Source organism: Rhinolophus sinicus, chromosome 13, assembly GCF_057876585.1.
Source record: "Rhinolophus sinicus isolate RSI-liver-muscle chromosome 13, RSI-T2T, whole genome shotgun sequence".
Classification (NCBI taxonomy): domain Eukaryota; kingdom Metazoa; phylum Chordata; class Mammalia; order Chiroptera; family Rhinolophidae; genus Rhinolophus; species Rhinolophus sinicus.
Genome location: NC_142513.1, coordinates 21,009,706 through 21,131,601, shown reverse-complemented (window position 1 = coordinate 21,131,601; position 121,896 = coordinate 21,009,706). Strand labels below are relative to the sequence as shown.

At 45.7% G+C, this 121,896-nt stretch overlaps 3 protein-coding genes and 1 pseudogene across 4 annotated transcripts; 2 read left to right on the top strand and 2 right to left on the bottom strand.

Moving 5' to 3' along the window:
• Positions 1–290: 290 nt before the first annotated feature.
• PXMP4 (peroxisomal membrane protein 4) lies at positions 291–20,567 on the bottom strand. Its single transcript, XM_019733918.3, has 4 exons — positions 20,351–20,567; positions 15,675–15,737; positions 12,360–12,558; positions 291–9,334 (listed from the first exon to the last, which is right to left on the bottom strand). Exons 1-4 carry the CDS (start codon positions 20,461–20,463, stop codon positions 9,071–9,073), a joined length of 639 nt encoding a protein of 212 aa, XP_019589477.2. The 5' UTR covers positions 20,464–20,567; the 3' UTR covers positions 291–9,070.
• A 7,256-nt stretch (positions 20,568–27,823) lies between these two features.
• Positions 27,824–73,670, top strand: ZNF341 (zinc finger protein 341). 2 transcript variants are annotated; one of them, XM_074318292.2, is made up of 16 exons: positions 27,825–28,339; positions 33,534–33,644; positions 35,412–35,608; positions 38,090–38,239; positions 40,474–40,725; positions 43,262–43,457; positions 44,837–44,927; positions 46,622–46,815; positions 48,147–48,337; positions 52,165–52,373; positions 55,152–55,248; positions 56,829–56,961; positions 59,972–60,083; positions 60,338–60,408; positions 62,178–62,428; positions 72,715–73,670. In XM_074318292.2, the coding sequence occupies exons 1-16, from the start codon at positions 28,309–28,311 to the stop codon at positions 72,748–72,750; spliced, it is 2,322 nt and encodes a 773-aa protein (XP_074174393.1). In that variant the 5' UTR covers positions 27,825–28,308; the 3' UTR covers positions 72,751–73,670. The 2 variants fall into 2 exon arrangements, with proteins under 2 accessions (XP_019589441.3, XP_074174393.1); XM_019733882.3 differs by lacking the exon at positions 72,715–73,670 and having other exon boundaries at positions 27,824–28,339; positions 62,178–70,885.
• Positions 73,671–73,874: 204 nt separating this feature from the next.
• Positions 73,875–115,448, top strand: CHMP4B (charged multivesicular body protein 4B). The gene is made up of 5 exons (XM_019733904.3): positions 73,875–74,200; positions 110,102–110,279; positions 112,103–112,217; positions 113,241–113,367; positions 114,574–115,448. Exons 1-5 carry the CDS (start codon positions 74,011–74,013, stop codon positions 114,636–114,638), a joined length of 675 nt encoding a protein of 224 aa, XP_019589463.1. The 5' UTR covers positions 73,875–74,010; the 3' UTR covers positions 114,639–115,448.
• On the bottom strand, positions 94,048–94,958 carry LOC109448504 (RWD domain-containing protein 1 pseudogene; annotated as a pseudogene).
• Positions 115,449–121,896: the final 6,448 nt, after the last annotated feature.

The following is a 121,896-nucleotide window of genomic DNA, read 5'->3' as shown; positions in this document are numbered from 1 at the left end:
GCCATTCTGCTTCGCTGTGGGGGTAGGTCAGGCAGCTGTCCTGACCGTGGTCAGCACCAGGTGGGAGCTTCCTATGGAACAGATCCTGTCCAGGGGAGGCACAGGTGAGTCAACTCCAGACAAGCTGCCACTGCCAACTGCTTTGTCAAGCATCTACACCAGGCTGAGAGGGAGTCCTTTTAAGAAAGTCCAATCTGAGTTGCCAAATTTGTTACCTAACTCAAGGTGTTTACCGTTTGGGGTATTGCTTGGAGTATTCCGTTCAAGAACCAGACCCAATGAGACCCAGCTGTTGTCAGACAGTGTTATTTATTTGCAGCAAGCAAAGGAGACAGGAAATTCACAACCAAAGCTCTGTCTCCCTAAAGGGAGGCTTAGCCATTGCTTATAGACACTATTTGGTTAACACATGTTGATGTCTTCCTTGCAGTTGGCTACACTTATCTGGTTGAGTTCTGTCAAGCTCATTCTGTTTACAGCTGGTCTGCAAAATACTGTTACATTTTGACATTTGGCAAGAATAGCATTTAGTAAGACCGCCTAGACCTTGAGATCCTTGCCCTATCTAACAGCAATACTGCACAAATAACTGATTTTGTGGCTTGTACCTAAGTACTTGTCTTTGTTTTATGGGAAATGTAGGTTCAATTCCCCATCCTCAAAGAGGGCTATTGGTCTGTCTCCCTCCAATGTAGTGTGTTTCAAAATAAGATACCAACTCTTGGAGCAAATCATTGTCATCTGGAAGAAATGCTAGGTATATTAAGACAACCACCACCGTATCTACTCGTCACTGTATTATGAGAGCTATCGAAGATTTATCTATACAATAGTCTCCCCTTAGCTGCAGTTTCACTTTTCGTGATTTCAGTTACCCATGGATAACTGCAGCCCAAAATATCAAATGGAAAATTCCAAAAATAATTCATGTTTTAAATTTCATGTCGTGTTGAGTAGTGGATGAAATCTCACGCTGTCCCTCTCTGTCTTACCCAAGATAAATCACCCTTCTATCCAGCATCTCCATGCTGTATGTGCTCCTCGCCCATTTAGTCACTAAGTAGCCATCTAGGACTGTCATGGTATCGCAGTGCTTGTGTTCCAGTAACTCTGATTTTACTTAACAATGGCCCCAAAGTGCAAGAGTAGTGATGCTGGCAATTTGGAGATGCCAAAGAGACGCTGTAAAGTACTTCCATTAAGTGAAAAGGTGAAAGTTCTCGCTAAGGAAGAAAAAAAAATCGTCTGCTGAGGCTGCCAATATCTACGGTAAGAACGAATCTGTGAAATTATGAAGGAAAAAGAAACTTGTGCTAGTTTTGCTGTCGCACCTCAAACTGTCAAAGTGACGGCCACTGTATGTGATTAAGTGCTTAATTAAGATGGAAAAAGCATTACATTTGTTGGTGGAAGACATGAACAGAAAACGTGTACCAATTGATGGCAACATGTTGCTCCAGAAAGCACTGAGCCTCTACAAGGACTTCAGACGGGATCTCCAGAAACAAGTGACACCAAGCCATTTACTGCAAGTAAAGGTTGGCGACACAGATTCATGAATAGGTTTAAACTGAAAAATGTAAAAATTACTGGAGAGAACCACATTCAGATAACTTTTATTGCAGTATATTGTTATAATTGTTCTATTTTATTATTAGTTATTATTAATCTCTTACTGTGTCTAACTTATAAATTAAACTTTATCATAGGTATGTATGTATGTATGTATGTATGTATGTATGTACAGGAAAAACATAGTATATATAGGGTTTGGTACTATTCGCAGTTTTAGGCATGCACTGGGGTCTTGGAATATACCCCCACAGATAAGGGGGGAATACTGTACCATAAAAATGGGAGTAACTGTGAGAACTTTGTCAATCGAGATATGAAACCACACTGACAACTAAGTTAAATACATTATGTCTGAAACCAATGAAGAAATGAAATACATTAAGTCTAAAACCAATGAGAAAATGAAACCAAACAAACAAAAAAACACACAGTCAACCAATTATCTTTTATATGGCAAAACCGCCATATGGTCAATTAGTTATGCAGCGAAAATGCTTGTGACAAAAACGCTTACAGCAAAGATGCTTATGGAGAAAATACCGAACAGGCAACCCCCTTCTTCCACAGTTTTGCATGACTCTCTCATCATTCAGGTCTCAGAGCAAACATCACCTCCTCAGAGAAGCCTGCCCTGGACAACAGATCCTCTTGTTCTCCCTTCCAAGTCATTTTATTACACTGCTCTGTACTATTGATTTCATAGCACCTACCGCTCTCTGAAATTATCTTATTTATGTATTCATTTGTCCATCTTCCCTCCCTAGACTGTAAGCACCAAGTGGGCAGGAACTGGCTTCTTTCATTACTGAATCCTAGCATTCAATATCACCAGGTATTTAGTACTTAGTAAGGACTCGGCCAACATTAGTCATTATTTGCATTATTCCCGTGCTCAGGGCTTGGTAAACTAGGACAGCTGCCATATGTTCAGGCTGGGAAGGTCCCTCTCAAGCAGGAGTTCTGAATCTGGGATCCATGAACCCAAGTGCTGTGAACTTGGACAGGAAAAAAAAAAATCACATCTAGATTTTCACTAGCCTCTGACTGAAATGTAACATTTCTATCAATTCTAAATGTAGGCAACAAACCGGAAGCCTATTAGCAGTAACTGGAATTTCATCACCAATCGAAATCACAGCTATTTCCATATCCTGTCACAGTTGCTGCAGGTACCATAAGATATTATTCATTCTTATTGCACGTGTGAAATCATGGTAGTTTTGGGCCCGCCGCTGGAGCTTGTTGTTTAATGTATTTCAAAAGAACAAATATTACTAAATCACAAATTTAAAAAAATATTTTGATCATTGTTTCAATATTCTATATAATTGTTGTCTTTTGTAATCCTACCTATTTTATGTTAGAGGTTTTAAAAACAGCATTCTCAGAAGGGCCCACAGGCCTCACCAGATGCCAAGGGCGTTCATGACACACATATAAAAGACACCCTAAAACAGGAGTGTCTTAAAAGAGCTGATGGGGTCTGGCCTTGACCATTTTCTCAGCTAACGTCCAGCGGAGGAGAGGCTGAAGGGAGAGAAGCCCAGAAGGGCAGTGAAAACAAGGTTTCCGACAGAGACCCCACGACCTGCATTTCCTGTCTTATTTATGAAATCATGACATCTACAGCAGCTTTGAGCACAGAGACCTGGTACATAAAATGGGGAGCCCTCTCTAAAAACAATACTCAGAAGAGCACCCAGCTTTCCCTGTTCTCTACCTGGGCCCATGAGGCCTCTAGTTCACAAGAGTGAGTCCTGCAAGAGACCCTCTGGTTAAAAAACTTCTTAACCAAAATGCTCTTCAAGACTGAAGTGAGACACATTCTCTCCCTATGAATCTGGAACTATACAAGGGAAGGGGGAAAATGACATTTTATAAATACTCTCTAATGCGTCAAAGAAAGCAACCTGACTAAAGTCACAGATTGTGGATATGTGCGGTTTGCTCCAGGAGATTGGAGCACAGCACAATGTTCCAACTTAGGAGGGTATCATGTTTAAAGCTGGATTCTCTTTTTTTTCTTTAAAAAAATTTTATTTTTTTAAGCTTTTTTTTTTTCCTTTTTTTAAAGATTTTATTGGGGAGGGGAACAGGACTTTACTGGGGAACAGTGTGTACTTCCAGGACTTTTTTTCCAAGTCAAGTTGTCCTTTCAATCTTAGTTGTGCAGGGTGCCATTCAGCTTCAAGTTGTCCTTTCAGTCTTAGTTGTGGAGGGCACAGCTCAGCTCCAGGTCCACTTGCCGTTGCTAGTTGCAGGGGGCGCAGCCCACCATCCCTTGCAGGAGTTGAACTGGCAACCTTGTGGTTGAGAGGATGCGCTCCAACCAACTGAGCCATCCAGGAGCTCAGCGGCAGCTCAGCTCAAGGTGCCATGTTCAATCTTAGTTGCAGGGGGCAGAGCCCACCATCCCTTGCAGGACTCGAGGAGTTGAACGGGCAACCTTGTGTTTGAGAGCCCCCTGGCCCATGTGGGAATCGGACCGGCAGTCTTCGGAGTTAGGAGCATGGAGCTCTAACCGCCTGAGCCACCGGGCTGGCCCAATTTTTTTTTTTAACTTTCATTTATTTAAGTGTGTTTTTCCAGGACCCATAGCTCCAAGTCAAGTAGTCGCTTCAATCCAGTTGTGGAGGGCACAGCCCACAGTGGCCCATGTGGGAATCGAACCGGCAACCTTGTTGTTAAGAGCACCGCGCTCTAACCAACTGAGCTAACCGGCCACCCCCTAAATCCTGATTCTTACAAACCCAAATGCACTCATGGGAGTGGGAGACGTGAACAACATAGAAAGAAACGCCATTTCCAGGATCCTTTCTGGAGCCTGTGGAAGGCGGGAGCAGCAAGCATCATAGGAGGCAGTTTCTTGGCATCTCAGCCTGTGAATCATGGCTCTCACACTGGTTCACTGAACCATCTCTAATTTGGGAGCGGAGCAGCAGAAACGCCCCAAATTAACTTCAGTTTTGTCCTTCCCCTTTCACTTAGAGTTCCGTGGGCCTGAATGTTGGACGTTATCTATGGAAAGGCTCAGAATATCTAGGGTAGTTCATCTTCATGCTGATCATAGTAAGAATCGACCCAAGATATTGGGGTAGGTGGGGGGGACCAGCTCAAAGAAAGGACTCACTTTCGTATCTGATTTTTTTATTTTACAGTGAAAAACTTTTATATTTAGAATTAGCCAGCTGGACTCAGTTTAGATGATTCCCATTTTTCTGGCAACATCCAAAGCACCATAGTCAGGAGCCAGTGGAATCTGTGCCTTCTTCTCTCCATCAGGCCAATCAGGGTGCTGACCTTGGCCCCGTCAATGTCATGGAGCTTCTTACCAGCCTGTGTGATCTGGTGCTTGTTGGCCTTGACACCCACAATAAACACACGAGTACTGTTGGCTTCTATCTTCCTCATGCTGACTCGGCAGTTAGGGGAACATGATGGTAGCACAGTGGTCAAGCTTGTTTAACCTGGGTGTGCTCTTCTGAGGATACTCAGGCTGCCTTCGGAGCCACAGTGTTTTGGGCCTTCAGGTCAGTGACCTTTTTTTGTGTGGCTGTGGACACTTTTCAGCTCTGCTTTCTTTCTTTGCCTTCAAAGCCTTTACTTTGGCTTTGGCTTTGGGAGGGGCAGGGGTCTCCTTCTTCGCTTTCAGTGCCATTTTCGTGAAAAAGCCATATCAAATTATTAATCAAAGAGAAAGAAAACATGCAGAAGACAGGGAGGAACTGCCAAAGAGATGACAGTACAATGTCAAAGCTTCTTATAAGACAAAAATAGGTGGCTGTGCATAAAATCTCTGAGGAAGGCTGTATTAGGAAGTGCTAACAGTGAGTGCCCCCGGCCAGGGAGGGGGGGGTTAGGGGTACAGCTTGTGTGTAGGAGGGAACCTGACTTTTCCCTGTTACACGTTTTGTACTATATGTATGTTATTGATTTAAAAATTGTTTACAGTCTTGCATGTCAGAAGACTTCATAGGAATGTAGCTGGTGTTTAATAAACAAACACGTTAAACCATGGTGCTGTTTCAGAAAGTAGCATTTATGGAGCACCTACTGTGTGCCAAGGGCCCTTTGGCAAATGCCTGTTTTATAGATCTTTGGAAATGGAGTCTCAGCTAGGAGGGAGCCAAGTGGGCACTCCTCCCAGGTCTGCTGGAAGCCAGCACTCTGCTCCTCAGCAAGGACCACACCGCCTTCCTCCCTGGAGTGAGCAGTTGGAGGCACCAGATGCTCTGGCAGGTTCCAGAGAGATACCATCTGTGAGGGAAACCTATTCTTAGAGAGCAGAGACAGTCGGTGGTGGAGCCGGCCAACCCCTGGCAGCAGTGGGGGGACGTGGGGAGGACAGGCAGCCAAGGTTTCTTTTTACCTTCAGCTGGACGGTAGGACAGACTAAAAGCAGGGTGTACTCAGTTCTGAGGACCATGCTTTCTTCTATGTTTGGAAGCTATTAGAAATAACAGCGGGCCAGACTGGTGGCTCAGGTGGTGGGAGCGCCGTGCTCCTAACGCCGAGGTCGGTTCGATTCCCACATAGGCCAGTGAGCTGCACCCTCTACAGCTAAGATCGTGAACAAAGGCTCTCCCTGGAACTGGGCTGCTGGGAGCAGCCGGAGGTTGGCGTGAGCTGCCATGGGCTGCAGTGAGCTGCAGTGAGCTGCCGTGGGCTGCTATGTACCGCCGTGGGCTGCCGTGTGCTGCCATGAGCAGCTGGAGTCCAGCATGAATGGCCTGCAGCCGGCAAGAGCTGCTGTGAGCGACCGATCGGCGACCGACTGCCTTAGCGGGTGGAGTGCAAGGCTCATAACACCAGCATGGGCCAGGGAGCTGTGTCCTACACAACTAGACTGAGAAACAACGGCTTGAACCAGAGGCGGGAGAGGCGGAAGGGGGTAAAGAAACCCAGCAAGCATTTATTCATTTGTTTACTTTATGTGTGTCGTATCACTCTTCCAGGCTACCCTATAAGTTATGTGCTATTGTGCCTGCTTTACACAAGCACAGAATGGTTAAGTCACTTGCCCAAGGAAACAGAGGAACCAAGGCTGAGCCCAGGCACTGGATCCAAAGCCTACATCCCCAACCACCACATTACACTGCCTCTCAATCTGCTGCACCAGAGGCCAATTTTAGTTTGGGTTCCCTCAATAGCAGACCCCAAGACAAGGATTTGAGTACAAGTGATCTATATGGGAAGTGGTCCCAAGAAGCACTGGTAGGGGCATGAGGACGGGAGACAGGGAAGCGGGTGTTACCAAGCAAATGACCACTGTAGGCACCGCAGCTCAGTCCTGCTGAGCCAGGAGCCAGAGTGGAGCATGCGCCTCGGTTAGCCCACCCAGTCATACCTGGGCCAGGGATGTGGGAGTGGGGCTGTTCATCAGTCATTGGCTCCCGGGATGTAAATCCTCCAGCACTGCAGATGTGCTGCAGGGTGGCAAAGCAGGTACCACTGGCAAGTGAGGGCCCTCAGGCAGAAAGATACAGGGGTGGCAGTTGGAAAAGCTGGCTGGTATACACTGAAGTGGTAAGCTTGATGGGGTATGGGCAGGGTAACCCCAGCATCTATTATAAAACCTGCTTGCTGATGGCCACCCTCTCCCCTCCCCATAAGCCTGGGATCTCATTCAGCCTCCACAGAGTCAACTAAGGGACCTTCAAGATCACCAAGCTTGCAGTACAACATCGTGGCTGAGAACACGGCTGTTACAATCAGCCCTAATCCCATCTCGGTTACCTAACAGCTCTGCTTAACTCAGTTTCCTCATTTGTCACATGGGATACGGGTTGGCCCCATGTCATCCCCTACTACCTTGTTACTCAAGGTGTGACTCAGACCAGAGGCAGCAGCGTCACTTGGGAGTCTGTGAGAAACGCAGAACTTTCAGGTCACACCCCAAACCCACTGAATCAGAATCTGCATTTGAATAAGATATCCAGTGACTCACGTGCACATTTCTACTAGTAACTTCTACAATATAAAAAGAGACTGAAGTATTCCTATTAGATCAAGGCTCTCCAGTTGATGAGCCATGGACCAAGTCTTCCTGAAGACCTGTTTAATTTGTCCAGCATGGTAGTTTAAAAAAATCAGATTGGCACATGTCTCCAGTTCATCACGCCCCCATCACTCCCTACAGCATATCGTGCGGAGAACCCAGAACATTATCATTTATGCCACTTGCCAGGCTCATGTAGGCATTTGAGTTTGTAGCCCCCACCCCACCCCCGGAACAGACCCTATAACTAGCTAACATTTGCATAGTTTAGCTTAGGTTTCTAAATTTAAAGTAAGGCACTGAAAAACACATGGGCTTTGATTTGGGTTCAAACCCTGATAGGACTACCACACTGTGTTACCCTGGGCAAGTTACTTCCCATCTCTGATCCTCAGTTTCTACGTCTATAAAACAAGGATCAAAATACAGACCTGCAAGGTAATCACTGTATGGATTAAAAAATAATTAGTGCAAAGCACCCAGGAGGAAGTAGGAGCTCACTAAATGCATGTGATTAATCGTAGTAGCAAAAGCTGTAGGTACACAAGTCCAGTGTGGACACCAGGTAGTATTACGATTATCCTCATTTTACAAGAAACTGAGGCTCTGAGAGGTCAAGAACCTTCCTCAAAGTTACACGGTGGTGGAGTGGGAACTCAAACCCATGTCCTCTAGCTCTATATCTGCACTGTCCACTAGAATTTTCTGTGATTGTTCTATATCTGCATAGTGCAATATAATCACCACTAACCACAGGTGGCTATTTACGAAGCACCCGAAATGTGTTGTAAATGTACAACACACTTGATTTTGATGACTTAATACAAGAAAAAAGAATGTAAACTAGTTCATTAATTTTTATATTAATTACATGTTGAAATAATAATATTTTAGAAATTTGGGCTAAAATAAATAATTAAGGTTAATTTCATCTGGTTCTTTCCACTTTTTTTTTTAATGTGGTTACTAGAAAAATTTCAATTACATATATGACTGTCATTGTGTTTCTATTGGACAGTAGAACTCTGGAGCTTCTCCAATAGAATACCTGAGACAAGGAACTTAATATTTTGTAAAAACGTATTTGCAAATCCACTGCCCAGCAGCAAGAAACCCTCTATTACATAAGAACAGTCGAAGAACATACCCACTTTCAGGGCCCTCCTTTAAGCTTGATGACCCTTGAGGCCCAGAAGGGGTGACTTTTCCTGATGTCACAGAAGTCAGCAGCATAGCTAGAACCACGCCCAAGGCTTCTCAATCTGATTCGGCCATTTGTTCCACCATTCACGAGTACCTAATGGGATTTGAAAGTCAGTGCTTTTGCTTCGGAAAATGGAACCCTGGGATAATAAAAGTTGGAGTTTGAGAGCCATGATCTTGAGAAGGCAGGATCCTCTGGAAGGTTTCACCGGTGGAGCCAATCTTGAGTCACAGCTGGATATCGCCTGGAGACTACTTGGGTGTAAAAGCATCCATAAGTCTCTCAGGGTCACATTACTTCGAGGCAGGGCTCTTGTTGTAGATGAGGAAGTCTGAGATGTCGTGCCACACATTGCTGTCCTCGTACAGGTAGGTCATAGAGGACTGCAGCGAAGGCTGCAGTGTGGGCCGGTGGTACTCAAAGAGCCACAGCACCAGCCCCCACACCGTCGCAGAGACCCACGGGAATGGGTCCCACTTGGGTTTGGGAATGTAGCCCTTCTCCACGCCCAGGCGGCACAGGGCAAACAGGACACGAGACAACAGGTACATGCTGATCTGCAGGGAGGGAGTGACAGGGGATTAAAGGCGGGCACAGCCACTGGGAACCTTCTTCCCACCCCCATGTCACCCTACTGGATCAGTGTTTTTCAAAGCTGGTGTGCAAGATGATTTGAAATAGTATATAGCAGGTATTTTAATATTACTAGTTTACATTTTTAATTTATTATTCTTTTTCATTAAAAATGTTTTTAAATGAGTATATTTACTCGTACATGGTTCAAGACTAAAAGGTAACTTGACACCAAAAAATACATCCATAAAAGAAAAAAATAGATAAATTGGATCTCATCAAAATTAAAAATTTTTCGGTTGTGAAGAGGACGAAAAGTAAAGCTATCGACTGGTAGAAAATATTTACAAACACATATCTGACAAAGGTTAGTATCTGGAATATACTTTTTAAAATCTCAAAACTAATAGTAAAAAAAAATCCAGTTAGAAAATGGGCAAAAGACATGAACAGATATTTCACTGAAGAGGTTATACAAATGGAAAATAAGCACATGAAAAGATGTTCAACATCATTAGCCATCAAAAAATGCAAATTAAAACCACAATGAGATGGCGCTACACACTTATCAAAATGGATAAAATTAAAAAATAAAATGTGATAAACCAAATACTGGCTAGGATGTGGAGAAACTGGATCACCTGTATATTCCTGATGGTAATGTAAAATAATACAATTACTCTGGAAAATAGTTGGCCAGTTTCTTATAAAACTAAATATGCATGTACCATTTGGTCCTGCAATTGCACTCTTGGCCATTTATCCCAAAGGAATGAACTGATGTTCACTTAAAAACTTGCACAAGAATGTTCTTAGCAGCTGTATTCCTAATAGCCAAAAGCTAGAAACAAGTCAGATGTCCTTCAGGGGTGAATGTTTAAACAAACTGGTATATCCATGAGATGGAACAGCACTCAGCAATAAAAAGAAATGAACTATTGACACACACAACTTGGACGAATCTCCTGAGCATTATGCTGAGTGAAAAAAGCCAATCCTCAAAGATTACATATTGTAATGACTCTACCTATCTAATAACATTTTTGAAATGACAAAATTTTAGAAATGGAGGTCAGAATAGTTGTTGCCAGGGGTCAGGGAAAGGAAGGGAGGGTGAAGGAGATGGTATGACCAGGATTCCTAACCTTTGGAAGTTCATAGACCAGTGGAATTTCTAACAAAAATAAAACGGGCGAAATTTTCTCAAAATACAAAATGCTCATATCCACAGATTCCACAGTTCCATGCCTTGGAACTTTCGGATGGACAGACACATGTACAAGAAGACGTCCAAACAAAGATATAGACTGCATGTGTGTAATGGCAAAAGGCTAGACTCCCTAAATGTCCCTGCAGAGGTGAAATCAAGCCTGGTCCATCCATCCAGCAGCGGAGAGCTCTAATGTCAAAAAGGATGAGGGACTCACAAGAGAGGTCTCCAAGATAACACAGTTCTGTGAAAAAAAGTGCAGCATGATCTCACTGGTGGAAAACTCCTGATATGTACACTGACGCGAGCACAGACAATTTCTGAAGGTCTACACAAGACACAGTTAAAGTGACTGTCCTTGGACAGTGTCTTGACAATTGGAGGGGGACGGGAACTTTCTTTTTAATTTATTTTCTATTTTTACCATGATGTATCCCAAGTATAATACCTGGAAGTATGCCAGGTACCTAGAGGGTGCTTAATCTGCATTTTAAAAAATGCAAAAATAAAACTATTTTTATAATTTAAAAATACAGAGGGTGCCAAAAAATGTATACACATTTTAAGAAAGGAAAAAACTGTATTAATTGTAATAATATATACCAATAACAAAGGATGAATACAAGTCACGTTTGACTTCTGCAATTATAAGAGGTGCTCAAAGTGGTTACCATCAGCGTCCAGATACTTCTGATTACGGCGATCTACTGCTTGAGCATAGATCACATCTCTTAAAACGTATATACATTTTTTTTTTAACATTTTATTTATTTAAGTGTGTTTTTTCCAGGATCCATCAGCTCCAAGTCAAGTAGTTGTTTCAATCTAGTTGTGGAGGGCACAGCTCACAGTAGCCCATGTGGGGATCGAACTGGCAAACTTGTTGTTAAGAGCACTGAGCTCTAACCAACTGAGCTAACTGGCCACCCTAAAACATGTATACATTTTTTTTGGCGCCCCCCAGTATTTAATAAATTTGAGGGAGGCAAACAGAGGGGCTGTTAATTTTCATGGTAAATAAGGACTTTACAATAACAACTAGCATTTGGTTCCATTAAAAACAACAAAACGGGCCGGCCCGGTGGCTCAGGCGGTTGGAGCTCCGTGCTCCTAACACCGAAGGCTGCCGTTCGATTCCCACATGGGCCAGTGCCAGATGGCTCAGTTGGTTGGAGCGTGGGCTCTCAACCACAAGGTTGCTGGTTCAACTCCTGCAAGGGGTGGTGGGCTGCACCCCCTGCAACTAACAACGGCAATTGGACCTGGAGCTGAGCTACGCCCTCCACAACTAAGATTGAAAGGACAACAACTTGATTTGGAAAAAGGCCTGCAAGTACACACTGTTCCCCAATAAAGTCCTGTTCCCCTTCCCCAAATAAAAAAAAAAAGATAACATTTAAAAAAACAACAACAATTTGAACCCAGAAAAAGGGCAAGTTACAGAATAACAGACAATTCTTTGAGCATAATAAATTTAGTTTTAAGAAAATCATACTCCAGGATCGTTTTTCTTTTTTCTTATTTCACTGCAGAGCAGTTCATGAAAAAAAAAAGTCTCTGACCCAGAGAGCAGCACATACACTGATTTCGAGAATCATGAAATTCCAACAAGCTGCTTGGTTTACCGATGGGGAAACGGGGAAGTGACCTACCCAAGGTCACAGGACTGGTGAGTCACAGACCCTAAGACTTAGAAGGAAACCAAGAGCTCATCTTCGACCCCCACCCCAACTCATACCTGAACCACATCCACCGGCCCCAGCCAGCCCCCCACCCGCATCCCTGGAGAGGATCTTTACCTGGCTGTTGATGTTATTGTTATCTCTAAATACCAGCCAACCTCCGATGAAGGCAGCCAGGAATGAGTGCATCTGGTAGGTCTCACCCTGCGCGTGGGACTGCAGGGCGCAAAGCCCTTTGTAGGTGAACACGAAGCAGGCCAGGTTGGAAGAATGGGTGTACGTGGCCTGCAGAATGGCCTGAAGCTTCTCTCGGAGGCTGCACAAACACAGAGAGCTACCATAAGCGCAGGCCCAGCCATTCCAAAGGCATTCACCCACTGGGCATGCAAATCTGAACGAGGGAAGGGAAGAAGCTCACAGCCAATGCTCATTCAACCCCAGGCCTCTAGCCTCCACGTCCTGGGGGCTGCTGCCTCACTTGATTCAGGCCTTTACTGCATCTCTATACCACTTCCTCAGACAGGCCTTCCCTGATCACCCTACATAAAAGAATGCCCATCACATTTGTCACCTTAACCTACTTTTCTTTTCCTTTATTGCTGTTATCACCACCTAACATTTATATGCTTGTTTATTATGACCCCTCCCCTGCCCCCTCCCAGTGGAAGCTACCAGAGAGTGGTGTCTACATCTGGCGTGCTCAGTAAATATTTTTTGGGAGTGAACATGTGAAGAAATGAATGAGGGAGCGAGTGCCTACTATGTGCTGGATCTGGGGATATAATACTGGGGAAAAAACAGATTTCCTTACTGCCCTCATGGAGTTTATAATCTAATGGGAGAGGAAAATATAATCATAATGAGACAGGTAAGTTAGTATGAGTGCTAGGTAGACAGGGGGGTCCCTGGTGGAGTAAACAAAAAAGCAGCCATATAGTGAAACTCCAGGTCCTGGGATGTCTCCCTCACTCCAGAACAGAGATATGAGAATACATCTTGAGGTTAATAGATCATCTCAAATCCCTTCTGGCCAGACAAAGGAGCAGATCTGATAGATAGGAATGGTTTGGTTTGTTAATCCCTTCAGGATGAGCAAACAGGACAAACCTGACAGATGAATTCAATTAGAAGGCTCCAGCCCCCTTCCCCAAACAGGCAAGGGAAGGTACAGAAGTAAGAGCTTTTGCCTCAGTCACGCCTCCCCCCCCCCCATTCGGGACCCCTTCCCACTCGGGAGCTGCAACCTCTTCTCCTGCTTCTAATAAACTCTCTTCCTTTACAAGTTTTGGCCCCTCCCTGTCTGGGTGTCCATTCTTTGGCTTCACGAGACACGATCCCGTCCCGCACCCCGACACTGCTAGCAGATCCAACATCATTTACATCTTTGGAGACTCACAGAAAAATATTCCTACTTCATTAAAACAAGGGTCAAACATTGACCTGACAAGAGCTGACTCTAGGATCTGAAGAATGAGGAGTCAGTGAGGGCAAGAGGGGAGAGGAGTTGCAGCCCAGGAAGAGGGACCAGCAGGTGCAAAGGTCCTAAGGAGGGTCCAGAGTGGGGAGTAAAAGGAACCGAGAGAAACCGTCAAGGTCTGAGCAGAGAACGTGTGGGTAAATGAGGCAGGGGGTGTGGGGGGCGAGGTGGCGCCATGCTAAGTGTTGTCTTTATCCTGAGAAAAGCAAACATTTAAGTAGGGGAGGGAGTCGACTGATGAATCCTTTAAATCACTCAAGGGTAGTGAGGAGAACACAGAGAGAAGGGCAGAGTGTACTCTGGGAGATCAATTCAAGAATAGGAAGCTCAAGGGCCCTCAAGGCTAGATGAGGACCTTCAAGTGGGTCTACTGGGACCTGTTGAAATCTGCCAGGTGAGTGGGCACAGCCAGGCGTCAGCTGGTTCTCGCCCCATAGGAACACGGGCCCAGTGTTGCCAGTTCTAAGACAAGAAAGTTAGATTTCCCAGTTTTTCAGTATTGACACAAACCTTGCCTTCAAATCAGTTCTAGAATCTGACCACTTCTCACTTCTATTGTCACCACCGAGGTCTGAGCCATCAGTGTTGCTCACCTGGATTACAGCCATAGCCTCCTATTTTACACCTACTTCTGCTCTTGGCCACCAACTCCCATCTGTTCTTAATCTGGCAGCAAATTCTTCACTCGCACATAGTCAAATAGTGGCACATCCCTGCACAAAACCTTACAATTTCCTGTTTCATTTCAAGGAAAAGCCAAACTCCTCTCTATGGCCTAAAGTTGGATGGGATGGACCCAGGTGGCCACTGTGATCTTCCTCTTTGTTCTCTCCCTTCCAATCCCTCTGCTTCAGCCTCCTCAAATGCACCAGGCATGATCCCACCTCAGGGCCTTTGCACTGGCTATTCCTTTGTTCTGAAACACTCTTTCCCCTGATACCCACTTGGTTAACTCTTTCATTTCCTTAAAGTCTGTATTTGAGTATCACTTTCTCACCAAGGCCTTCCCTATTTATTTCTGCAGGTTGCCCCTCCTCCAACACTCCTGATCCCCTTTCCCTGCTCTTATTTTTCTTTCCCACAGTCTGTATCACCTTCTAATGTACCATATACTCTCCTTATTTATTATGTTTATTTTCTGCCAGCCCCTGCTAGAATGCAAACTCTACAAGGGCAGTGATCATGGTCCCTTTTGTTCACTGCTGTATCCCCAGCACCTAAACAGTATCTGGTCCATAGTAGGTGCTCAATAAATATTTACTGAATGAATGAATGAGGTCCATTTTTAAAAAAATGATTCGGAGGACAAAAACCAAAGCAAAAAATACAAAAAGAAAATCTTAAAGCTGGATTTGGCCAGAAGGCTGTCCATGTGTGATTCTTATAAGTTTACATACATTAAAAACTACAAAAGTGGTTTCTGAGAAGTGCCCTGAGGGAAGACTTATGAGAAATCAGAGGAAGGAAGGGAGGTCATAGACCTCCCTTTATTGGAGGACAGTTTTCTGAGAAAGTGATCCTCAGAGAAGTGGTATGGGTTGCCAGGAAGGAAATAAAGGTGGGGTAGAAGAAGAAAGGGCATTGCTGGAGTGGAAGTGGGGGACACTGCATGAGCAAATGTATAGAGGTAGAACCACATGTGGCATGCGCATGGAATGGTAGCAAGGCCTGTGCGCCAAGGGCATCCCAGGGAGAACAGCAGAGAATAGGGTAGGGATGCAGCTGAGGTCAGACTGCAGAGGGCCTTGAAGAACACACCTGGAAGGTGGGCTTTTTTAGAGGGCTGTGGGAGCCAGGGGAATTTTTCCAGCAGGGATAACAGAATCAAAGTTGTACTTTAGAAGGTGGTGGTGGGGACAGGTTAGACCCAGCCAGGAAGCTGCTACAACAGTGCTGGCACTGAGGGGTGACCACATTCTCTTCCCTATTGAGGGGTGTGCAGAAGGGGTGGGTACCTGCCGCTCCGGAAGAGAAAGGTCATGACCAGTGAGTGAGGGGCCCGGATTTTGGCTCCATACCTGTGGAAAAAAGAGAAAACAGTTATTGTAGCGTCACTGTATTCACAGTTTCTTTCTGGGCTGTATCTCTGCCTTCTTGTTCCCTCTCCCTACCCCTAATCATAATATCATTTTGGGAGGGGAACTAATGCTGGCTTTCAAGTTAGACCTAAGTTCAAAGTGGGTTGTAGAAAGGAAATAGTATTTGGTGCCTAAGTCCTGCCACATTTTGCTGTATAAACTTGGATCAATCACTTAACCTCTCTAAGTTCCCTTCAGTAAAAAGTATTCTCCATTTCAGAGTTGCTTCTGACAGTCAAGGATGTGGCACATGTGAAAGTTCCTAGTTCAACCAATGTTAGTGTCTCTTCCTTTCTTGTTCTTCTTTACTGAACTCCCTTCCCCGCCCCCAAGTTCTCCAGCTGCCAGGCCCTCATCTAAGCAGGTTACAAGGTCTAAAAATCCAGGACAGCCTCCCGGAGACAACTGTCATGAGCCATATATTGTTGTCATATGAGTATCTGTGAACGTTCACTGTAAGCTTGAAACCGCAAAAGACTGGAAGCAAACCGGCGTCCATCCACAGGGGAATTGGATAAACAAATAATGGCCCCACCATTCAGTGGAATACCACACAGGGGTGAAAGAATGAGGAGGCTTGATGTGCACGGCAGGATTTATTAGAGCAAGGTGTGTACGATGTAAAATTGTGTAAAATAAGGACATTCTTCTATTAATCTAAAATTATTTCAAAATACAACTTGCTTAAAAGGTGTGGGAGGAGAATATATATATTTGTCTAGGCAGACAGTATTTCTGGGCGGAGACATGAGACTGGGCACAGGAGTCACTACCAGGGAGGGGGACTAGGTGACAGAAAGATAGGGTGGGCAGGACTTGGAAGCACCTAACTTTTTATACCTTTTGTGAATGTGTGACCTAATAAAAAAATAAAGAAATAAAAATGTTAACAAGTTAAAGCCGGTTTTATGGTTGCGGTGGCCATGCTGAATTGCTTGTATTCTCCCCTGCTTTACAGTGGGCAGGAACCTCGTCTTGGCCCCAGCAAGCTCTCTGCCCTACTTCCTCCGAAGTCATCTCTTTTTCCTTCTGAACAAAGAAGCCCTCAGCCTCCTCCCGCTGACCGGAGCTAAAAGGGCCCCTCCTTATGCCACAGCACAAGCAGAACAGAGCCTCGATGTCCCTACACCTGCCAGGCCCGCTTTTCAAAGTCCCCAAACTCAGTTACTACTGTTCACGGGATTACGCTGTGCCCGGAAAAAAAAGATGCCCCGGATTTAAAAGGCCTTAAAAGACATAATCACAGGTGCAATGTGATGTCCTAGAGGATCCTGGTTTAGACAAACTAGCTGTAGAGGCCATTTGGGGGAAAACTGGGACAATGTGTCTATCGACTGGACAGGAGTCAACATTATGGGATTAATATTAATTTATTAAATGTAATCATGATCATTTAGCCATACAGGAAAATGCTCTTATTTTTAGAGATGCCCATACATTAATATATTTAGGAGTGGAACATCCAAATGAGTTCAGTTTTACAAAGTTCACATGCCTCAGTCATCCAAGTCTGCCTCCCTAAATGGATGGCCTTCTTCACAAACACCATATTCTTTTCAACCTCCCGGCCTTCGTTCAAACCATTCCCTCTGCCTGGGATACCCTTCTCCCCTCGGCAAATTACAACTCAGCTTTCAGAGTACGAGGTGTGATCAAACAATATGGTGAATGTTTAAATTTAAAAAATATATATTACAGTAAAAGACACTCTGCTATTAATGCCCCTCAAAATACTCCCCCTCGCTTCGAACACACTTATCCCCCTCGTTCTTGCCACTTTCTGAAGCAGTTCTAGAAGTCCTCTTTCGTGAGTGTCATTAATTGCGCTGTTGTGGCTGCCTCGATGCCCTGAATGGATTCAAAATGTTTTCTTTTCACGGTCATTTTGACTTTGAGGAAGAGCCAGAAGTGGTGCCAGATCTGCTGAATAAGGTGGATGAGGACACACCGTAATGTTTTTTTGGCAGAAACTGCTGTACCAGAAGTGATGTGTGACACGGAGTGTTGTCATGATGGAGAATGATTTACAGCACACTTTAAAACATACCTTTTCTCAACCATAGCTCCCACCTAACTGCACCAAACAAGTTGAAACTTGTCACACACCATTACTAAGGTTCCACGTGCTGCTTCCCATATTGAAGATCCTGCCTTTCCGTTGGATGGCACTTGGCAACAGCATTCGCTGTATTTTGTGATCAGAACAGAAAGGCTCCATGTCACACATCATTTCTGGTACGGTAATTTCTGTCAAATAAAAACATTACGGTGTGTCATCATCCACCTTATTCTCCCAGATCTGGCACCATGTGACTTCTGGCTCTTCCCCCCGAATGTCAAAATGACCATGAAAGGAAAACATTTTGAGTCGATTTAGGACATCAAGGCAGCTATGACAATGCAACTAAAGACACTCATGGAAGAGGACTTCCAAACCCTCTTCAGAAAGTGGCAAGAGCGATGGGAGCAGTGAGTTCGCAGCAAAGGGGAGTATTTTGAGGGGGATTAATTGCAATTGTGTCTATTATTGTAATAAATTTTTAAAATTTAAACATTCACCGTAGTTTTTTATTACACCTCATATCACCATCACCTCCTCTGTACAGCACTCCTGATCACCTTGTACTGACATGGCAGTTTAATGATCAGTCTCCCTTTTGGACGCCAGATCCTTGTAGGTGGACATGCTGTCTTAGCACTACCAAATGATGAAATCACTGCTTAGGGCACCCCTCTATGGGTGAGTTGGTTTCCATTTTACAGAGGAGGAAACTGAGGCCAGAAGAGACGAGGGAGACCCAGTTTTGAAATTAAAGAACTGGGATTTGAGCCCAAGGGCCTGACCTTAGCAAGTGCTGGGAAGGTTCCTGAGATCACAGGAAGAGTTAAGTCGTAGCAGGTGTACAAAGCCAGCACTGGGTAAGCCCACTGGCACTAGGGCCTGTGTGACTCCTTTTCACTCCTGCTTTGTCCTGAGAATACTTTGGCAAAAGGCCACTGATGTTATCTCAGGGTTCATTCCACCCTGGTCATACCAAGGTACGGCTGATATGATCTGGCCAGACACAGTGGGAATCAACTTCTACCCGAAAAACTGGGTGTCCATGGAAGCCAAGAGCTGGGTGTTGGGGTCAGGCATCCTTGGGTTTGAATGCTGGCTCAGACCCTAACCAAATAATATAATCATGAGCAATGAGTTTAACTCTCTGAGCCACAGTCTTCTCATCTGGAAAATGGGGACAATGGCAATTCCTACTTTGCACACTTATTCATTCATTCAATAAATATTTGAGAGCCTACTATGTACCAGGTACTAGGAATACACCAAGGAACAAAATAGATAAAAATCTCTGTCCCCATGAAACTCACTTTCTAGTGAGAGAGACAGAGTATAAAAATAGGATACATACATGAATGAACTACTTAGTGTCAGATGATAAGTACTATGAAGAAAATTAAATAGGGAAGGAGGCGAGGAGCTCAGGGATGGCCTCACTGAAGAAGTGACATATAAACAGAAGCCTGAATAAGGTGAGGAAAGTGATCCAGGCAGGTGTCCAAGTGAATGTAACAATAATAACAGCAGGGAACAGTTTTATTTACATTTTGTCCCAGGCTCTTTGCTAAGCATTTCACACAGATTGACTCAATCCTGACAGTAAAATATAAATACTATTATCATCCCCATTTTATAGAAATTAAGACTTAGAGAGGCTACCTGATTTGCTCAAGATCACACAGGTAGGTGGCACGAGGATTCAAACTCAGGCAGTCCACATCCTAGTGGCATGCTGCCACCAGGATGCCAACTCCAGGACGACACAGATCTTTGCTCTGTGTCCCCAGTTTTGGCACAGTAGGCTCTCAATAAATGATAGCTGTTATGCATGAGGTTTAAAGGAGGCTGAGCTCTCCAGGCACTAACCAGGGAAAATGACCCCAAGACCTCTCTCCTGCAAGTCTGATGGCCAGAGTGAAATCAATTTGTGCAACAAATACTGTATTTGCCGCTTTTTAAAACATTCATTGTCACTCCTGAGGCTTATGCCCTATAAGTCCTGTATGCTAGATAGGGACTTAGCGCTAGAGTCATACAGAAGGGGAGTGAGAATCAGGATGCGAGCCCACCGGCAGTTTAATGGGGGGAGCATAAGCAAAGGACTGCTAGAGGCCAGAGTCCAGCTTCCTACTGTGCAGATGGGGCCACTGAAGCACAGCGGGCCAAGGACACACAGCGGGTCGGGGGTAGGGAGAGGGCAAAACTGGGCCCAAGGGAGGGGATACGGAGATTGACAAGGGAGGTGGTCAAGAAAAGACAACCAGGTTGCAAAGCACGAAGGACCCAGAAAAAGCGCAGTTGGGAGCCCCGGCTCAGAAGGCGCTAAGGACCCAAAATCCAGCGCCCACTGGGCAGATGGTGGACACTGAGATCTAGAGATACACCAGGGCTGCTCAAGGGCACACAGCGCAGCGGCGCGGGGCCGGGAACCCGCGACGCCGATCCCAGCCAGGCCCGTCCCTCAGCCCCGGCCGGACCCTACGGCCCCACTCACACTGCCCCGTTCCGGAAGCCTTTGAGCACGGCCAACGCAGCGTGGTAGCGGCGCTTGCGCAGCAGTGTGTTGACAACCAGGAGTAGAGCCTGAAGCTGCGGCGGGGCGGCCATAGCGCCGGTGGCACGCGGGGTGTAGAGAACCGAGCCGAACCTGCACTGACAGCTCGGGGTTCAGGCTGCACAGCCCGAAGCGGCCCACAGCGCCGAGGCGCGTCACCGCATCTTTACGACCATAAGCTCTGTCTGCTGTCACTCATTCAGGGAGAGCCAATCATAGGGCTCATCCATCTCACTAGCGGAATGCGATGTACATACTTTCCCGAATAGAGGTCTAATTGGAAGAGAAGGAGCGCTTGTAACCAATCACAGTGGGCTCCGCCAGACTCGACCTAAGGAAGGTTAGAATCACACGCCTAGATTTGTCCAATTAGAAAGCGTGTTTCTTTCTGGTTTGGAACAAGTTTGTCACCAGTGAGTTTCCAAAGTTTCCTGAAAAAGGAACCGCCCTCCTTAGGGTTGGGATGGTTTACACTGCTAGGAGCCAGGCTTCATCTTTACGCATGATAGTTCTGATTGGGTAACTGATCATAAAGATCTTCTCAGAGCATAAATCACTCGGCACCATCAATGTTTTACATTTATTCTTAAAATCCAAACTCCATCCCACGGCCCACAAGACCCTGTATGATCTGGCCCCTGCTTCCCTACCTAAACTCACGTCTGTCACTTTCCCCTTCATTCATTCTTCTCCAGCCAATCTGGCCTCCTTGCTGTTCCTTGAACATGCCAAGAACGCTCCTGCCTCAGCACCTTTGCACTTGCTATTTCCCTGCCTGGTATGCATCACTCCCAGTTCTTCCCATGGCTGGCTCCTTCTCAGCCAGCCTTCAGGTTTCAGCTCAAATGCCACCACCTCAGAGAGGTCTTCCTCGATATCCTATCTACAGTAACACTGCCCACTCTGACTCATTATCCTCTTTTATTTCTTCATAGAACTTTTCACTCTTTGAAATGATTTGTTTGCTGCATGTTCATTATCTATTGCCCCTACCATATTGCAAATTCCATGAGGACAGAAACCTTGTCTGTTTTGTTTTCTGCTGTAACCCCATTACTTAGCACATGGTGGGTGCCCAACATATGCTTGTTAAAGCAGTATAGTTTGGGTTATTATCTACAAGCGCATTGATGAGTGACATTTATGTATGATGTTACGGTGTGTTGTCATTGGATAACAGCTACATGTCGAGTGGAGGCTGTAACTTGTGAGGGTGTCCCCTCATACTTGGCCTATGTGGTATTTATCTCTGTTGTTGTTTGTATCAGTGTCAGGGGATAATGTCAGGGATCAATGAAGGAGAAATTACACTGGGCCTATTTTATTCCTAAAACTGGATTTTCTTTATTTTTTCAGTAATGATGGACTTTCTTTTTTCAGTAATGGTTTAATTCAGGTAATCCTCCCTCTGAAAATAGTGGCGTTGTTAAATAAAATATAAAAATATCCTCTGATACTAAAATACTAAAAAGCCTGAGGAGTGCCTAGGCCAATTATTGGGTGAAAGCTGATAACCAGTTAACACAAAGATTACAATACTGGAGTACCAATGCTACTTATGATATGAGGGCATTTGCCAATATTGAACCTGTGGGCTTCAGCTCATCAACCACATAGGGCAAGAAGGACGGAAGTGAAAGTCCTGGGCCTGCCCTAGGTGGGGAGTCTTATAGAAGAAACTCTTCACATTAAGCTGAGACCCCAAAGGGTTTTACCCTAAAGTTTAATGTGATATGAACCTACTACATACCCCACACCACTAGCCCCAAGTGTCGTGCGGGAGACCCTACTCGCTGCACCATTTGTCGTGCGGGAGACCCTGCTCACTGCCTTTCCTCCAACCGACCAAGGTCTCTCAACTGCAGACGTATTTGGGTCTGCTAGGATATTGGCGGGCGTTTGTACCCCATTTAGCACAAATGGCAAGGCCCTTGTACAATATGATTAAAAAAAAGGGGGCCTCATGGGATTGGACTGAGGCTATAGAGCAAGCCTTCGTTGCCACGAAACGGGCAGTGCAGCAGGCACAGGCTCTGCAAGTAGTGGACCCCGGCCGCCCATTTGAACTTGATGTTAACGTAACCCAAGAGGGGTATGGATGGGGCCTCAGGCAACGGCAGGAGCGTCTCTGGTTGCCAGTGGGATTTTGGTCCCAATTATGGAAAGGAGCGGAGGTTCGCTACTCTCTAATAGAGAAACAGCTGGCCACTGTGTATGCAGCCCTAGTGGCCACAGAAGCCATCACAGGAATGGCATGAGTGTTGGTTCGAACAACCTATCCTGTCCAGGGGTGGGTCCGTACATGGACCCTGGGACCCAAAACGGGGGTGGCACAGACCACCACCCTCGCCAAGTGGGGTGCCTACTTGGAGCAATGTAGCACCCTTAGTTCAAGCCCTTTGAGCACAGAGCTACAACAGGTCCTGGGGCCTGTGGAGCTTGTAGCCCAGGCTGAGCCAAGTGCTCTGCCTAGAGGGGAGGACTTGGAGCCCTCGCCCTACAAAGAAGGACAGTCCCCAGTACCTGAGGATGCCTGGTTTTTCCTAAGACTACCGTTTCTTTTCGTCCGTAGGTGTCAGTAGGCTAATACGGCACAGGGACCCTCGCGGAAGACGCTTGTCGCGTAGATTGTGAGGCGAGATCCTGTAGGGGTGGAGTGTGGGGACAGAGCAACAGAAAGTAGTTTACAGGCTCTCGGCCTCACGTGGAAGGGTGCTGGCTCCGGTGGTGGATGGCCGTCGGCTGTGGCTGATTGGCCTTGGGCTGTGGCCGGTTAGCCAATCGGCTGCTAGTATAACTGCTGCGGCTACGGAGGAGAGCCGAGGATTGCCGAGCAGAGTCGAGGACAGCGGAAGAGGAGAGCCGAGGAGAACAGAAGAGAGCAGAGAAACAGAGTCGAGGAGAGTGGAGGAGAGTCGTCGGTAGGTTGGCAGAAAGGCGGACAGCAGGTCGCACGTCTGGTGAACCCAGCCTCCAGCGAGACCATAGTGGTATGACTCCCCTACCTATGGCTCCGTGTGTGTTCCTTTTTGGCCTCGCCATATCCTGCGTTCTTGTGTGGGGAGCGGGAGCAGAGACCCCGCAGGCCGCCCCGCCTGAAAAATGGCGCAGCGAGCAGGGTCTCCCGCACGACACCAAGTCAGTTCAGAAAAGGTTGCTTTGGTGCTGAGCAGAACAGATAAAGAAAAAGGAACAGGAATTTTTTTTTAAACCCTTTCTTGGGGAGTTTTAACCATTGATAAGTCCCTTTTCACCATAAGTAGTAGAGCCTGGTAGCCCAAGAAATCGCAAGCCATGAATTGAGAACCTGGTTTGAGGTGATAACTGACTGGAAGTGCCCCAAACCTTTGGCAACAGCCAATAAATGCAAAGCTTCTATGAAGACAGGCAGATCTATCTTTGGCTGCAAGTAATCACCACAGATAATTTTTCAAGGTGATGACCAGCACATAGTCCGAGCAAACCAGGCACCCAAGACTTCATGAAGAAGAAATAGACATAACCTGAGAGGAACAGATCAATATAGACTTCAGGTATTGTGATTTACAGACACAGGTTTTTTAAAAATTGTGCACACAAGATTTAAATCTAGAAAATAGCTACAGAGAACAGAAAACTATTTTAAAAACATGAAAAATTTGTAAAGGAACCAAATAGAACTTCTAGAAATATCACCTAACACACCCATGAAGAATTAGTCACCAAGCCCTGACACATGACCCAGCACCAGGAGAAGGTGTTTGGAAACTATTTGGATCAGCAAGTTCTTCTTGGGTGCTGTCTTTTGCTAAGCCCTTTCTCACAGAGATAAATAAGTTTCTGATCTCAAGGAGCCCCGGATAAAGAGTTGATATATGGCAACACTTATTGCTTGATGACCCTTTTTAATTGTACATTATTCAGGGCAGGGCCTGTTTATTTATCTTACCCAGTAAAATCAAATTTATTTACTTAACAAGTACTTACAGAGTAATTGCTGTATTCCAGAAATTGTTTTCTATGTGCTTCATTAACCATTTCATTCTCATAGCAACCCTATGAGGTAGGTACTATAATCATTCCCACTTAACAGATAGTAAACTGAGACACAGAGAAGAAAAGTCACTTGCCCAAGATGATATAGCTAATAAGTCATGGAGCCAGAATTGGAATCCAGAACCCCTGGCTTCAGAGTCTTTGATCTTAACCACTGTATTAGTTTGCTAGGGCTTCCATAACAAACATGGACTGAGTGGCTTAAACAACATAAATTCTTTTTTCATAATTCTGGAAACTAGAAGTCCAAGATCAGGGTGTCTGCAGGTTTGGTTTCTTTTGAGGCCTCTCTCCTTCACTTTCAGTGGCTAGCTCCTCCCATGTCCTCACGTAGTTGCCCCTCAGTCTATGTGTATCAAAACCTCCTCTTCTTAATAGGACACCAGTCATATTGGATTAGGGCCCACCTATATGACCTCATTTAATCTTTTTTTTTTTTAACAACTGACGGTCAATTTATTGAAAAGGTTGATTTAAGCATCTGCAATGGTGACTTCAACCTCGACTCCTGCTCAATATCGATGGAAGTAATCTGCTTAACAATCTCAGAAGGACTGTGCAAGTCAATGAGTCACTTGTAGATCCTCATCTGAAAGAAATGATCCCAAGTCTTAGAAACGTCTCCACAGTGAGTTTTTATTGTAGAGATTCTCGGAGTCTTGGTCGACCTCCGAACTGATCCTTTCATTTTGAGAGTCTTTTCCTTTGTGCCTCTGATCAAGTCAGCACACATAACAAGGTGTCAGAGCCCAGCATTGCTTTGTATGTCCTTCCTTTCTTCCCCTTGCAGCAGCTGGGAGTCTGGTTTAAGCTGCTCATGATTTCTCCTCTCCCCACAGGGAAGTTAACTTTTCTGGGGTGGCTGGAGCACTTATTGTGGAGGAAGGGACACTAGAAGTTTCCCAAATGTTCCCTCCTCCCTACTTGGCTCCATGCCTGGAATTACTACATTACTTACTCCAGGAGTCTCTAAGCTGTGATTGCATGTGTCAACCAGCTGGCAATGAGGGAATGGGACATAGGACTGATGGATTGTGGTGGAGGAAGAGATGGAGCGAAGGAGTGGAAAGTTTGGAGTGGGGGCAGCCTAATGGGAACCTGCTGGAGAACCTCCCTGAAAGCTCATTCAGTTGTTCTATCAGTCAGGTAGTCAGTCAACAAGCACTTCCCAGGTTACGTCTATGCCAGGATCTGGGTTTCAACCAGAATGGATGAAGCACCCTTCCCCTGCTCAGAGGGCTCCCAATTGAGGGGCTAGACAAAAGGCCAACTTCCAAGGGCTGAACATCATCACAGTGTACCAAGTACCATGAGAAACTAGAATAGCAAGGGAGGGAACGAGATCTCATCTGGAAATCAGGCAAAGCGTCTTAGAGGAGGCATGAAGGCTAGCTTCTAATGAGTGTGGAAGACTGGCATTTTGATAAGAGAGAGCAGTATGTGCAAAGGCCTGAAGAGCTGATAAAAATCAACTATGTGCATATGCACCTGGATATATAGAAATACATGGAAAGCTGCCAAGTCCTATGTTGGTAGACTCTTTTACTGTCCAAGGCCTCCCATCACCCTTAGAATCTAAATCCAGACCCTCACTGTGGCCCTGTCCGTCTCTCCATCCTCATCCCCCTGTACTCATACCTCACTTATTACCCTATCAACATTTTTAGTCCTTGGACTCCTTTCATTTTGGCGTTTAGGGCCTTTGTACTTGCCCAAGATGATATAACTAATAAGCTCTGCCTTTCTGTTCCCTTCTCTCCATCTGACTTCATCTCATTTCTCAGGTCCAACTCCTCAGAGAGGCCATCCCTAACCACCCTGTCTAAAGGAGGCTTCCCCTTCTCCCAGAAAAAAAAAAAAATTTAAAGTCACAGAGCACCTCTCTCTCTCTCTCTCTCTCTCTCTCTCTCTCTCTCTCTCTCTCTCTCTCTCTCCCTCTCTCCCTCCCTCTCTCCCTCCCTCTCGCTCTTTTTTGCTCTTGTTTACAGCCCATCTCATCTGCTGAACTATGACTCCATGAAGGCAAGAATTTTTATCTTTTTGTTCATGGCTGTGTCCCCAGCATCTAGTGCCTAGCACACAATAGGTGCCCAATAAATATTTTTAAATTAATTAAATGAATAGGAATGTACTAATATATTACTAGAATAATTAAGAAAAGAACAGTTATATTGAAGAATTCTTGCAGGGGACAGATGATGAGAATCTGAGACCATTGGATCAATGGAGATATTAAAGAAAAGAAAGGGAGGAGGGAATCCTGGCCCTACTCCTGCCAGAGAGGCAATGGGAAGGGGAGTTTAAGGCTTGAGGTGGGGCCTGGGTCTCCAAGGTTCCCAGGAAAGAGGGTGGGGCATGGAGTCTGGGAGGAGGGGGGGTTCTTTGTGGGGGGCAAGTGAAAAGGCTCATTGTGCAAGGGGGGTAAGGGAGGGGAAGGAAGTAGCCATGGGGAGCACAGGGATGGTGTTCAGGGCAGAATGGGGAATTCACCGGTAGAAATAAGCCTTGAGGGGGGTGTAAGCAGACGGTCTGTGAGGTAATTTATCAGGAACAGTGGCTGGTAGTGTTCAAGAAAGACAGAGGAGCTTTGAACAAATATTTTTACTTTTAGGAGTTACATATTTATTAAATATAAGAAAATGAAAACTGTGATTTTTATTATTGCTTTGGATGAGGCTAAAATCTAATGAGAACATTTAGAGTCAAATCCATGGTAGTCCAGTTGTAGAAGGAGTTGGCCACGCTGGTGGGAGAAATGATTGATGGCACCTCCCTGGTTCCGTCTTCTCGCACAACACACCAACTCTTCCTCGTCACCCAACGAAATCACTATCACACCTTGTAATTAAATAATATTTAAGATTTAATACTTGTGTGTTCCCCCTAACTCTAACTCCATAGGAAAGGACCACTGTATTCCTGGAGCTATTTATAGGACCTGGTGTATATAGTAAGCCCTCAGGAGGGGCTGGTGGAGCAGAAAGATGAGGGTGTGTGTGTGTGTGTATGTGTCAGGGGTCTGAATGAGAGGTGGGAGGATCCCTGGGAGATCTGAATGGGCTTTCTGTGAGGCTTGGCTGGAGGTTGCTGAGGCAGGTACTGGGGGTTTATGTGACAGAAATGGAGTGTCCAAGAGGCAGCGATGTAGGTCTGTATGAAGAGGAAATGGAGATCCCCCAAAGGTGGAAATGCGGGGTTAAGAAACAGCCATTGGTGAATCTCTGAGATGATGAGGAATTAACACTAGGCTGAGGTGTTACACGAGGAGAGACAGGTGGCTCCCAACAGACCGAGACAGGGCTCACTGTGGGAGGGGGGGAATGAGAAGTCTATGACAAGGGATGCGACTCTGTTGCACAGTTGGGGCAGGGGTCCTGTTAGTTGGAGTTCCTCCTGACAGGGTTGAGTGGTCCGGGTGAGGTGGAAAAGGGTTTGCAAAAGTGGGGGATACTGTGTGCAGTGGGAATAAGGTCCCTGTTACAGAGTTGAGGGTCTCACGTACGGTGGAGACGTGTCAGAGTTGGGGAGTTAGGTCCGATGTGGCAGGGGATGGGGGTCTAGATAGCACAGGAGGTCCAGAGTGTGGCGGCGATGGGTCGGTGTGCAAAGTTGAGGGTTCGAATGAAGGCGGGCATGCGCTGGTGACTGGATCATCCAGGCGGAGCTGGGGGAGTCCCGGGATGCTAGTGGTCCCGTGGGCCATTGCCAGGTTTCCCCGACTGGGGGCTCCCAGACCGGGCGGCGGCTCCCGGGCGCCCTCTGGTGGCCCCGACCCCGCCGCCGCCGCCGCCGCCGCCACTGCCACGGCTCCCACAATGCTCGCGTAGCCCCACTTCGGCTCCCGTGGCGGCGGCGGCTCCAAGATGGCGCAGACGATCTTCGAGGCCCTGGAGGGTGAGCGGCGGCGGGGCCGAGGGAAGCGGCCGAGGGAAGCGGCTGTTCCGCGTTGCGCCCCCTCCCGCCGCGCCCTCGCAGCGCCGGGCCCAGGGCGCGCGGCGGCCGCGGGGCGGAGGGCACCGGGGCCGGAACAGCCGCAGGGCGGGAGGGGCGCGGGAGAGAACAGCCGCGGGAGCTGAGGCCCGGCGGTGGGGTGGGGGCTATGAGACCAAACAGCAGCGGAGAGGAGGCTCGGTGGCTGGGCGGGCCTCTGAACCGGAACAGCCGGGGGAGCTGAGGCCCGGCGGGGGAGGGACAGGGAACAGCGGGGGAGAGAAGGCCCCGGGGGGGAGCACCGGGACCGGAACAGCCGGGGAGGGCTGGCCCAGCCGGGAGGGGGGCCTGTGACCTGGACAGCTCCAGCCGCCGGCTGGGCGGGAGGGCTTTTCTAAAGGGAACAGCCGAGGAGGGTGGGGCCGGCTAGGCCTGGAATCGCGGCGTGGATAGGGAGGTCGCACTGTGGACGCGAGGCTCCGGCAGGGCCTCATGTTGGGTACCGTGGGAGCGGCTGCGGGGCGGAGGGGCAGCCAGGCGTCCTGACCACGAAGAACTTGCTGTATTGAGCGCGACTGCGTACCTTGTGCTTTGACAGCCTCTCAAATTCAAGATAGGAAAGGATAGTCGCCACCTCCGTGCAAGGCCAGGACTTGGTGCACACATACCAAACTGGCAAACACTGGGTGCTCACTTTGTGCACCGTCCCGGGGTGCAGAGATTTATAAACTCAGACCAAGAAAGAATGGGTGCCAAAGGTGTGCTTTGCTGGGACATGGTGCTCCCAGACTCAAACTGAGACAGGTTAGTTAGCAGGTGGTTAGGTAGACAGGGAGGTCCCTGGTGGAGTAAGCAAAAGACAGCCATATCCTGAAATTCCAGGTTCTGAACTAGCCCTGAGGTTAATACCGTGTTTCCCTGAAAATAAGACCTAGCTGGACAATCAGCTCTAATGCGTCTTTTGGAGCAAAAATTAATACAAGACCCGGTCTTACATATAATATAATAATATAATAATATAATACCGGGTCTTGTATTAATTTTTGCTCCAAAAGACAGTTAGAGCTGATTGTCCAGCTAGGTCTTATTTTCTGGGAAACACGGTAAGTTATCTCATAAATTCCTTTTGGCAGGGCAAACAGAGCAGACCTGATAGACAGGAATGGATTATTTCAATAATCCCTTCAGGATGTGCAAACAGGACAAACCTAATAGGTGAATTCCATTAGAAGCCACCAGCCCCCTTCCCTATGCAGGCAAGGGAAGGTATAAAAGTAAGAATTTTTGCCTCAGTCACAGGGCACCCCATTTGGGACCCCCTCCCACTCGGGAACTCGGACCCTTTGCTTTTAATAAACTATCCTCTTGTACAACTCCTTGCCTCTCCTTGTTCCGTGCTTCCATTCTTCGGTTTCAATGAGACAGGATCCCAGCATTCACTCACAAAAAACTATCCAACATCAAAACCAGCAAACACTGGGCACCGACTGATTACCCTATGCTCTGCAAGATCCTAAAATGGGAGTGGGCCTCAGGTGCAGGGAACTGTGGACTTTGGAGACAACAAACTCTGAGGGTCTGCTTGGAGTCATGGAGGAAGCCTGAGCGACTTCAGGACCATGCCACAGAATTGAGGTTGGGGGAGTACAGACCTACCAGTGTTCTTAGAGGCGGGTAATAACCTAAGTGGATACATAATTGGAGTGCAGACTAAAAGTAGGCGGGACTAGTGATAAGTGGCTGAGGCTTTGCTGCTGCAACTCCCCAGGATCTCTCAGCCATGTTTCTACTTATTGGAGGATCAGGGTTTTCACCATGAAATGCGGGTAACCCTCCCCCTCATCTGGAGAGGTTCAGCTTTAGGAATACTCATTGAGCTAGACACAGCCCCTGTGCCACATCTGGTGGGAGACAGAAATTACAGAACAAGCAATTACAGAATTACAGAAAAAGTAAACAGTAAAAGACATAACCTCAGCTGGCATTCACTACTATGATTGGTGATGGATGTGGAGGGCCAAGGTCAGTGGTGGTTCCCTCTGGAAGGCCAATAGGGTGGGGTGAGGCCTGCTTTCTCTTTAGGTTCCATGGATTTCCTCATGGTTGGAATTTTTACTGCAAGAATGTGTTCATGTATTGAGTGATGAAGAAATTAAAGGAAAAATCTGTTGCTAGGACAGTGTGATGTGTGGTGGGCTAGAGGAAAGGCAGCAGAACTGTGGGGATTCAGGGATGACCCAGGCAGTGGGAACTACATTTGCAAAGCCCTGGAGGGAGTTCCGGGATTCACAGTTCATGTGGGTAGAGATGAGGCTTCTGAACTTTATCTTTGATTCAGTATGGAGCCAAGAAAAGATTTTCAGCAGGGGAGCAACACAATCTGATGTATGTTTTATAAAGTTCACCCTGGCTGCCCTGAGAACAGACTGGAGGGGGCCAGAGTGGCAGAGTGGAAGCAGGAAGGTAAATGAGATAGCTTCGGTTGCCCTGCTGAGAACTCATGATGACCTGGGCCAGGGGGAAAGCTGTGGGGATGGAGAGAAAGTGGATCTGAATGATATTTGGGAGGCCAAATAGGCTAGACTTTCTGAAGGACTAGAAATAGGGGGAGGGTGGGAAGATAGGTTGAGGGAAGAATCAGGGGGAACCCCAGGGGTAGATAGTGGTGCCTGTTCTTACTGAAGAGGATTACTGGAAGAGGAACAAACTTAGGGGTGGGGGTGAAACATTTAGTTTGAGTTCAGTTTAGATAGGCAGTATTTTTTACAAAAGCCTTTTTTGAGTAATTTTAGGTTCACAACAAAGTGGAGAGGAATGAAGAAAGATTTCCTATATACCCCCTGAACCCACAAATGCATAGCTTCCCCCATTATCAACGTAACTTGCCAGAAGGGTACATTTGTTAGCAAGGACAAACCTATATTGACCCATCGTTATCATTCAAAGTCCATAGTTTACCTCAGCGTTCACTCTTGATGTGAATTCTGTTGGACCAATGTATATAATGATATGTATCTGGTATTGTAATATCACAGAGTATTTTCTACCTTAAAAACCCTCTTGTGTTCTACCTATTCATTCCTCCCCCACAATCCCTGACAACCGCTGATCTTTTCATTGGCTCCATAGTTTTAACAGGCAATACTTTTTAAAGTATTAATTTTGAAATAATTTTTTTCCTGAGGTTTCACATGCAGCAGTTAAGAAATAATACAGAGAGATCCCACGTACTCTTTTACCTAATTACCCCAGTGAAATATCTTGCAAAACTATCCTGTCATATCATATCCAGTCAATACCCAGAACAAGTCCATCACTACAAGGTGTTGCCCATTTATAGCCACACCCACCTCCTTCCCCGATGCCTGACAACCACTAATCTGTTCTCCGTTTCTAAAATTTTGTCATTTTAAAAATGTCATGTAAATTGAATCATATATAACCTTTGAGATTGGCTGTTTTTACTCATCATAGTTCCTAGATTTCATATACTGTTGTGTATATCAATTGTTCCTTTTATTGCTAAGTAGTATGCCCTGGTATAGTTATACCACAGTTTAACCATTCACCCACTGAAGGACATCTGAGTTGCTTTCAGTTTTTTTACTATTATAAATAAAATTGCTATGCATTTTCATGTACAGATTTGCACACAAATGATAACATACAGTTTTGCATGAAGTAATAGAAGATTTACTGAAGCTCATTCAGGGAAACATGAACCCTAGGTTTGGAGCTCCAATATTAGGGAGAGCTAGCCTGGGGGAAAGTGAGATTGCCTAGGGATAGTATAAGAGGGAGAGGCGAGAGAGTCCAGGCAGAAGGAAGGGTGGCGTCCTGGAGCCAGAGAAGGGAGTGTTTCAAGAAGGAAAGTCCAGGGCTAACAGGTGATCTTTGGTGATTTTGGTGGAATGGTGGGGTCTTAAGCCCCACTAGAGTGGGTGAAGGAGGACTGGAAGGTGGGCAGAGGAGATGGAGGGTGTAAACGGCGCTCATCAGATACTTAATGTTGAAGGGAGGAGAGATGGGAACATGGGTTTGAGGGAGGGCATTCTAGAGAGACCTGAGCTTGTGTCACTGCTCATGGGAAGGACAGCTTTCAGGCACAGTGGGGGAAGAGGCGTCAGTTGGTGGTGAGTGGTTTCTGAGGGAGCAGGAGGGAATGGAAGGGAAGGGCTGGCCTGAGGAGGGACGCAGCCTGCTTTGTGACGGGAAAATATGGATTCACTTTGCTGCAGGAGCTAATGGTTCTAATTTGCACTGCAGTTAGAAGCTGGGACAGGCATGCAGGTAAGAGCTCAGAGGTTGGAGGCAGAGTCTTGGCTGTGGGAACAGAGAGGAGGAGGCACCCTCTGGGTTATTTGGGAGGAAGGCAATGTACCTTGGCAGCCACTTAGATGTGGGGAGGTCTGTCCTTCAGCGAGTGACATGGCTGGGCAAGTGTACTACTATGAACCTCAACAGTGACAACCAATTGGAAAACATGGAAGTAGTCAGCTTCTCAAGGGTCCCCCGAACACAAATTCAAATTATGCTGTTTATTGAGGAACAGAAAAGACAAGCGTGCATGGGAAAACAAGGGAAGCAAGGATGCCTGAGTGCAAAACAGATTGGTGGGGCATGGATGGGGAAGACTTGGTAACATGATTTCCAGAGGGGCTGTGTAATTCAGGATTAGAATCAGCCATGAGGAAGAGAGCAGCACAACTTTTCAGTGGCTTAAGTAAGCCAGAAGTTCATTTCTCTCATGTAGGAGTCAGGAGGAAGACAGCCCAGAATTAGTGTGACTGTGTTCTATAAGGTTCTGGGAAGCAGGATGGAAGGTGAGACAAAGAAAGGGGTTACTTACCAGGCAGCTTTTAAGAAAACTTACCAGGCAGCTTTTAAGAAAACTTCCCAGAAGCTACTAGGTAATACTTTTCCTTATATCCAGTTGGCCAGAACTTTGACATTCCTTGGCTACAGGATCAGGTGGGAAGTGTAATCTTTATGCTGGAGCCGTTTTCAGCCAAAGTCTTGGGTTCTATTGCAGTGGAAGTATATCGGGGCACAGCCAGGTGTCTGCCACAGGAGCCTTGCGGTGGGTCTGGATTGTAAGGGTGAAGTAAGAGCAGGATGCTGGGCCCACCTTCCAAAGAGGTTGCATTTCTTTCTTCAGGAATGGACAATCAGACTGTCCTGGCAGTCCAGTCGTTATTGGATGGCCAAGGAGCAGTCCCCGATCCAACAGGCCAGAGTGTCAACGCCCCCTCTGCTATCCAGCCACTGGGTGAGTATCTGCTCAGGTTCACGAGTGGGAGGGGTGAATGGTTCCCCATGAAGAACAAGTGGCACTCATGAGGGGATATGGGAGTAAACTGCCCACTGCGGTCCCCAGGATGTCCTCTGATGTCTGAACCTTCTCCCCTCTCTCTCAGCCTGGATCTTCATGCTCATGCCTTTCTCTGCTTAGCTCTGAGGATACCCTCTCTCAGTCACTTAGTGAATGTGGGGGTCATGACACAGGGAATGGTTAGGAGCCCTCATGGTTGGCAATGCTTGTACCTTTGACCTGGAAATTATTTCTCAGCCTCCCCGCTATGGAAAGAACAGTCTGATCATGAATCTCTCCAATTTACAGGCCATGCCCCTGAGATACAGAGAAGGCAAGGAACTTCTTTTTGAGCCCTGTGTGAGTCTGTGTGGTCATTTTTTCATTCCACAAACATATTTGAGTACTTGGGAACCACACTGGGGGGAGAGAGATACACATTGGGTTTGAATTCTTGTAGTTCCTGGCTCTGTGACTTTGGGCAAGTGAGTTAACCTCTCTGCCTGAGCTTTTGCAGCTGTAAAACGGGGATAATAATCCTAACTCATAGGAAACTTGTGAGGATACTTGGGATATGATTTTAGCTGTTATGAATAAGAAATGCAAGTTTTTGTGGTTTGTACAAGATCAAAGTTTATTTCAATGTTACATGAAGTACTGATGGGCATTTGGGGTTGGTATGGTGAGACTCAGACTCCTTTCTTGTGGCTGTACTGCCATCAACATGCAGTCCAGGGTGCCTGTTCCAGCCTCCCACTTTCATTTCAGCTAACAGGAAGGGAAGAAAGAAAGGAGTAGAAGTCATACCCCTTCCTTTTAACTGGAAGTTGCACAGACAGTATACATCTGCTCTTATCCTATTGGTCAGAATTCAGTTACATGACATGTCTAGCTGCAAAGAAGGATGGGAAATGTAGTCTTTAACTAGATGGCCATGTTTCCTACTAAAATTTATATTACTGTCTAAGAACGGAGAGTGAATATTGAATGGCAATCAGACATTTCTGCCACAGCATGTCAAGTGCTTAGCACAGTGTATGGCTCATGGTAGGCCCTCAGTAATGGGTAGTGTTAACTGTAGCTAATCATTCAGTTAGTTATTCATTCAACGAACATCCACGGAGGGCCTCCTATGTGCCCAGGACATATTGCAGTTATGGTGAAAAATAAGACATATTTTTTTCTTTAGAGGACTCACAGTCTGGTGGTAATGGGAAAAGTGTGACGTCAGAGGCATGCTTAGAGGAAGGAACTGTGGCCACTACTTTAGAAAGGCTTCCTGGAGGAGGTGACATCCGAGCTGAGCCTTGTAGAATGAGTTGTTCTGAGAGAGGCAGCTCGATGGGGAAACAGGATGCAAAGGCACAGAGGAGTGTGATCAGGTGGCCCATGTGGCGACTGATGGATAAATTCAGGCAGGATAAAGATTCTGAGTTTTTCAACTTTGAAGTGAACCCAGTTTATACTTTCCTAATTCTAATTTTTCAGTACCTTCATGCACATTACTGGATCCTCTCGCAGGTGCCTGTATGGTTTTGAAAGTTGCTAAGAAGCACAAAACTGACGCTTGAGACACACGCATGGAATCGCAGAGTGCTGTTAGATTTGCTGTTCTCCTAGTCTAGATGTCTCTCATTTCTCACTGTGATATCCCCTCCTTTATTCTTGCTTTTTTTGTTTTTGTTTGTTATTCCTCTTCCTCTGCTACTCTGGTGTGACCCCCAGATGATGAGGATGTCTTTCTCTGCGGAAAGTGTAAAAAGCAGTTCAACTCGCTGCCCGCGTTTATGACCCACAAGCGGGAACAGTGTCAAGGGAATGCCCCGCCCCTGGCCACAGTCTCACTGGCCACCAACAGCATCTATACGCCTTCGGCAGCACCCACAGCCGTCCAACAGGCTCCGCCTCCTGCGAATCGCCAGGTATTCATTTAATCGTTTATTTATCTATTCAGCAAGGCTTTTCTGAGTGCCCACTATTGTGTCAGGCACTACGGGGCACTGGGGTACAGCGATGAACAAACAGACCAAGTTACTGCCCTATGGAGTTAGGTTAGATGGTACCCAAACAAATTTGTAGAGATACATTTTTTCCAGGATGTGCAGAGAGATAGGGGATGTCAAGACAGGAGTGGGAGATTTTGCCATTTTGTATGTGGTGCATAGGGAAAGCCTCTGTGAAGAGGTGACGTTTGAGTTGAGACCTAAGGAGGTGAGGAAATGAGTTATACAGCCAGTTTGGGGAAGAGTGTTCCAGGAGATCAGCAGGGATTATTCCAGGGATTATTCCAGGAACAGCAAGGAGGCGAGAGTGGCTGGAGCTGAGGGAGTGACGAGGAGGGTGGGAGACGATAAGGTCAGAGAAGCAGCAGGGGAATCCCGGCAGATGGGGTAGGACTTGTGGCTTTTACTCTGAGTGAGATGGGAACCATTAGATGGTTTTGAACAGAAAAGGGATACGGTCTGACTTACACTTTGACTAAGTCACTCTGGCTGCTGTACAGAGAATAGATTTGGATGGCAGTCAAGAGAGAAAGCCAGGAAACCCACGAAGGGCCTGTTGCCAAATCCAGGCAGTGAGTGGTGGTAGCTTGACCAGGGTGGGTGGTGAGAAGGATGAGATTTTGGAAATATTTTGAAGGTGGAGCCATCAGGGTTTGTGGATAGGATGGGTGTTGGATATGAGAACAAGAAGAGTCAAGGCAATTCCAGAATTGGAGCTGCCATTAACCAAAGTAGGGAAAATGGTCAGAAGAAGATTTGGCGGGGATGTCAGGAGTTCAGCCGGACATGTTGGATTTGAGATGCCCAGTGGACATTTAAGTGGCGGTGGTGGCGATGCAGACAGATCCACAGTCTGGAGGTCATGGGAGAGGGCCAGGCTGGAGGTATCTGGAGAAGCTTCCAGAGTCCTCAGGAGCAAAGACCCTGGGTGGGGCCTCTTAGTGGGATTAAAGAATCCTCACAAAAGAGGCTGGGCATGTCTCAGGACGCCAGGTCAAAGGAGTCAAATTTCCCTCTGACTTTTTGTCTCCTTATTCCTTTAAAACATTATCTTCCATTGTGTAGACATAATTCCTGATATCAAAATAAAAGCCTTCACACCCTGACCCATAGGACGCATAGATTAAAACTTTTAAGTTGCCTGAGACATCTTTTAACAGAACAGAATCATTTTTCTTACTCCTTGATTGTGACTTCTGTTAGCAGAAAAATATTCCGTCTCCCCACCCCACCTTTTTTTTTTTTTCCAATAGAAGGAAAGAGGGAAATTCCTCCAGTCCTGGGCAGGGAAATAACTGTAGGACACAAGTGGTCGGTTACGGTCAAACATGAATTCTCCTGCTGAAGTGACTTGGGTGGGCATGGATACAAGTTCCCATTTTTCATCTCACTGTAAAAATATACATGAGCCAGGATCTACACTGCCTTTTCTGGCTACAATGTGGGGGCATTTCCCTACCCTGCCTGGGCTGTGCTTGCTTGGTTGAGGGCAAGAACATTCTGTTTGAACCAGGACTCTGGGTTCAGAAGCCCAGTCGCTGCTGTCTCCAGGAGCCTAAGAAGATGCCAAGGTCCTGCCAGTAAAGAAAAGCAAAAAGTAAAAATAACAAAACACCCTTTCCATCTACTAAGAGGAGCAGTCACTGCATGTTTGACACTCTCCTGTAGGGTCTGCCTTTCATCCTCACTATTAACCTGAGAGTGTCTTATTATTTTTATTCGTTTATATGTTTTCAAGTAATACACGTTTCCTTTCTCCTTTTTAAAAGTTAGAATGTTCAAATCAAAGCCCTTCTGGCACTGTTCCTCTCCCCTGCATCCAGGTAACTACTGATGGATATCCTTGTCAGCCTTTTAAGATACTTTCACATACTATTTAAATACCCACATAAATTATATAGTTATATTGTTTTAGATTTAAAAAAATAAGAGTACATAATGTACATGTTATTATATAATTTGATTATTCCTGCAATACCTTTACCTGCTGTATAGTATTCTCTCCATGATTATATTGTCTTTTTAAATCCATTCCCCTGTTGATGGACATCGAGGTTATTGTTACTTTTCACTATAAGAAACAGTGCTGTGCAGAATACTTTTGTTTGTGGACATCTGTGAGTGTTTCTCTAGGATAGATACCGGGAAATATTATTGCTGGGTCATAGGATATTTGCTTTCCAGGGAGGTATGACTTATTCTTCTCATTTGGTACATGAGGAAATGGAGGCTCAGAGAGGTGGGATGCCTTGCCCAGGGTCACACAGCAGCAGGGAAGAGCAGAAATGGAAATGGAATCCAAGTCTGTGGCACTCCAGAACCCAGATCTTTTTCATCATACCCTCCACTTCCTTCCAGAGCCTCACACATGTTCTTCTTTCTCTCTCTCTCTCTGCCCAGATCTCCACATACATCACAGTGCCCCCATCCCCGCTGATCCAGACCTTGGTGCAGGGGAACATCTTGGTGAGCGATGATGTGCTCATGTCTGCCATGTCGGCCTTCACGTCCCTGGACCAACCCATGCCCCAGGGCCCCCCACCTGTGCAGGTAAGGAGGGGGCTGACTTCTCACAGAGTCTTGATTCCAATGCTGCGTGTTGACTCCTGCAGATTCAGAATCTTGTAGAAAGCAGGGGCCTTGACCTCAGCTCTCCCCCACGCTGAGGAGGATGGTTAGCCTCTCCTCGCTCAGTTCTGCTGTGTGTGGGGAAGCTGCCACTTCAGTGGGGACCCTGAACATGACTTTGGGGTTTCATAGCTACAGTCCTGCTATTTTGACTCCTGTTTTATTCTTAACAAATACATTCCATGTCCATTAGAAAAACATTAGAGAATACACAAAAGGAAGTAAAAATAAAAGAAGTTTAATTATTCATAATCTGGGATGTAAAGAGACATGGTAACTGATTGCAACGTGCAGTTCTTGGTTGGATCCTGGAGTGGGGGGAAAAGTTAAAAAGTCATTATTGGGACACTTGGGGAAATTAGACTATGGAAGAATTTAAGTATTTTAGATAATAGTATTATATCAATATTCAGTTCTTGATATTGGTTATATAGGAGAATATCCTTGTTCTTAGGAGATGCATCTGTGTACAGTATTGAGGAACAAAGTGTTATGATGTCTGTAACTAATTCTCAAGTGCCTTGGTGAAACACAATGTGTGTGTGTGTGTGTGTGTGTGTAGGTACACACACATGCACACACATTGAAGATGTGGCAGATTGGTAACAACTGGGTGAATTCAACTAAGTATAAAGAGTGTTCAGTGTATTCTTTTTGTAGCCTTTTGTGGGTTTGAAATTTTTCAGAATAAAATTTGGGAAATCAATAATTCAATCAATCACCCATACTCCCCTCAAAGAATACACTATCAAAATTTTGGTGTCTGGCTTTCCTGACCTTTGAATGTAAATAGAGATAAAAATAGCTTTTTGTATAAATAGATCTATAATATACACATCTATTTCAACAGGTCATGTTATCTGCACTGTTCTGGAACTTGCTTTTCTTACTTTGCCTTTTGTTTAACGTCATTCTCTATGCCTACACCTCTACCTCAGTATTTGTCAAAATGTTCCTCGGAACAGTGGCTCCTTGGGATTTTCCAATACAAAAAGGATCTCTGGTCAAACCAGCCTAGGGCATTCTACTTCTTTCCTTGCTCTGTTCCTGGATTTTTCCTATAGGAAAGAGACACTTTTGATTTTTGTCACCCCAGATTATCCCCCAAACATATTTGACTGTGGGACCCAAGGAAGAGCAATTATGAGGAGCGCCTTTTATGGAATACCGATCAGCATCATCACTTTAACAGCTGGAAAGGATTCCATCGTGTAGATGGGCCATCCTGTATTTAGCCAGGCTTCTGGGGATGGACATGTCGGTCATTGCCATTTTTGCTGTTGTAAAAACTACCGAAGTCACATCCATGTACACATACCTTGCCCACCTGCTTGGTTATTTTTGTAGAATAAATTTCTAGAAGTCAATGGCTGTGTTTCAGGGGACCACAGCCATCCACCCATTCGGTGACTCTCTGGGAAGATTCCCAAGACTCATGATTGTGGTTTATTACAGAAAAAAGACATACAGCTGGATCCCCAAGGGAAAAGGACACATCAGCTGGAGTCTGGAAGAATCCAGGTGCAGGTGTCTAAAGTTCTCCCCCTTGGGGAAGCGGAGAGAGGCTGCACAAAACATACTTTTCCTCCAGCAGGTTTTCTGCCCAGGGAAGCACAGCTAAGACTCCAAAGCCAGGGTTTTATTGGGGATTGGTCACGTAGGTGCCCAACCATTCCGACCAAAATTCTAGGCTCCCAGATGGGAAGATAGTCACCATAAATCATACTGTTTATTCAAACAGTCTAGGGGAATTGACACAGTATGGTCAGTGCCCCAAGTGGTGGGCAAAATACCCATATCAACATAGGGAGCCTTCTACAAGGCACGTTCTTGGATGCCAGTCAAGAGCCAGTCCTACAAGCAAGACTTTCTAAAGATAGCAGCATTAGGCATGCTGTAGGAACTCATTCCTGCACAAGTTGGGCCATTTTCCCCGAATTTCATAGAGAAAAAGGAAAGCAGCACCTGGCTGATGGCTCCTCTGTATTCTCCCATGACTTCGTTTCCATGTCCCCTCTAAACTCCATCCTCTGAGCTGCCTTGTGAGTGGCTGTTCCTTCCACGTGGCTGCCTAAGGCAAATGCCCTTCCTTACTGATGAACAAAATAGCTGGTATCAAGAGGTTATGAGGCTTTAATTTTCTCTTCTGATTTCAGGGCAGTCTGAACATGCATTCTGCGCCCAGCTACCTCACCCAGGCTCCACCACCCCCTCCACCCCCTCCACCACTGCCCCCACCCCAACCCCCCCAGCCCCCACCCCCTCCTCCCCAGAGCCTGGGCCCCCCCGGGCGTCCCAACCCTGGCGGCAATGGTGTGGTGGAGGTGTACAGTGCCACGGCACCCCTGCCTGGAAGTGGAACGGTGGAGATCCAGGCGCTGGGAATGCAGCCCTACCCACCCCTGGAGGTGAGCAGACGCCAGGGGTTGGGGTGGAAGAGGAGAAACTGGTCATGGTCATGAGTAACCTGGACCTTTCCTGAGCACCAATTGTATGTCAGACACTGCAGGAGATACCACGGGGTGGGGGTGGGGGTGCAAAACCAGATCATAGAATGTACCACATTATGGGAGAGAGAGGTTTTAGTCAAGCCATCAAGCTATAAGTGTAAAATGCAAACCGTGAGAAGATGATAGGAAGTGTGGTTGTAATGGAAATATAAACTGCCCTCAGAGAGTGCTTAGAACAGTCAGAGAATACTTGCCTTTTGGGGAAAGGATTCCAAAAGTTATCTATGTGTCACTTAGATTTTTTTTTTTTTTTAGCAATCTAGGTATATCAGTTAGCTATGGCTGTGTAAGAAATAGCCACAAAACCTCAGTGGTACATAGCAAAAGGTGTTTATTGTTCTCACACCGATGGTGGTCGGTTTGACAACTCCATTGATCTTGGCTGGGCTCTTCCTTGTGTCTGGAGGTTGGCTGGCTGTCGGCTGCTCTAGGATGGCCTAGGGTGGGCTAAGTGGGGTGACCTAACTCTGTTCCATGCATCTTTCATTTTCCAGCTGGTTAGCCAGGCATGTTCTCACGGCAGTGGTGGAGGTGCAGAAATGCTCAAGGCTTCATGAGGTTTAGGCTTGTACGTGACTCAGTGTCACTTCTGTTGGTCAAAGCAGGTTGCAAGGAGAGCTTAGATTTAAGGAGTAGGGAAATAGACATCGTCTCTTGGTGGGAAAAGCTGCAAAGTCATGGGGATGGGGAGAGGTAAAGAACTGAGGCTGTTATGCAGTCAGTGCATCATATTACCATATGAACTCCTTGCTGAAGAGCTCTGAGCTATAAGCAGTCTACTCTCAAGGTGCTAGGAGTTCAGAATCTTCCCAGACACCAGTGCAAGGGGCATGGCTATGACAGAAACAGCCTGCCTGCACTTGGGGTCACATTATCTCAGCCATACAGACATTCCATGTCAGATAGTATCCATATTATATATATTATATTATAAATATATATTATATATATTATGTTATAAAATAGAAACCACTCTAGGTATTTCTGGCAGAGGGATTTAATATAGGAAGTTAGGTGCTTACAAAGCTGATAGAAGGGCTAGAGGAACAAATGTCAGGGTTGGCGGCACCACTGGGTTTTAGATTCACTGTTGTCACTTGGCCAGAGAACCAGGTCACTGCTGCTGCACCCAGAGGTGAGGAAACTGTAGGATTCTGTTGCTGGTGTTCCAGCTGCCCTGCCATCCTTGGGGCTGGTGGTCAGGAGAGGAATGTAGAGTTCAACCAGCCACTCTAAAACTCATGGCTGTAAACCCACCTGTCTCCTACCACAGCTGCTGGAGAATGGTTTCTACCTCCCTTCTGCCTTCTGCATCTCATGCAGATGCTTCTTGCAGGCAGAATCATGCTGGCAAGGGAGTCTGGGAATGTGGCTCCAAGTTTCCCACCCCTACATTTCAAGGGAGAGCATGGAAGGGTGTGGAAATGGTGCCCAGGGCCAACAGGCAAGATCTGGCAGAAGCACCTACGGCTGCCATATCAGATGCCCAGTAAATGTGTAAATGAATTCATTCATTCAACAAATATTTACTGAGTTACCACTCTGTGCCAAGCATTTCTCTAGCCCTGGATACAGAGCAGTAAACAAAAGCAGAACAGAAGTCCCTGCCTTCAGGGAACTAGGCAGATGATAGGATTAGTAAGTGACATACAAAACTTATTGCATAATTATAAGTTTAAGGAGAAAAATAAAGTAGAGAAGGATAGGAAGTGAAATTTTGGATAGGCTAGCCCAGAAAGACTAATGAATGACAAGTAGGTGAATGAATAAATGAATTCTTCACAATGCCCCAGTGTCATGATATAAGCTTACTGTTAACTAAGTTTGAGTGGCTCAGAATTCATTTTGGTCATTTCTTGTGGCGTCAGTGTCAATTCTCAGTTGAGGGACGCCTGCTGGTGTGGTGACAGGTCAGTTAAGTTGAGTGCTGGTGAGGACACAGATCCTTCTGACTTCCTGGTTCTCCTGTGGAAGCAAACTACTAATAACAACAATAATGGCAATAATATTAATAACAGCTAATGTTTATTGAGTACTTACTATATGCTAGGCATTGTTCTAAGCTCTTTACTTGTTAGCTCATTTAATCCTCATAACAACCCAATGAGAGGGACACTGTGATTAGCCCCATTTTACAGATGAGGAAATTGAGACAGAGAAGTTAAAAGACTAGTCCAAAATCTCTTAGGTGATAAGTGTCAGAGTCAGGATGTGAACCCAGGCAGCCCGGCTCCCAAGCTGCTTCTAACCTGCTGGCTTCATGAAGTTTTAAGGGTCTTGGGGAGTGGGTGACTGACCTACATGGAGGAGTTAGGATGGCGCTATAGATGGGGAGTGGCTGAGATCACCAGGCCTGCAGTGAACCTCCCCCCGGCTGGGATGACTCTTCCCCTCCCTTCCCAGAACTCTCTCCCTGACTCTGCTGTCCTTCCAGGTGCCAAACCAGTGTGTGGAGGCTCCAGTATACCCCACCCCGCCGGTGTACAGCCCCGGCAAACAGGGATTCAAACCAAAAGGACCAAACCCTGCTGACTCCATGACCAGTGCCACTGGGGGCACAGTGGCCACCTTTGACTCCCCACCAACGCTGAAGACCCGACGGGCCAAAGGTGCCAGTGGACTCCCAGAAGGTCAGCCCACAGCCTGGCATGGGCATCTTTCCTCAGCATTGGCCTATCCACAGGCTACTTCGTGCTGGTCTTCCCTTTTATGATGGATAGATTAAGTTTTGTTGCATGTAGTAGAAAATCCAAAGTAAGAGTAACTTCAAAATGACAGAATTTTGTTTTTCTCCTGTGCAAAACAAGGCCAGAGGCAGGCAATCTGGAGATCACGTGCCTATATGGTCACCAGGCACCCACATCTCTTCTGGCTTTCTGCTCTGCCATCCCTAGCTCATGGCTTCTGTTAGCACGGTGCCTCATTGTATAATATGGCTGCTGGAGCTCCAGTCATCAATTTCATATTCCAGGCATTAAGGATAAAAGGGGAGTCTCCCAGCTTCTAGCGTTTCTGCATGATGCCTTTACTTACATCTCATTGGTCAAAACTTAGTCACATGACTATATCTAGCAGCAAGGGAAGCCGGGAAACGTCTCTTTTAGCCAGGAACATTGATGTTCCTCTTATGTGGGGCATTCATGAGGAAAGAAGAAGGGAAGAATGGGTTTCAGGCAGGCAAGCATCAGTGTCTGCCACTGCTTTGGAGATGCTAAGTATGGAGTTGGGGGCAATGTCAGAAGGTGGTGGGGCATGGTGAGGGCAGAGAAATTGAGAATTTTTCAGGGGTTTTCTAGTCAACTACTTCCATGCTGCCTTTCTTCCACAAATATGTATTGAGCAATTATGTGCCAGGCTTGGTGTTAGACACTGGGGATCCAGCATCTTGGCCCAGGATTTCCCTACCCTCAGTTATCACAGTTTAATGAGAGAGACAAACAAGGAATAAATAAATATTTATGGGTTACTCAAGGAAGGAGATTAATAGGGTCCTGTGATTGGGAATACTGGGGAGAGGCTGGAAAATGATGCTACCTATCCATCTGGGGGTGAGAAGGAAACAGCCTTGTGGCTATCTGAAGGGCTGGCATATCCGGCAATGGGAGCAGCAGTGCACAGGTGCTGAGGTGGGACCATGTTGGATGTCTTTCAAGGTTAGCAAGGCGTCCACTGTAGCTCGATGAAGAGAACGATGAGGTTGGCAGGAAGCAGAGGATGCAGAGCCCTGTGGGCCACAGCAGAGAGGTTGGATTTTATCCTAGGCCAGAGGGGAGCCTTTGAGGGGTTTGTCCTGGTCTCCTGGCCAGAGCATGCCCTGAGCTTTCCCACCCCCCAGGCACTGGGAGAGGCTCCCCTGTGCCTCTTCTCCTGCCTGTCCATGGGTATAGACCTCTCACAATCTGGAATTTCTGGTCTCAGGGCCAGGGGTTTGAGTGGCTGGAGGCTGTCCTTGGCACCCACAGTTGTGCCTCCAGCCTCACCATCTCCCTCCTCTTACTTTGTCTTTCAGCTGCAGGGAAGCCAAAGGCTCAGAAACTCAAGTGCTCATACTGTGATAAGTCATTCACCAAAAACTTTGACCTACAGCAGCACATCCGAAGGTACCCAGGCATGGTGGGGCAGGTGGCTCCTGGGCAGCCCTGGCTGGGAGGCCATCCCGAGTGGAAGCAAGGTTCCCTTTGCAGCTCCCTAGCCTGGGTGGTGACCAAGGCCCCATCTGTCCTGTCATGGTTCTCAGACCATCAGTCCAGGTCAGAATGGTTTCCCTTTTCTCTTTTAGGAGCTGTGGGAGGGATCTGTGAAAGCGATCTGTGAAAGCTGTGTGGCCTGCCCGCTATGATGGGAAAGGTCTGCGGGGGGGGGGGGGGCGGGCAGAGAAATGTACTTGAACGGATAGGGGCTTTGTAGGCGTGAGGGGTGCCTCAGTCTTCACCTCTGCAGAAGGGGCTGACCTCAAGGGCTGCCATGCTGTGCGTCTATAGCTATGAGCTCTCTGCTCACTCAGGACAAACCACTATACCTCTTGTCCCAAGAACATGCAGGGAGCCCCGCTGGGCCTCAGGATTTCCTCTGGGAAGTGGAGGGGTAGACTTGTTCAGTGATTCTCACAGAATCATGAAGATGATTTTAGGGGGTTCATGGTTATGGTGTTAAAGACTTCTGAAAGACATAGTGAGAAAGTTATTCTCTTTTCAGTTTCTTTCAGTCCTAGGAGAATCAAAGGAGAAAGCCTCAATTTGATCTGTCTTAATGCCTCACACATTCTCGTATGCTTGCACATCTTTTATCAGAGACAGAGAGAGAAAAAACAAACCTCTCTCAAACCATGGCAGGCAGCGGCTTTCTCCAGACCAGGGTTCCCACCTTGGCACTATTGACATTTTAGATCACATCATTGTTTTCTGTGGGAGGCTGACCTTTGCTTGGTAGAATGTTTAGCAGCATCCCTGACCTCTAACTATTAAATGCTAATAGCGCCCCTCATCCCTCACCTGTGACAACCAAAAAATGTGTTTAAACATTGCCAAATGTCCCCTGGAGGGTAAAATCAACCAAAAGTCGAGAATCACTGATCTACACTGGTGTTGTCCAATAGAACCTTCTGCAAAGATGGAAATGCCCCAGATGGTGCTGTCCAGTAGGGTAGCGACTGATGATATATGGCTACTGAGTGCTTGAAATATGGCTAGTGTGATTGAGAAACTGAATATTTTATTTATTTTATTTTAATATTTCTAAATAGTCCACGTGGTTTGTGTCTACCTTATTGGACAGTGCAGCTTTAGATCTTAATAATAGTGTTTTATGAATTACTGCATTTTTTTATTACTTTGTATTTACGACAAATGGTTATCCATATACAACAACAATAGGAAGCTTCATTTTGAAATATTTTTAGTTTTAAAACACAAAATTAATTTGGAAGGCAATGTTGAATAAGGGTACAAGTGCTGTGCAGTGACACCTAGGATATTTCCTCATTCAAATAACAGAAATCCCTATTTAAATGGGCTTAAACAATTTGGAAATGTTTCATCTCATAGTATGAGATGGCCATAGAGAAGGTCAGCCCTGGGGCTGGTTGATTCAGCAGCTCAGTGATGTCACCAAGAGCATGGGGTCTTTCTGTCTCTGGTCTGCCTGCTTCAGCAAGAGGGCTTGTCCTCATGGGTCAGAGTGGTGGCCAGCAGCATCTAGAGGCTCTGTCTGGGCCTTCCTGGTGGCTGTTAGCTCCGGGGCTGAGGCCACATCTCCATTCCTAGACGAGGGTGCTGACACGCCTTGTTTCCCACAGCCACACTGGTGAGAAGCCCTTCCAGTGCATTGCATGTGGCCGTGCCTTTGCGCAGAAGTCTAATGTCAAGAAGCACATGCAGACCCACAAGGTGTGGCCTCCAGGACGCAGTGGTAGCACTGTCTCTCGCAACTCTGTGACCGTACAGGTCATGGCCCTGAACCCCAGCAGGCAGGAGGAGGAGGAAAGCACAGGTGAGCTGAAGCAGAGAACGCCACTCACCCCACACCTTTCCTCCGCAGCTTCATGGGTTTTGCTGCTAACTGTGAACTTGGGCAACCTCCTTGACCTCTTTGGGCTTCAGTCTACTTTATCAATAAAAGGGAATATAGGATGAAAGAAGGGATGACAAAGATACAATATGTGTGGCATCACTGTAATACTGTACCCATAACTGACATCACTAATCAATCACCTATCTTTTTTACTGAGCCTGGATCCCGCCTCAAAATCTATTTTCAATATATTGCTCTAGGCAGTCACTCTCAGTTGGTCAGAAATTGAAACCTTTTTGACCTCTGTGGGCAGATGGTCTCCAGAGTCCTTTCTGGTTTCTAGGATTGTCATCTGAGCCATCACTTGTCCCTGAGCTAATGACCCTGTCCCTGATATTGATTTAATTCCTCTCCTGCATGGGCAGTGGGGACTTCTAGGCCTGGAGCAGTGATGTCCAACAAAAATATAACATGAGCAACATATGCAATTTAAAATTTTCTAATAGCTACATAAAAACAGTTAAAAAAAAAAAGGTGAAATTAGTGTTAATCATATATTTTATTTAACCCAATATATTAATATTATCATTTTAACATGCAATGTAAAGAAATTATTAATGAGATATTTTACATTTGTTTAATGCTAAGTTTCTGAAATCCAGGATGTACGTATTTACATTTATAGTACATCTGGATTTGGACCAGCCACATTTCAAGTTGTCAGTTGCCACATGTGGCTTGTGGCCACTGTATTAGACAGTGTAAGGCCTGGGCTTTTCTCTGTAACCCCATGGGTAAGCAATGTCTGCCCTATGCCAGCTAATGAAGGGGTTGTTTTGCTGCACAAACAACATATGGCCACTTGCATATGACCTCCCTGTTGGAATTAGCCCTACTGTGTGTGTAGTCATTCTTGTGTGTCCCCTGAGTTCTTGAGAATTCCTTGGAGATAAAACCATTTCCCCAATTTCTGTTGAAACTCCTGCAATGCCTAGCACCACGGGTTCAACCATTTAGCAAACTTTCATGGAGGCCCCTGTCCTCAGAGTGTGTGAAGGACGGGCAAATAAACAAATGATTGTCATTAGAACAAGGAGCTGGGAAGGCATGATGAGTACAGCTAGGAGCGGTGTTCAGGAGTTTTAACAACCATGGAGAGATGTGGTAAGTGGTGGGGCGAATGCAGGGGAGCCCGCAGGAGGTGCTCCATGAATCCTTCCTGAATGGTGTGACTCTCTGTCCTGACTCTTCCTCTGTCCTTCTCAGTGATTCCACCCACCCACCCACCCCCAACCTGGCTTTCTCCACAGGGTTGAGCCAGACCCTGTCGAGCGCCCCACAGCCCCAGGCCTTGCCCACAACAGGCGAGGATGAGGGGGACAAGCTGGAGGCCAAGCAGGTGGTCCTCATCGATAGCTCCTACCTGTGCCAGTTCTGCCCGAGCAAGTTCAGCACCTATTTCCAGCTCAAGTCCCACATGACTCAGCATAAGAACGAGCAGGTAGGTGGCTGGCTGGCAGTGGGAGGGGCCACATCCACTCTAGTCATGAGCCTTGGCTGGTGCTGGGCTCCTGAACATGGCCTACAAAGGGACAGGAGTGGGCCTCAGTTGCTCTGAGCTACCATTTAACCACTCATGATGGGCCATGCTTCCCCCTCTATTCTGCCGGGGTGGGCCCAGCCTACTGGGCCATCGTAGTGCCAGCCTGAGGGAGGAAGCCCACCTCTAGAGGGTCATGTAATGAAGGACTCAGACACAGGAAAAATTCTTAACATCCTGAGAAGATCTAATGTCTAAAACCTACCTACTTATGAGGATTTAGGACTACAGTCTTTTTTTAAAAATTGAGATATAATTCACATACCATAAAATTCACCCCTTTTAAAGTGTACACTTCAGTGATTTTTACTGTGTTTCCCCGAAAAGAAGACCTAGCCAGACCATCAGCTCTAATGTGTCTTTTGGAGCAAAAATTAATATAAGACCCGGTCTTATTTTAATATAAGACCCAGTCTTATAATAAATATAACATAATATAATATAATACCAGATATAATATAATATAAATCCTGGGTCTTATATTAATTTTTGCTCCAAAAGACACATTAGAGCTGATGGTCTGGCTAGGTCTTATTTTCGAGGAAACACGGTAGTGTATTCATAAGGTTGTGCAGCCATCACCATTATCTAATTCCAGAACATCACCCCAATAAGAAACCCTGTACCTACTAGCAGCCATTCCATCCTTCCCATAGCCTCTGGTAACCATTAATCTGTTTTCTGTCTCTGTGGTTTTACCTATACTGGACACTTAATATAAATGGAATCACACAGTGTGTGGCCTTTTAAAGTAATATTTTTAAGGTTCATCCCTGTTATAGCATGTATCAGTACTTTATTCCTTTTTATGACCGAGTAATATTCCATTGTATGGACATAGCACATTTTCTCCTTCCTTTCATCAGTTAATGGACATTTGGGTTGTTTTTATTTTATGGTTATTGTGAATAATGCTGTTATGGACAGTCACGTGCAAGTTTTTGTATGAACATATGTTTTCAATTCTCTTGGGTATAAACCTAGAAATGGAATTGCTGAATTATATGGCAACTCTACACCAGTCTTTATTTTTTAAATAACTTTCATTGTTATTTTTTCTCCTTATAAAAGTATCACATGCTCAATATAGAATTAGAAAATTCAGAAAAGTCTGAAGAACATATAAGTTAACATTTACTATTTATTATATGTTGAGTACCCTGCTAAATGATTTTCATTCAATAGTTTGTTTAATCCTCATAACATCCTTAGTGATAGGCATTTTCAGTATATCCACATGAAGAAACCAAGGCTCCAAGGAGTCAAATGACGGGGAGTCACAATGCCAGTAAGTGACTGAGTTAGGGTTCAAAGCCAGGTTTGTTTGACCCTAAACTCCACGTCATTAACCACCTTGCAGTATATTCTCCCAAGAATGCAGCACAAAATCCACTATATTTTGTGGAGTTTCTGTATTTAAAAAAAAAATTTAATCGGAGTCTGTATACATATAAAACTTTGAATTGTGCTTTTTTTGAAAGCTTTTAAAAATTTTTTATTTCGAAAGAAATGTAGATTCACACTGCAATTATGGTACAGAACTGTTCCATCACCACAAAGATTTCCCTTGTGCTGCCTCTTATTAGACACACCCATTCTTCTCCTTCCCAACATACTTAGCCTCTGGAAATCACTAATCGATTCTCATCTTTATAAGTTTGTCATTTTGAGGATGTTGTATAAATGGAGTCTTCAAGTATGTGGCCTTTTGAGATTGGCTTTTTCACTCAGCATAACTTCTCTTGAGATTTGTGCTTTCTATTTTTTAACCTAATTTTATATTTTGAGTATTTCTCATGTCGCTACTTTTAAAAACATAAGTTTAATGGCGACATTTTTTTAAAAACCCCTATTGTTGAACATTTAGGTTATTTCCTGAGTTTTGTTATTTATAAACAAAGCCATGGTGCGCATCACTGTAATCAAATCTTTGTCCATATCTCTGACTTTTTCCTTATTATTGAGCCCTAGCAGGGGAGGTTCATGGAGTTAGGTTAGGATATCCTTGGGGCACATCACAGAAAACTGACTCAAACTGGCTTAAACAATTAGGAAGTTTATCATCTCACATAACAAGAAAACCCAAGATAGGGCAGTTCTAGGCCTGAAATAGTCAGTTGACTCAACTCAGCATCAAGGACCCTGTGTCTTTCCAGCTCATCTCCACCATGTAGCCTTGTCCTCTACTGATAGCTCACCTTTGGTCTTAGGATGGTGGTCACTCTTTCTAGGCAGCAGCAGCCTAGACAATATTATCCATGAGCAAAAAAGGGTTATCTTTTCCGTATCTTTTTTAGGAGCAAGGAAACCTTTCCCACAAGATCTCTTATTGGTCAAAGCCAGTGCATGTGTTCTATCATTTAGGAATGCATTATTCTGCTGCAAATAATAGAAAACTGGCTTGCTAGTTAGGGTTTTATTTCTCTCACATCACGAGAAGTCCGTAAGTAGGAAGTGTTGGGCTTGTATAGCAGGTCAGATATGTCATCATGGACTAAGGCTTTTTCTGGCTTTCTGTTTTGTCATCCTTAGCATGTGGCTTTAATTCTCAGTGTTGCAGGATGGCTGCTATATCTCCAGCCATCACATCTATATTCCAGTCAGGACAAATGCAAAAGGTAGAGGGGATTTTTCGTAGGAAGCTTTTGCCTTTTTGTTCTGAGATTGGTGTCTTTTCTAAAGACTACTATCTACATATCTTTGGCAAGAAAGGAGCCACATGACTGACACTAGCTGCAAGGGAGCCAGGGAGATCGGATCAAATGTTTTAAATGGGCGTGTTGCCACCCTGAGCAAATCACGGTTCACTTTGTTAGGAAGGAGGAGTGGTGGAATTGTGTAGGCAACTAGGAGTGTGTACCATTTCTTAAAGTATAATCTTCAAAATGTTAAAAACATATTTTTCGTATAAATAACATAGTGAGCATGAGTCAGAATTTTAGCATCATTCACTAATGAGGGAACTGGAAGGATGACAAAGTAAGTTCAAAGGATATGAGACACTGACGTCTATACCTATATATAACTATGTCAGTGAAAAAAAGGAATAAGATTGCTAAATTAGATACAAATCCACTTAATGTCCTACAAGGCAACAAAACCCATGACCTTTGGGATTATCTTTTCTGCCTGACAAAAATTATTTACATCGAATCAATTTTCTATAAGTTAGTATTTAACTTTAGAGTCTGGATCCTAACCAATAGTAAATAGTCAAAACAATTCACATTTCCCCAGAGAGTGAGATGGTTCTAGGCAGGCTTGTTAGACAGTAGTTCTCAAGTGAGGTCCTGGGACCAGCATCATCTGGGCCCCTGTTATGGGCACATATTCAGGCCACCCAGACCTGCTGTGTCAGATACTCTGGGCATGGCACCCAGCAATCTGTTACTGTCACACACGCTCAAGTTGGAGAGCCACTATTCTAGTAGGATATTGGAAGGACACAATGTCATCTTTTTACTGTATTTCCAGATTTGGGGTAATTTTTCTAAATATACCCAGGCTACACAGAGCCTGAGGGAAGGGTAATGGGGCCATTGTGATTGGCTGAGAGGAGAGGACCCTCCAATCAAAATAAAACCAGGGCTCCAGCAGCAGGGGAACAGAGGAATAGCGGTAAGGTCATTCACCAGCAGTGTTCGAGGCACGTGCCATGGGGCAAGCAGGGGGTGGCAGTGGAGGCAGCTCTCTTGCCTCTCCTCACCTGCCCTGTGTCTTTCCTTAAGGTGTACAAGTGTGTGGTCAAAAGCTGCGCCCAGACATTCCCGAAGCTCGACACGTTTCTGGAGCACATCAAAAGCCACCAGGAGGAGCTGAGCTACCGCTGCCACCTCTGCGGCAAGGACTTTCCCTCATTGTACGACCTGGGTGTGCACCAGTACTCCCACAGCCTCCTGCCACAGCACAGCCCCAAGAAGGATAACGCGGTCTACAAGTACGTGCTGTCCCATTCCCGTCTCCCACAAGGAACCCAGGGGTCTGCATCCTTCATGGTTCTGATGGCTCAGGACCAGTGAGACACCTCAAAGGGGAAACTGAATCTCAGGCTGGAGTCCAGCCTGCCGGAGTGGGTTCTGGGCCTTGGCATTGGTAGGGGAAAAGATGGACCCTCCTTATAGCATTCTTCAACTTGGCAGACGTTTATTCTTTAAAAAAAAAAAAAAAATCCTAAAAAAGGAAAACCAGTCTTTTTTCATTCATAGAATATTCTGAAAATTCAAGATAGAATTCAGCATACTTTTAGGTCATGATTTCCCCTTTAATTATTTAGGATGCTCTTTTCTGAATCCCCTCCAGGTTTTTCAATGTCTTTCTTAAAATATAAACTGTAAAAACTAAAGAAGTCATTCTTAAAATGCTCAAGAGATGTTAAATATATCTTAACTCAAGCTAATATGTCATCATCTCACAATATGGAATTTTTATTTACTGATTATTTTTGTCATTACTGAAGGAATAAGTTTCACCTGGTTTTACTATACCACTATCAATATTTTACTTATAATATCTGTACAGTTTAATTATACATCTTGTATTTATAATTCCCTAATAATTAACCACAATGAATCCTTTCTAAATGAAGGATATAAATTGATATAACAGTTTGTACAAACTATAATAAAACATTCAATTACCAAAAATAAAAGGAATGATACAAAGAATTCTCACCAATACCCGTCACCAGATTTCCCAAATGTTAATTTTTCACCACATTGGCTTTATCCTATTCTGAGCGATTTGAGAATAATTTGCAGACATGAGGCTTTACCCCTTCTCTTTAGGGTATATTTTCTAAAAACTAGGATAACCTCTTACCTAAGTGTGGTATAGTTACCCAAATCAGGAAGTTAAATCAAGACAACTCTTATTCAACCTGACTCGAAAATTTCCAACTGTTCCAATGACATCCTTTATAGACAAAGAGAAAAGTGTTTTTTCTGGCCTAGGAGCCCATCCAGGATCACACATTGCATTCAGTTGTCATATCGCTTCAGTTTCCTTGAAGCTGGAACCACTCCTCAGTCTGTCTTTGTCTTTCATGACGGTATTTTTTAAGAGTATAAGCCAGTTCTTTTGCAGAATGTCCTCCATTTGGATTAGTCTGATTTGACCTCAGATTAGATCCAGGATTGGCACTTTTGGCAGGTTAGCACAAAGTGACGCTGTGTCCTTCTCAGTGCATTAGATCGGGAGGTGCATGACGTGGCTTTACCCCATTGCTGGGGACGTTCCCTTGGATGACTTAGTTAGGGTGGTGTTTCTGGCAGGGAGTTCTAATTTTAATGCTTATTGGTAAACTACCTCCCACACAAACCTGTCTCCTCACCGCCGAGGCAGGTCCCCTCCCTCCCACCAGCTTGTGAGGTTCTTGGCCTCCTGTTTCCACCCACATCCTCTTTCTAGCTTGTGGAAACATTAGACTGTGGTTTTCAGTGTGCAGTCTGAGGGCGTTCCTTGGGCCTGCCACAGGTGCAGGTTGCCTAAGGGGTTTCCCACGGTGGCCCTGGTGTACAGATGGCAGGGCCCATATTTTTGTTTTTGGTATGACTGGCCCACTCAACTGTGGCGTTTGTCACTGGCACTTCATTGGATGCATTTGCTGGCAAATGTTTTCATAGTGGGGAGATGGTGAGGTCTTCTTCAAAGTGGCTTGTCGCCTGAAACTGGTGTTTCGAAGGCATGTTAGCCACAGTGAAGTGAAGACTGTGTTTATAGTAAAGACCGTGTCTCTAGTTCTTTGTGGTTTATGAACCATTTAGCACAGTTGTGTCTTTTGACTCTTGTGACAATCTTAAGAATGAATGAGGGGCAGGCCCATTGGGGATTCCCACACCATTTTATGGTTGAGGAAACTGAGGGTCAGAGATGGGAAAGAACCAGGTCTGGATTCTTGTCTGTCTGACTCTTTCATGTAACAGATTGTCACTGGCACTCAGAGTGGTTTGTGAAAATGACACATAATGGTCCATGCCTCCAGAGCCCACTTGCTGGTGGAGGGGACAGATAATAATCAAGTAAGCAAATAATATAATTTCAGGTAATAAGTGCTAAGAAGAAAATCTGCGTGACATAATAGGGAATGGTGGTAGGGGGTGAGTGGCAACTTGAGACACGGTGGTCAGGGAGGGCTTCTGTGAGGAGGTGAAATTTGAGCTGAGACATGAAGGATGAGAAGCTGCTGCCCAGGGGAAGACCTGGCGAAGAGCGTTCCAGGTCATAGGAACAGCAAATGCACAGGCCCTGAGGGTGGGATCAAGCTTAGTGTGTTCCAGAAACATCAAGGAGGCTAGGGTGCCTGGAGCAGAGCGGGTGAGTGAGGTGGGCAGTGGAGAAAGATGAAGTCTGAGAGGTGGAAGTGGATCAGGCCAGTAGGGCCTTTAGGCCAAGGTGGGGACTTTTAAGCAAGAGTGTGACGTGGTCTGGTTTTGATTTTTAAAGGCTCCTGCTGGCTCCCCTGTGGAGAATGGACGACAGATGGTGGAGTAGGGCAGGGAGGCCAGTTAGGTGGCTACTGTACACGTCGGCGAGACAGGATGGCCGCTTGGACTAAGATGGAGGCAGTGGCAAGCGAGAAGAGTAGATTTATTTGAAAATGAATTACATGTAAGATTTTGCCTCCTAATATTGGCCCTGGGGGCTGATTCCTGGGCCTGTTGGGCGAGTCTAACCCCCACGCACTGTTCTCTCACTTCTCCTGCTTCTTCCCACTTAGATGTGTCAAATGTGTCAACAAATATTCTACCCCCGAGGCCCTGGAGCACCATTTGCAGACCGCCACTCACAACTTCCCCTGTCCGCACTGTCAAAAGGTGGGTACCCCTGTGATATTTAGGGGCAAGAGGCGATGGAGTAAAGCCCTCATTTTCTCCTCCTCTGCTACTTCTGTACGTGCAGACAAGGCGTGGGGTGATCTCCACAGACAACACTTCATCTTTGAAGAGCAAGAGCTCTACCTGGCCTCTCTTATCCATCAGATACCACATGTAGCCATCTGGGGCTGCTGCTGGGCCAGGCCAGGCCAACTGGGCTGACATGGGGTGAGACTTCTCCTGGTCCCAGGTCCAGCGACTGAACAGCAGTCTGCAGCTTCCCAATGTGTTATATCCTTGTTATTATTGGTCCTTCTTTCCAGTAAATCTGGGAAGCCTCATTAAAGCCTGTCCCTTAATATCATCAACTAGCTAGGCCATGTACCAATTTCCAATTGTCTCAAAAACATCACAATTTTTGTGAAGTTTGGTTTTTGGATCAGGTCTATATATTGCGATTGGTTGATATGACCGAAGTTTCTTTTAATCTATAGGTTTCCCCACCATTGCTTTTTTTTCCCCCCTTCAATTTATATGTTGAAGAAACTGGGCCATCGGTCCTGTGGAGTTTCCTGAAGTCTGGATTTTGCTGATTGCATCCCCCTGGTGTGTTCAACTTGTTTCTTTGTTCTACTCATTTTCTTACAACCTTACGTGGCAGATTTTCCAGGACAGCTCTGGTATCACTTCGGCCTCATTGTAGATGTTTCTAATTCTATAGTCTAATTTTGAGCTTTGGAATTTGTGGTCCATGGAAAAAGTATCATGAATTAAGCAAGAATCACATGCCAGATACTGTTCTGACTATTTTATCCCAATTGACTCATTTAACCCTAGGAGATAGGCATATTCTTACTATCCCATTTTACAGATGGGGAAACCAAGGCACAGAAAGATCACTTAACTAGGAAATGGTGGGGCTAATAAGTAGTGGGGCAATTGGGTCTGTCCCTCTCTATACCAAATGAATGAAAAAATGAATGAATGTCTATCCGGTAACTGGGGAAGAAGGAGATTTTGGCTTCTGTGTTTTCTGGCTTTTTATTACCTTTTCATTCATTTCTTTAGTTATTTTTTCATTTTTTCATTCATTCTTTTACTTGTCAGTCATTTGACTCAGGCCCTGTGCTGGGGAATGAAAGTCCCTCTCTGTCCTTTTGGAGATCCTATGTAAGCAAAGGGCTGTAATTCAGCTTGTTCAATGCTGACTTTAAAAATGTGAGGGGATCTTCAAGGGTGGAATTTGCTTTGCCTGCCATGGCATTGTGGAGTTAGGGCGGGCTTCATAGAGCGGTGACACCTGAGGTGGGTCTTGAAGGATGGGTAGGAGTTTATCAGGCTAAGAGAGAAAGGCCTTCTGGGTAGGAAAAACAGCCTGGGCAGATGCTCAAAGTAGGCATGGGTGAGTAGTAGAAGCCATGACGTTCTAAGAGCTGTACCTGACCTTGTGGACCCTGACCCCGGTGAGCGGAAAGGAAGGTGTTTCCATAAGGAAGGGCTGGCAATGAGGGGTCTCTTGCTCTCAGAAGGTGGCTAGGGCTGGTGACACAGACCTGAAGCCAACTCCTTTCTTCTGCCAGGTGTTTCCTTGTGAACGCTACCTGCGGCGTCACCTGCCCACACATGGCAGTGGAGGCAGGTTCAAGTGCCAGGTGTGCAAGAAATTCTTCCGGCGGGAGCACTACCTCAAACTGCATGCTCACATCCACTCAGGTGGGTACCCTGCTCCCCACCAACTCCTGCCACCTCACCTTCCCCGTTCTCAACCCCTCTTTGTTTTCCTTCCCATTCCTCTCTGCTTTCCTCTCCACCTCTCTCTGGCCCTCTTCCCCATTCTCCTCCTGCCCCTTTTCCCTCTCTGTCTCCTTCTTGGCCCCCTACTCACGTACCCTGTCAAGTGAACAAGGCATTCCCATCAAAACTAGAGCAGAAATGAGCTCCTGGGGCCTGGTGGGAGTTCTCTTGGCTCTGCCCCCTGCAAGTCAGCCCCCTCAGACCATTCTGAATTCCTAGGGGTGGGGGCACTGTTCTCATTGCAAAATTGCCACCCAAACCTGGACATATCCCTCTCTCCTTGGTTCCCCAGTTGAGACACATTTACTTTTATTTTAATCTTTAAATTTTTTTGTTAGTTAAAAAAATTCTGGTTTTCTTTTTCATTGAAAAGGATCAATAGATTGAGAAAACCTGAGGAGAAAATCCTCGACAATGCAAAAGCATATATAATTAAAATAAACCTCCCTCTTACCTCAGATGGATAATCCAAATGTTTCTCAATTTTTTTTACTATGACCTAAGGTAAAAAAAAAAAAAAAAAAATGCATTTGATATTGCAACTCAGGAAACACATATATACACAGAATATATTGAAATAAAAGTTTCACAAAGCAATATTTTGTATTCTATTCTCTTCAGTTTTAGTTGTTAAAATAACCACCAAGTTGTGACTCGCAGTTTGCAGTTTGAAAAAATACTCCTACTCCCCTCCCCTAAGGCACAGGCGATAGCTATTAGTGGTCTAGTCTGTGTCATTCTAGTTTTTATTTTACACCTATACAAAATATTTGTTTACTTTTACACAAATAAGCACATATTATAATTCTACCATGTACCTTTTTTCTTCAATATACGTTATCACTATACCTTGAAAGTGTTCCTTAAAGACACCTTCCTTTTCTCTGCTGCGTACCATCATACCTCTGCATTTACCATCTCTTATTTAGTCAGTTTCCTACAATGAATACTTAAATTACTTTTCAGCTGTTAGTCTGTACACACAGTACTGGGTGGGTCCCTTGGCAAGCTTTTGGGAGTACATCTGTCGTGTGTATCCCTAGTAGTGGAAGTGCTGGGTTAAAACATGTATGTAGTTTCAGTTTGGGATGCTGAAAAGGTTTTAGAGATGGATAGTGGTGATGGTTGCACAACAAGGTAAATATATTTAATGCCACTGAACTGCACACTTGAAGATGGTTAAAATAGTAAATTTTATGTTATGTATATATTACCACAATAGAAAAAGAAAAAAGTGTATACATTAGTAATTTTGATAGATATTATCAAATTAATCTCTTTATGGCTTTTAAAATGATTGTTATTCAAAAGTAATATATTTTTATTGTAAAAATGAAAGCAGTATAGAAGTACGTACGGTCAAATGTTAAATTTCCCCTTCAAATCCTAATTGCTATTGACAGTTTGGTGTGTACCCTCCCCCACCGTTCTCCCTGCATAGTCTGTGTTTATGCAAACACATATGGCTTGAGTTTTTTTTTTTGGAGTGTGGGAACTATACTTTTTTCTAACAAAACTGGAACTGTGTTAAGCTTTTTTTTCCTCTTAGCAATATGTTCAGGAGATCTTTCCAGATCAAGAAACACAGATCGACCTTAATCTTTTTTAAAAAAAACTTTTATGTACTTTAAGTGTGTTTTTCCAGGACCCATCAGCTCCAAGTCAAGTAGTTGTTTCAATCTTGTTGTGGAGGGCGCAGCTCACACAATGTGGGGATCGAACGGGCAACCTTATTGTTAAGAGCACTGTGCTCTAACCAACTGAGCTAACTGGCCGCCCCAGACCTTAATCTTTTTAATGACTACAGAGCATTCAATGTAAGGACCAGAATTTCCTTAATCATTGGGGGGTGGTTGGCATTTTTCAAAAGTACTTTATTCATTCCACAGGGAGACTAGAGAATAAATAATGGTAGCAAATCAAAATAGCCCAATAACAACCTTTTTCTGAAGGGCATGTTGTGACCCCAGCCCCGGTCATGTGAGAGCTGTCCTCCCAATGGTTCTGCAGCAAGTCGATCTGGGCGACTCAGGTGGACTCTGGATCGTACTGCTGGGCTAGAATCTTAGTTCCCCCAACCGCTAGATGTAGACCATGAACTTCAGTTTTCTCGTCTATAAAATGGGATAATGATAGTACTTACCTCATGGTTTGTTGCAAGGATTTAATTGGATGTAATTCCCCCTTCTCCCATGGTGGATTTCATTTCAGTGAATTCCATGACCATACACCCTGTTGCTTGGCCCACTTTAGTTTCATTTGTGACTTTTCCTTGCCTCTCACACCCCACAGCCAATCTATTGACAAGGGCTGCCAGTTCTGCTTTCTAAACAAAGCCTGAACTTGACCACCTCCCATTTCTTGTACCAGCCTCCTGCCTGCCTCTACCTTCTCCACCCTCAGTCTATTCTATACACAATCAGAGGGAGCCTGTGAAACTCTTCAGTCAGATCCTGACCCTCCTCCGCTCAGCCTCTCAGGTGGCTTTTCATCTGGCTCAGAGTAAAAGCCGAAGTCTTTCCTTGGCCTTCCATGCCGTCCTGTTAGGCTAGGCAGCCTTGCTAACCTCATCTTCTGCCTGATTCTCCATCCCCCCCACTCCATTCCAGCCGCACTGGCCTCCCCATTGTTCCTCAGACATACCAAGCACCCTCACCTTTCCTTCTGCCTGGTATCCTCACTCCCAGATTTCCCCATGGGTTGCTCCCTAACTACCTCAGGGCTCACCTCACGTGTTGCCTGTCAGAAAGGCCCTTCCTAACCACCCTATCTAAAGTGGTCCCCTCTTCTTGGCAAAACAAAGCCATGAGGAACGGGAGAGGCCACCTCCCTAGAGCAGCTGCTGTCCTGTGGTGACCCTACCCCATGCCCCACATTCAGACTCCCTCTCATGGGCTCCTCATCCCCAACCTCGCGTCTCCTCCTGCAGGCGAGAAGCCCTACAAATGTTCAGTGTGTGAGTCCGCATTCAACCGCAAGGACAAACTGAAGAGACACATGTTGATCCATGAGCCATTCAAGAAATACAAATGCCCCTTCTCGTGAGTAGAGACTGGCATGGAGGGGGTGCAGGTTTACCCAGTGGAGGGACAGAAAGACGTCAGGTCTGAGGGCTGAAGGCCCTGTCTCCTTTTATCCTGTCCTGGGCCCTGCCTGCCAGCTTCACTCCCCATCCTGCTGCTTTGCTCAGCCATTAGGGTGGACAAGGGGTCCTCAGGCCCAGAGCTAGCAGAGGGACCAGCAAGAGGGTCCTGAACTTGGTGAGCGCCCCCTGACCAGTGGCTTTGGGTTCCAGGACACACACAGGTTGCAGTAAGGAGTTCAACCGGCCGGATAAGCTGAAGGCTCATATCCTTTCCCATTCTGGTAAGTGGCTCGTGGACCTGCCAGGAGGGTCTGGTACAGTGTCAGTCTCCTGGGGCAGGCCCCCCAGACACATCCCATGGGCTTATTATCCCATCTGGTACACTCCAGCCAACAGACTTTTGCTCATGTGAGCCATGAGCCAGGCCTGTATGAGGGTCCTCAGGGTACACAGAGGTGAGTCAGACACAGTGCCCAGGCTGAGGGGAAGTGACCTTAGAGGAGATAACTGTAACTCAGAGAGGTCCCAGTGTGATAGAGGTGTGGGTCAAGTGTGGTGGGAGATCAGATTCTTACTGGGTCCAATACAAGGCCGGGAAGGTTCCTTCGTAGCCTCGGCAGAGCAGCGCAGCCGGGATGGGGAGAAGCGGTCTCCACACCACTCCTCAGTTCCCAGGGGCTCCACAGAGCTTCCCCAGAGAAGCTTGTCTGGCTTTCCACATACCGTTTGGTCTAGAACAGGGTTTCTCTACCTTGGCACTACTGATCTTTGGGCAGGATAATTTGTTGTCTTGGGGGGCTGCTGTGCGCCCTGTAGGATGTTTAGTAGTATCCCTGGTTTCTACCTACAAGATGTCAATGGCATCTCCCCCACATTTATGACAACCAGAAATGTCTCCAAAGGACAAGCCAAAAGTCCCCTGGGGGGTAAAATTGACACTGGTTTACAGACAGGATATAGTGGATAAAGGAAGTTTGAAAATTGAGAGAGCAGTTCAAGGGCTTAGAGACAGAGGGCCTGGGTTTGAGTCTTTGCACTGGCACTTTCTTGCTGGGTGGCCTCAGGCAAGTCACCACCCCTCCCTGAGCCAGGGAGGCTGAGGGGGCTGTGGCCCAGGTTGAGTGTGGGCTGGAGTTGACTTCATGCAGACGTGGAGGTACCAGTGATTCATTCAGTAAGTGACAATTAAGAACCTACCACGTGTCAGGCACTGGGGGTGCCATGGGGGAATCAGTTAGGCAGAACCTCACCCTGCCCTCTTGGGGAAGCTTGGCCTTTAGTGGTAGAGACCGAAAATGAACAGCAAACAAATAAGTATGTAGCAGCAAAGTATGCTAAGTGCAGAGAATGAAATAAACAGGGTGATGGGGCAGATTGTGGAGGGGGTAGATATCAGGGAGGGCCTACCAGAGGAGGTGACATGAAACTGAGTCCTGAAAAGAGCTAGGAAATGGCTTCCAGAGCGAGGACTTAGCAAGTGCAAAGCCTTGAGTCAGGAATAGACTGCAGTTTTTAAGACAAGGAAAGACAGGAGGGAGGCCTAGAGCTCAGAGAACAAAGTAGGGGGAGGGCAGGGATGGGGCTGAGAGGTGAAGGGGGAGGTCAGACCGCAAGGGGCTTGATGGGAAACTTGGGGATTCAGTGGAGAGTTTGGAGCAGAGAATATCATGATCTTTTTGTGTGTTTTATGAAGACGTTACTAGCTTCCCTCTAGGGAATGATCTGAGGGGGCCGGGGTGAGACAGACGAGAGAGGAGAGAGATGATGGTGACCTGGCAAAGATAGCCAGGGTTTGGGGGCTGACCATACTATTCCAGGCAGAGGGAAACAGCAAGTACACAGACCCAGAGGTGGGAGGCAGCTTGACTCATTTGAGGAGAGTGAGCGTGACTGGCAGAGTGGCTGGGCGAAGGTGGGAGATGAGACTGGAGGTAACAGAGCCCAGATCACATGGATGCTTGGAGGCAAGCGAGAGACTGGGTTTTATGCGAAGTGCAGGGGCACTGTCGCAGGGTCAAGGTGCCTCTCACCAACTTCCCCTCCCCACCAGGCATGAAGCTTCACAAGTGTGCCCTGTGCAGCAAGTCCTTCAGCCGCCGTGCCCACCTCGCCGAGCACCAGCGCGCCCACACGGGCAACTACAAGTTCCGCTGTGCTGGCTGTGCCAAGGGCTTTTCTCGTCACAAGTATCTCAAGGATCACCGCTGCCGCCTCGGCCCCCAAAAGGACAAGGACCTGCAAGGCCGGCGGCCCCCCCGGAGGAGAGCAGCTCCCCGCAGTGGCTCTAGTGGTGGACGCAAGGTGGTGACCCCCCTGCCTGACCCACTGGGGCTAGAGGAGCTGAAAGACGCAGGGGCTGGGCCAGTGCCCGAGGCCGTCCCAGGCAGGCCACCCTTCTCGGAGCCAGATGCCGTGCTGTCCATTGTAGTGGGTGGCACAGTGGGTGGTGAACCTGAGCTGGTAGTGCCTGGGCATGCCGAGGGACTGGGCTCCAACCTGGCACTGGCAGAGCTGCAGGCAGGGGCTGACGGTCCATGTGCCATGCTTGCTGTGCCCGTCTACATTCAGGCCTCGGAGTGATGGACACGTGGTGTTTGCTCCCACGGCCCAGCCTGATGAGCACCTTTGGTCCAGGGCCTCTGGGGGCAGACTAGAGATCCTTCCCAGTGGAAGGAGCTTCAGCAGAAATCCTTCTGGAATGTCATTTATAAACCCTGGCCCGTGACCACCTTGCCGTGTCCCCTATCCTTCTGGAAAGCCCTGTAGCATTCTGGGACCTGGGGCAGGGCTTACTGTGGCTTCTAGGCAGGGGCAATAGGAAGAGAGGTGGCTGAGCCTGAGCAGCCCAGGGTCTGGCTGGTCCAGGCTAGTGGTTGGGCCGCCTAGGAGAGAAGACGGAGTGGCCCTGCCCATCCCCTCCGGGCTGCCTTAGGGGTGGCCTGCAGTCAAGCTGCTCTTTGGGCAGCCCGACATGGTCAGAGCCCTCATCTGCTGGACCTTTTCATAAATGGCTCCTCACAGCATCCCCAGATGCCTCTGGGATGTAGGCATTTAGGAGGCACTCAAGTGTTGTGGTTAGAGTGCAGCTATCAGCCAGATCTAGCTTCAAATCCAAGCGCTGCCAGGCACTCGCTGTGGGACTTTGGGTAAGTCCCTTCACCTCTTTGAGCCCCATGTTCCTCATCTGTACAAGGAGGCTTATGACAGAACTACCTCATAGGGCTGTCATGGGGATCTGGTATGATGAAATATGCAAAGGGTTTGGCGTAGTGCCCCACACTTGGAAAGTGCTCAATAAATGTTTTTATCAAAATGAGTATCCACATGGCTCGGGCCCTGGCTTTGGCAGTTTCTTTCTTAGTCCCTAGGTGGCAGCATTCCCCTCTCTAAAGTGTGTGGGGACAGAGGGGTCAATGGCCCCTCACACAAGGCTGGGTTACCTCATTAGCCATGGAGAGCTTTGGTGCTCCCAGAATAGTCATTTCAGAATATAACCCCTGGAAACACCCAGAGGAAGGGGTTTATACACCCAGAGGGATCCTGCTTTTGAAAATGTAGGATCCGGGCCTCACCCCGAACGCTTTGGAATCAGAAACACTGACCAGAGCCGGAGGTCCGTCACGAACAGGCCTCTGGATGGCTGTAGAGTCCCCCATGTCCAGCATTCCCTTCCCAAGCCCCAGATAGTCCAGGGGAAAGCAAACCAGGCTCATCGGGAGGTCGGGAGAGAGTAAAGAGGCCTTGACACCCCCATGCTGGCGCCCAGGGCTGGAGCTCAGAGAAAGCCCAACTTCCCACATCCTCAAGAAGGCTACGATGCAGTGGGAGAGACAAATGAAGCAGTAGTGCACAGCTGAGGACATGAGGGCTGTAAGTGTACCCCGCTCTCAAAAAGGCCAAGGGAGGAGCTGGTGGGGACAGGAAGTCTCTTCAGAGGAAGTGACATTTGAGCTAGGCCTTGACACAGAGTATTTTGATGGATGGATAGTTAGGGGAAGTCATGCGAGGGAGAACAAGGCATAAGCACGGACTGTGAGGTATGACAGTATAAAGCCTGTTGTATTCCAAGGCTGGTGAGTGGTCCAGGGTCACCAGAGATTGGAGGGGACTGGGTAGATCATGGCAACTGCTAATAAGTTCAAGCCTCCATTTGGACATAGTACGGACACTGTACTAAGTCTTTCATGTCACATCACCTCAGCCCCTTCAGGTGAGAATTGTTACTTGTTTTTACAACTGTGGAAACAGACACAGAGAGGCAAAGTTCCTCGCCCAAGCTCACACAGCTAGTAAGTCACAGAGCTGGGGTTCAGGCTGGGCCAGCCTGCCTCCATGTGCTGTTAGCTACTTTGCTCTATTGAAATATGGGTTGATGTTGGATCAGAGAGATCCTTGGATGTTGGGTTAAGGAATTTGGACTTTAGTCTCTACATAGTAGTTGAATCATAAGAGGCATTAAACATTTTTAAAAATTGTGATATTAAAGGAAATGTTAAAAACCACATTTTCATCCTAATACAGCTATTTCAGTTATATTTCTGCCTCCTCCTGTCAGTGTACACATGCATGAACATTTACCAGTATTCATGAGGACTGACATTTACTGGGCCCTTACGCTGTGCCTGGCATGTCCTAAGCTCTTTGAAGTAGGTGCTACTTTTAATCCTATTTTGCAACTGAAATGAGGCAACAGGCACAGAGAGGTTAAGCAGCCCCAAGTCATACATCAGTAAGCGACAGCCAGGCCACAGAACAAGGGACATAAGATCAGGTCTAATATTTAATAGATGCAGAGTTCAACTATAGGGGAGGAGGCTGGAACTATATTGGTTTTTCCATAGCTAAACCCCTCCTAAGTTGGCCGATGGGGAGACAGGCCCAGAGAGGGGAAGCTCCTTGGTCAAGGGTCGCTCAGAGTTGATGATAAAACTGCTCCAGGACCTCAGGGCTTACAGAGTCCTGAGATGCTGGACATAGTATAGTGTAAGAGGGATTGTCCTGGGCATCCAGGGTCCCACAGACTGTGGCATCAGGAAGAGCTGGGTTTGAATCCTGGCTCTGACCCCAGCTGTGTGACTGTGCCAAGTCACTTCGCCTCTCTGACCCTTGATGTCCTCATATGTCAAATGGGGAGAATAATAGTACTTACCTGGGATGGCCGGTTGACTCAGTGGTTAGAGTGCAGTGCTCATAACACCAAGATCGCTGGTTCGATTTCCACATGGGCCAGTGAGCTGCGCCCTCCACAACTAGACTGAAAACAATGACTTAACTTGGAGCTGAGCTGCGGCCCCCACAACTAGATTGAAAACAACGACTTGACGTGGAGCTGATGGGTCCTGGAAAGACACACTGTTCCCCAATATTAAAAAAAAAAAAGTAGTACGTATCTGAATTGATGTCACAATTCAGAGAGAATTCAGGTAAAGCAGAGTTCACAAATTGGCAGCCCATGGATTGAACCCAGTCTACAGACAGACATTGTTTAGCTTTCAAAATGTTTGGAAAAAATGAGCCAACATTTTAAAAAAATGAAATTAAAAACATACTGCAACAATGAAAAATGAGACATATTCTCTCTGTGTCAGGAACAAGACAAGGATGCCTACTTTCATGACCCCAACATTATGTTGGAGGCCTTGCCAAAGCAATAAAGCAAGAAAAAGAAATAAATGATATAAGGATCAGAAAGTGTGAAATAATAGCAAGGATGCTGAAATAATAGCAAGATCAATATATAAACATTTACTGTGTTCCCATATCCAGAAGCAATTGGAAATTTAATTAAAATTTGGAGATTTCACTTAAAAATCTGGATTTCTGACTTCTAAAATTAAAATGGGGGTATCTGATACAGTGGGGCAGCAGTCAGAGCTGGCTAGCCATTCTCTTTCTATGGGAACATGCATTTCAGATGGCCATAGTTCCCATGCTGTCTCCCTGACATTGCAGCTGAATGTTGGTTGCTACTGACTGTACTTGTGTTGATTTATCTTAGAGTAGAGAAATAGTTCTAATTTCCCATGTCTCAAAAGTGGGGTAACAAGATGGCTAGAGAGGATCACATGATTTTTCATTTTCCTGGCCCACTTTACTCGTCCATCTTATGTCTAGATTCTGTGGGTATGTGACTTGAGGAACCCTGTAAATCCTGCTTCCTTTTCTCCCTCCCACTTCTAGTCTTCTGTCTGCCACTAAGCTAACTGCCCTTAGTTTCTCTATTGATAAATGTGGGGAGTTTAGTTGTGCCTAATTCTCCGGACTGTCTAGGTACCAAGCCCTGTGCTCTGTGCCTTATGTACATGTCACTGAGTCCTCAAGACACTCCTTGGAAGAAAGCTCTCTTATGCTTAGTGTACAGATGGGGAAACCAAGGCTCAGAGAGGTGTGGCCACCTGCCCAAGGACTCACAGCCAGAATGTGTGGAGCTGGGCTTCAAACCCAGGACTCCAATTTCATGCCTTGTTTTAGGATCTCTGAAGCTCTCACCAGTTCTGATGAGCTGGGTTTTATTTGGAACCACTTCTTCAAGGCTCCAACCACTGTTCATCTCCTTGGCCACCATTAGCCTGTCCAGGCTACCAGCCTCTTGCATGGATGACTGTATCAGCTTCTGTTTGGTCTCCCTGCTTTCTCTCTTTCCCCACCATGATCCATTCTCTTGACAGCAGCCCAAGAAATCTTTCTAGAGCCTGAATCAGATTATGCCACTTTCCTGTTTAAAACCCTCTGGTGGATTTTGATCTCTCCCAGAATTAAATGTAAAATCCTCTCCATAGATTTCAAGGTTCAACATGATGCAGCCCTCATCTCCTACCACTCTTTTCCTCTCTCACGCCACTCCAACCACACCTGCCCTCTTGCTGCTCTTCCATCATATAAGCTAGTTCCTGCCTTAGGGCCTTTGCATTTGTTGTTCCCTCTGTCTAGAATATTTTGCCTCTAGATTTTCATGTGGCTGGTTCTTTCCCTCCATTCACCTTTATCCAAAAGTCCCTCTGAGAGGCCTTCTCTGGCCAGTTTATCTAAAATAGTTCCCACTCCACCCCCATCACACTCTAGCTCCTTACCCTGCTTCATTTGTATTCATCATCCTTGACATTATATTAGACATTTCTATTTTGTCTGTTCCCTTAATTAGAAACAAAAGGTCCGCAAGGTCAAAGACTTTTGTCTGTTTTGTTCTCTGTTATTTTTACAGTGCGTAGAACTGCCCAGGAATTGCTCGATCAATATTTACTGAGTGAATGAGAAAACAGGACCCATTCTACCCACCCCCTCCTCCCATTCCATGGAGTTCACAAGTCAATTTCCCCCAGTAAGAACCTGCCATGTAGGCTGAGAAACGGCTGACCTAAAGCCCTGGAAGTTAATACCTGATAGAACGCTTTCCGTTTTTAAGAGGGAGCTGAGAATATCTGGGACAAGTGACAGAGGCAGTGGCTTGGAAGTCTCAGTTGACTGAGCAGGTATGCCCTATGGCCCAGGAGAACCAGTTGGACCAGTTTTGTGTCTCCTGGGAAGGGAGGCATGGAGGTGGCAACAGCAGCTGCTCACAACCCTCAAGGCTGCCAGCAAGTGACCCCATGGATTCTCAAAGAGCTGTAGGGTGGTGGTCAGGGAGGTTAGCAGATTCCACCTCAGGGTTGTGGGTGACCTTTCTCTCACCAAGGGTGGTTGGTGTGTGGTCAGGCACAGAACCCTGAAGCAGGAGGCAGAGCCCGAACTTAAGAGCCTTGGGCCCTTTATAGAATCAGAGAATAAACTGAGGCCCAGAAAAGGAAAGAGTCTTGTCCAAGGCCTCATCATGGCAAGGATTAGGCCAAACCCAGTTCTCCTGCTCCCCAGTTCACTGTTACCTCAGTCCATTAATTTATTATTTGACAAATATTTATTGAGCACCTACTACATGCTAGATATAGTTCCGGCATTGATACTTTATGAACCAAACAATGATCTGTGGAGATCCCCTGTGGGAGAAGCAGAAGATAAACAGCAACATAAATAAGCAAATTATATAATATGTTAGAAGGTGATGAGTATTGTAGGGAAAAGGAGAGCAGAGGTTTTGGGAGTGGGGTGTGGAGGGAAGATTGCAGAATTGTATGAGGTGGCCTAGAAAGCCTCACTGAGAAGGAAATATTTGACCCTCTAGAGCACAGTGCCTGTTGTGTGGCCTGCACATGCTCAGATGAATGGGTATGAGGTGGGCCCTGTAACCCCTCCATTAGCTCAAGTACAGGGGCCCCTCCAGTGCATAATCTCCCCTTACTCCCCACTTGCCCCTCTGAGGTTCTGCCGCTCTGTCCTACCCCTATTGCTAACTTGGCCCTATTCCTCAGGGAGGTCATACCTGCTCCCAGGCCCATCACACTTCTTTTATTTATGGGTTGGTTTGTGTGTGTCTCTATCCATTCATTCATTTGGATGTAAGCAGTATAGCATATGGCTAAGCTGGTTGTCTTTACAGTGAGAATCCTAGCTCTGCCCTTACAAGCTGTAAGGGTAAGCTTTTCAACTTCTCTGTTTCTCCAGTACCTACTGGATAAAATGGGAACAGTAATAATGCCCACTTAATGCAGTTGCTTTGTGGGCTAAATGAGCAAAATGCTTAGTTCAGTGTCTTGCTTAGCATAAAGTGCTCAATAAATATTTTGTGTTATTTGCTGGGGGTTTCAAATGCCAGCCATACCACTTAATAATGGGGTGACCTTGGGCAAATTATTCAACCTCTCTAAGCTTCTGTTTCCTCAACTGTAATCTGTACGTATCCCATAGGGCTGTAGTTGGATGATTAAGTGATATAGTTTATGTAAATAATCTGACTCAGAGTGAAGGCTCAACAGATATTAGTGATGATTATTCCTGTTATTATTACTGTTTATTTATTTTATAAATATTTATTAGATGCATACTCTGTACCAGGCCCTTTACCTATGTTCTCATTGAATCCTCAGAATGGCCTGGTGAGAGAGATAGTGTCTCTTTTACAGCTGGGGAAACTGAGGCAGGTGAAGCACCTTGCCACGTGACTGAATGGCAGAGTTTCAATTCTACTCTAGGTTTATGTGGTGAGCCTCAAAACATATTTTATTTTCATTACTTCAACACACTTCTTTTTAGATAAAATTAACATAACATAAAAGTCACCATTTTAGGGGCCGGCCCGGTGTCTCAGGTGGTTGGAGCTCCGTGCTCCTAATTCCGAAGGCTGCCGGTTTGATTCCCACATGGGCCAGTGGGCTCTCAATCACAAGGTTGCCGGTTCGATTCCTCCAGTCCTGCAAGGGATGGTGGGCAGCGCCCCATGCAACTAAGATTGAACACGGCACCTTGAGCTGAGCTGGCGCTGAGCTCCCAGATGGCTCAGTTGGTTGGAGCACATCCTCTCAACCACAAAGTTGCCGGTTCGACTCCCGCAAGGGATAGTGGGCTGTGCCCCCTGCAACTAACAACGGCAACTGGACCTGGAGCTGAGCTGCGCCATCCACAACTAAGAGTGAAAGGACAACAACTTGATTTGGAAAAAAGTCCTGGAAGTACACACTGTTCCCCAATAAAGTCCTGTTCCCTTTCCCCAATAAAATGTTTTTGGTTTTTTTTTAAAAAAGTCACCATTTTAACTATTTTAATGTGTACAGTTCAGTGCTTTTAAACCAGGTTGTCTTTTTATTTTTGAATTGTAAGAGTTATTTTCTAAAATATATTCTGAATAGTACCCCCATGTCAGACATAGGATTTGCTTTATTTTCTCTCATTTCATGGGTTGTCTTTCACTTTCTTTTTACTATACTTTGGTGCACAAAAGTTTTTAATTTTGATGAAGTCCAATGTATCTTTTTTTTTTTTCTTTCGTTGCTTGTGCTTTTGGTGTCATAGTTACGGAACTGTTGCCTAATTGAAGGTCACAAAGATTTACACCTATGTTTCCTTCTAAAAGTTTTATAGTTTTATGTCTTATAGTTAGGTCTCTGATCCATTTGAGTTAATTTTTGATACGATGTGAGGAAGGGGTACAAATTCGTTCTTTTGTATTTGAATATCTAGTTATCCCAGCACCATTTGTTGAAAAGACTATTCTTTCTTCATTGAATGGTCTTGGCCCTCTTGTTGAAAATCAATTGATCATAGATGTATGAGTTTATTTCTTGACTCTCCATTGATCTATTTGTCTATCCTCATGCCAGTACCTCACTGTTTTGATTACTGTAGCTTTATAGCAAATTTTGAAATTGGGAAATGTGAGTCCTCCAATTTTGTTTTGGCTATTCAGGGCCCCTTGCAATTCTCTATGAATTTTAGAATCAGCTTGTCCATTTTCTGTAAAAAAGGTAGCGCAGATTTTGATAAGGATTGTATTGAATCTGTAGATCAATTTGGAGAGTGTTGCCACCTTACCAATAATAATTCTAATCCATGAACATGGAATGTTTCCCCATTTATTTAGATCTTCTTTAATTTCTTTCAACAAAATATACTTTTCAGTGTACAAGAATTGCATTTCTTTGATTAAATTTATTCTTAAGTATTTCATTCTTTTTGATTATTGTAAATGGAATGGTTTTCTTAATATAATTTTCAGATTGTCTTTTGCTAATGTATAAAAATACAACAGATTTTGTGTGTTGATCTTGTATCCTGTAACTTTGCTGAACTCATTTTTAGCTCTAATAGTATTTTTTGTGTACTCTTTTGGGTTTTCTATATAGAAGATCATGTCATCTGCAAATAGAAATAGGTTTGCTTGTTCTTTTTCAATCTGGATGCCTTTTATTTCTTTTTCTTGCCTAATTGCCCAGGTTAGAACCTCCAGAATAGAAGTGGTGGGAGTAGACATCCTGGTCTTGTTTCTGATCTTCGAGGGAAAACTTTCAGTCTTTCACCATTAAGTATGATGTCAGCTGAGGGTTTTTCATAGCGTTCTTTATCAGATTAAGCAGCTATATTCCTAGTTTGTTGAGCGTTTTTATCAGGAAAGGGTGTTATATGTATTCTACTTGGTTTTTACAGCTAACAATCAGCAAAATCCTCTGTATTTGATGTGGTGTCAAGTTTCATAATTTTTTATTATTCATAATGTAAAATCTATTATCCATAATAGGTTTTATTAATTCAGCTTGTCTTGACATATTTTTAAAGAAGTTTACAAATATGGCTGAGTGTCCTTAACCATGTGACCTCTGGCAATTCCTACTTCTGTGGGCCTCAGTTTCCTCAACTGTAAAATAGAGATGGTATAGTAATGCTTATTTCATGGGGCTTTGATGGATGGAGGGAGACAAGATGGGATTTTGTATGCAAATGTACTTTGCAAACCAAAACTGTCTTCTGTTGCTGTTTTTACCAAAGAAATTTTTAAAATTGTGATACAATATGTATTTAGTAAAGCACAGAAGTTATGTAAAGGGCAGTTATCTTAAGTATAAAGACAGATATATTTGTATATACACATGTGAACACAACTGGATCTTGATATAGATCCTGTCCAGCACTCCACAAAAGTCCTTGTGCCTGAGCCATGCCACCCTCGGAGGTAACCACTATTCTGACTCCTATCACCATAGATTTGTTTTCTCTTGTTTTGAATTTTGTGTAAATGGAATTGTACAGACTTTTATGTCTGATTTCTTTCACTCAGCATAATATCTGTGAGTCATCCAAATTGTTGCATGTAATGGTAGGTCATCCTTTTCACACACTTTTTAATGAGCTAATAATACCAGTCAGACACAGTTTGAAGAGTCTGCTCATTTGCCCAAGAGACCAGAAAAATTGAAGGCCAGGAAAACCCAGGGCTCTCCAATATGGAGAGTCCCCCTGTGAATCCTCTACCAAGGCAGCTGGATCCAGGATGGCAGCTACCTTGCCCAGATGTTACCATTTCCAATCCAACACTCTAGGCAGACATTACAAATCGATTTAGCACATTTTTACAAGGAGTCCTGATGTAGCCTGAAAATGCTTCTCAACCCAGCAATCTGAGTGACCCACAGTAATCTATTGGGGTTGGTCCTCAAGTGAAATCTGAGTGTTCTGTGGTCATATCCCCAAGATGTTTTTCTGGGATCCCAAAGTTATGACATGAGGGGCCCTACTATCCTCAAAGTTTACTCCACAGCAATATAAGTCTGGTGGTGGTGAGGCCTACAGTGTCTGCCTATTCATATTTTCTTTGGATCATGGCTCAAGCCCAGCAAGTGCTTTGTACCTGTATGCTTGGTTGCGGCATGACTTAGGTAAGAGGGGAGGGGGCAAATTGTTTAGATGTGGAGGGGTTGTTGTACCCCTAGGTGGCTTGATTGAAGTCTCTTTGTTTTTATTTTTTATTTTGATAAAAATATTGCCATGTTTCAACTACAAAACAAACATAAGTGTAACACATAGTTCACAATTTATGCTGCTGTGAATTCTTGGCAGTTTTAGTTTGTCTCTCACATTTGAAAATTTTCTCCTAACCTGGAAAGTTGGGTAAAAGATAAACTCTCCCATCCTCTGAGAATGGTTGGTTACCTGTATATGCAGGCTGGGATTGTGGTACATTATAACAAGAACAACAATATCTGAGACATATTTTTATTTACATATAGATCATACTCTGTGGAGGAGATAACACTCATATGTGAAATGATAGAGAAAAAGTTCAGGTAAGCTGTTATTTATTTGAAACTGTTCCCAAATAACTGCACATATTTGAAAGGTTCAGGAAGGAATAAAAAAGGCATTTGAGAAGTCATATTTTTCTTTATTGGCAATTGGAAGCAGCAAGTTAGAATAGTGGTCTAGGGGGAGGTATTGGCTTCTAGATTCAGCCTCACTGCTAATGAATGGAGAAATGATTCTTGACAGTGAAGGAAAAGGGAAAACAATGAAATGTAGCTCCACAACCAGCTGGGCCTGTGTAATGCAGGGGGGGAAATCCTCAATACTTTTGTTACTTTTGAAAGTTCTGGGTCTCCTCTTGTTTAAATTACTATTGTGCGTAATAATGACCCAGAATATGTAGAAATTAATACACATATTTGAGCACCTACTGTGCTAGGCCTATGCTGAGTAAGCACTTTACATTCCCTATCTTACTTAAGCTTGAAGGTGGTCCTGTTATTATCATCTCCCGTTTACAATTTTGGAAAGGGAGGCACACAGAATAGGGGAAGTAACTTGCCCAAGTATTCAAGGTGGGTTTTGAACATTTGCAGTCTAACTCCAGTCCCAGGGCTGTTAGCCACTACTAGGTTTCGAAGAACGTGTTAGGTAACTAAAAAGTAGAAAGGCATTCCAGGTAGAGGGAACAGCATATGCAAAGATAGGGCTAGTAAATTAAGCCCGTCACTCAATTTCTTAAGAGTCTTTGTTATTCACTTACAAAATAGGAACAGTATTATCTGTCATAGGTTTGTGAGAATTAAATGTGATAATGCATATAAAGCACTTTGCACGATGCATGGATTACAGAATGTGCATAATGTTAACTACTGTTTTGTAAAATATTGTTATTTCTGTCCTTCCCCTGTAGAGCGGTTCCCAAGGAGACTACATTTCCCAGCATGCCACCATGCCCTTTGACCCTAAATAAACCAAAAATACGCGCCGCTGAGCGACTCAAGCCGGAAAACTATAGCTTCCCGGCATGCCGCGCGCCTCTCTCCATTAGGTTTGAGGCACAGTCAGCGCATTGCCCACCGGGAGTTGCAGTCAGTGGCTCGTTGCCCTGACGCCGGCCAGGCCGGGCGTGGGGGCCTGTGGGAGGTGGCGCGGCCAGGCCCGTCTGTGGGGCGGAGGCGGCGGAGAGGCCTGCGGTGTAGGGAGCGGCTGGGCCGGGAGCGGGCGCCGGAGCCGAGCCTAGCCGGAGCGGGCGGCGCAGGCCGGCGCGGCGAGCAGCAACCATGTCGGTGTTCGGGAAACTGTTCGGGGCGGGAGGGGGTAAGTCTGGCAAGGGCGGCCCGACCCCCCAGGAGGCCATCCAGCGGCTGCGGGACACTGAGGAGATGCTAAGTAAGAAGCAAGAATTTCTGGAGAAGAAGATCGAGCAGGAGCTTACGGCCGCCAAGAAGCACGGCACCAAAAACAAGCGCGGTGAGTCGGCCCGGCCCCCTCAGACTCCCCTCAGCTCCCCGGGCCCGGACTCCACCTTGGTCAGTCTCGCCCCAGGGTCTGCTCGGATCTCGGAAATCTTCCCCTCAGATTCCCTTCCGTGCCTTTTTGGGTTGGGAACTCTCCCCGTCTGACTCCCTTCAGTGTCTAACCCCTAGCCTTCAGACTCTCATTCCAAGCCCTCTCCCCTCAGGCTCTCCTCACTCTGCCAGGCCCCTTCAGACCCTGTTTTCACAACACTTTCCTCTGCCCTTACTCTATTCCTTCCTCTTCCGTCTTTTCCTCCTCCCTATGATCTGCCCTCACTCACCTTCCCAGATACTGCCGCCTCCTCCTTCTTGACTCATTTCTGCCCCCCCCCTCACTTGTGTCCTTCCTGGTCCCATCCCTCCCCTCTCCCTCTCCCTCGCCCTCTGTGGAGTCCATGACCTGCCCCTGGCTTCTCCCCCCCCCCCCCCCCCCCCCCCCCGACTCAGAATTCCCCTTGAGAAGCCTCCTTGATGGAGAGGAAATGGGACTGGGGGAGAGGAGACCCCCTGGTCCCAGCTAAGTGAACTTGAGCAAGTTACTTTTTCTCTGAAGGCCTCCTTTTCCCCATCGAGTCAGCCAAGGTTTGGCCTCCATGAGGCCTAAAGTGCCTTCCAGTACTATGATTCACCTCTTGTGGCTTCACGGCCAGGTCTTATCAGAGTTTCACAGAGTCCAAGCCTTCACTGGGTGACTCACCGCTTCCCCATCCCTGTTGACCAACAACGAGGGTTTCTTGCTGCCATTGGCGCAGACTCCTCTGTAGTCCCCGCTGCTGGGGTTCAGGACAGGGATATTGAACCTTGAGGCACTTGTAAGGCTTTCTGGGTAAGGGCTTTATAGTCTTAAGTGAGGTGAATGCATGTGAAAATGCTGTAATAATTGTAAAGCAATTTAGACAAATAGGTTCTTCTTGTTATGGCAATATGAGAATGAACCACAGAGTGACAACCCTCCCTCTTGAGAGGGGGCAGAGGTGAGGGGTTTAGGAGCTGTACAAACATAAGTATTTAACTCAGAAGTCTGGTAGTTGCTAGCCATGTGACCTTGATCTAGTTAATGTACCTCTCTGAAAGGAAAATCATGGATGTACAGTGCCCAGCATGTAGCAGGGGCTGAATACATTATTTTCTTCGTTCTAACAGAATAACGAAATAGCTCCTCCTGAGGTTGCTCCTCTGTTGATAGTCAACAAAACCTCTGGAAAGTCTTTTTTTGTATTTACCGAATGCACTGTATTTACAGGGTGAACAAAACACAGCTTCCACCCTAATGAGGGAGAAGACAGAGACAGGAAAATAAATGAAGAAAATATTGTCTAGTTGTGATGTGCTAAAAACAAATCTGATGGGCAGTGGTGGGGCGCCACTTTACGGATAGAGTGGTCGGGGAAGTACTCTTTGAAAAGAAAAAATGTGAACTGAACCTTGGAAAGTAACCAGCTCCATAAAAATCTAGGGGAGAGGCCTTCCAGACAGGGAGAGTGGCATAGGAAAAGGCCTAGAGGTTGGCCTTTTTTAAGAAACAGAAGATCTCTGTTTCTGAAATGTAGTGATTGAAGGGGAGAGTGGTATGAAGAGGTGGGAGTGGACCTCGAACTTCCTGGTAGAGAGTTTGGATTTTATTCCAACTGGATGGAAAGCTGTTGGAGGGTGTGAAGCAGGAGCATGTCTCAGTCATTGATATAGTTTAAAAACATCATCTGGCAGCTCTTTGGAAAGTAGACCAGTGGGGCGGGGCTGGGGGCGGGGTAAGGGTTAAAGCAGAGGGACCAGTAAGGAGCCAGTTGCAATTATCTGTGGTCTGAACTCCAGTTGTAGCTCTGGAGATGGACAGCAGGATTAGATTTTGCTGTGTCTAGCTTTTTTCTTTGACGACTCTCTGTCGGTCTTGGTAATTAGTCATTGTTTTTACCGGGCTGCATTTGGGAATGTTTTGCCCATTGCTGGGTGGTGGAGGAAGGCATCAGTTTACTTCATCTTTCATCTGAGGGCAATTCTCCGGTGGTCTTTTGGTCTGGAGCTAGTTTAGCTTCTGCAGTTTTAGAGGTGATTGAATTGGCTTTCGAGAGGCTTGGAGAGGCTGCCAGCACAGTGTGGAGCACCAACCTCAGTTAGTTGTAATAACTTTGCTGAAAGCAGTCTATTTCTTGAGTTGGCCTGAGAGGGCAGGAGGTACTGCCCTTATTTTTAACGGCCTCTGGGGGAAAGGCCTTACTTGCTTACTGGGATAGTACTGTGAGGTGTTAACATCACCACATAGCACTCGGTTAGTCACTTACTGGCTTGATACTGTGCTGGGGCCTAGAGGATCAGAGATGGAAATACACTGTGCCTGCCCTCCAGGGACTCAACATGGGAAGTGTGTAGTTTTGGGGTTTTTTGAGAGAGAGAGAGAGAGAGAGAGAGAGAGAGAGAGAGAGAGAATTTCTGTATGTGTGTGGCGGGGAGAGAGGGAGGGAAGGAAGGAAGGAAACATACCAGTCACTGCTGAAACATGAGTGTATATTTGGGGCTTAGGCTAAAGAGGAGGGTCCTGTCTGGAGGGGAAAAGAAGCCTCACCGAGGAGGATGCGATGTAGGTGGGTCAGGAGTTTGCGGAGCTGTGAGAGTGGTAGGACAGCAGGTAGATACCACGGGAGTGGCCTGTACCTTTAGACCTTAACCTGGAGGTAGTGAGGAGCCACTGGATGTCTTAAAGCAGAAGAGACATATCAGCTTGGAGTTTTGAAAGAACACTCCAGCCGCAGCATAAAAGGAAGGAGTGTAGACCGACCAGGAAGGGATTGGAAGCAGGGATCCAGTAAGGATAAGGGTAGAATCTCATCAACTTGGATTTGAGCCCTAGCTTTGTCATTAGCTGTGTGTAGGCCTTAGGCAGGTTATTCTGCACCTCGGATTCCTCCTCTATAAGTAAGGGTACTAGTACCTGCCTTATTAGATTAAATTATGTTATGCGTACAAAGCTTTTAGTGCTATGTCTGCCATCTGATAAGTGATCAGTAAATGCTTGCCAATATCATTATTACAAGGAGACTTGTCATTATTCAGGTGGGAACAAAGGGCCTACAGTAGACGAGTGGAAAACTAGATGAGAAGTACTGCATGTCAGACTTTTCTGAAGGAGAATCAGAAGAGGCGTGGTGATTGATTGGAACTGTGGGCAGAACGAGGGACAGGGAGGAGTTGAGGACGATTCCCAAGTTTACAGCTTGGACGTGGGTAGAGGGTGATGCCATTAACCAAGATGGGAAACGGAGGAGGAGCAATACTTCATAATGATACATGTTCTCTGAAGTTTGTAAAACTTCTTTCCATGAGTCTCAGCCGTCACTGACACTGAGCTCCATGGGGCAGGATGGGATTATCGCGTTCAGTATTGTGCCCCCAGCACCTAGCACAGTGCCTGGCCTGTGCCCAGTGCTCAGTACGTGTTTGTTAAATGAATGAAAACAGTTTTGTGAGTGTGTTCTGTTTTTCCCATTGTACAGAGAGGAAAATGAGGCTGGAGAGAGGATGTAGCTCGACTCAGAGACCAGTTCTTCTGGTGGCTGTGGGCCTCTTGTGTTCTCTTTACTCCCATGATGGCTGAAGGGATCACCATGACCTTCATCATCGCTCAGCTCATTAAACACCCACTGCACAAGGTGTGGTGCTGAGTGGGAGAAAAAGAAGTGAGACAGGACTAGGCCCTGCCCCGTGGAGTATATAGCCAAATGTGGTTGCTGTCTTTGTGGCATACACATTGGAAAAGATGATAAATTTTCCTTTGAAACAAACCTCTGAAGCTCAAGTAGATTATTTGCAGTGTGCAGGTGTGTTCCAGGCAGTGGTTTCAATTAGGTGCCTAGAGCAAAAGTTGGATTGCATTTTTTCCAAATTTCTTTTCCTTTTCTTTCGTCATGCATTCATTCTTAAGCATGTGGCAGGCTCTTAAGCTGTGTCCCAGGCCCCACGCTTAGTGCTGGGAACAAAGAGACACCAGACATGATCCCTGCCATCCAAGAGACGTAAATATCATTACTTTCCTTTTCTATAAAGTGGAAATAATATTTATCTCACGTGATTCGGAAGAGGATTAGCTAAGATAGTATATGAAAGGGTGTGGCACATTGTGGATACTGAGTAAGTATACTTTTCTTTCTTTTTCTAATAAAGTTATTGTTGATCAGACTTATTTGGTTTCATTGTCAAAATGGAAAAGTTCTTTCAGTGAGAACTGGATGGAAACGAGGATTCAGCCTAGGTGAAATGACAGAAATCACCCAAACTTAGTTAGGTCTTCTTCGGTACCTTTCTAAACAGTGTCCTGTTGGTTTTCTGTCTAAGAAAGATGATCAGGTATCATGGAGTCTTTTCTTCTTAAGGCATTGTAACTAGTTATAAAATGCCTACCCTAGCTGGTTCAGATTTCCTTTTTTCCCTGTTTTAATAAAGACGAAAACAATTTGTAGAAAGGCTCATAATTTTAGTCTAACAAGAGAATTGTATGAGATTGGGAAATGGAGACTGTGTATCTCAAACACCCTACCCTGGTACATTTCTTTTGGATTTATGGATGTAAATCAGTTCATTTACAGGTTAATTTAGGTTTAGCTGAAAATGTCTGATGGATGCAGAGAGGCCAGTCGCTCACAGGAAATATGTCTTCATTAAGTGCTGGAGCCAGGGTGGCTCTCATGTTTAATAAAATTGCTCTAAAACATTAGCATGTGGGAAGACATCTTAATAAGTTAAATTGATAGTGCACGTGGCCTTTTGCTTCTCTGCAATCAAGGTATCAGGTTGAAAATCACAGCGTGTTAATGGTGTATGTGCCATCAGGATCTCTGCCAGAGGGCCTGGGAGGGAAAGCCTGAGACCCACCCAGGGGCCTGAGCAGGGGCAGTTTCCCTTGGTGACACTTAAATTTCTTGTTTGAAGAAATGGCTGGCTAGATTGGGTTTGGTTTACTTCTTAAGACAGATGGAGTGTCAGAGAGGCCGTCTGTGTTGGCTGTCCAAACACGCTGGCGCCTTTGATTTAGATGACAAAATCTTTTTTTTACCCTGTTTGGCAGGATATTAAATATTTTTAAGTCCCTGCCAATAGGTTTATAATGTGATTTGAAATTCAGGATAGATTTTGTTTGGAAGTTTAGCTACATGTGAGGACCTTTGAACTGGACTGTTTTGCTCAGGGAAAATTTGAGTTGTCCCGAGTTGGGTTTGAGTGTGGAGAACGAGGTCCTGGAGAACAGCCGGTGAAGACGTATGCGAGTGTACATCTCGGGAGCAGAAAGCCAGGAGCTGCTTTGTTTACAGTGGTCCAGAGCCCTGAGATGGAGCCAGGGCCGACTGGGAGGAGGGCAGAGCTCTTGGGGGCTTGAGAAATTCCTTTGGTAGGAAAGGTTATGAAAACGTGGTCCTCTTGTCCAGAATTGTTTTGTGCCGCTGTGTCGCTGTCTTAACAAGTGAGAGAGAGGATGTTCAAAAACAACTTTAGATTGGTCATTTTGAGGATGGATGGTTATATTTAGAAGGAAATGTAAGTATAGCAATAGGAAACAACAACAGACCTGGCTGGATATAATACTGGCCTGTTTTTAAGGTATTTGTCTCAAATCAGCAGTTGTTTATTGAGTTCCTTCTGGGAGGAAGGCAGCATGATGGTGTAGGCAAAAGGTTTTTCAGTTTGAATGCCAGCTTCACCACTCACCGGCAGTTCCTTGGCAGTGACTTATCCATTCTGAGTCTCAGTTTCCCCATCCATAAAAAGGGAATAACAATACTTACTTCTGAGGCTTCTTCTGAGGATATGGAATAAATTGATATATGTGAAGTGCCTAGCAGAATGCCTAGGAGGGGTGTAAATGTTTCCTTGGGTTCCCAGGTGTAGTCTTAGGTACAAAAAGGGATATAAAGATGGCTAAGGTACTTCCTCCCCCTAGAAGGGCTCACGGTTCAATGAGGAAGATACACTTGTACAAGCAACTGATAAAAGGCAACTGTGGTAAGTGTACAAATGGAATGTTAGAGGGAAATGTAGCAGGAAGAGATTAATTCATCTCTGAGGGTTGGCAGGTTCTTCTCACCCAGCCACCCATCCAATGCCCAAATTCCCTTCGCAGTATTCCTGCCAAGCGATTAACCTGATCGAATCTCTCTGCTGACAGCATTTGTATTACGTGCTCTATCCTCCCACACTATAGCACAGCCTGTCTTTGGACATCTCTGACTATAAAATCACTTTTCTTATTTGGAACTGAGATCTGTCTTTCTGAAGTGCCTACCTCCAGTACACATTGGGGTGGTAGCTCCAAAGGAGGCAGCTTGGGGTGGTGGCGAGAATGTGGGCTCTGGAGTTAGAAGGCCTGGGGCAAATCCCAGCTCTGACACTAGGCAGTTAGGAACTGTGTTCCTTCCTTTGGGAAAACAGTTGCTCATTCTGCCTCTTGGGGCCTCAGCGAATAGGTCTAGTACCCCTTCGACAAGACAGATAAGGAAGATGGTGCTTGTGTCTCAAGCCTGCACTTCTCCAGGACAGATCTTCTCTCTTCCGTTGACTGTTCCGTTGCCTGGTATTTCTGTTTTGGTTACTCTCCTCTGGATGTTCTGCTCATCAGCGTTGCTCTTAAGGTGTGGAATGGGCAGAGCTGAATACTCTGAATATTCCAGCTAATGTCTGAGCAGCGCAGCCCAGAACACGCAGGACTAGCCATTGGTTTAGGAATTAATTCGGTTCTGTGTGCTACATGGCCCTGGTAATTTCCATATCACCGAGCCAGGTTTTTAGGTTTTTTGGTGTGTTTTTGTTGTTGTTGTTTTTTAAAGATTTTATTGGGGAAGGGGAACAGGCCTTTATTATTGGGGAACAGTGTGTACTTCCAGGACTTTTTTCCAAGTCAAGTTGTTGTCCTTTCAATCTTAGTTGTGGAGGGTTCTGTTCAGCTTCAAGTTGTTGTCTTTTCAGTCTTAGTTGTGGAGGGCGCAGCTCAGCTCCAGGTCCAGTTGCCATTGCTAGTTGCAGGGGGCACAGCCCACCATCCCTTGCGGGACTCGAGGAATCGAACTGGCAACCTTGTGGTTGAGAGCCCACTGGCCCATGTGGGAATTGAACCAGCAGCCTTTGGAGTTAGGAGCACGGAGCTCTAACCGCCTGAGCCACCGGGCTGACCCTGGTGTTTGTTTTTTGAAATGCAATTATACTTTGCCGTGGACTTTCATTAGTAAAGGAATGAACATCTACCAACCTCTAAAGTTTGTTTGATTCTTCTTCAGGAGTCTTAGCTGAAGGATTGGAGGACTTAAGTTCTTAACAAGAGCATCCGGCTTGCTTGATTCTTGTGCCGTGTTTCCCCGAAAATAAGACCTAACCGGAAAATAAGCCCTAGCATGATTTTTTCAGGATGACATTCCCTGAACATAAGCCCTAATGCGTCTTTTGGAGCAAAAATTAATATAAGACCCGGTCTTATTTTCAGGGAAACAACGGTAGCTGATATTTCTAGCTCTATCTCCTCCCTCCTCCATACAGGGCAAAGGTGGCTGTAAGGCTTACTTGAGGAAAGTCATACATCTCTGTGTTTGTGGCTGTTTAGCTCAAAAGGTTAGTGGTATGATATGGTAGAAAAGGCGCTGGGTTTGGGATCAGAAGATCTGAGTTCACATTTTACCTCTGCCACTTACTAGATTTGTGAACTGAAACTAGTCCCCCATGTTTCTGAGCATCAGCTCCTTCAGCTGCAAAAACAGGATGCAATATTTACTATACAGTTTTGCTACTCAAAAGTGTGGTCTGTGGGAACATTTGGGAAATTGTTAGAAATGCAGACTGTTAGTTAGGCTCCACCCAGAGCTTCTGAAGCTAAAACCTGTTTTTGTGTTTTCTTTTTGAGATCCCCAAGTTGTTTGTATGCACATTAAAGTTTGAGAGACACCAGTTATCGTGGGGATTAAATGAAAATGTTGGGCGTTTTTCTATGTCCAGGCCAGTATTCGTTGCTGGACACCCAGGGATGCTGTCTCCTGGGTCAGTTTGCTCACTCCTTTTGCTGCTCAAAGATTGAACTCTTTTTTTTTTTTTTTTTTTTTTTTAAAGATTTTATTGGGGAAGGGGAACAGGACTTTATTGGGGAACAATGGTCAAATTGTTGTCCTTTCAATCTTAGTTGTGGAGGGTTCTGTTCAGCTTCAAGTTGTTGTTCTTAAAGTCTTAGTTGTGGAGGGCGCAGCTCAGCTCCAGGTCCAGTTGCCGTTGCTAGTTGCAGGGGGCACAGCCCACCATCCCTTGCGGGAGTCGAACCGGCAACCTTGTGGTTGAGAGGACGCACTCCAACCAACTGAGCCATCCGGGAGCTCAGCGGCAGCTCAGCTCAAGGTGCCGTGTTCAATTTTAGTTGCAGGGGGCGCAGCCCACCATCCCTTGCGGGACTCGAGGAATTGAACTGGCAACCTTGTGGTTGAGAGCCCATGCTCCAACCAACAACTGAGCCATCCGGGAGGCAGCTCAGCTCAAGGTGCCGTGTTCAATCTTAGTTGCAGGGGGCAGAGCCCACCATCCCTTGCGGGACTCGAGGAATTGAACTGGCAACCTTGTGGTTGAGAGCCCACTGGCCCATGTGGGAATCGAACCAGCAGCCTTCAGAGTTAGGAGCACGGAGCTCTAACCGCCTGAGCCACCGGGCCGGCCCTCAAAGATTGAACTCTTATCCAGCTCACCATATTCCCAGATACCTTCAGTTACCTCCAACTCTGATGAAGCCTCAGAACATGGATAGTTCAGTAGAGGTCCACCTTCCTCTCCTTGAAAAAGACCTTGAAGCACATCCTGCTGAAGGAGTAGCAGCTTTCTTCAAGAAGCCACACATCTGGATAACTGACAAGCATTCAGTTAAGCCTTTGGTCATGAGGACCCACTGGTTGTCAGGCACTGGTAACCCTGGTGATAAATTAGAGGCAGTTTCCATCCTCAGGGAGCACCACTGCCTGGTGGGGGGACCAGGTTGTAAAGAAAAAATTTCCACCTAGTGAGGCCTGTGTAGAATTCCATAAGGACCCCAAGTGAAGAAGAATTAACTTCCCCTGGGGGGGGCAGCTAGGAAATTATTATTGTTGTTTTTTTTAAATTGGGGAATATTGGGGAACAGTGTGTTTTTCCAGGACCCATCAGCTCCATGTCAAGTCATCGTTTTCAATGTAGTTGTGGAGGGTGCAGCTCAATGGTCCATGTGAGAATAGAACTGGTGACCTTGGTGTTATGAGCACCTTGCTATAACCACTGAGCCCACCGGCGGCCCAGCTCCAAGCACAAACCATTGTTTTCAGTCTAGTTGTGGAGGGTGCAGTTCACTGGCCCATGTGGGAATCGAACCAGCAACCTTGTTGTTAATGGTTCGCGCTCTAACCAACTGAGCCATCTGGTTGCCCCACCCTGATTTTTTTAAAGTCGTATCTTTTTCTATCAGAAATGATTTTTCAGTGAGTTCTGATTTCTTGGTTCAGTAGCTTTGTGGTTTCTATTATGTTTATATGACATTGATACTGGTCCACCAGTTTTCTGCATCAGGAGGGATAGGTGCTCTCTGAGTGCCTGTGCTGTGTTAGGAGCCATCTGCGATGCCATGTGGATTTCTAAGCGGTGAAAAAAACACAACCTGGCCCAACGGATCCTAGAATTGAACAGATCTGTGGCTCTCTCAGAGAATAAAAAGTTATCACAACTAAATAGCGCGTACATTTTCTCATGGAGTCTTACAGCCATCCTCAGTAAAGTGTTTCAGGAGCTATGGATAAAGTAAAACTAGAAAATACAAGCAGCTTCTCTGGGGAAATGGGAGTTAGGTGGGAGGTTAGATGAAGCAGGACATTCCACCAAATCTGCCGCATTCTATTCTATACAATGACATTTTTCTGAATTTTGGAGTGATAGTGAATTTTTGGACTGGGATTCCCAGCAAAAAGCACTATCTTCTTTTCATCCAAAAAGAAAGCAGGCACTGAGCGCCGGGTTGCTCAAGGTGGTTGGCCCTTAACACAGCCTGTTGAAGAAATTTCCTTCCATTGAACACTCAGGGTAGTTGAATTTGCTCAGAGCTGAGAGGCTCTGTGTCTCAGCAGGAGTTCAGACATTCTCCAAATCAGGGTTTCCTGTCCAAGTGTGAGGGTCTGCCTTACAATCCTGCTCTCAGAGGCCCATCCTCTTTCTTCATGGAGAGATAAACCTAGGACAGGAGTAACTCAAGTCCAAGTCGGCTGTAAGTGCCACCCATTGGAGCACCCTAAATGGAGCTTGGTGGGATTTGAAGAAGGGAGCAGCTGCCACAGTTTAGGGTTTGGGGTGACAATGTGATCTTTTGCGTTAGTCCTTAAAGGAGTAGGCAGGGGCTGGCAAGGTGGCTCAGGTGGTAGGAGCCAAGGTCGCTGGTTCAATTCCCACATGCGCCAGCGAGCTGCGCCCTCTACAGCTAAGATTGTGAACAGGGGCTCTCCCTGAGCAGCTGGAGGTTGGCGGGAGCTGCTGTGGGCTGCCACGGGCTGCTGTGGGCTACCGTGTGCTGCTGTGAGTGGCCAACGACCGATGACCGGCTGCCTGGTGGGGGCGCGGAGCACAAGGCTCATCATACCAGCATGGGCCAGGGAGCTGTGTCCTACACAACTAGACTGAGAAACAGCGGCTTGAACTGGAGTGGTGAGATGCGGACAAAGCGGGGGGAATAAAGAAATAAAGGAGTAGGCAGCTACGGGGTGGGGGTGTGGGTTGCGGGTTGCGTGTGGGTGCACTCATGTTTGGTGTGTGACCTCACCTGAGTCTAGAGTTACAGCGGGAAGTTGCAAAAGAACGTTTGCTTTCATCTAGTTGGGTTGTGTAAGGAGCAGTGTATTTGAGAAAAGGAAACCAGGGGTTTTGAAATGGATTTGGATATTGTGCACTGTTTAAGGACTGTGATACTGAGATCCCAAATCTCTTTGGTCTTTGTGCTGCATAGATAGATATTTGCATTTCAATTCAGATGGTCCATTTTAAAAGAAGGTACCGTATTTTGTCATGTATAATGCACTCCCATGTATAATGCGCACCCACATTTTAGGCCCAAACTTTCAGGGGAAAAAGTCTTTTGTTTTAATTTTTTAATTTAGATTTTTATTTGTTTACATATATTTGTTTACATACTTGTTTTTCATATTATAAAGGAATTTTAGCATTTATTTTTTAGCATATTATCGCACAAGAAATTTTATGTAACAAATAATTACAAAACACAAGAACAGATACCAGGTACAAGAAATTTTATGTACCAGTAACAAATTTAGGATATTTATGCATCATAGAAGGCTAAGAATTCTTCATTGTTGCAAGTTTGTTGTAAGTTCACCAAAACCGATTATCATATTTCAGGGTATTATTTTGCACATGGATATCGTTATTGCTAAAGTTACACTTTTAACTTACAAGCATAAATGAAAGAATTAAAAACGTTTATATAGATACGAAATTAGTACTACCCATGTATAATGTGCCTCATTTTTCCCTCACAAATTTAGACAAAATAGTGCACATTAGACATGGCAAAATACGGTAGCTAGAAACTTTTGTTTCATTCATGAGCCAGTTTGGTAAGTGTATATTAACGTGAGCTGTGTGCCAGATACTGGCCTAGTTTACTGGGTAAATGCAGATGATAGGTCGGTTGTCTCTGAGATTTTCACAATCTGGCCAGAATGACAGACGAGTAAACAGATATAATCAGGGTACAGTGATCTGTTCTAGAAGCATTCAGAATTCAGAGTATAGGATATATAGTGGAGTATGTGTGTGTACTGCTTGAATCTATTTTATCAAGTAGTTATTTTGGAGAGTACTAGAATGTTAGAACAGAAGCAAACTCAAAATGTAGGAGTCCTTAAAACTTTGAATTAATAGGAAAAGCTTTTGAGAAAGAAAAACAGGAACATGGAAATACATGCAATACTTTTAAAAAGCACTTTATTTGAATCAGAAGCCCCTTTGGGGGTACATAAAAACATAAATATTTAACTTAGGTTACCCATAAAATAGCTTTAGACTACTAAGTTTAAAATACAGCTTATTCTGATAATTACTATAAATTTACTTTACAGTTCTCTTCCCATGAAAAGAAGTAGGGGCTAATAAACTGAGAAGTGGTTTCTTTACTATTTGCATAAGCAGAAACTGTAAGTTCCTTGTTTGTAACTCTCATAAGACCTGATAATTGTAAAAAAAAAGCAAAGATAAGACTTGTGCATGGGTGTATCCTGGCTGCTATTCTCTGCAGAGGTTTGAAGAGAAACTTTATTCACTGTATTCATTTATTCAGTGTGCTACTACCGTGTTTCCCCCCAAATAAGACCTCGCCGGACCATCAGCTCTAATGCGTCTTTTGGAGTAAAAATTAATATAAGATCCAGTCTTATTTTGCTATAATATAAGACCGAGTATAATATATAATATAATATAACATAGTATAATATATATAATATAGTATAATACCAGGTATAATATAAGACCGGGTCTTATATTAATTTTTGCTCCAAAAGACGCATTAGAGCTGATGGTCCGGCTAGGTCTTCTTTTCGGGGGAACACGGTGCATTAGCATTGTGTATTTCTCAGTCTGGTTTCCATTTCTTTTCCCATGAGAAGCTAGCCTTCTCAGTGGCCTCTAGAGCAGTGTTTCTCAGCCTCGGCACCATTGACAGTTTGGACGGATGATGTTTGTTGCTTGTTGCGGGGGACTGCCCTCCCTGGGCATTGCAGGATGTTTAGTTTAGCAGCACCCTTGGCCGCTACTCACTAGATAGCCATAGCACCCTGCCCTCCCCTCCAGTGTGACAGCCAAAAATGTCTCCAAACACTGCTAATTGTCCCCTGGGGGACAAGAGCTCCTATGGTTGAGAACCACTGTTCTAGGGCTGGTGAAGACGCCAGGTGCAGCTCTAGAGCTTCAGAGGCTGGCCTAAGGGTGAAAGGTCTTAACTTGTAGAGCTGGAAGGACCTGGGGGAGGAGAGGACTTTTAATCCTCCCTTTTTCTTGTTCTGCTGAGTAAACCAAGGTATACAGACGGCTCAGGGCCTCCGGGCTCTACTTTTTGGGAGTCTGGCTAGAACTGGGACCCAGACCTGAATCCGTCCCAGCCAGTACGCTTTCTCTTCAACCCAGAGGTTCTCAGTCTTCGTAGAAGGTCCTTTTTCTATAATAATTCCAAAAAATATCAGAGATGGCCATGTAATAAGAGTTTTAGTTTTAGTACCCATTAATTGAGAAGATAAATAATTTCTTTCAGCCAATATTTATTGAGTACGCACTATTTGTGTCTCTATCCTAGGACTGTGTTTGATACACATGGTGGGAGGTGGTCACGTGGTAGTTTTTCTTATTGTGTGACATGTGTTTGTCCTGTAGTACACAGGCAATGCTGGGTGACCACACCCAGCAATGGAGTGATAACTGTGAACCCTGTGGATGGGCTCACAGTCCTCAGGTTGGGAACCAGTTGACAACATGAGATTTGAGAGAACAGTGGGCCTGAAAACTCTGGGTTTTTCGTGAAACCATGAACTGTCTCCACACCCCATGAAAGTAAAAAGCCAACAAGCTACCTAGAGTCCTCAGTGCAGCTCTCTCAACAGCTATACACTTGGGCATTCGTGATAAAGGAAGAGTCGTTTGGGCTGAAAACAAGCTTTGAGTTCCTAGCATTAGTTGGTAAATGGTGCATGGACCTAAGGGGAGTTTAAAATAATGGCCTTGAACTTAAGAATCTGTATTTCCAGAGCCTCTCCTCTCAAAGCATTCAGCTTCTCTGACAAGAACTATTACTCTTATTTCAGAGGTAAGAGGCAGAGAGGCCAGGCCACGCAGATGGTCCGTGAAACAGAGCTGGCTACTCTCAAGTTTAGAAGTTGGGACCCTCGTTGGCTTCCAGGATGGGGCTGTTTGTTTCTGACAGATGATGGTGGGAAAAGGAGGAAGGTTGTTAGATTGTTCCTCCCAATTCGGCCAGCATTTTCAGTGCCCACTGTGGAAGACTCCCTGTGAGGGGACTGTATGGGGCACAGGTGATGGGACACAGATGAACAGGATTTGGGACAGAGGATGTGGTAGGGCCAGTCCAGCCAGGGGCTTTGTGGGAGCCAAGGTACTGAGATTGTGTATGTGGGAGGGGTGGGGGAGCCTGGGCGGGGGGGTGAGGAGTAGTGGTGGCTCATTTGGAGTGAGCGTTGGAAAGGTAGGCTGTCTTCTCAGAGGAGACTCTGGGTACCAAGCTGAGGAATCTGTGGCAGGTTGAATTTAAATATATTTTTTTTAATTGGGGACGGGGTACAGGACTTTATTGGGGAACAGTGTGTACTTCCAGGACTTTTTTCCAAGTCAAGTTGTTGTCCTTTCAGTCTTAGTTGTGGAGGGTGCCGTTCAGCTTCAAGTTGTTGTCCTTTCAGTCTTAGTTGTGGAGGGCGCAGCTCAGCTCCAGTTCCTGTTTCTAGTTGCAGGGGGCGCAGCCCACCATCCCTTGTGGGAGTCGAACTGGCAACCTTGTAGTTGAGAGGATGCTCTCCAACCAATTGAGCCATCCAGGAGCTCAGCAGCAGCTCAGCTCAAGGTGCCGTGTTCAGTCTCGGTTGCAGGGGGCGCTGCCCACCATCCCTTGTGGGACTCGAGGAATTGAACTGGCAGCCTTGGGGTTGAGAGCCCACTGGCCCATGTGGGAATCGAACCGGCAGCCTTTGGAGTTAGGAGCATGGAGCTCTAACTGTCTGAGCCACCGGGCCGGCATGTGCCAAACGAACACTTCCTGTCTCTAGAGAACAGTTTGCTGGGGACCAGCAGCCGTCTTCCTGCAGCACCCTGGTGAAGTTTCCCGTTAGTAGGCTTCTACCCATTACTGCCTGTGGGAATGAGGTGGGTAGAGGGGCTGTTCCCTTATAAGGGAGGACCCATGGGTCACCACCCTTTTCTCTCGTTACTTCTTCCTGGTTCTCCTGCTTTATCTGAAGCCAGAAGCCCAGCACATCCTGGGCAGCTGGGTAGGGGCAGAATAGCACCTTTTCTCCACATGAGAGTATCTCGGGTTACACGCCAAAGCGAAGCTTGCAAATCTTCCCGATTTAAATGAGCTTGGTCCAGCCTTATTTATTAATCAGGTCCTTGGCTGCCTCATAGTGTGAGTTTCACTCCCAGCTGCCTGGCTGGCTCACTCAATTAGTTGTGATCTTTGAGATTTAATCGTCCCTTTATGTTTATCTTCAATCCTAGAGAAAGAGCTAGTTACTTCCCTTGGCTGACGGCAGGACCTCTGTTTCTGTGGCCATACATTTAAGTTCAGCTTGGACTCTGCTTTCTTAGTCACAAAAATCTGAAAATGAACCCCCCACCCCATCTTTTCTTGGGCTCCCAGCTTCCTGTTAGCTTTCCTGTTCTCTAGGTGCTCCCTCCATCACCCCAATGGTCAAGCAGAGCCCTAGGACTTACGAGACACTGCGCCCTGGTTCCAGTTCCGACTCTGTCGCCTGGTATCTTTGGGTCTTCCCAACTCTGGGCCTTGTTTTCTCAACACTAAAATGAGGAGGATGGATTAAATGAACGCTGAGATTCCTTTCTGCTGTAACATGCTCTGAGTCAACAAGTGCCACTGTACAGTAAACCTCGAGAACCAGGAGTTGCTCCAAGCAGTTGTGTTGCATAAAAAGATGGACCAGCTCTGCATCATTTTGTCTGGTAGTAGCTTGGTACATTTCTGCTCATTGTAAAAGCTAAGGGCAGCCATAGACTGTTTTGTAGAAGGCGCTGGACATTTTTCCATTTGGATTCCCCTGTTCAGAGGTGAGAGCTGAAGAATAATTTTTAGCTGCTCCCCTGAGCCTGCGTCCAGGCAAGCGACACAGATGCTGGCGGACATGCGTCCTGGCGTCTGAGCCTGGTTTGCATTAGTAGCCGGCCTCTGACTTGACTGCCAGCCTTATGGCAAATCAGAGCCACAGGAGCTGGTCCTGAGCAGGCTCAAGCTCTGCTGGACAAAAACCCAGCAGGGACCAGTTAAGCACACTGGGGGTGCTTCCTTGTGGCAGGACCTCTTCACAAATCCACTTTTGGGCCACAGGCAATTTGTCTTCTGTGTGAGGGGAATGGAGAAAGGAACCAGCTGCTAAGGGCTGGTCTGACTCTAGTCATTTTAATTAAATCTGCTCTTTAGGATGGTGATTGAAGAGGATGCTGGGAGTCTTGGGGAGAGCAGCAGCCTTCTCTGTAAAGACCGTGTGTGCTTAGTGTAGATCCTGGTGCCACCATGAGCAGCTAAGCCTCTTAGGAATGTGGACTATCCCTCTTAGGAATATTTACCTACCTGGTTCTAAATCAAGGTCTTTAAAACCGTAAGTCCCTGCTAGTGCCCATTAAAACAGTTCTCTCCATTTTATTAAACGTTCACAGTACATTCCCGTCTCCTAAGCAGCTCTGAAAAATCTCATAACCGTTAGAGCTCCTCTTGCCCGTACAGAGGGAAATCCCAGGCCCAGAGAGGTTAGGTGACCTGTTAAAAATGACACAGCTCATGAAGGCAAACCTGGGAGTAGAACCCATGACTTTTACCTCCTCATTCCAGTGAGTTTTGCTGCCTCATTGCTTCTCAGCAGACACTGGTGGCAGGTTCCCAGCCCTGCCAGAATGGTTTTGAAAATAAAATTAAAGTTGCCATTCAGAAAGCCAGCTGACCGGGAGAGATGGAGCAAACAGTTGCTATTTTAGGGAGTTGTTTTCTTTCGAGTTATAACTGGCTGTTGGTGGTTTGGTGGGCTGGCACAGCCTGGGGGGAGGATCACACACCCCAGGTCTTGTTGTTGCTACATTCCTGACTCTGTAACCAGACTGTCTTTTTCCTGCGTCTCAGTGCCGCCCGTACAAGGGCTCAGAATAATTCCCACTTTTAACCTTTTATATAGGGCCGGGAGGATTAGGAAATCTATAAAGAGACCTAGGAAAGAGTTGGTATATCAATAGCAATTTTTGGTGATTCTTGATTTTTTTTTTCTTTTTTATCAAGGTGCAGACAAGTCTTAAGTGTACAGCTTAGTGAAGTTTTACAAATATCTATACCCACACAACTACCACCCAGATCAAGATAACAGAACATTCCAAGCACTCCAGCAGTCTTGATGATTTTTATAGTAGTAACTCAGGACTTGAGAAGAGAGCAGTTGTGTTTACTCTGGTTCCTTTAAGAATCTCAGAAGCCATTATAGTATCCTTCTGTGACTCATTCAGTATACGAGTATGTTTCCCGAACGCCAGCAGTGCAGGGCTCTGTGCTAGGTGTTGCTGGGAACACAGAAACTGGTGCTTGTTGGCCTCTGTCGAAGGCTCACAACCCATCAGGGATTGTGCCTGGCATCGAAGTGAGAGTGAGAACTGAGAGAGCAGCTTGGAGGCAGGAGGCTGCCTCTCGCGGGGAGAGGAGAGGGTGTATTTATTTATGTAGATTCAGAATTTTCTCCATTCCTTTCACTGTCTGTAAATACAAGAAAGGGGCCAAATTATGGCCTTTCAGTCCTTCCTCAGCCAGCTCTTTGCATTCTCAGACCATGTTGGGTACTTGGAGAGCCCAGCTGAAAGTCCGTGTCTGTAGTATTTGCTCAGTCTTACCTTCTCTTCTGGGAAGCAGGAGAGAACACAGCCAGTATGGAGGAAAGCAAAACCAAGAGGGCTTCCTCCCCTTCTTTGGCCCCCAGGCTCTTAGCAGCTGACTTCTCTTCTCTCTTGGGTTTTGAGACTCATAAGACCCATAAGCTCACAGTTCTGCTATGAGTTAATTTTGGCCTGAATTTCTCTGCTGCCTTTGATCCAATAGTTTAAAACAGAATTTTTCTGTCTTACTGTGAAAACAGAGCCAAGAAGGACTTTTCTGAACTTTTTTCATCTGTGAGAAACAAGTTTTTTCGTTTTGTTTTGTTTTCCTTACTAATAAAGCCATATGGCTCTGGTTGGTAGGAGGGGGAAAGGCCATTTCCAAAGTAGATGCAAAATGATCCCCTTCTTTCAGGAAATAGTCTCCCACGGTAGTGAAGACCAGCACCTGAGAAGCTCAAAAACCACTGGCTGAAGCAGAGTGATTGACCAGGCTCCAGGCTTCAGGCATGGTTTCCTCCTCCTTCGTTCAAACGTGGGCTTGGACACCTCATCTGTGCCTCGGACTGTCCCTGGGAGGGTCACTGCTGTCTAAGGGGTGGGTGTCAGCGGCAGTACAGCATTAGTGCTTTGAGGCACTCTTCAGCAAGGGGTGGTGCAAAAGCATGCAGAAGAAGGGTCCAAGCCCAGCCTGGGGGAGCAGGGTGGCTGAGAAACTGCTGCCCGGACAGCCCTGCAAGACCAGGGGGAGCAAGCCAGGTGAAGAGTGAGAAAGGCATTTGTGAAGAACCGGAAGTCTGAAGAGGCTGCAGAGAATAAAACCACTGTAGGGTTTTCTGGGCAGGGGCGTGGAATGTTAAGGTCTGTGTTTAGAAAAACCACTGGTGACAAGTAGAGAAGGGACTAGAGGAGGCAACCGCCACCTGAGCCCACATACTCTCTCTCTTCCCTCTCCTTTCCCCCTCCCCCGCCCCCACAGCCCAACCCACAACCTTGTGAGCAAGCACCCAGCACAGTTCCCTTGCCCCCAGGAACACATTCCCAGCTGACCACTCAGGGCCCTGCCCTGGACGGTTCTCTTACTCCTGGGTCCTGATTGTTCCAGCTGCTGGAGGGGCCCTCCCTCTGGATGCTGAAGAGCTAAGAGCTGTGGCTTAGGCTGACCATCTGTGGGACGAGAGGCCTTTTCAGCCCCTGAGAATGGAGAGGCTGAAGTTGCTTGCCATGTTCCAACCTTGATCCAGGTTTGCCAGAACTGGGACAGGTGGCAAAGGCTATGGGAGAGGAGGTGGGAGTTAACTGCCTGGCTCCTTAGACAGGGAGGGTAAGTATAGAAATAAGAGGCAAGTTCTCCCAAAGATGGGAAAGTGGGTGTGTTTGTGTGTACTATGTGTGTGTGCTGCATGCGTGTGCAAGCGCGCAAGTGCACACAACCCCCACCTTTTCTCTCTTGCCTAGGTGGACCGGCAGGGTGTATATAGGGGAAGACATGGCCCTGTTCTCTCTCTCTCTCTCTCTCTCTCTCTCTCTCTCTCTCTCTCTCTCTCTCTCTCTTTAACATCACAAATAGGTTTTATTTGTCCCCATTAAAAGTCTGAATTTTAAACAGATTCTTGGACTGGGGGCTCTCATCTCCAGCAGTGTATTCAACTTCCACACCTGTCTCATCCCCAGTGGCATTCCCAGTACTGCTACCTTCACCATGAGTTTTCCCAATTCACACTGGGCTTCTTCAACATTTTTACTTTTCTAACAAAGACATCATAGAGCGGATAAATAGATTGGCGAGTCTATGTCCTCCAATGCTGTCTGGGATCAATTCATTGACCATTTCTTTCAGGTCATTTTTCTGCACCTCTTGGGTCATTTGGATTTGGTGGACCTATTGATGCTGAGCATAAGAGGTCTTCCGAATCTTGATTGGTAATGTTTCTTAGTAAAACCAACACAGAATAGACAAAGCAAATAACTTTGGTAGTCTTGACATCAACATGAGTTTCAATGGCAGTCTTCCATTTTTTGACCATGGAGCATTTTTGTCCTGGGTAAGATCCAGGCCACGGAAATTAGTCAGGCAGCGTTTGCCTTGAACACCCTCAGTAATTAGCCCTTCCTTCCTTCCTTCCTTCCTTTTTTCCTTTCTTGAAATTTTTAAGGTCAGTTTATTAAGTTCAATGATGAAAGCTATTAGAAGAATATTCTCCTGAAAATTTTTTTTTCTTAGAAAAAAAAGAAGAAAGGAAAATCAACACCCTCTCAGCATAGCCACAGGTGCTGTGGCAGTCGCGCCTCTGCAGACAGGGACAGTCCATTAGTCTGTCAAATCACTCTGGCTCAGCAGGATTGTGGTCGGGATTGTCCCCACCATCCTCTAGCTCCAAGTCATCCATTTCTTGGCACAAAGACTCATCTACTTCCACACTGTTTCCAGCGTCCTCCAAGAATGGGATCTCAGATGTGGCAAAATTATGATCTGTTTCAAATAGCTGTTTCCCACTTAATTATTTTTTCCTACTTCTTCTTTCATTTGTTTCTTTTTAATTTCTAAGAGTTCTGCATCAAACTTGGCCTTCCAACTTAAGAAATTCTCAGTTGTAACAGGAGTGCAATGAAATTATTGCTTTTTGGCTTCTTTTTTCTTTTCTTCTCTTCTAGTTTTTGTTTGATCTACTATTTCATTTAATTTTTCTTGCACAGCTGTCACTAAACTAAAGGTCATCACCATACCAAGGTTTTCTTCCTCCTGTAAGGCTAATAATTTTAAAATGCCTGAGACATCATTATCTTCCAGATTTTCCTGGGGGAATAGTTCATAAAAGGGGCCTTCATCTGGGTGTTTTTCACTGTATGTAAACTTAAGAGTAGTCTGGACAGTTTTATCATTTTGTCCAGCCTCCGATGTCACAGTAACGGTGAAGCCGTGTGGATTTTCTGGTGATACTATGCGGGGATAGATGGACTCTGGAGCCTCCAGCTCGTTGCGCTGCTCCTTGGGGTGATCTGTCATTGTGGCCCTTGTCTGCTGCCCAGGGATTGCCCAGACACCCAGGCGGCGCGCTGTAGAAAAGACCACGGCTGCAGTGGGACAGCGGGCAGTGGCCGAGGGGGCACAGGTGCAGAGTCCTCAACTGGGAGGCCCGGGGCCTAAAGCCAGGCCAGGCTTTAGCTTGAATTTTCTAAATGCAGTTTCATCGTTCTGCAGATCAGCTAGGCTCACTTCAAAAAAACATGACCCTTGAGACCATCACGTGCAATTTTGCTTCCTTGAGTTCTCGTGACTAGTATTTTTCCAATATTTCTTATATTGAACATAGCTGGTGCTTTCACATCATACCAACCTGTCTTAGCAAATGGGTTAACCACTTTCTTCTTGGCTCCCTTTCTGCCATCTTTCATAAGCTGCTTGTTCTTACTGACTGCCTTGGTGCTCAGAGGGCCAAAAGGTGGCCCTGTCCTCTTGAGATGTTTGCCCTTTGCCCTGAGATCTTTGCTGTATGTATCTCACCAGCAAGGGACAGGATCTGTGGCTGGGGAGAAAAGGAGAGAGGCAGGTTCTCATGATTCCTGGGTGGTAGTGAAGCTGGAGGCCAAATGAGTCCGGGGCTCGTGCTGCCTGCGCCACTCAGCCAAAAGATCGCCATAGGAGCTGGGCCACAGAATAAGTGTTTGTTATCAGAGCACCAGTGGTCTGAGACGGCCCAAAACTGCCTTAACATTCTCAGATTGGATTTCAAGGGAAATCTGGGCGTTCCTGGGCTACATGAGGGTTCCGGGGATCTGCACGGAGCCTTCCCTGTGGCCACATGATTCTCTCTGGTGGAGCCAGCAACCTGGGAACAATGATGGGATTAGCCTGGAAAGAATGCTAGACCATAGAGATTGTGATCAATAAGCAGGGAACTGGGTGGGACAGGGGACATTCTGAGCTCAAGCCACAGGGCGTTGATCTATTGTTAAGCTATAGGTAGGTCAAGTAAAGGTGAGGCGGGGAACAAGGAGCGGCCTCTACTGTGGGGGTGCCAGCCAGGCCCTGCTTCAGTAGGATGACCTTATATCATTCAAATCAGGACACTTGAGAGTGAAAGGGGGTGCCATAATTACTCCGGTACAGCATAATTACTCTGGGACTGTCCCAGGAAAACCAGGACATATGGTCACCCTAACTCAGAACTTGGGGTAAGCAACGAAGCACAAAAGTTGCCGAAGGCAGAGAGTAGCTAGAAGAAAATACCAGTTCTGTTATCTTCGAGGGGAGGAAGATCTGTGCAGAGGCTGTTGCAGTGGGAAAGGCATAAAGGAAGCTGGGGCAGCAGGGCTGGGAGGTGGAATTAGTAAGGAATTAATAGGAAACGACCTACAGAACTGGGTGGACCAGTCAAGAACTCCTGACAGATCTTTATCACGAGGCCCTGGCTTTGGGAATGTCTCTAGCTCCCTCATTTTTCTCTTTAGGGGATCATTCCCTTTTATAAATCCAGGAAGTGTTGTTTCCTCAGAAAACTACATGTTATAGTACATGTGAAATTTTGCATGTTGTGTTAGGGATTCATGGACCCTATGTTGAGGGTCCCTCCTCCAGATTCTCTCCTCTGCTCTTTTTCTGTTCTACCTCATTCCTTGAATTGCCCAGTTTTGTCTTTAGTTGCTGATGACAGAATGCCGGCTCTTACAGGCCTGCCTTGCGGAAGGGGAACTTACTGACTCACATGACTGGGAAAGAGAGCAGGGTGGAGCTGGTCTCTGAATGTTGACTCATCCTTACTGATTTCCCCATGAGCCTGGGGCATGACTGCCAGCTGCTCTGACTTACAGCTTTGGATCCTGGCCTGGGAGGAGTCTCTACTTCCTTTTACCCCCATTTCTCTTCTAGCATTGTTAGGAAAATCCCAGAGGAGGAATCTGATTGGCTGCTTGGGTCATGTGCTCATGACTAAACCAATCACCATAATCGAGGAGGCTCTTGGAAGCCCAGTTTGGATCACAAGACTATTCCACCCTATGACCAGGGAGGCAGGGTCTATTTGCCTAGGCCTGGGGTCTGAGTGGGTCAGTCCTCAGGAAAACAATTGCCCGTGTACTTTTCTCCTCCCTGGTGGAGTTCACGCTCCTGCTCATCCATTCTTTCCCAGCCCCAGCAGGGCTTATGGGGAGGGACTAGAGACTGAGGTCCACCACTCTACCATGCTTTCATTCAGCAAGGGTTTACTGAGCACCTACTCAGTACCTGTACCTCCCTGGGCCTTAGTTTTCTCCTCTGTACAAACAAGGTCAGATTTACTATTCAAGAGTGTGTTTGTCCAGCCAACCATCCCTCTGAGCACCTACTGTATACCGAGGATACTGAGATGAGACAGTCCCTCCCTCCAGGAGCTCACATTCTAGTCAGACTATAGGCCGTGTGAAAATAGATATGCGATAGGGTTCCAGGAATCTGAAGTCTGTGCCCCATTTGGGGGAGACCAAGGCAAGACTTTTTCCAGAAAAGTATCAGTTTCCCATGGCTCTCTTGTCCCTTGCTGCCATTTGGGCAAGGAGGGTGATTTGTCTTACAAGCCCCTCATCACGTCTCTGATTCTAAGAGGAGAAAGGGCTGGTTTGGTTTTCCCTCTTGCTTTGGAAAAACCATGGAAAGTCTTTTTCTGCTGGCATTTTCCCCCTCCCCACTTCCCCACAAACGACCCCAGCTCCCAGACCTCTGCTCTCATCTCAGTTGCCAGGGCACTCTCATCTCTCATGCTTGCTCAGGCAGAAGGGGGCTCTCGTTGGCATGGATTCAGTTGGAAGTAGAGGGAAAAAAGCCAATCGGAAAAGAAACATTTCATCCCAGCCTGGGAACGGAAACCACGGGCAGGCTGTGCTTCCCTCTGTCCCAGCCAAGAACCTGGTCACCTCGAGTAAGCCCAGCTAAGAGCATCCAGCCTGGGGCCAGCAGGGTGCAGCGCTGGGGAGAGGGCACCATCACTGTCTTTACTCCACTGGTGGGACCGGATCGCACTTTCAGTGCCAGGCATAGCTACGTCGTTCTTAGTAAATGTCTACTGTTTTAAGTAAATGATTTGATTAGAAATAGTGTAAATGGTACATAATTGGCAAAATGCCTTCCCTGTCCCGGTCCCTGCCTCAGTGGGCCTCCCAGAGGCAATCAATTACAAGGCCTAGAGACAGTCTCTGTAAATTACAAACTTATACAAGGTGCGATAAACAATACAGTGAATGTTTAAATAAAAAACATTTATTACAGTAAAAGACCCATTGCCATTAATCCCCCTCAAAATACTCCCCCTCACTTCGAACACACTTACCGTTCTTGACACTTTCTGAGGCAGCTCTGGAAGTCCCCTTTCATGAGTGTCTTTAGTTGCGCTGTTGTGGCAGCCTTGATGTCCTGAATCAATTCAAAACATTTACCTTTCATGGTCATTTTGACTTTGGGGAAGAGCCAGAAGTCACGTAGTGCCAGATCTGGTGAATAAGGCAGATGAGGACACGCCGTGTTTTTATTTGACAGAAATTGCTGTACTAGAAGCGATGTGTGACACGGAGCGTTTCCATTGTGATCACAAAGTACAGTGAATGCTGCTGCCGAGTGCCATCCAACAGAAAAGCAGGGATCTTCAATATGGGAAGTGGTATTTGGATCCTTAATAACGGTGTGTGACACATTTCAACTTGTTCCATGCAGTCAGTCAGGTGTGAGCTACGGTTGAGAGAAGGTATGTGTCAAAGTGTGCCGTAAACCATCCTCCATCATGACAACGCTCCCTGTCACACATCTTCTGGTATACGGCAATTTCTGTCAAAAACATTACAGTGTGTCTTCATCCACCTTATTTACCGGATCTGGCACCGTGTGACTTCTGGCCCTTCCCTAAAGTCAAAATGACCATGAAAAGTAAACGTTTTCAATCGATTCAGGACATCAAGGCTGCCACGACAGCGCAACTAAAGACACTCACGAAAGAGGACTTCCAGAACTGCTTCAGAAAGTGGCAAGAATGATAGGATAAGTGTGTTCGAAGTAAGGGGGATTAATAGCAACATGTCTTTTACTGTAATAATTTTTTTTTAAGATTTTATTGGGGAAGGGGAACAGGACTTTATTGGGGAACAGTGTGTACTTCCAGGATTTTTTCCAAGTCAAGTTTTTGTCCTTTCAATTGTAGTTGTGGAGGGTGCAGCTCAGCTCTAGGTCCAGTTGCTGTTAGTTGCAGGGGGTGCAGCCCACCATCCCTTGTAGGAGTTGAACCGGCAACCTTGTGGTTGAGAGCCCACTGACCCATGTGGGATCGAACCGGCAGCCTTCAGGTGTTAGGAGCACAGAGCTCCAACCGCCTAAGCCACTGGGCCGGCCCCATAATAAATTTTTAATTTAAACACCATAGTCTTCAATCATACCTCATACCTATATATTCTCCTAACACGCACATGCGTACATTGTAGCAAATAGATTACCTTTGAATCCTGTGCCGTTTACAATTTTATAAGAAATTGTTTAGATTTGACCCAGTTAGAATTCCCTGAACTTCTCTATATCATATGGATTTAGAGAAATGTAAATTCAAATTTCAGGTACTAATTTGAATTTTGAAGTCCACAGCCCCACAGAAAGACCTGGTGAGAATGATTTTCCCTTTTTGACCCAACCTCTCTCCCCTAAGACACTAGTTTCTGAGAAATGGCATCCCAACCACCCAGTTGCCCTGACCAGGAACCTGGAATTTGTTCCTGACTCCTTCTCCATTTCCTTACTTTGCACATTCAAACAGGTTTACAAGCCCATGGAGTCTTCCCTCCGGCTGTCTCTCAGGTTCATCCTCTCGTGGTCGACTCTCTGCTGTGGCCTTAGTCCAGGCCCTTGAAATCCAGACCCTCTGGATTATTACAGTGGTTGCTGGTCCTGTCTCCTGATAGCAGCCTGAAGGATCTTTCTGAAATGCAAATCTGATCACATTTCTGTCCTGCAAAGAATCTCAATGGCTTCCCTCTAACCCTGGGATAAAGTCCAGCAGCTCCTTTACAAAACACACAAGCCTGTTCTTGAGTTTTTTTCTAGGGCTTTTATCTTTCCACGCTCCCTCCCTCATCCTCTCACGCCTCACAGTTCCTCCTGCCTAGGATATGTCCCTCTTGGCTCTCTCTTAGCCTTTGAAATGTGTGATAGCTTCAAAGATTAGGTTCTCCTCCTCTGGGCTCCCACAGTGCTTACCTCTGTCATATCACATTGTCCATAGATCTGCTGGTTAGTGAGCTCCTTCATCCTTAGGCCTGGATGATTTTTGTCCCTGGTTCCATAGTTACGAACAAGGTCTTACTCCTGATGAAGTACAAAGAGCATGGATATAGGTCATTCAGGGAATTTGTCAGTTTTATCTAAGTGGTCACATTTATCGGCATGAAGTTCAAAATAGTCCCTTTTTCCCTTTTACTATCTATCTGTGGACTTTGTAGTGATGTCATATCTGTCATTTCTGCTATTGGTAACTTTTTTTCCTTGATCAGTTTGGCTGGAAGTTCAATTTTATTAATCTTCTCAAAGAGCCAGATTTTAATTTCTTTGACCTTCTGTGTATATTTTCTAATTTAATGATTTTCACTTTGATCCTCATTCCCTTTCTTCTGCATACTTTGGATTTCATTTGTTCTTCTTTGTCTAGTTTCTTAAGGCGGAAGCTGAGGTCATTAATTTGAGGGCTTTCTTCTTTTCTAATGTAGGCATTTAGTGCTATAAAATTTCCTATACTTACTGCTTTAAGTGGCATCCCACAAATCTTGATATGTTGTGTTTCATTTTCATTCAGTTCAAAGTACTTCCTAATTTCTCATTTCTTTTTTGACTCATGGGTTATTTAGCAGTGTGTTATTTAGTTTTCAAATATTTGGGGATTTTCCAGAAATAATCCTTTGTGATTTCTAACTTAATTCTTTTGTGGTCAGAGAACATACTTTGTATAACTTGAATTCTTTTACATTTATTGAGACTTATATTATGGCCCAGAGTATGGTCTGTCATGTTAAATGTTCTGTGTACACATGAACAGAATGAGTATTCTGCTGGTGGTAATAGAGTGTTTTACAAATATCAATTAGGTCAAGTTTGTTTATTGTGCTGTTCAAGGCTTCTATATCCTTACTTATTTTCTGTCTGCTCATTCCATCAGTTGTTGAAGAGAGGTATTGAAATCTGACTGTACTTGTGGATTTATCTGTTTCTCATTGCAATTCTATCCATTTTTGCTTCAGATATTTAAAAACTCTGTTATTAGATGTATAAATGTTTACAGTTGTTATATCCTTCTGATAAATTGACCCCTGTATCATTATAAAATAACCTTCTTTGTCCCTGGTAATATTCCTTGCTCTGAAATCTACTTTGTCTGATTAATTAATATAGCTACTTCAGCTGTCTTTTGATTAGTGTAACCATTTCTATATCTTTTTCAATGCTTTTACTTTTAACCTACTTACCTCTATATTTGAAGTGTGTCTCTTGTAGGCAGCATACCGTTGGGTCTTTTTTTTTTTTAATCCAATTGAACAATCTCTGCCTTTTAATTAGGATGTTTAGAAATTTACATTTACTATGATTACTGTGTTTCCCTGAAAATAAGACCTAACCGGACCATCAGCTCTAATGTGTCTTTTGGAGCAAAACTTAATATAAGACCCAGTCTTATTTTACTATAATATAAGACCCGGTCTTATTTTGCTATAATATAAGACTGGGTATAATATAATATAATATAATATAATATAATATAATATAATATAATATAATATAATTAATATAATACCGGGTTTTACATTAATTTTTGCTCCAAAAGACGCGTTAGAGCTGATGGTCCGGCTAGGTCGTATTTTCAGGGAAACAGGCTATTGATATGGTTAGATTAAATCTGTCATCTGCTCTTTTTTTTCTATTTGTCTCATCTGTTCTTTGTTCACATTTCTTTTTCTGCCTTCTTTTGGAGTGAGTGCTTATGATTCCATTTATCTCCTTTGTTGGCTGATTAGCTGTACCTCTATTATTTTAGTGTTTGCTTAGAGTTTTTAATAAACATCTTTAACTTAATTGTAGTCTGCTTTCAAGTGATGTTACCACCACCCCACGTGTAGTGTATGAACCACGCGCTCCTATTTCTCCTCTCCTGGTTTATGTGCTGTTGCCATACATTTTACTTTTACATATATCCTAAACTCCACATGATACTATATTTTTGTTGTTAGAAATATTTAAGTAATTAAAAAGCCTTATTATATGTTTGCCTATGAATTTCTCCCTTCTGGTGCTTCTCATGCCTCTGTGTAGAGCTATATTTTCATCTAGTGTCATTTTCCTTCTGCCTGAAGGACTTCCTTTAAAATATTTTGTAGTGTGGGTCTGCTGGTGAAGAATTCTTTCAGCTTTTCTTTGTCTGATAAAGTCTTTATTTTGCCTTTGCGTTTAGAAAATTTCACTGGGTTTAGAGTCTGTGTTGGCAGGTGTGTTTTTTTCCTTTCAGTTCTCTAAAAACAGTGTTCCATTGTCTCACTAGCGTTGTTTCCTATGAGAAATCTCTGTCATTCTTCTCTTTGTTGCTTTGTATGTAATGTGTATTATTTTCTTTGGCTACTTTTAAGGTTTTCTTTTTATCACTGGTTTTGAGTAATTTTATGTGCTTTGGTGTAATTTTCATGTTTCTTATGCGCAGGGTTTGTTGAGCTTCTTGGATCTGTAGGTTTATACTTTTCATCAAGTTGGAAAAATATCAGCTATTTTTTGAAATATTTTTTCATCTACCTCTCTCCTTTGAGGACTCCAATTACACTTATAGGCTGCTTGGCGTTATCTCACAGCTCATTGATGTGCTTCATTTTTAAAATTCTTTTTTTCTCTACGTTTTATTTTGGGTAGTTTCTATTGCTATGCCTTCAAGTTTACAAATCTTTTCTTCTATAATGTCTAATCTACTGTTAATCCCATCCCATAGTTTTACTCTCTAGAAGCTCAATTTGGATATTTTTTTAAAAATATCTTTTGTGTGCCTCCTTAATTTTATTCTTTGCTAACTCTCCATCTGTATTCGTTCTGGGTTACTTGCAATTGATTGATTTTTTTCCCCCTCTGCATTATGGATAGTAATCACCCACTTTGTTGCATGATAATTTGATTGGCTGTCAAATGTAAATCTTACCTTGTTGTGTACTGGCTGTTTCTGTATTTCTATAAATATTCTTAAGCTTTGTTTGGGCATAGTTAATTTTCTTGGTAACAGTTTGTCCTTTTGTGTTTTGTTTTTAAGATTTGTTAGGTGGGCCCATAGCAATGTTTATCCAGTATGGGGCTAGTTATTCCCTGTAGTTGAGACAAGACCCTAAGACCCTTCTGAATACTCTACCGAAAGCCCCATGCATTACGAGGTTTTCCAGTCTGACTGAGGAGTAGGCACTGTAGCTAACTGGCCCCATGTGAGCACCTGGCACTGTTCTCTCTAATCCTCTCGAGTGGGTCTTTCCCTAGCCTCAGTAGTTTCTTCGTACACATGCACTGATCCGTGTTCTGCTGAATACTTGCAGGGGACACTCTGTAGATCTCCAGGGTTTGTTTTTCTCCTCAACCTCACTCTGCAGCTCTCTCCTCCCTGGTACTTTGTCCTGTGGACTCTAGCTGCATTGCTCTCCCCAGACTCTCAGCTCCATCTTGTCAACTCAGGAAGTCTGCGTGAATTAGAGATACTGCTAATTCATTGGACAGGAAAAACTTGATTACTCAGGAAAAACTGAAATACTCAGGAAGTGTATTGTATTGATGGTAATTACATTTTCAAGATCATGCAGGGTCAGTCAAAAAAAGCTTTTTGTGTTTGTTGCAGTCAGTTACTTACTGGAAATCTCAGAACTACGTAGGTTCATATATTGTTAGAGCTGGAAGAAGTCCTTAGAGGAGCATCTGAGCCACCCTTCTCACCTCTGTCCCTGGTAAACACATGAGGGCCTTCTTGCCTTCTCTGTAAAATTTTCCCTTGCAGTGAGTACTGTACTTTTTGTGTGTTTGCTGATGAAGTCACCTGGGTTTCAGATTCTGCTTTTCTGGTCATACACAAGTATTTATTTTACCATGTCTAAATGGAGTGCATTAGCTCCAGGTCACGGAGAGCAAATTAGGGCAACAGGGAGGTACATAACAGAAGGTGGCTGCTCTGAAAGATGCTCTCGGCGTCGCTAGCCTGACTGAACTCGCCCACTGTGTGGGAATAAATACAGCAGCGTGGGGACAGCCTTTTCTCCTACAGTAGGAGGCTCTTTTCCACACGTGAGCCGGGGATATTGTCTGAGCAGCGATGGACACAGAAACAGCCTCTGTCTGAGCTTAAAGATGCTTTTTGGCTTCTGAGACCTTTGTGTGGGCCCTGTAGATCCATGCTGTTCCTGCCACCTTTATACAGGGCAGAGAAATGAGAGTCCAGCCCCGCCCCTGTCTTCTGAAGCCGCGGGCAAGAACAACTGCACCAGTGTGGGGGAAGTACTGGGGAATGAGGCAGACGAGCGCCTCGTGTCCATTCGTTTTTTTCTTTTTCTTCTAACTGGGGACTTAGGAGAGCATTTCAGGTAGCTTTCCAGGTCTTTCATGTGTCAGCATGAGCTTTTAAATGGGGTTTGCAAAGGCCAGAGTATGGAAATTGGATAAAAGAGCATTAGGCAGACTGTTTTCCTTATGTCGGGGGAATGGCTGGTTTATTTATAGCAACTTAATTTGGAGATAACAAGAGTAGAGGTTGTGAGAAGAGCCCTGGGCTGGACCCCTGGGTTCTCGTCCTGATTCTTCCTCTAACTCGCTGCAGGAGCCTGGCACGCTGTGTCACCTTTTCTGGGCATCTAATGAGACTGGTTGGACTTCAGTATCTCCAAGAGTCCTTCAGGCCCCCCCTGCTTTTGGTGCCAAGATTGTAACTCTTGATCAAGGTTTGGTGGGATCTCTAATGCCATGTGGTGCAGTGATGGTTACTAATAACCGTCCACGCATTGTCAGTTCTTTGATATTGGTGGGGAACTTTGTTGCTTTGACTTTGGATCTTTTCTTGCCCATATACACAGGGCAGATGGCAGCTGACCCCAGCAAGGTGACTAGTGGCTGGAGGTCCAGGCGTGGTTCTCTTGGCTGAGGGTACCCTGAATTTCTGAGGTTTATTCATGGGCAGAATGAGCAAGGAGCATCTGAATGATTGTTCCCCCAGCTTCACTCAGCTCCCTGCCTTGACCAGGCTGCTGAGGGGTCTTCGGAATTCTCACTTAGTGTTGCATTTGTCTGTAAGTGTCCTCTGGAGTATGTTTGTGTTTGCCATGGAGTTCATGCTGAGAGTGAGAAAGAAGCAGCACTCTCCTCCTTCCCCCTCAGCCCTTCTTTGTAACTTCTGCCAGATGAATTCAGTAGAATCTTAGGTCTTTGAAAGAACTGTAGACACCATCATTCATTTAGTGGGAGGGTGTTACTGGGCCTTCCTTCCACCAAAATGCCTGAATCTCTTTATATGAGTAACAAGTGTCCAGTTATGACTTCTTAGCACCTGTTGAGATGTGCTAGGCTAACGGCCCCTGTAGTGAATGCCCCCAGATCGGGGCAGCCACTCTTGCCTTCCTCAGCAACTCTTCAAAGAGAAGTCAAGTCTGCCTCTGCCTAGGAGAAAGGAATGTGCTATCTAGTTGTATTGAACTGATGGATTCTCTGAAAATGGTTTCCGTACAGTTACTAATAGATGGCTTGCAGGACTTTCGGTCCTGGGTAGCTCTTCTATATTTTTCCTCCAAATAGCTGTTTAGCGTGTCTAATGAAGCAACTGTCTGGAGACCAATGTTTATTTCAACATGGTTGGAGTTGTTTTTGCTTCAGCTTTCAGAGCCAATAAAGCTGGTTATTAGATTCTGTGATTGCTGCTGTAATTACTCTCTTGGAACCAGCAAAGGCATAATTAAACATGGAGATTCCAAGGACTATTTTTTTCCGTCTAAAAGCAGCCTCTTAAACTTCCATTGGCCAGGGTTAGATTTCAATTGTCAAAGCCATTGTGCTTATAAATGACACTGAGATTCTTTGGCAGAAAAGAGATTTCTTTATATGCCCCTTCTTTGAATATTTGGTTTAGATGAACTCCTTGCCCAATACTTGAGTTTTTTTCCACCACCCCGTTTTATTGAGATATAATTGACATATAATATTGTATTTGTTGTAGGTGTATAGCAATGATTTGATATATATATAGTATTGCAAATAATGATCACCACAATAAGTTTCGTTAACATCCATCACCTCACACAGTTATGAATTGTTTTTTCTTCTGGTGAGAATCTAGTACTTGTTTTTTCAATCAACTGTCAAGAATTTGGAGAAGTGTAAGGCAAGACAGTAAGCGCTGGTACATATTTATGTAAAACATTGGGCTTGGACCTTTAGACTTTGGCTACATATAGCAGCAGATTTCTATGGTCAGAAATAAGGTTGGGATGGAGTACGTTTTACTTTAAGTGTAATAGTATGCAGGCAGAGTGGCATTTTACTCATTTAGTTTGCCCTAAGCTATACTTCACCCTGGTGTCACACGTTTGTAAGATACAGAGTGGGTTCAATGCTGTGAATATGTTTACACGTATTCTTGCAGCCCAAATGCTGGCTCCGTGTCAGATGTAAAGGTTATTTTACTCATGAACCATGGATGGAAGGGGGAAATTAATCGTGTACTCCTTCTGTTTGGAGTTCTCGTTCAGTTGAGAAATATACACAGGAGTTACACTGGGGAAAGCAAGTCAACTCCCTGCCAGACCCCATCCTGGAGCTCACTGCATGGAGGGGAAGAGACTGTGAACTCTGCAGGCTGGAGGGGGCGCCCTGGAGGGCCAGGCTGTTTGCTCGGGACTTTTCCTAGTCTCAGAGAGGGCACACCTTATGGTGAGGCCAGCGGGAAGGGCAGGCAACAGAGAAGTTCCCGTTTTATGAGCTAGGAGGGATGGAGGGAAAGAGTCCTGCCAAATGTTTGTTTTAGTCTGTGTTTCAATGAGATATTACTATTTCTCCTTTAAGTCAGAAGTACACAGGAGATAAAATATGCGTGCACCCCACACGAGGAATCCTATATAGAATATAGGGGGGAAAAAACAACCCATAAAAAACAGATGAAGTTGAAGATTCAGGTTAATAATATATTAAGTACTTACTGTGTACTAGTGATTGTGCTGGATGTTGGTCTGTAAAGATGAATGATGTAATTATTAGGTTTATATCCCCGCACAAGTAATTGCGGGTTTTGCAATTATTTTTAACCTTTTAAACCGCAATTACTTGTGCACCAACCTAATATTTCATTCATGGGGGTACTCTTGCTTAGCTCCCCAGTATGTTTGGGTATTTGCTTCCCGATAGATCATTTATTGCTTGGGGGATTTTAGAAGTAGGGTGAAGATCAGAGAACTGTAAGATTGGCATACAAGGAGTCACTGCCAATTGGAAATGTGTCAGAGAGAAAGTTAAAGTAGTTCTAAATCGATGATGTTAATAGGGAAAGAATAAATTTGGTTCCTGCTACATTCAGGACACTGAAAAGCAAGGCAGATGTTTGTTCTTAATTGTTGGCTCTTGAGAACTGCCCCAGTCACCTGCATCATTCTGAGCCTGTGTGGGAAGAGCAGAGGCTTAGGGGTTTACGCAGACCAGTGGTTCAGCGCCCTCCTCCCCACCTAACAGCAGCGTGACTTGGATGAGCCGCTTTTCCTTTCTGATCCCCAGTCTCCTTGTTAGTATGGATCTGGGATCTCCGCCCCATGACTGGGTTCGGGGAGGAGGAGGAGGAGGAGGAGGAGGGGATTGCTGCAGCCGCTTGCTTGCTTACCGCGCAGAAAGTGCTCAGAACACCTTGTTGAATCTGGACTGGTGGACAAGTCGTTATAGGCTGGGCTATGCCATGGGTGGTGGGGATGGCTGGAGAGGACCTGGGAAAGCAGTACCTGTGGAACATTGGCCTGCGAAGCCTTGAGAATCACTTGCTGATGGGGATGTGATTGCATCGGTTTCTGTGGAAAAGCATCAGGGCTTCAACTAAGGAAGTCACGAGGAAGCAGCCCCAGGCCTGAGCACTTATATCCCAGGACTCTTCTCAGGATATCCTCTCTCTGTCATGACGGTCAATGGCAAAGGCATTCAGACCTGGTCCTGGGCTCCCAGAACCTGGCTTGTGGCCAGAATCCCAGTCCCTTGTCTCCTGCAGGACCTTGCAGGCCATGTTAAACCATATGGAGGTTTTGTCCAATGGGCCAAGGGAGCTGAGGGTTTTTAAGCAAAGCGGTGACATGGTTAGATTGGCACTCCCTCCTCTATGTTCCCACAGTCCCCTTAACACTCCCTCCAGGGCAGGACCCTACCTTTTTCATTAAGCGAGAGGCAGAACAGTCAGAATGACAGGCATGGCCTTTAGTTCCATACCTGGCTGAATCCCCTGGTGCTGCAGTCACTAGTACACAGGAAGCGCTGCTCGCCACCTGCTGATCTGAGTTAAAGACCTTTCTGAACCTCATTTTCCTGCTAAAAAGCGTGGTCCTTTCTACCTTAAAGGGTTGCTGTTGTGAGGTACTTGTATAGCACGCATGACTTAGTACTAGCAGAGGGCAAAGGTGTTCAGTAAGGGTTCTTGGGGACCCTGGGGTATGGCTACAAGTTGGATTTCTTGAAGTCATAGGTCATTCTGGCCATTCACACCAGAATCCAGGTTGATAACAGGCTGAATGGCTTTTCAGCTTTTAATGAGGCACATTTCATTCTTCTGCAGATTTTTTGTAATTTCTATTTAGCCTGCTTTATTCTTTAGCTGGAGGAATTTTCCTGGTGGTTTTATCTGCTGCTTTTGGAGGAACCATGGACTAAGGTGCAGGCCAAGCCTGTTTACCCTTGGCAGGTGGTTCTCAGGACCCAGTCCTAGGCTGACAGGGAGTGTGAGCAGAAGGAACCTGGAATCTACTGATGTGACTTAGGGAGAAACCACAGTCCCGTGGGGGAGGTGTTTGATTGTCGCCTACAGCCTGCAGGAGATGGCTCTGGTCTGGAGTCTGGGACACATGTGCCTGGGCATATGTGTGTCCTTATGTGTGTGAGACCAGTGCTGGCTAGGTCCTGGTGGGGGCTGGGCAGCTTCCCTGCCTCACTTCACTCCTCCTGCCGGAGTCTGTGCTGAGCCTCCTTCCTGGCTTTGTTACCCGTCTAAGAGGTGTGCTACACACCGTGTTTAGTGTAAAGAGGGGAACTGAGGCAGTAAGAGGGAGGAAGCCTGGGTTTTGAGTAGAAAGATGCAGTTTTGGCCCTTGCTCTGCCACAAATTCACCTTGGTCAAACTGCTTGCCCTGACTGGCTCTTAAAACAAGATGATCTCTACAGCGTAACGCGCCAGAAGATGAGGTAGATGGTGACACTGACGTGACCAAATGGTCAGACTCTAGATTTGTCCCTTGCAGGGAGTTGTCTTTATTTTGTTGTATTTTCTATGATAGAGAGGGCTCTAGTAACCATCTTCAGGCCTGGGGCTTTCTGCTTTTGTTGAGTATATTTCCAGAAGGAAACTACTGGGTCAAAGGGCAGGAACATCATTATGGGTGTTGCTGTGCGTTGCCATGTCACTTTTCAGAAGCATTATAGCAACTTACATCTGTCAGCTGTGTGTGAGAGAGCATTTTAACCCTCACTGATCCATGATCAGGAATAGGCATTATTTATTATTTTTGTAATGTAGTTGGCATAAAATGACACCTTAAAGTTGCCTTATCATAATGAGAGCTGCTGTTCTTTGGGTGTCCACTGTTCACTGTTTTGCTAGGTGCCTACGTGTATCATCTCATTTACTCCTCACAGCGCACCTGTCAGGGACGCCAAGTAGCTCACCTGAGTCTGCAAACTGGCGTTTGAACCGGAGGCATTTTGACCTCAAAGCACATTTTTTTCTCTGGATGGTTCTCCATACTTTGATGTGTGTGTGTGTGTGTGTGTGTGTGTGTGATATTACCAGAGAATGCGAACTTTTGCTTGTATGCTTGGTTACATTTTGAAGTATGTGAATTTTGTCTAATTTTCTGAGAAAAACCGAATATGCTCTTTGTATAGAAGAGATTATTAATCCTCTATTATAGTGGAAGCAACTGAGGTGCATCCATTACAAGTAGGGAGAAGACACAAGTGACCTCTAGGACATTACTGTGTCTGGCCTCCCTGAAACCCTGTGTCCTCCCCATGCAGCGGCCCTCCAGGCCCTGAAGCGCAAGAAGCGGTATGAGAAGCAGCTGGCGCAGATCGACGGCACGCTGTCGACCATCGAGTTCCAGCGAGAGGCCCTGGAGAACGCCAACACCAATACGGAGGTGCTCAAGAACATGGGCTACGCCGCCAAGGCCATGAAAGCCGCCCACGATAACATGTACGTGGCCACTCCCGGGTGGAGGGGGGCAGCCGCGCGCAGGCAGCGGGAATGCTTGCAAGCCCAGGCCATGGCCTTGGGCAGACCCCCTTGACTTACCCATTCCAGCACCTGAGTTTGTTTTAGTTTGCATTCTTTTTGGAACTCCTTCTAAAACGGATTATGTATCGTGCTGCCTTCGGAAGCAAATCTCGTGGAATGAAACAGGGTTACTGTGATGAGCATAGAGTTTCGAGCTGGAAAGATCCTTAGAAGGACCTCCCTCTCACTCGGGCTTCTGATTATCAAGGTGGGGAAACCATGTCCCAGAGAGGGGAGGTGACTTGCCCTGGGTTATGTATGAGCTTGGATAGAACTGGGATTGAAACCAATGCCCATGACTTTTTCCTGATGCCGTCAGGGCTCCTGAAACGTGGTACCTCCAAGGGCTTTGGATCTCTCTACTTTTTTTCCCCCTTGATTCATGCTGATCTTTTATTTTTTTCATTGTACCATTTTTTATTAGTTTCTAGTGTACAAAACAAGATAATGATTAGACATTTACACATCTCACAAAGTGATAACCCAAGTCTACTACCCATCTGAAGGATCTCTCTATTCTTACGTGTGCTCTTGGTGGAAGTTTCGCCTCGCCCCTTGTTCGCAGGCTTTGGCTGTGATATTGACAGTGTTCTTGACTTCAGCAGCCCCTCCTGAATGTGGCTACTACCCCCCCATAAACAGTGGCCTAAGAAACTGGATAACCAAACTTGTTTCACTGGTAATTAAAGTTCAGGGTGACACTAGGCTCCAAATGAGGGCCTGTCCCATGAACACAATTTTGCATGTGTTTTAGTGCTTGGATTTGGCAGCATATGTTTGGGGGTGCTTGGAACCCTTTTTTTTAGCTTCCTTTTGGGTACTCAACCATGCTGTAGAACAGGGGTTGGCAAAATGCAGCCTGTGGGCTTGCCATCTATTTTTTTAAATAAAGTTTTATTGAAATAACTTGTGCCCATTAATTTACATATTTCCTATGGCTGCTTCTGTGCTATACAGCAGGGTTGAGTATTTCCAGCAGAGATTGTATGGCCCATAAATTCTAAAATATTTACCATTTGTCCCTTTACAGGAAAGTTTCTTTATCCTTCCTCTAGAAATGTGGGGTTGCAGGAAAAGTAGCCTTTAAATAAGTGAGATGTTGTCTGAGGGTGGGTTTTCATTGGGCTGAGCTTCCTAAGTGTGGTGCGTGTTTGTTGTTTCTGTTTTCTCCAGGATGCCTAGCACAGAGCGCATCTCAGTAAATACTGTGCACACTTTGAAGTCTATGTGTATATATTATATTGATTAATTGTATGTTTGTACAATTGAGATTGACAGTGTATAGACAATAGTTCTGCATGTTTGCCTTTGGGGTCTAGTAGAGAAGCCATGAGTGGATTTAAGTATAGTGGCATGGCTACATTTTATGATCTGTGATTTTACCTCCTCTGTACATAGTTGCCCTTGAGCTTGAAGTAGAGCTGTTGGCCCAGGAGTTAAAGTCCCACGGTCTCATGAGAGAATGTAACTGTGGCACCAAACTTTGCTAAGCCTTATTTCCTTAGGATGTTGGGTTAGGTGACGTCCAGGGACACTTCCATCCTCGTGATTCTGTGATTCCCTATTTTAAAGGGGAGGAAGGAGACAATAAAGACAAAAAAGTAATTCCTCACGGGGAGTAATTGTAGGGGTGGAGCTGGGAAGCAGATTGTATGGGACAGGGTTTCTGCTTCTGCCTCACAGACTGATGGCTCTTTACACAGACTGATGGTTGATATGACATCTGTCCATTTCATTTAAAGGGACATCGATAAAGTTGATGAGTTAATGCAGGACATTGCTGACCAGCAAGAACTTGCAGAGGAGATTTCAACAGCTATTTCAAAACCTGTAGGGTTTGGAGAAGAGTTTGACGAGGTGAGTGGTTTCATGCAAATCACCTAAGTTTCACAAATGACACCGGCTGCCCTTTGATGTGCTAGTGACAGCTCTGGCCGGGAGTATGTGGTTTGGAAATTACCAGTTCTTAACCCTCCAGAGATTTGGACATACAAAGCGTGGTATTAACCCTCCCTAATTCTTGAATTTGGGGGATGCTTTCACTGTTTGGGGTAGAAGCTTAGGTGGAGCAAAGAAACCTTAGTTGGGACCCCTTAGCAGGTTTTAGGTCAATAATTGGCTTCGACAAGTAGTACCTTTCCATGGTGGGCCCCGGGCTCAGAGCTGGGGCAGCTGAAGTGACCATGCTGTGGAGCAGTTTACAAGATTTGTCCTCAGACAACTCTGACCTGAGCTAAAGGTGAAGCCAACGAAGGAGCATTTACATCTGAGCCCTGAGGGATCTGTCTGCACTTTGGCCACCTACCAGTTTGTGCTGTAGCAAGTAGGACTCTGAGTCTCTTAGGTTTTTAAAATACAGTAATAGGCCCTGTTGAAGGTATTTCCTTCTGTCTTAGAATTGAGTCCACTGAAGGTCAGGCCCTCTCCACTGAACCTGATTCTTTGTGTTCTCTGATTCCCACAGCGTAGCTGATAAAACAGCTTGCGGCTCTTACCCTTGGCTGCCAGCACCAGGGTTCTCATGTTTTCAGACTAGAGTTTGATGGACTAGTCAGGTTAAATTCAGCTCAGCAAGCATTCCTGCACATTCACATAGTGCGCCCAGTACTGAGATAAAAACCAGAAATGAAAAGATCCAGGCCCTTCTCTCAGGATGCACACAGCCTGGTCAGGATGCAGATATCAGTTACTGGTCGGCTGTGTGTTCTGTTCACCAGTAGAGGCATGTTTAGGGCATTTGAGTCACAAAGTGTGGACCTGGAGTTCCTCTCCCCTTGACCTTCTCAGAAGGGGTGTGTGTCCCCTAGCCATCAGGCAAGAGGTACTGCTGAGGGCAGGGATTCCGGGGGTGTCTCTCATTCTTGTGCTTCTTTTCACCAGGATGAGCTCATGGCAGAATTAGAAGAACTAGAACAGGAGGAACTAGACAAGAATTTGCTGGAAATCAGTGGACCTGAAACAGTCCCTCTACCAAATGTTCCCTCTATAGCCCTACCATCAAAACCCAGTGAGTACTTCTTATCCAGAGTCATGACACACCCATGACACCACGGGGTGGGTGATCGTGGTCGGTTGGCCTCAGTTTGGGTCCTGAGTTGCCCAGGGTTAAGAACCTGGTGGGATCTGTTGTGACGGCCCCAGAGACAATGTTACGTGCCCATTCCCAGTTTGTCTTTAGAACAGCGTTTCTTACCCTCAGCACTGTTGACAAAGCCGTGTCATTCTTTGGTCCGGGGCTGGGAGGGCGGCCTAGCCTGTGCACCGTAGATGTTTAGTAGCACTCCTGGCCTCTGCCCACTAGATGCCAGTAGCACCCTCCTTCCCAAGTTGTGACAACCAAAACTGTCTCCAGATGTTGCCAGAGGTGCCCTTGGGGATGAGGTGGGGACCTCTGGTAGTACTCTAGAATGATTTTCCCTGTGTCACCAAAGACGAGAAAATTCCAGGCACTGGGAGAAGGTGTGAGAGCTTAATTCCAGGACAGCTCTTGCTCCCAGTCTAGAATCTTGTGCTGTGCACCCTGGAAAAACCCAGGGCCTCAGAGGCAGTCACGCTGGGATGGAAACAGCGTGGCTTTTTTAGAGACCTCGTTCTAGAAAACCTTAATTTCTTTCTGTTTGCTCCTTTCCCTTCCCTCTGCCATTATTTCACCGTTGGTCAGAAGTATTCCACACAGAGCTAGAAAAGGTGAAGCAGTTTGATTTGGCATGGAGAGGGCACCCAGGGAGCAGGGTGTGACCAAGTTGTAATCACCTCACTCCCACATTTCAAGGGGGAAACGGCCCCTCAAGTCGAGGGGGTCCCAACGCTGTCCAGCAAGCCCCCTGCAGGTATAGAGAGGTGGTTGAAGCCACTTTAGAGGGGAGATGGGGCTGGTGAAGATTAGATCTCTTCTGAGGTTCCCACTCTCCCCCACCGTGGGTGCTCAGGGACTGAGGCCTCGCCTGCATCCTGACTCTCGGTGTGGACTCCTTTCTTGGCCGTGCCCCCCATGGGTGGAATGGAGGTGCTGGGGGAAGTATGCCTGGTTATCTGGAGTTTCACGTTGCAGCTTTTAGGCACAGAGAGAAGCAGTCTGCTGATAGCCTGGAGATGAGGTGGCTGCAAGGGCAGGGCTGTTTTGCAGACGCCATGTAACACAGCCCTGGCACCCAGCCAGCGTTGAGAGTTCTGCAGCCAGCTCTCCTAAACTGCCTTTTCTTTCGTCACATAGCCAAGAAGAAGGAAGAGGAAGACGACGACATGAAGGAATTGGAGACCTGGGCTGGAACCATTTAATTGATCCAGCGCGAGCTGGGCCCAGACAGACTCTGGTGGCCTGCACAGCGGGCAGACGTGTGCGTGTGCGTGTGCGGGGCAGGCAGGACACGGTGCAGGCAGGTTCCATCGCTCTCGAATCTCCCTCCAAAGCAGTAGGGCCACATCACTGCTTATTCTGCATAGCATGGTCTGCACCCAGCAAGGTGGGTGGGGGGAGGGGTGGGGGGTGGGGTGGGAGGTGCCTGCTGTTTATAATGTTGAATTTCTGTAAAATAAACTGTATTTGCAAATCCAACATTGAGCTTCTGGACTACGCTAACTCCACTGCTGAACCTCAATGGAAAGGGTCGACCGTTTGCAGTTGAAATGATCTGAAAATGTAGTCTCTGTCCTTTTAAGTCAGTTGACTCGTCGCACATCTCTTTGTAAGACTTGTATGGTCCTGGCAGAAAAATCGGTTTTTAAAAGCCATAGATAGGCTTTGTCCTTAGCTGTAATAATGCATCTGATGTTGGTTTCCTCGAGAGCTGTATTTCTGTCCATCACCTGTGTACTGGCCCCTGTGTTTCCTACTCTAGCCCATTCCTTATTCCCACTCCCCTGGTCTTTTGGACTTTGTGACACTAATTTGAAATGGATGACGTTCACTTGAGAGCAAATGAGATTGTTAGAGTTAAATTCCAGCTATACATTTTTCTAACATGGCTCTAAGGTCCTTGTTGCTGTTTGTGATAACTGATAGATAACTCATTGGAAACATGTGCATACATTTATATTCAGATGAAATTATGGTTTGCACTGTCTATTAAATATCTCGATTAATTTTCATACTTTGCCGTTGTGTTTAATCAATCTGTCATTTGCTTCAGGAGTTGACCCTTTCCAGGCTAGCATGGTCCAGTGGAGTCTGGAAACATATGGAAGATTTGAGCATGACATATCAACAATTTGAACCAGAACAGAGTGTGTCTTCCTAGAACTGTGTTTAGGCTCTGAAAGCCACAGGTCTATAGCCTTCGCTTGGGGACCCTCTGGGAACAGTTCAGGAGTGAGGTGGTTCTTTGTAGATCCAGGGTCTCCCCTAGTTCTTCTCTATCAGCGTCCATGGGCAATGTCCACAGGACAGCAGCCTCCCCCGGTTGGAAACCATGGTGTGCCCACTGACTAGGCCCATCGGGTGCAATGGTGCATTGAAAAAAGTGGCCTTTCCCATGGGGAGGAGGTATAGGGCCGTGACTGAGAATCTAGGACGCAAATGATAGTCTCAGGTCTGCTGTAGCTTGGGCCTGGCCTCTTTACTCTCTTTACTTTTCTTTAGTCTTAGGAGGTCTGACAATTAAGTTCGCGAACTCATCCTAGAAAAAGTGCTACATACCTCATTACTGAATATCACTGCAGTCACTTTTGAAGTACTCCCCTTGGGAAGCTGTGCACTGATGCCAGTGCCTAGTCCACCCTTCAAAGCAATTTTGGAACTCTTTTTCTAGAATGGCCATCAGAGCTATCATCGTATTACCCTTGATGTCCTGAATGTGTCATCAAAATGTCTTCCTTTCAATATTTCCTTTATCTTCAGGTAAAGAAAGAAGTCATTGGGGGCCAGATCAGGTGAGGAGGGAGGGGGTTCCAATATAGTTATTTGTTTACTGGCTAAAAACTCCCTCACAGACAGTGCCGTGTGAGCTGGTGCATTGTCGTGATGCAAGAGCCATGAATTGCTGGCAAGTAGCTCAGGTCATCTAACTTTTTCACGGAGCCTTTTCAGCATTTCCAAATAATAAACTTGGTTAACTGTTTGTCCGGTTGGCACAAATTCCTAATTAATAATCCCTCTGATATCAAAAAAGGTTAGCAACATCATTGCAATAAGTTCGCGAACTTAATTGTCATACTTCGTGTACTCCCTTAAGAATCTGATGAATGCTATGGACCCTCTCCTTCATAAAAATGGATCTATGCATGTTCAGCCTTAATTATGTATGCAGGGGGGCAGAATTGAGAGCATCCCTCCTCCAGGGCCCATCTTCAAACCTCTTAAGATTAAAACCAATCTCAATCTATGTAATTTTACTAACAATTGTCACTCCAATTAAAAAATATATATCATTTAATTAATGGAGGCACTGAGTCTAGAACTATTGAGAGAAAAGAAAATAAATAAAACAAGCCCATTAAAAAAAAAAACCAATCTCAGTTCAGAAATAAACACTACCATCGCACACTGGGTACCCTGGGGCATGTTGGCCACCCTCCTTGGATCTCATTTTCCCATATGTGAAACAAGGGGGTGGGTCCTATCTGTGAATCGGCCCATACCCTGTTTCTCACCCCTCATTGCTCTCCTTCCCACGGCCGCCACACTTAGCATTGGGACTTGACCACAGTGGCTTGAAATTTCATGACTTGAGTTTGGCTCTAGCTCTTCTCAGAAGTTTTCTTTCTACCTCAAGAAGAATCTAGTGGCAACACTTGCTGCCAGTTTCCACTTTCTCAGCCTACAGTTGGTGGTCCCTGGGCATAAGTTGGTGTGGGAAGTCCATAGTGGACATTGAGCTCTTTATCAGCTGCCTCGGGGCTTCTCACCTCAGGTTGGGGTGCGGGAGATTCCTAGACCCAACCATACAGCTCTAGCAGGCCCGAAACCTGGCCTAGGGCAGTGTCTGTGGCTCCTCTGAGAAATATGTAGCATGATCAAGAAATACGGTGAATGTTTAAATTTTAAAAAATTTATTACAGTGAAAGACACATTGCCATTAATCCCCCTCAAAATATTTTCTCTTGCTTCGAGAACACACTTATCCCGTTGTTCGTGCCACTTTCTGAAGCAGTTCTGGAAGTCCTTTTTGGTGTCTTTAGTTACGCTGTCGTGGCTGCCTCAATGTCCTGAATTGATTCAAAACGTTCATCATTCATCGTCATTTTGACTTGGGGGAAAAGCCAGAAGTCACACAGTGCCAGATCTAGTGAATAAGGTGGATGAGGACACACTAATGTTTTTATTTGACAGAAATTGCCATATACCAGAAGCAATGTGTGACCTGGAGCCTTTCCGTTGTGATCACAAAGTACCATAAATGCTGCTGCCAAGTGCCATCCATTGGAAAGGCAGGATCTTCAATATGGGAAGCAGCACTTGGAACCTTAGTAATGGTGTGAGACAAGTTTCAACTTGTTCCGTGTAGTCAGTAGGGTGTGAGCTATGGTGGAGAGAAAGTATGTTTTCAAGTGTGCTGTAAATCATCCTCCATCATGACTACGCTCCGTGTCACACATCTCTTCTGGTACAGCAATTTCTGTCAAATAAAAGCATTATGGTCTGTCCTCACCCACCTTATTCACCAGATCTGGCACCGGGCGACTTCTGGCTCTTTCCCAAAGTCAAAATGATTCAGGACATCGAGGAAGCCATGAGAGCGCAACTAAAGATGCTCACAAAAGAGGACTTCCAGAGCTGCTTCAGAAACTGGCAAGAACAATGGGATAAGTATCTTCAAAGCGAGGCGGGGAAGTATTGCAAGGGGGATTAATGGCAATGTGTCTTTTACTGTCATAAATTTTTATTAATATTTAAACATTCACTGAATTGTTTGATCACACCTCATAACTGCTTATTTCTACTAGATGTGGGCTTTGTGCCAGGCCTGTGGGATGCATTGTTCAGTAATGCCCAGTCCCTCTCTTGTTTTCAGGTGGTTCTCAGTCAAGGAGAGAGAAGTTACCTTGTCAGGATTTCTTGGCTACAAGCTACAAAAGACTCAGCTGACTGGTATAAGTAGTAAAGACATCTACTTAGCCATTCAAAACTTATTCAACATACATGTATTGAACAACTACTGTGTGCCAGGCACTGGGAGTGCATATAACAGACCAAGTCACTGCCCTCAAGGTGTTTACATTCTAACAATCTCAGGACAAGAATGTTGGGTTGGCAGAGGGTTGGAAGGGGTGGTAGGAGCATGGGGGTGTCTGGGTTTGTAGCAGTGGCTAAACCATGTTCTCAAGAACCAGGTTCTTTGCATCCTTCTGCTCTGCCACCCTCTGTACATTAGCTTTCCCTTGATGGGCTTGTCACCTCTTGGTCACAAGATGGCCCTTTATCACACACCCGGGGTCTAGAAACAGGAGGATCAACACTAGCCAGATTTTTTCACCTCTGCCTGTGTTAACAGGAGGCAAACCTTTCCCAGAACACTATACAAACTGTGTCTCAGGCCATAACTGTCACATGGCCACTTCGTGCTGCAAAGGAGTTTGGGAAAGGGGACCAGACAAAGCAGTCCAATCAGGATTCTCCCCTAGGCCTGGGGGTAGTGCCACCCTTCCCTGAGCCCATTACTGCCCACTTGACACCAGGACTAAATTGAGTTTCTGTTAGGAAGAAGATGGGATGGTTGCTGAGTGGGTGGCACCAAATGTTCACCATGGCAGCAGATACCAAAATCAGACACATGTGAGATTAGTGCTACCAATTTCTTATAAAAAGCAGATAGGATTATGACGTGTTCCTTTCAAACCCCTCAGTCTGCCTCTACCCCCCTCTTCTGTGGTTCAAAAACCAAAGGTGTATTGGAATTACCCAGGGAGCTTGTTAAAAATTCAATCTCCTGGGCTCCATCCCCAGAGCTGTGTCGAGACCCAAGAATTTGCATGTTAGCTACTCCTTGGGTGATGTAGGTAGGATGGGGTTACACTTCGGACCACTCAAGTGGACGGATTAAGACCAAATTTGCTTACATGGACCCTCCATGAACTGGCCCCCATCTTCACCTCCTCCCATATCTCCCCTCCTCTCCCCACCCTAACTATTATGCAGATTCCCCACTTCCTGGAACATGTACTCTTGCTCTCCAAGCCCTTACAGGGGCCCCCGCCCCGTGGCCTTCTTCTCCTGGATACAGCCTGCCTTGTACTGCAGTTGTAATGATTCCCACTCCCTTACCAGACAGTGAGGTCGTTGCATTTCCTGACTCCTACATTACTTGGCACAGATCAGGTGTGCAAGGATGTTTGTGAATGCATGTGTATTACGGACAGAAGGAAGTGGTGTTGACTGAATGTGCCAGGAGGAGGTGGAATTTAAGCTTGGGCTTGAAGATGGAGTACGATTTTTACATATGCCTATGAAAGATGGGGTATTCTAGACCAAGGGAACATTGTGAGGGGAGACTAGGAGGCAGGTGAGGGGCTGCCTCAGGACGATTGAACTGGGGGAAGGGCTTGCTTGGGAAGAAATGGGAGGTACAACTGGAGACGCAGGTTGGCTAGCCTGGGATCTTGAACTTGACACTAGGTAGTTTACAGGATTGTTAAGAATAGGGAAGGAAGGCGGGGAGGGAGGGAAGGAGAAGAGGAAAGAAAATTAGTCACCCAGGAAATAATTGAGAGCTGTGGAGGGTAGAGACGAAGCTCTTTAGGCTGCCTCCCTTTGCCCTCAGTGAAGTGAGGGTGGCATTTTTAGAAGCAGCAGAATCGTGGAGTAAAATCCTGCTTCTTCAAGTTGAGACTGGACAGTGGGCGGGTGTGTGGGCAGGCCACTGCAGCAGGCCAAGGTGGAAAGCCAAAAGCACAGGACTGGGGGTTCTGGGAGCCCCAGGAGTGGGAGCCCAGGGAGGTAACCTTATGCCTCAGCCTCAGTTTTCTCAGCTATAAAATGCGGTAATAACACACCTGCCTTTATTAGTTTCCTGGGGCTGCTGAAACAAATGACCGCAAACTAGGTGTCTTAGAACAATAGGAATTTATTTTCTCACAGATCAAGAAGTCAGAAGCCCCAGATTGAGGTGTCAGCGGGCCCACACCCCCTCCAGAGGCCCTAGGGAGGGTCCTTTCTGCCTCTTCCAGCTTCTGATAGCTCCTGGCGTTCCTTGGCTTATAGCTGCTCACTCCAATCTCTGCCTCCGTCTTTACACGGCCTTCTTTTTCCTGTGTCTCTGTGTGTCTTTTTCTGTCTCTTATACGGACACTTATGTTAGGGCCCATCCTAATTCAATGTGATCTCATCTTGATCCTCACCTTAATTACATCTGCAAACACCCTACTTCCAAATAAGGTCACATTGTGAGGTTCCAGGTGGACATGAATTTTGGGGGACGCTGTTTCACCCACTATGCTGTTTCATAAGGCTGTAAAGTCATGGCCTGTAAAGCACCCAGCAGGGTTTAGAAAGCTCTAAGATAAAGGTGGGAAGCACAGGCACTACAGTCCAGTTTGCTAGATGTGAAAACCTATAAACCAACTATAAAATGCAGGTAATAACACACCTTGGGTCCCACTGCTAGTAAGTGACAGAAAGAAGCAAATGAATTTCTTGTCCTATGAAGGCCGTTTATTCAACAACCATATTTTAGGTACCTTTGTGTGCCAGTTCTCACAAAGCTTATGGTTTGGTGGGAAAATTAAGCCATCATCTTCCTCTTCATCATCATTTGCCCCCACACACTGGGTAATCAGTATGGTGTAAACCATTCAGAAGAGGGTGCCTGACCCAGGAAGACTTGTCTCAGCCAAGATTGAGAGGTGCTAAGGACTCAGCAAGAGAAAAGATGTGAAAGACAGAGTTTTCACAGCATGTGCGAAGTCCTGGAGGCCACCCTGGGTAACCTTGTGTGCCCGAGCTGGGCAATGACAGGGAGTCAATAGACCTTTGGTAAGTACTTATGAAATGAATTATAGATGGGGAAACTGAGGCACCAAGGTGCTTCAAATCCTATAGCAAGTACTAGCAGAGCTACGACGTAAACTCAGCTCCCCTGTGTCCCTGTCCAGATGTCTTCCTATCTATAGTGGGTACCCGCCCTGCAGAAACAGCTGCCTTTCTTCCTTCCTGCTAAGCTGCATCCTGGCCTTACTCAGAGGAATCAGGTCCTGCAGCCCAGATTCTCTACTCCCATGCTACTGTGTTTCCCCAAAAATAAAACCTAACCAGAAAAGAAGCCCTAGCATGATTTTTCAGGATGCTTGTAATATAAAATAAGCCCTAATGTGACTTTTGGAGCAAACATTAATATAAGACACGGTCTTATTTTCGGGGAAATGCGGTAGGGCTTATTTTATATTACGAGCATCCTGAAAAATCATGCTGGGGCTTCTTTTCCAGTTAGGTCTTATTTTGGGGGAAACACGGTAGATTTCCATGAGTCTCTTGTTAAACTGGGCCCAGATTCCCACAGGGCAATTTAGGCTTGAAGCAGAGAGAAAAGTTCCCCTTCAAAGCAGAAATGTGTTCTGCTCACAGTGCCGTTTCTTGCCTGGACTCTTTGGTTTAAAACAAGATCAA

Excerpts from the sequence above, each read along its gene's own strand:
- PXMP4 (XM_019733918.3), bottom strand. The coding sequence starts at position 20,463 with ATGGCCGCCCCGCCGCAGCTTCAGGCTCTACTCCTGGTTGTCAACACA. Across the intron at positions 15,738-20,350 it reads GGCTTCCGGAACGGGGCAGT|GTATGGAGCCAAAATCCGGG; the intron begins GTGAGTGGGGCC and ends TTTTTTCCACAG. Across the intron at positions 12,559-15,674 it reads TTTCTCTTCCGGAGCGGCAG|CCTCCGAGAGAAGCTTCAGG; the intron begins GTACCCACCCCT and ends GTGTTTGTGCAG.
- ZNF341 (XM_019733882.3), top strand. The coding sequence starts at position 28,309 with ATGGCGCAGACGATCTTCGAGGCCCTGGAGG. Across the intron at positions 43,458-44,836 it reads TGCCAGTGGACTCCCAGAAG|CTGCAGGGAAGCCAAAGGCT; the intron begins GTCAGCCCACAG and ends TTTGTCTTTCAG. Across the intron at positions 48,338-52,164 it reads CTCAGCATAAGAACGAGCAG|GTGTACAAGTGTGTGGTCAA; the intron begins GTAGGTGGCTGG and ends TCTTTCCTTAAG.
- CHMP4B (XM_019733904.3), top strand. The coding sequence starts at position 74,011 with ATGTCGGTGTTCGGGAAACTGTTCGGGGCGGGAGGGGGTAAGTCTGGC. Across the intron at positions 112,218-113,240 it reads TTGGAGAAGAGTTTGACGAG|GATGAGCTCATGGCAGAATT; the intron begins GTGAGTGGTTTC and ends TCTTTTCACCAG. Across the intron at positions 113,368-114,573 it reads AGCCCTACCATCAAAACCCA|CCAAGAAGAAGGAAGAGGAA; the intron begins GTGAGTACTTCT and ends TTCGTCACATAG.